Consider the following 144,179-nt stretch of genomic DNA (forward strand, 5'->3'; position numbering starts at 1 on the left):
TATAAAGGAGAGATAGAGTTGACACTCTCACCTGTCTCAGACATTGGTGCGAAACTTTGGGCAGTTGCAGTGTCGACTTATGACAGGAAAGCACTTTCTTTCTTATTTTTTTTTATGAATCTTTAAAGATAATCATTGACAACTACATAATATAATCATACCATCTGCATTTTAATGGATTACTCTGACAGAAATAAATGTCAATATTTTCATAAAAAAAGAAATGAAGTAAAAGTACTCTGATGATTGGCAGTGGGTAATATACTCAAGTACTACAATGAAAGTACAAACAGTTTGTTGCTTTTTTTTTTTTCCTAAATAAGTATGCTGGTGCTTTTCTCCTGCTAGCTGCAAAGCACTAGATATGATCAAAGTTATTTAAATTGCTGTGCATAACCAAAATGTGTGCTTGCAAGACAAAATAAATACAACTCCTTACAATACATTAAAGATGCACGAACAAAAGATGGGCGACGGAGGAAAAGAACATATTACTGTTATCGTGAGTGAAACAGAATTTGTTTTAAAAGTTCAATCCCACTTTGAATGCAGTAGACTGCATCTTCAGTTGCTAAGGCTGCAAACATGTTTCTTTATTTGTTAATAAAAGCAGATGGAAAGGCAAAACCTACATCTTTTTTTAAAGACAGAGTTGCCTCAGATTGCAGACTCTCTAGACAGAATGAATTTTGATTTTTGATTAATCTTGAGTATTTACTATTATACTTTATTATTAAAGTGAACTTCACAGTGCTAAAAATGTCATATATCAGGTGTAATGAACTGCGGGCCTGCTGTATTCCCAACAGTTCGCCCACTGCTGCTCGGGCATTAATCCACCAACTCTGTCACACTGGCACCGGTCCCTTCTCTCATTAGTGCTGGCAGGTAGGAGAATACAAATAATGAGGAACTGCCCGGCAGTCATAGCGCACATACATATAAGAGAAAGAGAAATAGAAAGAGAAGGAGGATTGGGAGACAGGGTAAGAAAAAGTCCATGAAGTGTCATGAATGAAAAGCAATTACGAATCAGAAAATTCTTCGGAGAACCTGCTTGTTTGGACTAACTGCAGGGGGAATGTGCTGACAAGCAGCACAGATTTCATTTTGTTTAGAAATGCCAGCAGCCCCCTTGCAGTATTATGTGCCAATCACCATATACTATGAGTCACTGCAGTGATCTGAGTAAGACAAGGACAAAAGAGAGGAAAAGAACTGAATGCCAGAAACGCTCCTCACCGAGAGCTAAGAACCCACACTCAGGATGTATGATCTCTGGAAAAAAAAAAGTAAATATAAACAATATTTTCCAGCCCACTGCATTTGTCTGACATATCCCCCTGGGAGGAAAAATAGACAAATCTCTAAGTATTTCTGTATGTAGCATTGAATAATTGTCTCCTGCCTGGTCATGCATGAAAGCACCGCAATTATCACAATCGACACGAGCAGTGCAGCCACCGGGGAGCGTTCCATTATAAGCTAAAATTGTTAGGTCAGATTCGAGAAGATAGGGATTTACAGATCTTTCTGCTTTTTCTGTCATTCTTTCGTTCTCTCTCTCTCTCTCTCTCTCTCTCTCTCTCTCTCTCTCTCTCTCTCTCTCTCTCTCTCTCTCTCTCTCTTTCTGTGTCTCTCTCGCTTTCTTTCTCTTTTCTCATTGTTTTAATGTGCTGTTTTCATTAATGTAATAATTCAATTGCACCTTGTGTTTCAGAGGCCTGATTTACACACTGAACCTTAAGCTAAAACATGACAGCCACTTTCAAATTTGCATTTACATTCTAGCAGACATTTTTTTTTATCCCACACTCATTAAAAAAAAAACTAAAATCCAGAAAAAAAACATTATATTTTTACACCATTATATGGAAAGTAAGTTTCAAATGTTTAGTTGTCTATTAGTTTGAAAATCACCCACTTTTCCCCCTCGAGTGATAAGCTAGTTAATCAGAAGCTATTGGGGTTTTAAATGTTTGCTATGTTTCTTAGCTAGGTAGCTTAGAAACTTATCAGAGCCGACATGTTTCTACCTATATTGTTTCCAACTAAATTGTTAGCTGTCTGGCAAAGATGATCATTATGCATTTTCCTCAGCGGTTCAGAACAGCACATTTGTAACATACAGCTAACCATCGTTTTATATTATCGTGCTAGCTAGTTCAGGCTACTCAGCTAGCTAATCCTTCTCCTGTATGTCTCTGCACGGGTTGGATATTGAGCTGTGAAATGACAATATCTCCACAGGTTTGAATACCTTACTGATCATTATCATGCTGCTTCCTTTGAAGCATTTAAATCTGAAGAAACCAGATAAATTGATACAGGGATGCTTATCACTCTCCACTTCCTCATACATTGTATACAAAGTTATGGTGAATACAAACAGTATACATTAGCAACTGTGGGCTTTTGACAATTGAAATTACAATCCTTTATTTCTATCCTGTGGTATAACAATAATGTCACAAAATCCCTACTCAGCAAGTGACAAGCATATGCTTTCATGCCATGTTCTGTTTGTATAAATTGCAATGTTGTTAGAATAAGAATCATCTTTATTGCCAAATATCATGGGTTTGCATGAACAAGGAATTTGCAGTGGTATGTTGGTGCAAAAATATGTAAATATAAATGAAAAATCTAAGAAAATATATAAAGATAAATACATTAACGATAGCATTTGGGCAGAGAATGTAAAATAAGGCAGTGCAAATACTAATGTAAGTGAGGCAGTAATCAATTTACCCAAACAAGTCCAAGATGCATGGTTGCCACGTAACGTATGAAATGCGCAGTGTGGGTTTAGATGACTGTAATGTTAGTGTATATGGAAGCAGATCAGAGATGATGGTGGGGTCTTTGGTACTGCTGATGAGGTCGGTTGCGGATGGAAAGAAGCCAGAGGAAAGTAATTCAAAAAGTCTCTGTCCAGGGTGAGTGGAATCAGCTACAATCCTAGTTACATGTTTCAGGGTCCTTTTTTTGTTTAGGTTTCCTGTCATTGGTTTGTACCCCTACTGTGTTCACCTGTTCATTGTGTAAGCCTTGATTAGTTTTTGCTACTTAAAACATAACCCTTGCTTTCTTGTTTCTTGCTCCCACATTATTTATCTCGTCACATTTTTTCTTTTGTATTATTACATTTTACATTAATTCTTGTTTGACTCTTATTATTGGCAACAGATGTGAATGGTCTGCCCTGAATAAACTTCTTCACTATAATAAAGCATACATTACTACTAGTAAAACAATGGCATAAACTAGTAAGTAAGTCGTAGTAAGTCCTTTTTCATATAAATATGAATGAGTGAGTAATTGATCTATACTATGACTAATCAAAATGTTTAAAGGTGTAGAGGACATTATCACAAATTGATAATTTTGGAACAGGTTGAACTCATCATCTGAGACATCAAACACAAAAGGAAAAGGAGGAACTAGTATTATGGAAAAAGCATCGAGGCATTACTACAGCCTGTTTTACACTGTGCAGCAGTCGTTTAAGATTATTATTTGACTATCCCATTAACATCTTGGCTGAATTTTTTTAAATATTGCACTATAACATGTTTTTCCTGTCAGATTTTATGATCCTTTAATGATAGACCAGTGATTAAAGAAAATGACTACATTATGTTTATGTAATAAATCAGCCAAAGGCTCAGGCTCAGGCAGAAATTGGAGTCCATGTACCATATTTTTTTGTGTGATTCTACATTATCTTCCCAGTGCTTTAGAAGGTTTTTTTTGTGTGTTTGAAACTGAAATATTTTTAAAACTTTTATTGGCTGTTTTTAGTCTTAGTGGATGACAAATAATGCATTCTAAAAACAAATCAATATTTATTTTAGCATATCCAGTCAAGCAATTCCACAATGTAAAGACAGCTTCAGATTATATGCTGAGTTTGAACTTGTATCATGATTAATGTATTGTCTTGATCACTCAGTCAATCAATCCTGAGATTTCTAAACAATGTAGGATTGACCTGAAAATAAGATTAATCCATTTTAGTGACTGTAATATTATAAGAGAATGCATTATGTAAAAAAAAAAAATACATCACTGATTGTTTAGGCCATTAAATGTGGGCTTTTCTGCCAATAATAGACTGATACTTTTATGGATACTGATGTCATGATGAATCTTTCTGCAAATATCCACTTTAACAAATGCAGAGGTCTTTCTTAAAACGTGTAATTCATTGCTAGCTGTGATTTATTTACACAATGTAATCTATTGTCAAAAGCGTTATAGAATTTAAAATGACTTGACTTTTATCTGAAACAGGAAGTCATGGTGAGACATATCAGATGACTCTTTATTTTTAAACAGCCAATAACGTTTACATATACATTTATAGCAATTGAGAGACGCTTTTATCCATTCACTGAACTGCTTTAAAGTGCACATCAATAAATACATTCTGATACTAGTTCAGTAGGTCAAAGAATATGAACACCAATTCTTAAAGATTTGACAGATTCTGGAAGAGGCCAGCCTTAAGACCTCATTTGAAACCTGTTAATGATTTAGATGTTTTGACATCAAGTGGAAGTTCATTCCACCATCTAGATGCCAGAGCAGAAAGCATACCTTCCTTGCACCCTGAGCACCTCTCAGCCCAGGCTCAGCCATACTTGACAGTTAGTCCCTGGGATACCAGCCTGAGTACTAACGATACAGCGTCTTATTTACTGAAAATAAGTAAAGCACATCGGGGCATTCTTACACACATTCTAACACACATTTATAATGCATACAAACACTCATTTATAATACATGCTTCAGATTCTAGCGCGCATTCATCTGGACAGAAAATGTGATAAGAAGCTGAAGCGCTGAATTATGTCATCAAAACTCTTGATCTGTATTGATAGTGGAGAGAGAGTAAAAATTGCATATATCTTCTGAATGAAAATTGTGTCTTTGTTTTTGAACACACCAGTAAAGCTAAAAATGTTTTAGTTAATTTTGATTTCCTGGGGACATTAAGATTAATCATTCAGTACTCAGTAATGGCCTGTCAACATGTCCATGGTGCCACTGGGAACGGAAGTTGAACGGAAGGTTTAAAACCGATTTTTCACTTCTGGAGAAGATTTGAATAAGATTATGATTACCTGTGGTTTAGAAAATAAATAAATTCAATACTGTGTATATATATATATATATATATATATATATATATATATATATATATATATATATATATATATATATATTCAAAGCTTCTGGGCAAGTGGTATGATCAAATTCTACAAGTAGTTATGATCTATGAGTTTTTCCAGTCCAAGATGTAGAAAAAGCATTGACTTGGCTTGCAATGCAATGCCTGTTATTACTTAAAAACTTTCTTTTGGCTTCTCCCATTAGGGGTCGCCACAGTGGATCATCCGTATTCATGATCCGCATGTTCAATTTGGCACATGTTTTTACGTTGGATGCCCTTCCTAACGCAACCCTCCTGGGATTATCCGGGCTTGGGACCGGCACTAAGAGTGCACTGGCCTGTGCAACCCTAATGGCTGGGGTTGGTTCCCTGACCGGGAATTGAGCCTGGGCCGCAGCGGTGAGAGCGCCGCATCCTGACCACTAGACCACCAGGGAACGCAATGCCTGTTATTACTTAATTAGGCTAAATACCTCCTACTCTGAACATTGATGGCTGTGTCTTTTGGGGCTAGTCTGTCAGAAAGAGGAGTGGACCCCTTTAATTGCTTCACTAGCATCCATGCTGTTCCTCGAGACTCAAGAGGACTTATGCAAAGTTGAACCCACATTCCAAAAATCGAGGTTATAACCTTGAGTAATAGCTGGCCATTTTTCAAATGAGCATTTGAGATCTCCAAAGTCAGCTTTTCCTGCCATATGTTTCCAGAATGAGGCTGAGAAAAGAAAAAAAAGTTTCTTCACTATAAGTATGGAGAGTAGTTAAAAAAAAAAAAAAAAAACAAAGAATTAAATAAATAAAAGGGTGAGGAATTCATGATGCCAGGAGGCTGGAAACAGATGGAGAATGACTGGTGTACAAATGATGTGTGGGATGAAAGCAGAGTAAGAAAGCGAGTTCATACCGTACAATAGCACTTCAGTCGCAGAGAACAAGCAGCATATTTGATATCGGAGGGTTAAGATGGTGCAGCATTCCAACAAATCATATGCACTAATCAATACAACACAGTACACCCTGTCACTTTACAGACTAATTATGATAAATGTGCAGCAGAGGTAATTTAATAATCAGGATATTATATGTTATGGATAATGCATGCTCGGAGAAACTCCATGAGGACTTTAATTACAGAACTCCAGTGCTCATCTCTTTAATAAAAGCTAAAAATCCCCATGTCATTAAATATGTTGCATTAATACGTTGTCAGCACTGGCAAGATCCATATATTTCTTGATCCAAATGGAAACGATAAGTGCTGATTGAAACATTCACTGCTCCCAAGTGGGATGCATTGGAAGTTGGCCCATGAAATCATTACTTTTTTTTTATGGCGCCCTTTTCACTATTACATGCACTGGATGTTAATATAACTTTGGGTGATTGGAAGCTTGTACTCTATTAATTCGGTTTTATTGCCACTAAATTAGGTTCCAGTTGCCCCCTCTGGCAGGGAACACTAATGTGCATAAATATAATTCATGCACCTAAACATTTGCATCACAAATATTCAGCTCACACAAATGTCAGATACCTGCTACGTGATCTCGACTCGAGCTTCCATAAAATGCCTGCACTTTACCCATGTTATATTTAGGAAGAGGTTATGGTAGAAAAAAAAAAGTCTGCTGGCACTGCTGGGGCACCTTGTGCTCAGAACTGATAAAGTTACGCAGTGGACATTTTCCTTAGAGAACAGTGTTTTCCTAATAATGTCACCTTGCCTTACGAAGGTAAAAAAAAAAATGCTGGAGCAATTTCATTTTCATCCATTAACAATATCTTTTAGTGCTGTTATTATAGCTCAGCCAGTGCATATTTTACGTTGAAAGGGTCGAAGCAATGATGAGAAGACATCACTTTAGTAAAGTTCCTGATTGCATTGGTGTAGTGAACTATGAAGAACACGGTTAAAAATATGGTACACAACCTATTGTGTCTTTTGTTTAGTTTTTTCTTGGAAGAAGAAAAAGAAGAAAATTCACCACAAGCATTAACGCGTTTAACGATGGTGGTTAAAAACGTAGTTAGATTACATAGTGCATCTGCACCTTTTCTGCCTCATTGTTTATATTTTCCCTTAAATGGGCTGTAACACTTGAGAGCCAGAGGCACTAGGGTATAATTGGAGAATCAGTTTAATTAGGCTGTTGGAGGAACTGGTGGCATAAAGCATAGCTGGAGTGAAGGTTAGAAAAGGCAGATCTGTAATACAGAGCCCAACCAGCATGTGTGTATTTGTTATAAATAAAAAATCAGAGAAATTATAAAACAAGTGTGCTATCAATCAATGAAATGACTTTAAAGTAAGCATACAAATAAGAAATATAAAAAATAATGATCATATTTGGGTGATTCTAGTTTAGGTATTGTATAATTTTTTTCCCCAATATTGCATTTGAAATATGGTATGCACTGTATATATCAAAAAGTTTTATTTTTCTTCATAACGCTATACATATATATGCAAGTTGTTAAATAATGCAGAAAAAAAACAATAAAACCCTACTGCATATTCCACTAGACTATAACTAGACTTTACTTAATAATAAGTTAATGAGTAAAAGAATGAATGAACACATTCTTTAAACATTCCTTTCCATAGCACATCCATTACAGGTTGAACAAAGTATACATCAGTTCCATGACATTCACTAAACCCAATTTCCTGAACACCTCAATAAACTTTTTGTTTAACAGAAAGTTGTTTTACCTACAGTACATTTCCAGAAGATCATTATAAGAGGAAAAGTTATTACATTCTCTTTCTTTATTTTCAATAATATTTACATATATCAATCAGCCAGAACATTTAAACCACCTGAATCCTTTTGCACAGATCCCCTGAAATAAAAAAAAAAGCCTCTGAAGGTGTGCTGTGGTATCTGGCAACATGACTTTTGCACTGCATCCTTTTAGTGCTGTAAGTTGTGAGTTGGTGCTTTAATGAATTGGACTTATTTTTCAGCAGATCCAACAGATTCTAGATCATGAGATCTCATTAATTTGGAGATCACACACAGATATTTGGATGCATACAAACATCTAAAGGTACATTTGAACAACAGTCTGATACATCCGTACACTCAGATACAGTTCAGAAGAAAGGGCAGAGGTGACTGTTCTTCTTAAGAAGTAAAGTTCAGGTCCTTAAATGAATACTTTATGAGGGTATACATATTTTATCAGTCAGTTATGTCCAGCACAATCATTTATGCAGCAAGGTGCTGAGTGAATGGTAATAACGCAAGAGCTACCAGCATACCGACAAACTGATCATTGAAGTGGAACAGGTCATTGGGCCTAAGATGAACTTCCCGGAAACGATAATTCAGACGAGCATCCTGAGGAAGCTGCTGCAAATCCGGGACAATTCTTCTCACACTGTCCTTGACTATCGAACAAATCAGCAGAGCATCTTCAGCTCCAGAGTGATCCAGCCATGCAGCAGTGAAGAGCCCTACAGGAGGTTTTTCATACCTTCTGTCAGATCAGTCTGAGTTATGAGTATAACTCATCCACCAAGTGTTGTCTAGAATTGTAAGCAGATATTTTCATACATGCACTCATGCACAATACCATACTGTTCATACTTTACATTATTTGTGGCATCTGTTATCATACCTTATATAGTTATAGATTATTACATTTATTACCTTATATCATATGCATCTATCTTACTTACTGACTTATAGATCAAACCAATTTCCCTTTTTTTCATCTCTGTATCTAGATACCAATCCTTCCTAACTTTTCTACCTACCCATATTGTGACTCTGACTAACAAGGTCACTTTGAAGGAACAAATGAAACCGAAAATATGATTGACTGTAAAAAACAAACAAACAAACAAAAATAATAATAACAACAATAATAATATTACAGTTTTACAATGTGCTCATGCCATTAAAATTGTAGAGAATTTGTGTCTGTACACACCAGTGATGCAGATGTTTCACTGTAAATTTAATTCATCAGTCTAATAACATATCCTTTTATACAACCCCATTTCCAAAAAAGCTTGAAATAAACAAAGTGAAAAAAAAAAAAGTAAAAACAGAATGCAATGATTTGCAAATTTTGTAAATCTATATTTTATTAAAAATATAGCATAGACAGTATATACAGTTTTAACTGAAGAAATGCACCTTGTGAATTTTATGACCGCAACAGGTTGGGACAGGGCCATGTTTACCACTGTTTATCATCCCCCCTTCTTTTAACATTTTCTATACTTCTGGGAACTTGAGAGATCCACTTACTGGAATGTTGTTCCGTTCGTGACTGATACTAGATTCTAGCTGCTCAACAGTCCTGGGTGTCCTTTGTTATATTTTTTTGTTTCATGATTTCTGGCCCATGCGTTTATTTTCATTACAAAATCATAACTTTATTTAATGCATTGTCACCTGAGGGCTTAAAGATCACTGCCATCTAATATTGATTTCTGCCCTTCTTTCTTGTGCACAAAGATTCTTCTAATTTCCAATTTGTTTGTTTGTTTGGTTTTTTGCACATTTTTAAATCAATTTATTTTTTACTTTTGAGAGAATCTGCCTCTGAAAGATTTTGTATTTATAAAGTACCCTAGTCAATTTCTTAGAAGTTCCCTCTGGCTGTTCCTTTTAGTAACATTTTTCCAGTCTTTTGTTGCCACATGCCAACTTTATATTTTTTTTAATGTTTTATTGTGAATACAATGTGGGTTTAAAAGATTTGTATATCATTGCATTTTATTTACATTTTTCTTGCTTTTTTGGAAATGTGGTTGTATTTTTAAATTAAAAGGACAAACTCAATGTTTGGAAAGCTAAAAAATATATATATATATAAATTCATTAAAAGTACCCTGAAATGTCTTTTTTTTAGATACAAAAAAAAAAGATAAATGTAGAATAAAAGCATACCCAATAATATGTTAATCTGCTCTCGCTCTCTCTCGTGTACTCCTGCTGCATGATGGGATGCTGCTCTCTAATCCTGACACATTTCTACTGCTGTGACTCCCCTCACCCTCTGGATCTGCCTGATTCATCCTGATGCTCTACCTCTGCACGGAGCTTTTTGCACTTCTGATTCATTTTCTGCTGTTCTGGATGGTCTCACATGGATACCATGTCTTTTGGAAAGATTTGCTTTTCCCAGAACCACCCGTTCTTTTTGAATACATTCCACTTGCATACACTTAAAAAAAAAAAAAAAAAAAAAAGGCAAAAGGGCACCTTTCACTAGGCTTATTATTTTATTATTATATATTTAAAACAGATATGTATATTGTACTTTTAACAAAGATTATAAACAAAGCAAAATAATTTGACTAAAATTAAAGAGGATGCACTTTTCACGATACTAAAACAGCAAAGTTAAGACTACTATGCATGTGCTATACTATTTATTTTGTTGTTCCTCTCTCCCTTGTGAGCTTAAACATGCCACTTTCACCTTTGACTTGCTTAATAAGGATCTAAATCTAACCAGTTTAGATTAATATGCTGAGAGCACTGTTCAAATCAAACTGAATTGATGTAACCTATGATTTATAAAGAAATAAGGCCCCCAATTTCAAATGACTGTTGTAAAGCTAGCAATTAATGGCCACTTCCTGCATTTAACCACAGCTCTTTGCATTCATCACAATGTATCAATGTATCATAATGAAAACGATGTTTTGTGCAATCAGAAGACAGCTTATCACCCAAGGAAAAAAACAAGCACACAACAAGAACACAAAAACAGTAAACAAGACCCAAACCTAGTAATCAAACCCGGCATAGTATATGTCAGAGAATAAAGTGAAGCGAACTAATAAATTGTGAAGTGACAACGGAAACACAGGGATGTTTAAACACAAACTAATCACAGAGGAAAACAGCTTTGACAAGAGATACACGAGAAGCAAAAAAAAATCAATGACGGGCTCGAAATATAGACTAGCATGGTTACATAAACCCATGAAAATTTAATAGCATGCTTTGAGCCAAAATGGACTGCTTGGTGCAAGGAGGTGGACTGCTGGTAGCTCAGGAGCACAGGAGACTGTGTAAGATGGTAGACTTCGGATCAGAAGATTGTGATTCAAATTCCACCACCACTAAGTTGCCATTGCTGGGCCCTTGAGCAAGGCCCTTAACTCAGTTGTTTGAATGGCAGTAGCGCCGTATATGAGCATCTGCCATATGCTGTAATGTAAATGCAAGGGGAGTAATCTTTGACAATCTTGCTGTAGAGGCTACTTCTCTTCAGCACTAAGTTTTTTGAAATAAAGGAAATTAGGAAAATGATTCTCAGGGTACTAGAGGGTTCCCTACTGGTCTAGGGGTTAGGATGCGGCGCTCTCACCGCTGCGGCCCGGGTTCGATTGACCCCAGCCATTAGGGTTGCACAAGCCAGTGCACTCTTAGTGCCGGTCCCAAGCCCAGATAAATGGGGAGGGTTGCGTTAGGAAGGGCATCCAGTGTAAAAACGTGCCAAACCAAACATGCGGATCATGAATACGGATGATCCACTGTGGCGACCCCTAATGGAAGAAGCCGAAAGAAGGTTTATTTTCAGGGTACCAGATTGTTTAACAACTATTTGGTAAAACCAGGTCACATGATTTTTACTGTCATTTCAGCCATTCAGTGAACACATTTAAAATTCACCTTCCACCATTATAATTAACTCAAACACAATTCAAGTTAACAAAGAAATCAGTTAAAAGGATGAAGATCAATGTTTTGGAAAGGCCTGGTCAGCGCTAAGAAATCCGATTGAAAACCTGTTGAAATCTCTCATCCATATTGAAGTACTTTTGTAGTGGTACATCAACATGGGCTTCATGTCCAATATGTCTGTTTCATGTAAATGTTTTTTTTTTAATTGTGATGGAGTCAAGCAGTGGATTTCTAAACTGTTTTTTTTTTTTTTTTCAGTATTTCTTCATGCTTAGCTGTTGGGGGGATTTTAGATGTCACTGTGAATTCAATGTGAATTGAATTTATGCTCTACTATAAAAATCTGGCATTTAAAGGTTAACAGCATTTTTGAAGGACAAGTTTAGTGTTTAGAGGAAGATGTTGTTAGCTCTGAGGATTAGTCTTACAGTAACCTTGGGAATTTCCGCCACCATAATTCATTCTTGCATATATTATTTATTCTCATTGCATATTCAATGTATTCAGGATGTTGCAAATTTTCAGCTGTTTTATACTTGGAAAAACAGACATGGGCAAAGACCATTAGGGAATAAAGGGAGGTAGGCAGCAAGAAAGCAAGGATGGAAGAAGACTTTTTTTTTAGAATTTCTGCTAATTTCAGTTGTGTATATATATATATATATATATATATATATATATATATATATATATATATATATATATATATCCCAAATCATAATCCTATCAAAAATCGCTAATAGATCACAGTATTTGATAGTTATAAATGTTTTCGCAAAGAAGAGCGGAAGACAATTGCTATTAGTTGGCAGACTAACCTACTGTGTGCAGTATTAAAATCAAAAGCTTCTTTCACAAGTATTAGTGAATAGGTTTTTATGCTTTCGAATGGTCCTATTTTTGTAAATTTCCATTGAATTAAAATTTTGTTTTACTTTAATAAAACCTTCAGTTTTAATAGGGGACTTGTACTGTATATTTAATACACAAATTTCTGGCTTTTTTTGTGAATCTTTGCAACTGTGTTACTTCTATCATGCCCTTTGATGAAATTTTGACTTTGGGCTGTTTTTCTCGATTTTGCCTACAGAGCACTCCCTTTGGTAATTGTTTACCAGTGAAACTTTGGTTCTGACTCTTCACCCTCATGCCATCTGGCCCAAAGTATTAGAGCATTTGTGCCACCAGCACCAGCCTCTGCAACAGCTTCTTCCCTGAGGCAGTGGGATTACTCAAATCCGGTCCACCGCACAACACTCACCTGGACTATTCTAACACCTAACCTAGTATGGCTCAATAAAACCTCACATCTGCAAAGCTGCATTAGACTCTTTGTGCTGCCAATAGTGCTGCTACATTTATTGCTTTATACAGTACACAATCCATTGTTGAAAAAGCTTTTCTACACAACAACGTTTGGTTGTCTTTCTTCTTCATTGTCCTGTCTATTCATTGTCCCACACTAATCTCACACTGCTTTTGCACTTTATGCAGGCATGTGTACTCTATTGTGTACTTCTATGGTCATCTCAAGTCATTTTTTTACTGCCATTTTCTTTATATTGCTTGTATCCTTTGGATGTAAATGCTGTTTCTCCAGCACAATGGTTCAACAAATGACTGTGCAGGTTTACATAAAGTGCACATGTACAACAAGGTGGGACAAGTGCAGGGCAAAAAACATGTAAAACACTGTGTGCAAAGTAATAATAACAGGACACAAAAATGTAACAGTGGACATTAGGGACGCAAAGATTCACCGTTTCGCATTTGTGCATTGGCATTGGCGTTAACAACGTGATGCATCGATTTTAATAAGTGTGCCTCAGGTACAAGTAGGCATTATATATTATATTATATTATATTATATTATATTATATTATATTATATTATATTATATTATATTATATTATATTATATTATATTATATTATATTATATTATATATAAATTATATATACACCGGAACTACATTATGAACACTGATCAGGCATAACATAATGATCATCAGCCTAATATTGTGTTGGTCCCTTTTGCTGCCAAAACTGTTCTGACCCATCGAGCATTAACAGCATGAACTTCTTCAGCAGTTTTGAGCTACAGGAGCTCGTCTGTTGGATCGGACTACATGGCCAGCCTTTGCTCCCCACATGCATTAATAAGCTTTGGCCGCCCATGACCCTGTCCCCAGTTCACCACTGTTCCTTCTTTGGACTACTTTTGATAGATACTAACCACTGCAGATGGAGAAGATCCCACAAGAGCTGCAGTTTTGGAGATGCTTTGACCTAGTCATCTAGTCATCACAATTTGCCTATATTTCCTGCTTCTAACATATCAAATTTGAGGAAAAAATGTTCACTTGCTGCCTAATAATATCCCACCCACTAACATGTGCCATGATGAAGAGATAAACATTGTTATTCACTCATCAGTAATGAGGTTATAAGGTCATAATGTTAGGTCTGGTCAGTGAATTTATTAATATTTCTTCCATTGCATTAAATCCCAATTGTGTTATAAGTGTATATAAGGTTGAATTGTATCGCATCGGTAGCTACTTCATATTTATCTTTAATGTATTGTATCGTTGGCAATGCACTGAGATACAAATCGCATCAGCCTTAAAGGACATGGACAGACAAAGTACTTGGTCAGTAAGAGCCAAGGTGGTCTTTCCTGCCAACATGTTGTTCTGTGCTTTGAACTGTACGTAAAAATTGCCCAGTGCTGCTGAGAGCAAGGCATCACCATCGCAAGCAAGTGGTGTGGCGTTGTACTCAGTGAAGGCATGAATAGTAGTCCCTAATTTACAATTGTTAGACTTATAATTTTTTGATTATTATAATAATAGCTATACAAAACTATTGTAAAAGTATTGTCATTTTTGTTTGGCAGGCAGATGCTGCCAGAATGTACATATTGTGAGATGCCTTACTCTCACCAGCGGTCGACAGAGTTTAGTCTTGATGTTAGTGCACAAATTATTTTCTGTGTTATTGCTGTTTCATAGCCCAGTTTTAGCTTTTTTTTTTTTACTTTTTTCAGCGTTGCCGGACACAAACAGAGTATGTTCAGCGCCGCCATCCACTAGCAAACCGGCGCTCAGCCACATGCCGGCTGCCACATATATATATACACTGTAAAGTTGTACAATAAATTTCTCAGTTTTGCTAAAGTACTATAATTTGTTCAATTATTAACAAAATACAGTATACTACCCCATACTAATCACCATTCTTTAAGACACTTTGCAAGGCTAGACCTGTCGACTTCAAGTTACGATGGGATCATCAGAATCGTAAGTTGGGAAATAGCTTCACTTAAGTTTTGCCAGCACCAGTGAACTTTGAGAATTATAATGTAAGCATTTATGCAATTCAATGTTCCATTCTCTACTTTTGTAACAGCACACAGTGAGAGTACCAATACTCCAACATTTACTTCAAAGTAGGTAGATTATATTCAACATCACTGTCATAACAGTGTACAGGCACAAAGCTAATAAAATGCGGTGATTTTGCTACACAGCTTGTCGGGAAGCCAGGGTTAGAGCACAGGGCCAGCCATGTTACAGTTCCCCCGGAGCAGATAGGGTTAAGTGTCTTGCTCCATGGCCCAACAGTGAAAAGCTTGGGGGTGCTGGGGCTTGAACTCCTAACCTTATGATCTTTTTTTATTTATTTTTTGAATGTTGTGTAGGAAAAAGTAAGATATTCTGCAATAAAATGTAGTGAAGAAAAAAAAGATTTGCCAAATGAAAATGTTCATTTTTATGAATATACTGATAAAAACTGATTAAAATATGTACTTTCTTACAGTAGCAATTGTAAAATATATACTGATAATGCAGTCTACCACTGCTGCCATATCATCAGGGTTGAAGATTTTCAGATATTTAATAATCATCTATGGTTTGGGTTTGCACATGCTTTGATGGTCTTGAATGAAGTTGTGAACTTATCTATGCTCTTTATGATGTAGCCAGTCACTGATGCAGGTTATTCCTCCATGTATATATGGTCTTGGAGAACAACATTTCATTCAAGTATATACAAGCAACAGAGAAATAACAAGAAGAGAAAACCCAATTAACTTGACTTGACATTTATTTTTGCACTGTTTACTTTTATTTTGTGTTTGTATTTTGCCTATCAATATCTTATATTTTTTAAGTAAAAGAATCTTACAGTATATTCATTGATTCAGTTCAGTTAAATGCACTGTATGACTGACTGAACAAAATAAAAAAGTAGAATTTATTATTAAATAAACCCAAGCAGCAACTATTAACTGTGTAGAAGAAAAAAAAAACAGATTGTTTTTTGCACAATAACTGGCACACCACCAGCAGCCCTGATGGTAAACAACATGCTTTCTGAAGTTGTTTATTGGATTCTAATATCCTGTGGCATATTTTTAGTTCTCTCATCCATATTGGAGTAGTTTTACACTGAGAAACTTTGGGTAAATAAGAATGGGCTTCATGTTCATGTAAAACATGATTGTGAGAGTGCCAAGCTGTGGAGGCCTCAACTTTTTTTTTTTTACTTTGTACTTCTCTATGCTTAGCTGTCGAGAGGGATTTCAGATTTCAAGGTGAATTTAATGTACATTTCTGAGCTCTTTTTCATAAGTCTGCCATTTAAAGGGTTCAAATAGTATTTTTTGAAGGACAAGTTCAGTGTTTAAACAGATGAAGTCTTCACTCTGAGGATTATTGTACTTACTGTAACCTTGAGAATTATTGGCGCCATTTAGGAGTAAAAATTAATATATAAATCCCTTCTTATTGCATGCTCATGTAATTAGGTTTGGGCAAATGTTCAACTTATGAACATTAAATATTTGGGAAAGCATAAATGGTCAAAGAAATACTTAAAAATATATATATTTCTTACGTTTATTTTACTCTTGAAATCCATGATTACTAGTGCTAAATTAAAATATAATAACACATAAAGTACTGCTTTAAAACTTATGCTGCTCAGCTGGACTCAAATGAAAATGCTTTGTGTTGATTAAACTCAGGATATTGCTGTGTGCGTCCACAAGTGACCCACACACACACAAACACATTTAAGATAGCCCCAGCTGTGCTCCGTCTTTCTCTCAGAGTCGTAATGAAGTTGCAGCTATAGTGAGAGGAATATGTGAGCTGATAGGATTTGATTCTTTGCATGTCTCTTTTGCTAGACCATCATCTATCAGCATAAATGTGTGAGACAGCCTGGGCTGGTAAGAGGTTACTCTCCTTGTCAATGCAAAGTGGATTTCTGTCCACCTGGCCGACCTATGCAGAAAGCAATTTGGTCTTCATGCATTTGCAGTGGAACAATGCATCTGAGCTACAAATGGCCAAAATATAGTTCATCTCAAAAATCTTATACTCTTTCCCTCTTTCTCTTGAAATTGCTACCAATTTAAATAAGTACTTGATTTTTTCTTTTTTGTTGTTATTGGTATGTGGATCTCTTCATATTTGGGTTCCTTTTATTTTATGTATTATTAAGAAAGCAATTAAAACATTAGCATTGTTTATTAACTATTTACATACACCGATCAGGCATAACATTATTGCCACCTGCCTGACTGTGTTTGTCCCTCTTTTGCTACCCAAACAGTTCTGACCCGTCGAGCATTAACAGCATTAACTTCTTCAGCAATTTGTGCTACAGGAGCTCGTCTGTTTGTTGGGACCACATGGGACAGCCATCGCTCCTCACATGCATCAATGAGCCATAGCTGCCCATGTCACCAGTTTACTACTGTTCCTTCCTTGGACAACTTATGATAGATACTGACCACTACAGACCAGGAACACCGCACAAGAGCTGCAGTTTTGGAGATGATCTAAACCAGTCGTCTAGACATCACAATTTGGTCCTTGTCAAACTCATTCAAATTCCTTACGCTTGCCCATTTGCTGCCTGATGTATTTCACCCAGTAACAGGTGCCATGATGAAAAGATAATCAGTGTTTATCACTCTGTGATGTTATAAACCATAATGTTATGCCTGATTGGTGTATATTTTTCTTAGTTTAGTGTACTAGGTAGCTGCAGTTTGGAGGCTGGAGCAGAGTCCAAATCCACTGGAAGCCAATTACAGAAACCAGCTGTGTGTTCATTGGCCATTTAAAGGACACAATGCCTGCCTCAGACATTCCCGATTTTAACTGCACAGCATTCCCTGATGTTCCCTCTTACACTCCCAATGGCACTATTTAGACCAGGCAGCAGCCTCAGTCCAACTGTTTATGTCACTAAAGAAATTCGAAAAACACACTTGCCCATAGGGTGATGGAACAAAATGACAATAGCCTATAGGCAGAGCTGTACACTTAGCTCTAACCATAACATTTCACTATACAGGGAGTGTATTGTTAATACTTATGATTCGAGCCACTTCAGGAAATCTTCCTGGATGTCACTGTGAACAGTCTCCTACAAGGTTTCTGCAAGGTCAGCATCAGCCCACCCAGTCATGACCTTTGAAAAGCTGGCAGTAATTTAAAGGATTGCAGGTTCCTCGCATCATTATGGTATACTGTACATTATCCAGGCAAATTTCAACCCTGGATTTTGCATGGTTCATCTATGAAAAGTTTGAACCCCAGTTATGCTATGCTGTTGGCCCTGAAGCAAGGCCCATAGTCTGCTTCAGGGTTAATGCTTAATTTGCTTAATTTGCTTTGGGCAAAATAAAAAGACTTTATTTGTCATATTTACATTACAAGAGAGTGAAAAACTTTCTGTGCATATCCCAGCTTGTTTGGAAGTAAGGGGGGATATGAGCGCAATGTCAGGAGCCCCTGGAGCAGATCGGGTTAAAGGGCTTGCACAAGGGCACAACAAAAAGGTTAGCTCAAAATAAGTGTCAAAAGCAACTTGCAACAGAGATAGAATACAACTAGCATTTGGGGATTAAGTTCCTTTATAAAGAAAGGGGGCTATGAGAGCTTTGTGGTGTGTGGATTTGAACTCACAACCTCATCAGGTTTACTACATCCCTTATTGATCTAATTGTGATTTTATAAACACCAGATCAATAAGGTTTCTTTTTCCTTCTGGTGGTTTTCTTTTAAAAGTTTCTTCAGAACCATGAATCACCCAAGAACAACTTATATGATGATTATAAGAGAAATTGGCTGTATTTGTTGGAAATGTAAAAATAAAAATTGGCACTTGAATTACTTTGTCGGACTGTCTGAATGCATGCGTATGCAGTTCTCATCATCGTTGGGACTTATCTGGCATTCACAGAACCACATATGCAACTAAGACCATTTCCTGTTCAGCAGGCTACACTTGTTTCCTTTACATTTGCTTCTTTAACTGAATCCCCTCTGCTGGGAGTCTCATCATTCAAAACAAATTTTGAACAGTATTTCCCCTGATGCTGCATAAGTGTATGGTTATGCAAGATCAATTCCCATCTATTAACCTAAATTAACCTGAAGCAACTTTTAAGAAGATTGTTCCCTTAAGATTTCTCATTCACTCTCAAAGAGGTCCGTGTAGAGAAGTCAAGGTTTGATGAGTTTTACTGGTTAGATGAGATTGCACCAGTGAGTATTTCAGATAACATAGGGACCTGCTGAACTCCAGGGTTTTGCTTGGCTTCTATTATTTTAATTGTTATGTCAAGCAAACCTTTTTTTTTCTTTCACCCAAAGAGCTTAATGCTACAATCAGCACTTTAATCACTAGAGGCAAAAACAATGTGATACTACGTAATAGACCTCTATTTATATAATCGGACCATCTTGAAACACATCTGGAAAGCCTACCCTTTGATTGTGATTGTAATTGTGATTGCAATTTACTTAAAAATAAAAAGATTTGTTGCTTAACCCTACTCTAAACAAACCTCCTGAAACCAAGAATTCAGAGACAGTGCATAAAAATTTCATTTATTTAGTGTATTAACAAACTCATGTTCTGTACATTTTTATCGACATTACCTCAGTAGTATTTCACAAATAATATGTTTATAAATATAAAAGCACATAGAACATGTAGTTAGGACATATGCCATTTTTTTTAACAAAATTATTCATATTGTCATAATGCATTTGTACAAATAACTGAGAAATAGTTCTACCATCAAATTCAACTTCTGCTGAAGCAGATACAGTTATATGCGAGTGTTACAGGATTGACAGATAGTGCTGTACACATGAAAAGGGCTAGATTCGCCCCCGAAGGATGGTCCGATTACACTGATTTACATGGGTACTGTTTTGTTATGCACATGATTAATGAAAAAAAACAGTACTTCGAAACAAAAACACAATTTCAATGACTTACATTTAATCTACTGATAATAATCAGTGGTATAAAAATGAAACTGTACTTGTATACTGTAAACCGTAAATGTGGATTGAAAATGAATAGGCAATGTGTGGACTCCGTTTGTCCACTGAAAGTCATAGTTAATGTTCCTTAAAAAAATGATAATAATTAATGAGTGGAATTCTTCAAAGTGTAATCTGGTTTATGCTTTAGTGTTAGAAATGGAGTAAAGTGTCTGATTAGCTACATAGTTTAGTGGTTTCGTACTCCATTGAGTTGGGCTGCTTGGCACTAAAGGCCTGTAAAGCAGACTGAATTCGGACCACGTCATTAGTAGAGAGTTTGAGGCGATGGCGAAGTAAGCAGGAGAACAGGTCCAGGGGCTGTTGGCCCGGTGGAGACAGTCTGTTAACTCGGTCTCGTATCTCTAGCAGCTGCAGCAGTGCTGAATCCCGGGATCCTTGTGTGTATGGATAGTCCAGCTGCAGGATCAAGTCCTGGATTGCTTCAGGATCAAAATGCATGCTGTACCCAAACAGCTGCATGTTGTTGATTTTCATGTAACCCAGATTCCGTGAGGAGTCCATGTATTCCAGTGGCTCATAAAAGACCGTTCCGTTCGCTTGCGCCGGGGCTGTTTTGACGCGACTCCTCAGGTATATGTGGACGGTCTCAAAAAACGTCTTCCACTTGTTTCCCAAAGTGAGCGTCCAGTTATAACAGTCAAGAGGAATATCTAACCTGGTCCTCTCCCAGTCAGGGTAATTGTTCTGGTCTATGGGCATGATCCAGCTCTCTGAGTGACTCCCTCCAAATGGGTTGATGTAAATAGACAACACAGGTTCCAAGGTGCTGTTCTTAGTAAGGCAGATCTGGAGGGAAATCCCCAAGAGCATGTGCACATGACTGGATTTAAACTTGTTGCTTTTCAGCGTCAGAAGCATCCTCTTCCTCCACGAAGGGTCAAACCAGTTGTTGAGCCTCACGTCGTTGCTAATAAACATGGCATGGATGCTGATTCGGCTGTCTCGCTTCTGGAGGAGATAGCGCAACTCTAGGTCTTGGAGATCGGTCTCAAATCCGATGTAATTATCTGTGGAGTCAGGGATGATGTTTCGGCACAGTCCTTGACTCAGGGTATAACCTGGGTTACAGCTGGCACACCTGGATCGGTTCTCATAGGAGCAGGAAGAACAAAGAGGCCCCTCACCCACCATGCACGGGATGATACCTTGGCAGGATGGGGTCTCATGCTGACACGAACAGGCCCTTCTTTCTTCCATATATGTACCTAGCTGATTGTTTTCGCTGCAGTACATAAGGGACAGGATGTAGTTCAGCCAATAGTTGTAAGATCTGTTGGAAGAAAAATATATTTTTTTTCAAAGTGACATATTTCATACAAAACCACTGAATTGATGAGACACATGATTATCTGTATAACTGTCCTTTTGAATAAACGTAATCATAAATATTCGTCATCAAATGTGCTAACCGGATTTGATCAACAGAACATCTTTCATGCTGTAATACAAATAACAGGCGATCATCCCCTCCTACGCCACAACCCACCCATCAACCCAGTTTCTCTTTTCTCCAACCAAACATGAAAGGAGACTGTGGTATGTAGACAGCGCTCTAATGGGAACGCTTCTAGTTGTTCAGGGCATTGAACAGGAAAATCAGAAATGGTGGTCAGTGTGCTCACAGCACATATATTGCTGACTTGTTCTCTTTTGTAAATGCGCTACTGAATTGAAGACATAAATCATGTGCTTACCCTTTTTTGGAGTTCTAGTGAACATACATACATATTATGCGTATATATTAAACTATGCTTAATTGGATATGGATATGTTATATTTATGCTTGCAATCCTTTTTACGTCCAGAACATAGTTACAATCTGAGTTTCCCTCAGGGAATGTATTAAGTGGCGGACCACAAGTTTGTTTAGTCTCTGCCTCGCATTTTCAGTGCATTTTTTTATTATTATTATTAAACTAGAGAACATACACAACAATGCCAGGGGTATAAAAAAAAGAAAGTAGAGTTAGCGCAGTGTCAATTCGGCTACTCACTCTGAAATAAGATTTGTTTTGCACATGCATGAAAATGCTAAAGAATCCATAGCGCTAGCTTTAGCCAGGAACTAGGAAGTGACTAGTGGCTAATGCTAGCACTATGGATTCTTTATGGGTTTTTTTGTCCAGCTTCAATAATTTGTTTTAAAAGGTTAAAATCCTGTCAATTCCACATATCGTGGGAGTGAATGAATGAAGGATGGAAGGAATGAAGACATTTGTAAAAGTATGCTGAAATACGTAAAACAGTTAAGTAGATCATCTTTAGAAAATGTAATATTTAAATGTGAACCACACACACACTAGCATACACATCTGTGTTACCCAAATCCAAACTACAAGCAATTTTATGTTTTGCATTTCGACCGTACCATTGTACGGAACCATGACTTAAAAACTGAGGTACGTAACAAACCGAGAATTTTGTGTACGTTTACACCCCTAATATACCCCTAATAATATTTAATATAATATATATTTTTATAGACAGAGAGATTAACACAGACTTAATTTTCACATCAAAAAAATCTCTGGTCATAAGTTAGGACTATTGGTTGAAGAAGACAGCCCAATTCACTGGTATTGTGACTAGGAATTATTTTCTCACACTGCTAGAATTTTATAAATGAAATCTCAGCTTGACCTACAATGCTCATCCGAAATCTATCAACAGTAGAACAGCATCGGAGCATGTAGGAGAACTGTGATTATAGTAGTGGCAATTGCAAAAAGCACACAAAATGTAAGAATTTTGTTTCTTTAATGTGGCGACCTATACCTGTATATGGTCTATTATAATGGGGTAAAAAAAGGGGCCAAGTAATAAAGGATGAAGTACAGTTTCCAGTTACCATTATTGCAACAGGATGCTATTTCATGCCTCCTAATTTTCAAAAGGTAATTTTTCACAAGTGTTTGCTGGATTAAACTAATTAATGAGGTAAGCTAAATGTGTTGACTCTAAAAAAAAAAAAACACAATTGGATTATTTATAAATAATTTTCAAAGATCTATTGTTCTGTGGTTTTTACCCAAGGTTAATAATAGTCCAGTTTTCAGAATTTAAATGGTTGCGAGTTTAAAAACAGCAATCAGCAAATGTGATTTGATCTTTCTATTAAGAATTTAAAAAAAAGAAACAAATAAAAAATATTTAATTATTCAGTTATACCGATTGGGCAAAATTGTGCTCTTAGTTTAGCATCATTTAATCAGGGTTAATAAATTATCTGGAGATTATATTAATTAATTGTAAAAGTTAGAAATTTGGAGCTGTCTGTAGGTCAATGTAAGAACAAGCAGTTTTTCAATAACTCTTCTACAAAGGTTTTCTAAGAGAAATCTAATCAGAAATTCCCATATCTACTGTTAGGGCAATAAATCTAAATATGCCTGAGAAAAAGATTTGCTGAAAATTGTAGCATTTTTGGGTTTTATACAAATTTCCAATGGGAATGCACCTGCAAACCGAGCTATTTTTAGAAGACATGGCAGTATTCCTTTCATCAAACATAGGTGGAAGTTACTGGAACATCCTAGACACTACTGGAACCTGGACAGAATGAAAAAAAAAAGACTTTTTTTTAGCAAGTTTAGTTTAAAAAGTAAAATATTTATGCACAAACATCCGAATCATTATTGAGATGTATAGTGAAGGATTCTTGATGTTCTGGATTTTTGTTGGATTTTTTCCCAAAAGCACTAGGAAACTTCGTACATGAAATCTTTTCATTACAATCTGCCTGGTTTTTTGCTTTGAAAAAAGAGCAGCACTGCTTGGTTGTGTGCATTTTATTAGGGCTGGACAATATGAGAAAAAATATACACAAATACAGTATCATGATACTAGATTGGAGATTTCTATAATATACAGTGCTCATCATTATGTATTCTAGCTAGCAACCCCCTTTATTTATATTAAATAAAAAATAGATTTATTTAGGCAATGATTGAGGTTTTATAAAATTACACTGAATCAACTACATCCATTAAATACCATTTCATTTGTAATTTTACAATTATACAAAAAATGCATCACTATATTTTAAAATACATCAAAGATATGTTTTTAAAAGTGTATTATGAAATCATTCATCATAATATCAATATAACATTGATATATCGCCCAGCCCTATATCTCATGTTTAAGGATCATCCCCGGACAGTATGCAGACAGGAGAAGCCACAATCATGTGATTCTCTGTAAATGCTACACATACATTTTCTACAAATCCAGATCTCCAACCTACTAATGGAATCTATTCTGGTCAAGAGGTCTGACTATGGCCCAGTTTAACAACCCTGAAAGTGAGTTTGGTGTATGACTGGAAAACCAAATCTTATCTGGCTTAATGCGCTTTTCATAGTCCTAGGAGATTTTAACAATCTGGTTGTTACAACCAGATTACAACTGGTCACAACCAGATTACAACTGATTGGACTTTCCAGTAAGACAATTATTCTAAACATGCATCCAAAACCACCAAGTCCTGCAGATTTAACTCTTTGACATGGCCATCAAAGTCTCCTGACCCCCCATATATAGCTCCTATATCGTTTATTATAAACATATATAACATTACTTTCTTCATTCTTAGACGGTTAGACTAAAAGCACATTAAAAGTTCTGCATTTCTCAAAGATACTTAGAAAGCTGGGGTCAGAGTACAGGGTCAATCATGATACAGCATCCCTGGAGCACAGAGGGAAAAAAGGGCCCAAGAGTGGCAGCTTGGCAGTAGCGGGGCTTGAACCCAGAGCTTTAACCACTGAGCTTTACCACCTCCCATTAATTTACTTTATTTAATTATTAATTAAATTAATTATTGACCTGACTGTATGGCAGGATTTCAATCTAGACATCATTCAACAATCAGAGAGGGCCATTCAGTTCACAATTCTTTTTTTGTTCAAACTTTAATAACTCCACTGAGATTGCTTTGGCAATCCTGCCTTATAAATCTGTCCAAATAAATTCTGTCCATATGCTGTTCTTCTGATGGCCCAGCTTTTAAATCAGGAAATCACAAAACACTGTGCAAAAATGCTTAAAATGCCCATGATGTGTATATATGCCAAGATGTCTTCAGCACAACTTATATAACGTGTCTTCAAAAACCATGGATGCTCTATACACTGGTTTAACTATAGCAAAGCAGATGGAATTCTGGGAAGAGTGTTTTGTTTGAGTCAGCCATTTCAGTCAGCTTCTTAGAATGTATTGAATGACGCCGGGAATCTGTAATCAACACGAGTTACGTGATCTGCTAAATAATGAGATATTAACTGAAGAGAATATGGTCTGTGCTCACTCAAATTTATGAACACGCATTTGAATAGATAATACTGGACTTCTTAAAAAAAAAAAAAAAAAAAAAAAAAAAAGAAGATTCAATTATTTAATTAAAGTATTGAAGGTTTAGTGTCAAGTCCTTAAAAAACATTAATTTCTAATCTAAAGATTTTTTAAAGAAAATTTTTATTTTATTTTGCATTGAACAAAGGCACTAAATAACAAAACGAATTAACATTAGAATCACTGAATCTTTTTTATTTAATTTTTTTTTAGATGAACGTATACACACCAAATCTTAACATTTTGTTTTATTTACTGAACACATTCAGATTTTGCTTTTGTAATAGTATGCATTTTTTTTAAAGAAGGTTTGTAGCATGGATGGGGATTTCTGCACATTCAGCCACAATAGCATTAATGTGGATAATTAAGGTAAGTTGGAATGCTAACTTTCATCTAAAAAGATGTTCAGTGGGGTTGAGGGCAGGGTTCTGTGCAAACTATATAAGTTCTTTCACTCTAGCCTCAGTGAATCATGGTTTTATGGAGCTCACTTAGCACACAAAGGTATTTTTATGCTGGAACATGTTGGAACCTCTTGGCTCCAGTAAATACATTTATAATGCTACAGCATACAACGTTATTTTATACAGACCCACGGCTGGGACTAAAAGTGTAATTGCATAAAAAAAAAAAAAAAACATATGTCCAGTGTGTCTAAGGATGGATTTATTTTGTTTAAACTCAGTTGGTGCATAAAAGTAAACAATGTGTTGCATCTATTTATAAAAGGTGTTCATCGGATACAAGTTTGCATTTGTATCGCAATGCACCATTTTTAACATCTTTTTATTGGTAAAAACTTAATTCTTTAAATAGAATTATTAGTGCAATGTGCAATACTTTTATTATTAATAAAGTGACCAATATTGTGTGACCAATATTTTATGGTTTATTCTCACTAAACTGTTTCTCAACTGCCTTCTCTCAGCACCACTGCTTTTACAGTACAGTACAGTCACATGAAATAAAATTAACATGGCAGAGGTAGAGCTGTCTCTTTTTGGAGACTTAACAGGACGGAAACATCTGGTTTTATTTCATTATTTTTATTTTTTTTTGCCTGTATGTAAAATGGCCATGTGTTAGAAGTCAGAAAGCACTTAAATAAATGTATGATTTGCTGTCTGTCTGAGCCAAGAATATAAAAGCAAACTATTTACACCATATTGAGTTGCGCAGCATCATATGTTTTCCATTGCATCGTGCTGCATTGAATACCATTGTGCTCGCACTGCATCGTAATAGGGGTGAATCGTATCGCATTAAATGCGTTGCTGCTTTAGTTATATCCCTAAAATACTCTTTTACAATTAAAACCAATTCTATTCCTTTTTGTTAACCATCTCCTTCAATTCAAAGCATTGCATCAAATTATTTCAAACGAATTGACAATCCATTTTTCTTTCCTTACACTTTTACACACTCCCACTTCATCACTCTTTAGATGGTGAGATAAAACCTACTCATCCAGTTACACTAGGAATTATTACTGAAATCCTCTATGATTTAAGTGAGACTGGGATAGGAGCCAAGATACCAGCTCTAACATGATTGTTCTTCCATACCTGACCTTGGATATGACCCGGACAAAGTGCTTAAATGCATTACCTAATTAATATGTTCAAAGGACTGACCTCCCGTGACCCTGTATCACATCTGCTGTGAATCTTTGCAAAGACGAGAACAAAGTTATGTTTTTTTTTGCCTCGTAGCTCAAAGACTTGAATTTTCCACTTCAAATCAGTCTTTAGTTTATTCTTTTGCACACAAGAGACATGAGCAGATTCAGAGGACAGTAAAAATAAGCAGGGTTTGAGCACACTCGCTCCTTTTCCGTTACAATAATATATTTATTTCCCCGAGTACAAACAGTGCAAGATAATTACAAAGCCTTGTCATGCAGGACTCATGCGGCATAAATTCATTTCTCTGACATTTCTTACCTCTCTTTGGGCACGGATATTTTGGGCTGAGTTCGACACCTCTTGCTGAGAGCGAAAAGCTTGCTGACAATCCGCTGTGCTTTGCCAAGGAGCTGTCGAGTGTTAGTCTCCAGCAGCTGAAAGCGCTGGTGTACAGCCGGGTCCATTTTCCAAAAGTACTTTATAGCAGATGTGTTGAGAGCGTAGAATGTTGGTAATCTTCGCACAAAATTCTGGAACTCTTCTAGAAACCAGACAAGTGAAGGAGGATGAGTGGATTGAAGGATTTCCACATGTTAGAAGAATGGAATCAATCTCATTCCAATGCTTATGTTTGCCAGTTACTTGCAGATATATTCACAGATCATTTCTGCTTGGGAATCGGACAAAAGATTTATATTTATTTACAAATGAAGCTTGATCTAATCATATATGCTCTAATTAGCATAACGGCAACAACAAACACATTTCTGTATGGTGGAAGAATAAAAATATAGCTTTTTTTTGTATTTAGATACAATAAAAAAATATATATAATTTCTTTATTATTTCACTATCAATATGCTAGATGTTAATTTTTGTTTCCGTATAAAATCTAACAACAAGAATCAACATTTTGTGGCATTCCTCTGTGATAAGCTTTAAATTACAGACGAGAATAAATTAAATGAATTTTGAAACCTGCTGAAAATGGTGTAAAAAAAAAGTGTATTCTAATAAATGTAGTATATAAGGTTTACAATTTTAATAGATATTTTAATGGATAAATTGATAAATGCACTATATGGAGAAAAGTATTAAGACACTTGATTTTTTTGGCCATATGTAGATGGATGTAATCACAAACATTTTTCCTTCACTTTAACTAGAAGCCCAAAACCTATTCCAGCATGACAATGCATCTGTAGAGAAAGTGAGCTAAATGTAGATATGGTTTACATGGGTTGAAATGAAAGATCTTGAGTGGCCTGCTATAGAGCTCTGACATCAACTTAATGAACTAGAATTAGAACGCTGACTGCACCCCAGGCCTCCTCACCCTACTGCACATCAGAACCAGACTTTTGGATTGAGGCTGAATAAGCACAAATCCTCTAAAGCACACTCCAAAATTTAGTGGAGCATCTTCCCAAAAGATTGGAGGTTATATAATAAATGGAGACTAAATGTAGTATGGGTATTCGAAAAAGCACATAGAACCTTATGGTCAGGTGTCCATAAACTTTTGCCCAAATGGTTTATATATATTAGAAAGTTTGATGTGATGGGGCCAAGTGGGTGGGGTTTAAATTGTTACATTTCATATTTTTTAGAATTGAGTGGTAAAAACAGTGAAATAAAAATGAGTAAAATTTAATAATTGTCTAAGCAAGTAAGAGAACCTTTTCTTTTGCAAATAAACATAAGGGCATTGTTAATAAAACTGCCCAGTACTGTCATCTCTAGATATCATCTAATTGTCCTTGAGCGAAAAAACACTCAACCGTAATACGATGACAAGATGTATGAGTAAACACATCTCGGGTGATGGGAATTTATTTCCATTGGCAGCAAGTAACAAAATCAATAACTGCATCATATAAATTCTCTAGATAATGCTAGATAGTACCTAAAAAGAAATTTGTTCAGTATCTCTAATTAATATCAAAGATGCTCAAAAAAACTTAACAATTACCCACTGGTATCTAATAGATTTTTTCAGCCATATCAGATAATTGAAATTTTTTTAATTTTCACACTTTGGTAAAGTTAATCATGTGTAAATAGAACGGACAAGATGCAATCATTTTAGAAATGTTAGCATATATATATATATATATATATATATATATATATATATATATATATATATATATATATATATATATATAGACAGAAAATGTAGCCTCAGCAAAGGAGAAAGGAGTGACAGGTAAATCACTGGCTTATGCTGGGTGATTATTGCTTCTCTGTTAACTTCACAGTCATTAGGCAGAAGATTTTACAGCTTGTTCCAGTAGCTACAGAAAGTGGAGCTCCAATGACTAAACCCACTTATAGCCAGTTCTGGCCCCATGCCCAGTGCAGGGAAATCGATGCAGGCCGTGTTTAAAATCCTGTCTTACAGCAATGATAATCAATCGCTGGAAACACTTATCCCTATTTTTCCGGTTATCACAAATACAACAAGGTGACCCTTTTTATTTAAATATAGTAACAGAATTGAATAGTGCAAACAAATGAACTAAATTCATCAATGCACTGAGTCCCAGTGGTTAAAAAGTTGCTTTAAATGGGATGATTAAATGTATTTTGAATGATGATCATATGTGCTATAAGCATTTATCCCATATTAACTACCAAATGACTGAGATTTCTTCTACAACCTCGATTCCAAAAAATGTACACACTGTGTAAATGTAAATAGAAACAGAATGGAATCGTTTGCAAATCTCAGAAATCCATATTATATTTACAATACAACAAAACAAAAAACGTGAAAATAATTAAACTAAGAATATATACCATTTGAAGGACAGAAATATGGTCATTTTGAATTTGATGGCTGCAACAGATCTTAATAAGTTGGGACAAAGCCATGTGTAGCATAATGTCTTCTGTCTGTATACATCTGGGAACTAAGGGTTCCAGTTGAGGAAGTTTTGGGAGTGGAATGTTGTCCCTGTGTGTGTCAGTTCTGGGTGTCCTTTGTTGTATTTTTCTTGTCACTTGTGCACAGAGAATCTCTAGATTCTTTGACACTTTTAATGATATGACGTACTGTAAATAATGAGATATTCAACTGGTTTGCAATTTTATGGTGAGGAACATTATTCTGAAATTGTCTGAAGACTTCTTCAAGTCTTCTCGAAGTCTTTTACACATGAAGCTCTGCTCATCTTTACTTTTTAGAGGCTCTGCCTCTCTAAGATACACTATTTATACCCAATCACCTTACTGGCTTGTTGACAATTAAACTAATCAGTTGCAAAATGTTTCTCAAACAGTTTAATTTTAATAACACTTAGTTTTTCCACATTTTGTTGTACCATCTTAACTTTTTTGAGACCTGTTGCAGCCCTCAAATATGAATTGACCTAAAAATGACTTAAAATGGTACAGTCCAAACATGTATGTTTTCTATGTATTATTGTGAATAAGATATGGGTTTATGCTAAAAGTCATTGCATTCTGCTTTTATTTGTACTTGGTCTCCTTTTTTTTTTAGAAATCGGGGTTTTGTAAAATGCCTCTATTTGTATTTAATTTTTGTATTTAATTTGTATATTATTTATTAATATGCATTAATGTATTAGATTAAATAGTCTTTCCACATAAAAAAGGAAATAGAGGAATGCACTTATATGTAGTACTTCTTGAATGCAAAAGTAAAATTATAAAAAGAAATAAATTTAAAAGTTTGACGTTCCTTTTAATGTTGACAGCTCAAAATCTGATGAGAAGTTGAGGAGAAACATGCTGTGAACCCAGACCCAGGTGCTAAATTTCATAGCATTGACTCTACTGTCGATAAAAAGGTGTTTGCTAGTTCACCCACAATACTTACATTAATTGACTTATTTAAAAAAGAAAAGCTTATTTACTTTATCTGTTTGCTCTTATTCTTGCTCATTTCCTGACTAACGCTTTGCTGTTACCATTAAAAGCTAATTATTTTGCCATTTTGGCCATTTTATCTACTTTTTTGTATTACTTCAAGTGGCAAAACAACTAAGAATAACCACATTGACTTGCAAACAATCATTTGTTTAATCTTTACACTTGCCTGATTCCTCAAACTCATGGTTGGATTGAGCCCAGGACTCTCTGATGTGCCTCAGGCTGTCCTGCATGGCCTCCAGGTTCTCAGTGGGGCAGTTGCACTGGGGGAAATCCACAGTGCACTCACACCAGCAGTCATTGTCCTTGCACCTAAATTGGCCCTCGGAGTGACAGCTGATGTAGCTTAGGGCTGCTTGGACAAACCGGCTCTTCAGGTACCGAGGCAGAATAGCCTGAAGCCCTGAGGGAAGGACATAAGCACCTTTCATTAAGGACCACAATCACAGGCTACATGCCACATACATTCAAGAGAGCGACTAAACAGGTAAACAAATGTCAGCCAATTTAGAGCACGGGATCTTGAATCAGTACTCAGGGCCCTTTACATTTCACATAAATGTTAAAACCTATAATTCAAAGATTTCATTTACATTCTAAAGCAATTTGATGAAACACCCCTTTTCCTTCAAATCAGACAAGTGACTGTGAGTGACAGTTTGTTAATGAAGTGTTGCCAATCCACACCTTGTAAATAAATCTTGTTCTCCGGACTCTGAACCAGAACCGAACTGACAGAATCGAGGTTGTCATAGTTACTGCATCCTAGAGGGCCTGTCCTTGTTTCAGTAACCTGAAGAGAAAAAAGGATTCATGCCAATGTTATACACACCTAAAATATAAAAAAACATGTTTTTCTTTCATTGTACTGTATTTACTGTACATACAAGACTGTTGTGTAGAATTGAATAATAATAACAAGTTGTTGTGCTTCTATATACATGCATATGATGAGACTGTCAGTATTTTGTCACATCCATCACTATACATGTTTTTAATGTCTGGTCCTTGACTTTAATTGGAACACAAAATGAATGGGATAAAAACAAAGAAAAATTAAAATAAAGTAGATAAATAACTAAATAATTTACAATGTAAGAAAATATAATTTCAATTAAATTCTGTAAAATGTAATTTAAAATAAAAGTAGAAATAGTATATAATGTATGCATACTGTATGTACACACATAAATACACACATTTAGAAGTGTGTGTGTGTATTTGTGTATACAAAAAGCAGGTTTTGATAGTAGGTTGATGTAACAGTAGGTTTAGATTGTAAGATTGCTGCCTTATGCTGTAACACAAAGTCTCAGGTTCAGTCCTGAGCTCTTTATGTGGAATTTTGAGTGTAGGTTTTCTTTAGACTGGAGGTGAATGAATGAAGCAAGCCCCCCAAAACAAGTACATTTAAATTATTTTAACTTGTACTTTACTTTCGAAACATATTAACATGGCAATGAATGTGGAACCGATTTACACACACACACACACACAAACACACACATACACAAAATAAAGCCTAAAAACTAAATATCAAATTCAAAATTCAGTTTATTGTTCATTATTTAATATTTCCCTCCAGAATAGACTCTGCATTTTCAGTTCAGTAGGACTCGCCAAGCAAGCACATTCTAAAGTGGCAAAAAAGTATAGAAATAGGATAAATAGCATCTTCTTAGTCAATGACATTACAATCACCCTTTACTCATCCACTTGTGCGGGAGATGCAAGACCATTTTGAGCAAACCGTCACCAGGCTTTCTTGAATTGATAAAGTCAAGTGAGCTTGAAATGCGAGTTGAAGTTCACTCGCGACCTGAAAACTGCTGCGCGTTGCAAAAAAAAAAAAAAGCGGCTTGCTGATGCCAGATAGGAAACGAAGGTATGCCTGGAAATATACAAATGTACAGTATGCTTTGTATTTTAATAAACTATTTCAGCAGATCCATTATAGCATGGAGAGCTGGAATATCTGTAGAGAAATTGCTGGAAGGGAAGAAAAAGGAAACTACTGATGTAACACTATAAAAAGTAGATGAAGTCTCCTGCAAACACAGTGAAGAGTAAAATCCTCTCATCTTCACACACAGAGCCTGGAGAAAACAGCGAGCGTTAACGGAGCAGCCGCGAGTACGCTCCTATACATCATTCCACTATAGACTAAACAGGCACTTGTTTCACTTTGACACCATTTGCCAGGCTCCTTGTCTCAAAATGTGGAGGTGGAAAATATTTGTTCATTTAGATTTTTTTTTTTTTTACAATGCAGCCCTGTAGAACCGGGGTCTTGATCTCAATCACTAACGAGCAAGCAGAACACAATCGTGACAAGGAATAACAAGTAAAACAAGGCAAAGATTCAGAATCAAACCTCTTGGTTAAACACTGAATAAAAAAACACACAAAACATACAGATATGTATTATAAGTATGATAATAAGCATACTGTGAATAAAAGTCCTGAGATGAGCATAATCACAGCACCAGTTCTTGTCATGTTCCCAAAATATCATGTGAGAGTCTCTACATGGTAGGAAGTTAAGCTGCAAATAGCACTAACCACAAAAAATGAGGGGAGGGAGGAGAAAAAAGCATGAGTAGAAGTTCAGAATCGTGCCGAGGTGCCGTCGCTGGCAGGTCCAGAGGGAAAAGGGGAGAAAAGGACATGCAGTTCAGCTTCTGCCTGCACTATTCATTGTATTGCTTCCTCTGAAATGCCACAGTGACATCCAAAGTCCATGGCTATATTCTGCAAACACAACATGCCACAAAGAATACATTGACTTTTTGATGGCTGCTTTGTTGTGTTTTAGTGGACATGTCCAGCATCTGGAATGTCTTTTGAAATGTACGTGCAATCACAGTGTTAGCTTTAAAAAATAAAAATGATTTTGCTGATGTAACATATGTAACTTAAAAATGTGCTTTTACAGGAACATAAGCACAGTAATGTGAACTGACGTATGTAATTTTAGCACTTATTTATGCATTAACAAGCATGTCATATATTTCAATCAAAATGATTGATGTTATGTAACATACAAAAAAAAAGCTCCCAATAGCTTTAGCATATCTCCTAGCTCCTGATAGTCACTTATCTAACGTAGCTAGAACCAATTTTTGTCCCTCCTCAAGGTAATGTCCTAAAGATATCCACTGTATGGTAGAAAACATCTGGTTGTTACAAAGCTCTGACACTGAAGACCTCATACTTAAATGTAAAATAAACATCTACTTAAAGAAAATCTCACCATATCAATAACGATACATCGTTTTTTATCTGATATAACAACACTATTTGAAATCTGTGTTATTCACCGTATTCATTATCTTTTGCGTACCTTTTGGGTATTAACTCCTGCATTGGACGCTCCTGATGCCAAGTCAAATTCCTTGTGCGTGTAAGCATACTTGGTAATAAATCTATTTCTGATTCTGACTTTTGCAAGCTGCTATTTCTTCTCTCTTCTGAAGTATACAAATAAAACATCAGCTTTTCATTTAAACTAAAGACTACTATATGTATATTTTATCTACTATATTATCTCTCTCTCTCATATATAAGTATATAAAGACATTGCACTAGGCTTGCTAATTAGCTTGAACAAATGGTCACTTACAACCAAGTCACACAAATATTCAGGGAGAATCTGTAGTGTAGGGATGTGCATCTCTATATCTCAGGCCAGTGCGATTCGCATCTCATATCCTACGGTACAATACTCTCAGGACACGCCTCGGTCTCTGTAGTGTTGTAATACGTCATATTCACGTAGCAGCACTGGTGCTGAGAGAACGCGCATGAGAAACTGTTTAGCAAAAAGAAATCAATCTACATATACATATTGGTCACAAATGAAATAATAAAAGTTTAGCAGATCTACAAATAATTATAAATAAATATGTTTTTTTTTTTTTTATGTGTGCATATTTACATATGCAAATAAGTAAAAAATGCCAACTTGTATCCTACATGAATAGACAACAAATGTGAATAAAAAAAAACAAAAAAGGCAGTGGTTGTTGTGAAAGGTGAAACCCAAATGCTTATCAGACATAATCAGGTGTCAACACAAACTGTGCTGGTGGGATGTGTAGTCTCTTACATTTATTTTACATTTACAGCATTTGGCAGACCCCCTTATCCAGGGTGAATTCAGAACCGAGCATTAGAAAGTATTAAGGCCTTACTCTAGGGCCAAGCAATGACCGCATGGTGGTTCTGAGATTTGAATGTGTGACCTTGCGATCCAGAGTCCAATACTTTAGCCACTGATCTACCACCTCCAATGTCTCTTGGTGCAGTCCTGACAATGGGAAATGTCTTATCACAGAAACCCTCAAAATACTTACATTAAACACATTGCTTTGTTTAATGAAAATGAACCATTTTCAAAAATGAACTAATCAAAATCATGGATTCAGTATAAAGTATAAGATGTTCAATTCATTCAATACAATACGCTTTTATTTGTATTGCACATTTAACAATGGACATTGTCTCAAAACAGCTTTACACAGAAAATCCGGAATAAAGAATGAATATCATTGTTCCTTATAATTGTAAGTTTGTTCCTAATGAGCAAGCAGGTGGCGACTGTGGCAAGGAAAAACTCCCTGAGATGGCATAAGGAAAAAACATTGAGACGAACCAGACTCAAGAGGGAACCATCCTCATCTGGGTTTTACCGAATATCTATTTAATACAGTTAAACATGTGATAAGATGCAACCTGTAGTCCTGAGCCATTGTAGCGGATTGATTAACATGTGCAGTGGATTACACTGTTTTATTGATCCATAGCTGCAGCTTTATGGAAGGTAACAAAAATCAGGATTGTACTGTAAATATGACTCTGCCCTGATAGTTCACGTCCGATCGATAATACCCAGGACCCCTGGGAATCAATTGTTCTCATCCATGTGTGATAAAATACTGTGATGGGAAATCAGTAAATCCATGGCAGGCGCTCAATGCATGTGAAAGATACACAGGCTCAGAGATGGAGTGCAGAGGAATTGCTGAGTGGAGCGGTTTTTATTTGCACAACAATGAGAAAGGCAAGGAGACATAGGGTGTGTTTCTTTCATGCAGCACCAAGTCCCAACATCAAGCATTCCTTTTCTGGTGTTCATTCAGAAGTGTTTAATGTACTGCCACTCTTCTTCCTCCAAGCATAAAAGTTTTTTTTTTTTTTTTTTGCCAGAAAACACTCTTCCGGTCTCATTTTTCTTGCCATAATGTCTTACAATGTACTATTTAGCTACAGTAAAGTAGGTTTCAGTGACATTCACTAGAAAAGGGGAAAATGTAGTGTGTATCGTTCAATTTAAATTCTTCTTTGGGATTTATCGATGTTAAACGATGCCTTATGGCACCAAATTTGTGCATACCGTAAATTCTGGACTATAAAGCGCACCCTTATATAAGCCTGAATTTTTATTTTTAACATAAATAAGCCACACCTGTCTATAAGCCGTCTATAAGTCTACACTAATGTACTTTACACAGGCTTTAACGAAACACACGTTACACACGGTGTAACGGGTGAAATATGTTGCGCTTCCTTTAGGAGCATAGCGGTATTTTGGGAATAGCCTGTCACTGCATTTTTTCCGCTATTACTGCGTGTGTGGAGACCGAGGAATATGTCCTTATTATTTTCTGATGCTGATTTCTAAGTTTCTTTGACTAACCCTTAACGCTGTTGCCAAGAAAAATAAAAAGCACGAGTTTTGGAAACCTGTCTGTGCTTATATGATTTTTGTTGTAACTGAAGTTAGCGCGCTATCCCATGACCCAGACTCAACGCGTTACAACGGCTTGTATCTAAACAGTAGCCGACCAAGTAAGTCATTGTTCACTGTCTTCCTCCTTCCTTTCACAACTATTTATCTCAGAAGTTTATCTTTTAGCATCGTCGTGCGTTTAAAAATCACCCGATGAAAGTTTTTTCTCCTGATGTCGTGCAGCTCAGAACACAGGTGAAGTGCGTTTTTTCGTTTCCGTTTGGAAATTTCATTGGTCTAATGTTATGTCACTTAGTTTTTTGGCTTGAAGTTTTTGAAACCGGGAAAAACCCAGGAAAAATTCAGAAATTAGCCGTTTCGTTGTTTAAGCCGCGGGGTTCAAAACGTGGGAAAAAAGTAGCGGCTTATAGTCCGAAAAATACGGTAATTGTGTCATGTTAACAATCAGAGATTGTTAAGAGCGAGCCATGGTAGAAAACAAACACAACACAGACAAAATGTCAAAGATAGAAGGACTAAAACCTGCAACAAGGAACAATTATTACAATGACATGCACGGAAAAAGAGAAAACAAAGAGTGTAATGAAAGGTAAGGTCGAATATACGAGCACTGATTACTGGTAAATGTGAAACAGGAGCCTGAAAAAAATCACATTATAGTTAATTGAGGTGTAATGACAATCCTGATAAATTGCTTTTTTAAACTGTAAACTTTAAATATATCCGCTAATGTTAAACAAAATAATGAGTGAGCTAATTACATTGGCAAAGATCTCAAATCCCATAAATTTCTTTCCTTTCCTAACGATAAATGAATAAATGTATGACATCCCTAAAATATATTTGATATCCCCCTGATATTAAAATCATGGCTTTGTGAATATGTTAAAAATAGTCTGCAACTGAATCTAATATATGGTTATTGCTTGGGCTTAAGGCCATGGTGCTAACTGTAAAGAACTGCTTAGCCCAAGATGTGAGGTAGACACTATTAGCTATTTGAAAAGCGGGACAGGGTGCATGATATGTCCCACCCAAATTAATGTTTCAGTGGAAGTTACAATCACACATCCAATAACGCTATACATCGCAAGGCACTTAACAGGGACTTGTACATTTCAAAAGACAAATACATACAAAGTGAACAGGGTTTGAGGTTGTTTTGTATTTGGAAAAATGAAAACCATGACAAATTATGTTAAGTACCAGGATATTTTATCTTAATGCATGATTTCATCTGCCAAGAGGTTAATACATTGTCAATATTCGAATGGTTATCCAAATACATATAAATGGAAACACTGGTTAAGATTGTTTCCACGAGCCTGCTAAAAAAATAGATGCCCTTCAACTTGTAATAGTTTTAATTGGTATAATGGAAATAGTATTGATTTTAATAGAAAATGTAAAGATACCTGTGGGTAATTAAATGGTAATTTAAATGTCTTATGTACACCATAACATTTTTTATATTTTGGTAGAGGGTTAATAAAGAAATTGCAGGTTTGTAAGGATATATGTAGTGTATATGTAGTTTTCCTTTTATTTATTTTTTATTTTTATTTTTGCCCCAACAGGAAACTGTCTCAAACCTTGTATTCAGTACAGAAAGAGACCCAGTGTGTATCATTTTAAAACATTTTTCATTAGAAAATTTATATTACTATATAATTTCCTCATATGATATTTAAAGCTCAAGACTGAATGTGTTGTTTACTCTGTATATCCATTTTTGTTTATGGCGACGAAGGGAAATTCAAATAATGAAGAATGAAAATAAAAGTGTTTCTCAAGTGACCTCAAAATAGAGCCGCTCCGCTAATAAAACCAGATCAACGTCATTTCGGCACAGCATTGCGGGCGAGTGATCACAACCCAATCACTCTTGACAAAGGCTTGATTTAAAGCTCCTCTATGTCAAGGCTCTGACATATGAGAAGACAAAAAGGTTGCCTGAAGGCAAATCCATCTCCTTCCCTGACACTTAAAAATGATTCTTCCTCATACTATAGAAATCTCTTTTCATATTTGCCCTGAAGGCAAATAAAAGTAACCATGCTTCCTTCAGAAACCTCAAATAAATGATATTTTATTAATTAAAAAAAGAAAACAGTCACCTTTTGAGTGATATTTACTTTTGAGTCTTAAGTACAGTATATGTAGAAAACTAACACAAATCTAAACCTTACTGATGGAATCTTGATGTGTAAAACAAATTTGAGGGAAACTACAGAAGGATGACAGCAAAAACAAAAAAGTTTCATGACTCTGTCTAATAGGTTACACAAGCAGAAAATCTTCATTATAGTGTTTTATTTCATTTCTGTTCAATGAGTTGAAATAACTTTCATAAGTGGGAAAGCAGGGAATCGAGAGGAAAGCGTTCAGCAGGCAAAGCCCTGGCATTTAAATTCCTTTTATTGATGTGCCCATGCAATTAATTAAAATCCAAGGAGCTTCTACAGGGATCAGTAGATTAATTTTTAACACAGACAGATGTCCGACTTAAATTGAAAATTGGCTGAATGCAAATATAAAGATGGGTTTTTCTATGCATAGCAATGAGCGAAACGGCAACAAGGGCAAAGTGGAATTGAGCTCAGAATGTTCAGAAGCCTGGCCTTAAAATGAGGAAGAAAAAAAAATTAAAATCACACCAGTCAGGTTTGCTTAGGTAAATCACTCTGCTTAGTTTAAATACCTTGGTTTAAACCCCTGCTGCATACACACAGCAACATGAAAGTGTATGTTCTATAGGGGAGAGAAGGGGAAAAAAAGATCCCAGAACAGAAAAAAATCACTTTAGTCAAGTTTATTTCTATAGCGCTTTTCACAACAGACATTGTCTCAAAGCAGCTTTACAGAATTTAAAAGTTAAGGTGAATGATGTGTATTTATCCCTGATGAGCAGCCATGCCGACTGTGGCAAGGAAAAACTCCCTTAGATGTTATGAGGAAGAAACCTTGAGAGAAACCAGACTCAAAAGGGAACCCATCCTCATTTGGGTGACATCAAGAGTGTGATTATAAGGTTGAATGTGTAAGGCAACACGTTTACAGAAGCACTCATACATTCCTGCCAGTGAATTATTTATATAGCACTATTGACAACTTGATGCGAAAACAGCTTTACGCAAATCCGGATGTAGATTTAAAGCTCTAATGAGCAGGCAAGAAGAAACAGCGACAAAGTAAAACTAACCTCAAACAATATGAGCAAGAAAACAGAACCCACCCTTTTCTTGATTCATTCAATTTGCACTTTTAACAATGGACTTTGTCTATTTACAGAAAAACTCCCCTAGATGTTATGAGGAAGAAACCTTGAGAGGAACCAGACTCAAAAGGGGAACCAATCCTCATTTGGGTGACATCAAGAGTGTGATTATAAATCTTTAAACAATACAGAACACTGGAGAGTGAGAACTAACATGAGCACTGGAATGTAAGATTATGAGTAATGATCTTTTCACAGTCTTATCCAGACATTTGAGATTATGGAACCAGGAGCTACTGAGCAACTCATGAAATAGCTCAAGATTTGCGATCATCACAGATCCAACACCAGCTTTTAGACGCTTGGATAAGATTGGCAAGGTTTCTCGTTTAACTAGTTTAACTTCCATGACCATATAGTCATTGGCTCTCTCTTGTAGCATAAGGTATCTCTGTGGAAACCCCTGTCTAGATCTTCTAAGTGAAATGTTGAATGCAGTATGTCTTGTAACCACTTAAAGTAAGTTTAGTGCCTATACGTTTGTTTCTTATAATTGTAAGTTATGCAATTATACAATGAAGAAACTTTGAGAGGAACCAGAATGAAAAGGGAACTTTATGGATCTTTAGGCTGTTGATGTGAAACCATCTCCAGCTGCACAGAGTGGTCTTCAATTGTAGAGAACTACATCCAGAGGTTAGTAGTTCTGATAACGGCAACGTGTGGATTTTTTAATTTTACGTACATTTATGATTGTTCTTTTACTGACTGCTAATAGGATGCTTGTAAGTATGAACATGCAAACTGCCTTGCAGTGCAAATGTAAACCAATTTTTACTGCTGCTAAGAAATTCGAACAAAGATCTATCTTACCTTCCGTTGAAGCCTTATGTATTATGCTTGAAGATGTGTCTGATATAAACCTCATCCTAAAACAACATGCCCCCCCAAATAACTGCTAAAATGTTAAGTTGCTCAAATGTGTGCAAGGCAGCTATGTAGATATGTTGTGACTGTAATTCGGTGTGTTTGCTTTTATGTAGCTTGACTTTGACTTGTGCCTGAATAGCACACTAATAGTAATAATAGTGCAGCTTTAACCACTGGTTAGATTCACAAGAAAGAAAAGACGGCACTCTCAATATTAACAAAAAAAAAGACTGAAATTAAATTGAGGGGGTGGACATAGATAGACAGACTTTCATAACTATAAACCCTTAGGAAGTGGCTCCAACTTCGGTGTTTTTTAATTTGTGTGGTATTTCTCCTGAACTTTACCAAATATATTTTCTTTTTTGACAATCAGATATAGCGAAACAAAAGTTTGTGGACACCTGATCATAGGATTCTATGTGCTTTTTAAACATTCCATTCCACGTTCCCATCTGCTGTTATAATGAACTCCACTCTTTTCCACCAAATTTTGGAGTGCGCTTGTTGAGATTTGTGCTCAGTACTAATCAGGTACTAATGGAGAATGAGGAGGCCTGGGGTGCAGTCAACATTCCAATTTATCCCAAAGGGTTGAGATTGGTGCTCTACTGCAGAATACTCAAGATTTTTAACTCCAAAACATGTAAACCATATCTTCGTGGAGCTCACTTTGTGTACAGGGACATTGTTATGCTGGAACAGGTTTGGGTCTCTGAGAATTTAATGCTACCACATCCCAAGGCATCCTATACAATTGCATACATCTTACACAGTTAATAGTGACAATTAGGGGAAGAAGCACAAATGGTTGAATAAGTCAAGTGTCTCAATACTTTTAAACAAAGTTTAGTTAAGTCAAAATTCTCAAACAAAATAAGTCACTTTTAGTTGTTATTTGTCTATCATTATTATTACTATGATTATACTTCTACTACTATTATTATAATTAATATTATACCGTATTTTTCGAACTATAAGCCGCTACTTTTTTCCCACATTTTGAACCCCACGACTTAAACAACGAAGCGGAAAATTTATGGATTTTTCCTGGGTTTTTCGCGGTTTCACAAACTTCAAGCCAAAAAACTAAACCCCATAACATTAGACCAATGAAATTTCCGAACGGAAATGAAAAAACACACCTCATCTGTGTTCTGAGCTGCACGGCATCGGGAGAAAAAACTTCCATTGGGTGATTTTTAAACGCACGACGATGCCAAAAGATAAACTCCCGAGAGAAATATTTGTGAAAGGAAGGAGGAAGACAGTGAACAATTACTTTCTTGGTTGGCTACTGTTTAGATACAAGCCGTTGTAACGCATTGAGTCAGGGTGAAGGGATAGCTTGCTTCTGGCATGCTATTCCCAAAATACCGCTCTGCTCCTAAATGAAGCGCAACATATTTCATCCGTTACACCGTGTGTAACGTGTCTTTTGTTAAAGTCTGCGTAAAGTACATTAGTGTACTTTTTAAGTAAGCCTGTAGGCTTATAGACAGGTGCGGCTTATTTATGTTAAAAATAAAAATATTTGTAAAATTCAGTGGGTGCGGCTTATATATGGGATTTAATTGCCACATGCTTAAATCAAGTATTCTCAAAATTACTTAGAGTACTGAGACTATTTTTTACTAAGTTCACATTAGTTATATAGACTTGCGTCACGATATTGAAGAGGCACCAGATACGAATGCAGAGTATTTCATAAGGTACAGGAATGTGAAAAACAACACCTTAAAAAACAGACAATACGCAAACAAATAAATAAATAAAAAAATCAATTACAAACACATGGAACTCAACAAATACAAAGACATGACAATAATGCACAGAGAAACTTATACATAAATAGCAGTGTGTAATGGGGGGTAACAAAGAACAAGCGTATAGGATTAGTGTGATGTCTGATGAAGTTAAGATTCAAGTGACTAAATTTCATTATATGAACTTGACATTAAATTTACCTTACGTAACAAAATAATCACATACTACAGGTCAAAAAGAAAAGATCATGTCTAAATAATAAGTTAAATGAAAAAGAGCAGCTTCTCAACAGTCTGTCACATTTAGGCAATTTAAAGTTTTTAAATTAAAAGACTTCTGAAGGTTTCATTAAAAATAATTTTTTTTTTTTTTTTTTTTTTTATAACATTTTTAATCAAAAGCAGATATGCCAGAAACATGCATTTTCTCTTGGCTACACTGATTAAATACTTAATTTGTTGAAAGTATTTTAATAGAAACTGAAAATCTAATAATTAACTATGCCAATAGAAATGTTATATATAATAATGAATGATGTTTTTGTGTAAGTGTGTGTGTGTGTGTGTGTGAGATGAACATGCATGACCTCAAGCAAAGTATTTAACATTGTTATGTATAGGCATCCCTAGTGTTGAATTGACACCACAAGCGAAGACCAGCTAGACAGTAATTAACGCTGCAGGCGCTCATTCAGCACTGGAGATTTATTCTGTGTACCATTCTGTATAGGAAAACTCATTATCAGTTTTAAATGGTGTTGAGTTTTACTCAAATGGCTAATGAACAATGCTGCGCTGCTAAATTGTCTTAACCCGTAAATTAGGCTGAGAACAAATACGCTTAATTCCGTGCATGTGCCCTGAGTAATTATGCCATTCAGAAATTTTCATAAAAGCATTTGTTAGAAGAAATAGTTCCTGGTTGTGCCTTAATATATGCTAATAACATGAATCAGTCTTACAGTCTGCTAGAGTGCATTAATATGGAAAGCACATTAAAAGGAGTATTGAAGCATTCTCGCCCTGGCTGGGATAAAGTCTGAATAAGGTCTTTGTGCTTTTTGCTGGTAGGAACTGCTCAGCGAAGCTTTCTATAGCTTAGCAGAAACCTAGTAAAACTTTGCATTTTAGATGCCTGGCTTATAATACATAATGAACAGCCCTGGAGTAAATGTGGAAGTCGGTTATAAACGTGGTTCTGCACCATGAGGATGACTGCTACCATTGTCATATACAAGCTTCATTTATTCGACACAGTCAAGAAGTGGCTTTCAAACAGAAAGTTTAAAGTCCCGCCTTAAAGCAATAATCAGCTGGGAAAAAAACTAATTCTGAAATCTACAAGTCTTGTGTAATACCCTAAAAACTATTGGTTCCAGTGACATAGCTGGTCCATGAAAATGGTGTATATTTTTCTTTCTTTTTTATTATTACGTATTGAACAAAGATGTCAGATTTATGAGTAGGTGTATGAATCTAACATTTGGTGCACAGAAAACCATAGCTGGGAGTCCAAGTAAGAAAAATGGTATGTGCTGTGTGGGCAGGAGGGATGGTGTTAATCCCTACATCATCAATCAGTATTCATGTGTGTGGAAGAGGGCAGTAAGCAATTGCCTCAAAGCGTTCTGCTACCTTCTGACACGACTGCAAGACAATGAGCTCCACAGGTGGGTAAAATTCCAATCAATGAATAAAAATAATAATTGTCTGAGCTCCTACCATGTGCCAATCAATGGTATGGATCTAAATGAGAATATGGATAGCCAAGAGTCAAAAACTTCTCACACACACACTGTTTAACCTCCTTCCACCCAGAAGGAGATAACAGAACATTCAGAACCAGCAGGCTCAGGGTCAGCTTCTTTCCAACCACCATCATATTCCTTCATATTTTAAATGTATGTATTATATATTTCTCCACTTATCTATCTATCTATCTATCTATCTATCTATCTATCTATCTATCTATCTATCTATCTATCTATCTATCTATCTATCGATCTATCGATCTATCGATCTATCTAAGGTGTAATGACATCACAGTTCGGTACATACCTCGGTTTTTTAAACAATTTTAAATAAAATAAATAAATTCAATATATGTAAAATAATATTTTATAAAAATTTTTATATAAAAATATTTAATAAAATAAATTTTAGTTATATTTAAAAACATTATTATAAAGTGAGTAATCAGTTAAATTGCCACAAATTAAATTGATTAAATACAAATAGACAAATGTACAAATCTAATTAAACAGTTAACATTTGCATACAGGTGTGTGTGTGTGTGTGTGTGTGTGTGTGTGTGTGTGTGTGTGTGTTACATGTAATATTTTCTAAAGATTTGATCTACTTAACTGTTTTACTTATTTAAGCATAATTTAACAAATGTCTTTATTTCATTCACCCTGGATATTCAGGGTTTTTTGCTTTTAATAGACATTCTTGAAGCTGGACATAAAGAATCCATTTTTGCTACTATTTGCCCTTTTGTTAACTACTGCATTGTGTTGCTGTGTACATGTACTATGCACTGACAATAAAACTGCATCTATATAGTATCTATATAGTATTTAAACAAACAACAAAAAAAGTAATTCCACCAAACGTAAAAAAAAAAAAAAAATAAGTCAACATAACAAATAATAAACATTTGAACTCTTCTGTTTATCCTCAACTCAATCTCAAGGCAAAAAAAAAACCCTTTTTGTTTTTTAATACAATCCCACAAAAGCAGGCAAAAAATACTGATCAAATTAATAGTGGTATTATAAAAGCTGGGGGAAAAAGTGCACATACCCTGCCACTGATAGTCAATATCTGTACACATATTAGCATCAAAAATATATTTAAATTTTTATGCATGATGCAGTAATCTACCTCAACCGCTACTTGAAGTCCTATTCTAAGTTCCTGTGCACATGCACACAAATAATATATATATATATATATATATATATATATATATATATATATATATATATATATATATATATATATATATATATATATTATTTGTGTGTGCATGTGCATGCTATGGAGAATCTTATCGACTGGAAGGAAGTGTGTATCAGAATGAGATTATATTCTGCTCCATAGAATTTGAAGTAATATTGAAATCAGCAGGAATCCTCAGCGAGCAGGAAGTAGTGCTTAATATGTTCAGCTTCGGCTTAGCCTTTTAAATGAAATAATAATGTGCTCTATACAAGGGACCCCATCTGCTAGTATTAAGCAGAACATTTCTTTTGATTTCCTAGCATTCTTCCATATCTGGGGTGAATTCAAAGAGTTCTTAGTTGGGTCGAATCCAGAAAAGAGAGAAAGAGAACGAGAGAGAAAGAGAGAGAGAGAGAGAGAGAGAGAGAGAGAGAGAGAAAGGAAATCATAGAATTGGGGTCGCCGGAAAAGATCTTTCACTCCTCCGGTTTTAACAAGAGAAATTTGACTGATGACCCACTTTTTTGTATTTTTTATTCCTGAGCATGTTTTCACATTGACATGCACATACACCAGCTGCTGTGTATTAGTGTATTAATGACTACACTAGTTTATCTAATTTACTATCAGCATCCACTGACAATTGTTTCTATTAAATGAGCAAACTAACACATCATGTCTGTTTTGCATGTTTGCCTGATTTGGTATGCAGTGCGAGGTGTGTTGATTTCTACCCAAGGGTGCAAAATGCAGTGTGGCATAAATGCAAATATATTAATTTTACATCTGCAGTGCAATTCTTTTAATAGCCAAAGCAAGTAATAGATTTAGGGTGCACAAATTAATACTGAAGTGCAGGTACCACGTTTGAGCTTGTGTATTTTTAAATAATAAATAATTAGATATATAAGTTGATGAAGAAATCAATCCATCCATTATTATAATTAATAGATAGATAGATAGATAGATAGATAGATAGATAGATAGATAGATAGATAGATAGATAGATAGATAGATATTGAAATAAATTCAAACACCTCTGTCTCTCAATTTTTTGCATAAAATGTTTTAAAATTAGCTTTTTATTTATTAGATTCATCTAATATGCATTCAGATATTCAGACCCCTTTCACCTTTTTATTTTAGGTTGCAGCTTAATACAACAATAGTTCATATTATTTTCTTTTATTTCGAGAGTCTGAATACTTATGTACATGTAAAAATTATTATTTTTTTAATTAACATTTCTAGAATTTTGTTTTCACTTTTTCATTATGAGGTACTGAATGCAGATTAATAAGAATAAAACGAATAATAAAAAAAAAAAAGTTATTTTTTGTGTGTATATGTGCAACCTAGATATTTGCGGGGGTTACGGTCATAAAACGTAACCCCCGCAAATATCAAGGTTGCACATATACACACAAAAATTCACTTTTTTTCATTTTCCAAAATTCGGAGTAACATTTTCAAAACAGAGTTTGTACTAACAAATTACATAAAGATGTTTGAAAAACGATTTTACAAACATCTTTGTCATTTATTTGTACAAACTTACAGATTTTTTATTTACTCTCAGTCTGGTTCCAAATAAAAAGTCACAAACCATCGAGGTCGTGAGTATCAAGGTCTCGAGTATCGAGGTTTCACTGTGTATATATAACGCGTGTGCGCGTGTGTATGCAGTAAGCTGCTGCAAGCTCCTCAGAAATGATGAGCTAACACACAATAAACTGGGTATGACTCTTGATTGAAGAACAGATTAGGGTTGACATTTGAATAGTACGCTACCTCTGACTGCTCTTTTTAACACGAGTACCAAAGCGCAACGCCGACACTTAAATTAAAACGGATAGTCAGGATTGATGCAAACTGCCACTTTCTTCTTCCCTGATTCAGTATCTCAGTGCACAGTCAAAGTTAAAAATCCATTTATTACCAATGGTCCAGAAAATACTCCTCATCTGTCTCTTGCTCATTAGAGAATAACACCTTCGTTATATTGAAACGCGTGACAAATGGGCAAGGCGCTCAGAGAAATATTGAAATTGAAAGATAATTCCTCACGCTGATGCATAATTGTACCTGCAATTTTCCATTTATTTATTTGATTTATGGCCACTTATTTGCAAAATAAGTGCAGCCTCTCCTCTCCTGTGCACAAGCCAACCCCTATGTTGCATCATGGTCTTTAACCAGGATGGTGTCACTGTTTCTTTTACCTTTGCACTCACATCCATCTTCATTCAATTGCTTAATTAAGGTTGCAGATGCTTCGAGTCATTTCCATCAGTCACTTTAAGAGGCCAAGAAAGTGAAAGTCAGCCATTTCAATCAGCACTCTGAACGAAAACAGTGCAGTCAGGAAGAATCTACATCCTGCCTCCTATTCCTGAAATACAGAATTTGTGAAGAATTCTAATGCATCTGTAAGCCTTGTGCAATGCTATTTTAGACTGGATTCCGCAATTAAGCCAGGCTTCAACAACCTAACAAAACATTTTTCTTTTCACACCCAGGCACTGTTTACTACGAAAAACTGCCTTCTGCTCCACAGTTCTTGGATCTTCCACCAATCACGCTACTATGGCATGAATTTGACAGATCAGCAAGAGAAAAACATGTTACACCGAGATGGTGAACACATCAGGTAAAGTGGAATATCTTGAATTTATTTATGGAATAATAAACAAATGGATAAATAAATAAATGCAACAAATATCCAAATTTATATGCTAAAAAGCACTTCAGTGTTTTATGTTTTAGCACCCTTTAAGAAATAATTATATATATATATATATATATATATATATATATATATATATATATATATATATATATAACAAATGATATTTTTGTTTTACTAAAAATTGGTAATACTGTGGTTTTAGGAAAAACATTTTTCTTCTGACTAGGTAATTATATTTCAAGCCAAAATCATTTCAAACGAGAATTTCTTTTACCCATTGATAACAACTCCTCATGTGTGTCATGTAATGAGGAAGATGAAGGTAATGACTGGACACAAACATAAATTAAGATGCCATTTATATTATATTCACAGACAAATCTAAATCTTAACCCGAATACCATAAAAGTAAAAACAGCGTGGGTCAGTCGTTCAGCAAAGCATAAACTGGGCAAAACAATAATGCGAATGTTAAACCAAAATAAGATCAATAATACAGAAAAACAAACCACAGAACACCAGCTTGATAAACAGCAGCAAATAAAATCTAACTGGCCGCATTACTGCACAGCGAGCTAAACGAGTAAAAGTCCTCTTAAACTGAAGCTGTGATGCGTGTGTAATTGGAAACAGGTGCAACTGATCAGTATGAGGATGATTGTGAATGTGCAAGTGTGTTTTAGGAGTCCAGGGCGGCCATGTTTGAAAGCCATGGTGTCTGATGGGAAATTAAATCTTTAGAGTCTTTAGGAAGTGACCTGACAATGAGCTTTCTAATCAACTATTCAATGCCTCTTGTACTAATCTTTTAAAAATTGGCAAAACCTTTTAGATATTTGCATTTTGTTTAAATGAGAACCAAAAAACTTTTTCATTTAAAAATAACATAGTGACTAATAAAAACCCCACACAATGAAAAGCACATGATGAATTTAAATCATGAGTCCTTTTATTTGTTTTATAGCAGTGGTCTCCAAACCCCAGGCTGCGAACTGGCACCGGTCTGTGGGTCAATTGGTACCGGGCCGCACAGAAAGAATATATAACTTTAAACATTATTTTCATTTTATTTATTATCTGATTCTGAACAATGTTTTTTTTGGAAAGTTACCGGATTCTCTCCGCCACATCTGTCTATGACTCACTCTTGATGCATGTCATGATGCCTCGGTCACATGTCTTACCTTCAACCACTACCTTCTTAAAGGAGCTCCGGTCGCTAACACATAATACATTACCGCTAAATTAAAACCCCAAGCTAGCAAAATGAACAAAAAACAACAAAGGGGTTTCACATTTATTATTATATTTAGAAAATACCAGTTTTTATGCCGGTCATATCATTTTATTGTTGTATTTACTTGCCACACCTTGAAGGCAGGTCCGTGAAAATATTGTCTGACATTAAACCGGTCCGTGGCGCAAAAATGATTGGGGTCCACTGTTTAAGCATTATGATTTATATTCAGTGCTACAGTAAAATGCATTATTCAAAAAGCCTTTAATCTTTATAGTGCATTTAATTGTAGCTTCTCTATGTCATTTCAATAAAATTACTTAATGTCTGTGCATCACTAAAGCCTGCTGTAAGTAACTCCCATAGTTTTGGAGCAAAAGAAGAAAAAGTGTTATCACCACATGGGGTGTAAACGAATTTGAAGAGTCAGTCCATGCAGAGCTTTATATAACCATGAGAATCAAGCCAAAACCTGACAGGAAGCCAATGTAAAGTTTCCAAAATGGGCATAATATGATCACTAATCCTCACCCTGAGTTTAAACATAATGCAATTTATTTATAAGTGTACCGTAATTTCCGGACTATTAAGCGCACCCAAATATAAGCCGCACCCACTGAATTTGACAAAGATTTTTATTTTGAACATAAATAGCCATCTACACTGAAACTAATGAACTTTACACAGGCTTTAACAAAAGACAGCGTCTGTAACACAGTGTAACAGGTGAAATATGTTGTGACTCCTTTAAGAGCGGAGAAACATTTTTTCGGTATTACTGCATGTATGCAAGACTGAGGAATATGTCCTAATTATTTTCTGATGCTCATTTCTAAGTTTCTTTGACTAACCCGTAACGATGTTGCCAAGAAAAATAAAAAAGCACGAGTTTTGGAAACCTGTCTGTGCTTATATGATTTCTGTTGTAACTGGAGTTAGCGAGCTCTCCCTTCACCCTGACTCAACATGTTACAACGGCTTGTATCTAAACAGTAGCCGACCAAGAAAGTCATTGTTCACTGTCTTCCTCCTTCCTTTCACAACTATTTCTCTCGAGAGTTTATCTTATAGAAATGTACGAGAAAATGCAAGTATTTATCAGTTTTACAGCAACAGAATAATAACATACAGTAGGACCTGCAATAATTCTTCATTGGAAAAAAAAAAACATTTCCACAATATTCTGCACAATTGGAGCAAATGTGCACAACCAGAAGACTATAAGATCTCCAATGTATGGCTTATGGTCCAAAACTTGTTGCAGGTACTGTTTTCAGATTCTCACAAAAAAAGTGTAACTCATTTTGAAATCACTTCTGTGGAGCCTCTTTGTGTGACTGAATTAAAATGATCTCTTGCTGCATATACTTTTTGTACGCTCATTCCTTATGATACTGCATTTAAAGAAATATATGAATAAATATGCATGCCTCAACCTGCTACTACTGTATGTCATACATTTATCTACCATACACCTGGGTAAAAAGACTCCCACTGTCCATTTACCCTCTAAAAGAGCCACCTGCATCCTCCAAACAATAGAGATGGCCTAGCTAAAGTGTAGCTCAATTCTAAATATAGCCACTGAAGACTGGGGTCACGTCCCCCGGTCTGTGTACATGTAGGCCGCAGGGTTACCTTGATGGCAGTCGATGCGATCTGGAGGTGGTGTAGCTTGCGCAGTGTGCTTTCTCTGTCTATAAAGTAGGAGGCAGCCAGCTGGTGAAGTGTCTCCAGAGTCACAGCTGTGCTGTTGGAGTCGGTCGGGTCAGTAGTGCGGCTCAGTCTCCTCTTGTCTACAAAAATAGTTAAAGCCTCTTCACCTGCAACAGGACAGAAATCGGTGAGGAGGGCAAAGGAATAGAGGAAAAGGGCAGGGCAGGAAAGTGATTTATGATATTCAGGAATAAAAACATTATTTGCTCCATTTCCCAGGCAGATAGAGGGCAATATTTTTTGCTGATATAATGCTAGTCTGTTCTGCTCAGCCATTTTGTTTGCAATTTCTTAATTTTTTTATCTTTACGAATGGATGTGGACTGGCACAACACACTGGGTGACCCTCAGTTTCCACCGGCAGTGCAGTTTTCTTATGTAATTATGTTCTAAACTGCATCTTCAGACCGCATAAATGCGATATCAAAACAGTATTTCGTCTTTTTGTTTTTTCACGGGTTTAAATAAGCATGGTGGGGGTCACGGTTTAAAGGACAATTGCCTCACAATTAATATCAATTAGCATCTAATTCAATTATTTTTGACATGCAGAGCAATGTGCTGGTAATTAATGTGTCAAAGTATATTTTTATTTGTTCAGAAATGCTAATGCTAAGGTAATGATGCAAATTCTCGGGGGTGGGGGGGGGGGGGTATATATATCCTGGCATAACATTATGACCACCTGCCTAATATTGTGTTGGTCCCACTTTTTCTGCCAAAACAGTTGTAAAAAACATGTTCATAATGTTATGCCTGATCTGTGTATATAAATCTCACAACTTTTAAAAAAAACCTCTTGCATCAGATTTATTTAGGTCTAATAAAAAAATAATTTTTAAGCATTTTAAAGAATCTTAAAAATCTGAAGTAAATTATGTTTAGATTTTCTTTTAGAGTCTTGTCTCCACCCTGTCCTATGACCGATTTCTTACCTTATTGTATAAATATGTCCTATATAATCATGAATTATAATCTTTGATAATAAAAATCAATAATAATAATAATGATGATCTCTGGACCCTACTGCCCAACTTCTTGAAGTGTTCATCACATCACTCTGGCTGGAGATGAACTCGCAGTGACAGCCTTAAGATTACCATTAGATTATTGTGATTCCACATAGAGATTTTAAAGATAGCTATGGGTGTTTTTACTTCTTTGGATAACCTAAAGACTGCATCACTTATATAACCTAAAGACCATCTCTCACTGAGCAAAATTCTAAACAATTGTGTCTAAAGGGGTCATTTTTTTTTTACACTGGCTACAACTAAACAATCTTACACCGAATATTATTTATTGGCTCCATATGCACAGTACATTATTTGTTATATAAGTTTTTCTATATAATACTATTATTTTAATACCTCCCAATGTAGCTGAGAGCAAGAAGTGGGTTCCGTATTTCTTGATGATGTTCTCTGTGATGACACTGAGGCTGGGGCGGCGGCCCAGCTGCCTGATGGTCTGGATGAACTCTGGGTCGAGTGGCAAAGCAATGCCATTGTCTTCTCTTTCCAGAGCCAAGCTGTTCACCTTCCAGCGTCCGAACTCTCTGAAATGTCACACACACACACACACACACACACACACACACACACACACACATAGAATTAGAAAACAAGCTTTAATCCCATCATAGAGGATGTAGTAGTAAAGCAGTAAAATACATTTAAACCAGATTAATTAACTTTTGTGTTGCTTCAGATGTTTTGCAGAGGCTCAGGTCTCTTTGAACATTGATCTCTCTCCGCAGTAGAAAAAAAAAAAAATCACAAAATGAGTTGCAAAATAAATCGTCACACAGCTTGTGCGTGAGGGTGAGACTCATTCAGATAAGACCTGCTGTGGAGAAAATGTGATGACTGCATGACCCCAGTAGCTGCTATTTGAATCTCTCTTGTGTATTTTTTTTCCGCCCCAAAAAAGTGCCATTATGTTTGAACTCTATTTCTAGGCATTGCTCCAACCTCCAACTGCTCCAACACCCATTGTCCTGCCCCCTATGGTTTTACATAATGGTGCAATCTGGGGTTATTTTGTCTGACTTTTTTGTCACTGCTGATAAACATTATCTAGACTTTGTGGCATGTGGTGAGAAAATCAAAGCTATTTATAAAACCAAAGAGTCTGATGCTATCCCAAATGACACAGGTGCAGAGATGATAAGATGTGTGGAGCTTTAGGGTGGAGACCAAATAGGAAAAAGGGGGAAAAAAGCATTGTGAGGTAGAAGAAGGAATCTGTGGAAAATCTGCATAATTAGAAGTGATAATTATTTGTGCGTTAAATGCAAAGAGACAGCAAGTAGACGAGGAGAGAGAGAGAGTGAGTGAGATGATCGACGTTGTGTCAGAGCATCTGTAGTTGATGGACAGTTGTGGAGAGAGCCCGGGGCTAATCCAGCATTGTGGTGATGGTGCTGGTGGTACAGGTGCACAGCAGGAGAAGGATTACTAAAGCACTACCTGCTATGCTTCCCACTAAGAGCCGTGACTGCATGGAGTCAACACAAAAAACACACTCCGGTAAAAAAACAAGAAGGCCACAGTAAAACTGTCAGTCACCTGAAGCCTCTGAAACCACCTTCATTACATTCTGGGGATGTAAAGGAGCTTTGAAAAATGAGCTTCTTTTAAAATTCTGACACTCTTTTTCTTATATTTTTACCAACCGGTCTATCGTTTCATGTGTATGTAAATTCTGGTTTTATTCAGCTTTAAGTACATTATAAATAGAATCAATTGTGTGAAAAAAAATTTTTTATTTATACTTGACATGGACAGTAAAAGCAATTAACTGCCTTTCCTACTGTATATAGTTGTGATGGCACACATGAAATTTGTAATTCAATTTAAATAACTCTCATTGGACAACACACTTTATCTCCAAATCACAGATAACATCTGCAGTTACACAGAAAAAAGAAAATTAATACAAAATTATGTGAAAAAATAATAATAATAAATGGTAGTAACCCAGGCAAAACCTATCAATTTAAATGTGATTTAAAAAAAAAAAAATACATATTATTTTATTTTTAATCAAAGCCTCAATAAAAAATCAAAATGGACATTCTAAAAGTTTCAATATCAATAAGCTCGTCTTAAGTTTACTCATTAGCTAGCATGCTCTGAAAGCATTAGAAAATTCGCATTTAAAAGATACATACATTCCAAATTTACCACCTCTGTCCACTACCTGTATGGAGCAACATTTTGGATGATATCATCCTGCACTTTTTTCTTCACATCGGATTTTCTGTTTGATTTTCATTCAAATGCTCTGTTTGACCTCAAGTGTCTCTGCCTCCCTCAGTAGAACCATCACTGTCTTGTTTCTGCTCAAATTGATGCAGCCTGACTCCAAAAACACGTCCTGGATCAATTACTTGATCAGTGGAAGGTTCTGTAAGGTCTGCTGGAACAGAAATCTCCTCTACAAGTGAATCCAATGCATTATTGTTCGGGCTTGCACCCACAGTAGTAACTGTCAAGTATAACTTAGCCTAGACTGTGAGGTAATCCAAGCACTATTTGCTATTTAAAAAAGAAAAAAGGAGCTACTCAATATGTCAATGCACTTCCTATATCTGTAGAAACATCAAACACCACTGTAAAAGCTTGCAAATGAGACAATTTTTATATTTCGATATTGTGTCAAATGTAGGATTGTCAACCAGTAGTGCAGATGGACAATGGACACACATTGTGCGAGGGAAAGAGATTAAAGATGCAGATATCACAACATCCTTCAAGACAAATGGAATCTGACACTATCAGCAATCGGCACAAATCAATCAGCATTTGATATAGTGCTTATTTGTTATAGTGCTCTCCAGCATATGTGTCTCATCCAGCAAAGAAAGCAAGAAAATTCATTTCCACAAAACACTTCAACACATATGTTTACCAGTCTGGGAAAACACTTCACATGAAAGGACGCTTCTTCACAAGAAAGAGGAATACAATTAAAGTTTCCAATCAACATATGGCATATCAGTATCTGATTACAGACCAAATCAATTAGACTTATATCCATTTCGCTAGGGCATGTACAACTTTGATTAAAGACGGACATTTATTTTGTGAGGAACACATAGTTACACAGTAGCTACCTAATTTTTAGACAAAAAGTCAGTCTAGGTAGGTTTATGACCTGATATTTCCTTATTTTTGGATCGTTTCCAGAATTCAGCCACACCAAAATTAACAATAGCTCACATTTACACTTATACACAACACAGTCGTGTCAATTCATATAATTTCTTGTGGCATGATATGATTTGATGATGTAACTGTAACACACACTAGTTTTTCCCACCTGTTGAACTACAGACAGTGAGGATGCATTGCATGTGTTTATCTCACCAAACCTTTGGGCCAAATTGCAGTAGCTGACATGTTAAGTCTTTTTTAATTATGCTTATGCACAACCAAAATATAGGACTGGGCAGATACATTGCAGCTTACTTGTCTCCTGGGCTCACTAACACAGAGGTTCTGTCATTGCTAATGGGGAAATTATATATATATATATATATATATATATATATATATATATATATATATATATATATATATATATATATATACATATAAAATGTAAGTTCCAGATATCTCCTTTATCACAGTAACAAGGGGTCAAATGAATGTATTTTTTGTCCTCATACTTTCAGTTGTACACACAGAAGCACTAATATATGCAACTATATCACTTAAAATGTTGGATGAAACAAAGAAAAATATACAGTTAATGTCATACAGTTCAAAGGAAGGTTCTAGACATAGACAGGGATAAACATAGTGTATAAAACATTACCTCTAGCACCATTAGCAGCTGTCAGAAAATGCATGAGGCGTCTTTATTGCAAAGTAATTTGACACTAACATAAAAATATCCTCAATTTCCCTAAAGTGACTTAATACTGTTTATGTTTTGCATAAAAGTAAATTATAGTAAATCGACAAATTATGAATAGGCCAAATTCACCCTAGAGATTATAACAATATATCTATCTATTTGTGAAGTGGCTATAAATGAAACCATTTTAGCTGTGAATGGTTGGTGCTACTCCTGGTAGAAAGTGTGCTAATGAGTGAAATTATCAGCAAAGCCTTTCAAAACAAAGCTGCAACAAGCCTGAACGGGTGCAAATCCACATGTGAATTTTTTGTAGTTAAGTAGTTCTTACTACTTAGCAAAAAAAAAAAAAAACAAGGTTGTCAAGTGTCTTTTATTGCCACTTCAATCATATACTGCTACAGTACACAGCGAAATGAAACAATGTTCCTTCAGGACCATGGTGCTCCATAAAACAACAAAGAAGTACATGAGAACAACACAGAACTACACATAGGATTAAATTTGTGCACATTTTTGGAAATAACATTAAAAATAAAGCAAAACTGTAAGTAGTGTGTGTGGGGGATCTTTTAACTTGTCATATGTACATTACAGAACAGTGAAATTCTTTCGTCCCATATATCATCGATGTTATGGAGCTGGAGTCAAAGCTTAGGGCTAAGTGCAAAGAGTGACAGTTTGGCTGAAAGTACAAAGCCAACCAGTATACAGTTGTAAACAACATCATGATTATTGTCAGTGATTATCTCTCTCATGCTGATCACTGCATGCTTACAGAAATTTCTGTGTTTTAACAATTAGATTATAATCACCATGTGCAGTTTTTTTATACCCCTGATGTGTCCTTATTATCCACAGCTGTTCCCATTTACCCGGCAATATATATATATATATATATATATATATATATATATATATATATATATATATATATATATATATATATATATATATACAGTCACAGGGAGCACCAACCTTCATAAGTACACTGGGAGCTGTGCAACTGGTTCTATTCTGACCATGTGCGTTATCAGGTCTGCGATTACGCTCTCCGTAATCGCACGTGAGTTTCTCGACAGAAACAACATGATCTCACTTCCGCACCCACTCTACTCCCCAGATCCTGCAGACTTTGCGCTCTTTCCAAAGATGAAAATCCAGCTCGAAGGTCGCCGTTTTGACACCATTGCGGAGATTCGGCGCAAAACGCACAAGGTCCTTGACACGCTTCGAAAAGAAGTCTTTCAGGACACACACATTCCAAAAGTTTTAGGAATGCTGGGAGCACTGTATTTCTGTCCAAGGGGATTATTTTGAAGGTGATAGTGTGTAAACATAGATAAATAAATTACTTTATTGTAATCAGAGCCTCGAAGTTTAGAAACGTTTGGGATTTTTTTTTTATTGGTTCTTTAACTGTATGTGCATCCTCCTTCATTAAAGATTAATTAGCAGCATTTTGTTTACAGCGTCTTCAGCAGCACCTTGGGTTGAAGGTAATTATTTAAAAAAATTGGGGACATGCTGTTATGGAAAAATAAGCAGCAACAGCAGCAGCAGGGTAGTGTGATGTGGTCTGGCACAAAGTAAACTTAACTTGCTAAAGCTTGGTATTTCTAAAGACAGCATGCCCTATAGTGCTTTATTCCTTTTACACTACATCTGTTTCTCTGTGATTTCAATTTGTTTTTACTAAACAGTAAATTATAATTAAAATGTATTTTTAGTTACTTAAACACTAACTCTCTTGGTGTCCAATTTTAAATAAGAACAACATGCAACTTGTCACGCAACTAAGAAACACTCTACTGAAGATTGTCCAAAAGCACAAAACCTAAATAAACAGCTTTAACAGAATCTCGTACTAACTGAAGCCTTTTATCAATTTTTCCCTAGACAAAGAGTTCCCGAAGGCTTTAAAATCTGTTTACTAATAGTCTTATATTACCGAGCATGTCCGCCAAACACGTCTCTGTGAATGAGTTGTTACTATGGAAATGTATTCGAAGTAGTGCATTAATATATACCTGTGCTTTGCCTTGAAGCTGTCAAAGCTGACGTTATACGACTTCAACAGCAATTACGTTCACGTTTTCATCGCTTTATATCCTAAGATGTTAGCTTGCTTAGATAATATATATTCAGCTCACATACTTAATTTAAAATAAAAAAAAAAAGCGAAAAGGTATGTTCGTTCTAATCATGGCATACAGTGCAAAGGTTTTAAATTGGGTGCAATTCTCGGAATTCGCACTGTAATCCAATGTCAAAGACCGTATCTCTATCCATTTAATATTACAATCATTATCTCAGAATGTTATCTAAAGCCTTTAAAATGCAACGAAAAAATCTAAACAATAATTAGCTGAGTCAAACAGCTAATGCATTAATGATAAGATTAGTGTTGAACTTCTGTCGTGTAGGTGATGAAAGGGATATTGGGAGACAAGGTCAACGTGAGGCTATTATTCAGAGCCACGATACATTTCACCTTGATCACCTTGTAGCAGGATAACTAGCCACATTTGGAGAATAACATTTTGCATAAGGAATAAATTTGCAGCAAACAATGAGTATGTCATCTGTAAACAGGATGAATAAATATACTAAATCCTTACGTCAAAAGTATAATAATGGGGTACCACTGTAAATGACAAAAAGCTTAGGTACTGAACTATTATGAAAACAAAATAGCAATAAATTGCTTAAACTCTTTTATTATTAAAAAGAGAGGACAAAGCATATTAGCTTGTTCAACTGGAATGTCGAAGACTTTTACAGGTTGCCTAATCCCATGTTTTGGATTCCAGGAAAGCCAATTATTTAGATTGAAATTCATTTAGTTTTAAAATTATAATCATTAATACACGCTGTGGAAAACAAGTAAGTTCTGTAAATAGCTTTAGCTGGAGTTTTTTAAATAACATTACTATGAGCCATCAAGCTCTCTCTTTGCACAGTTGGGTCTGATTTTCATTTCCACAGAATTGTGTACATGTAGAAATGTGTATCACTATCTTCATATTCCCAATTCTGGAAAAAAAGATACAAAATCCTACTTGTGCAGGTCAAATGTAAATCCACGAAAATGTATGTATAACGGGTGATTTTATCTAAAAATGAAAGAAGCTTCTGTAACGTGTTATCAGCTGAGAGCAGATGCGTGTCTTTTTGTGTGCTCTTTATTAAGTGCATACCAATATCCATCATGCAGGAGATGAAAGGAACAGGCAGGCAAAATAAATACGAATAATCCCACGTTTCATCAATTAAAAAACAAGTGTGATACAGAAATAGGAAAATCGGCAAATGAAAACAAGGCAGAGCGAAAGCAAGATATGCTCGATATGTCTTTGCAACATGACAGTGGAACATTGGGGAAATACTGTATAAACAGACAAACTAATCAGGAGTTGAGATCAGATGAATACGATTGGGAAACAAAGCAATGATAGAACAGGGGCATAGACAGGACCAGAGAGCAAAACAAAGACGATATCACAATAAGAGCACAGGCTGTAAAACGAATCATACAGTGAATGGATTGGTGACAGCTTGAAATTCAGTACAAATGGAAAATGATCATTTTGATCTCTATTATTTGACTTTTGTACTAGAATAGCATCAGACAATTTCCATTTCAGTGTTAAACTAAATTTAGAGGGTGGTAGCTTAGTAGTTAAGGCATTGGACTTTGGATTCAAAGTTTATGAGTTAAAATCCCTGCCACTCCAGGGGCTCTGGTCAAGGCCCTTAACCCCATAGCTGCTCATTTCATGGAATTAAATGTATGTAAGTTGCTCTGGATCAGGGGGTCTGACAAATGCCAAAAACATTTTATTGACACCATTTCTATATAAAGTGAGAATTTTTCCAATTACAATTTTGATTATTTTTATGAATACACATGTTTTAAATGTGTAATATTTAATAGGCATTTATAAATGAATTGCACTCATTGCTATGACGTGGTTGTTTTGTTACAGTGGGACATCGTGTCTCTACGATAGTATCGTCTACATTCAGTCCAACAGTTTTTATGTTTCTCTTCTTGCATATTTATAATGCTGCACTATATAATGACAAAACATATTATATGACTATTAATTCTTATTCTAATTCTAAGAGAATGTACTGATCTTGGGTGAACATAGATGTAATGTTAACATGATAAGAGGAAAATTATATATGTCTTACTTTATTTCTCTTGCCAGTTTTTGACATTAATTCTTCATTTATTTTGCATCTTTAATTGAAAATAACTTATATGGAAACATCTTCCTGAGATTTATTCAATGCAGATGATATATACGTTTCAGGAGGGCAAACCTATGAAACATTGCATCGGGAAAAGAATGCTGTCCTCTGCATTTGCAAGGTTTTCTCTGTTATTAAACACTTTTTTTATTCTTTTTTCTTATCTAGGAAATATTCATAGGGATTTACTTACCTTTCTAGACCTTCTTACATGTTCACTAGGTTGAGCATTGACATTATTTTACACTGGATGTGGTTTCACTTGTTCTGCATCTCGATTGTTTTATAATTAATGAAATATGGATTATTCTAATTTATTTTGCCGGCCTGTTCCTTTGATCCTTTGCATCATGTTTATTGGTATGCACTATATACACAGCACACTGGGATTAGGCCCATCTGCTCTCATCAAATCACGTGTCAAAATAAGTCATTTGTACTACATTAGGGATGGTAAGATTGGCCGATTCACATTGGTTGCGTTCTGTTGCAATCGTTTTTACTACCCGATTGTCCCAGAGTCTTGTTTCACAGTTCAAAAACATTTTTTCCTCTCTCATTGTACAGCAAAGATTTCAAACAGATGAGTCAGACCCAGAAGTGCCCACTTGGTTATCATGCAGAATATTTCTGTAAGTAGCCTGTTGTGCTTGAGACACTTGAAGGTTTTAAGTGTTTAAGATATTATGAAATCATTCAGGATCCATTAGCTAGCCCAGCTGAGATGTCAAAGCTACTGTGTGCTGCTCATTCCCATTACTAGGCCAAAATGCATTAGCTTAATTAATGTAAAAAAACAAAGAAGTACCAGGTAATACCATCTAGAACCATCTTGAGCCATAGGTAAAAGCTACCCTTCAAAGCTGTATCCTGCAAGGGATTACAAGTACACTGTTCCACTTCTTCACAACAAAATGTTTCTTTGTTTTGATGGACAGCATGTTCACAGGAGAATTCGTTTTACTGAAGCCATCTGATAAGCTACATAAGCCTTTGTGTTTGTTATTGTCTCTTGGCAAATTCAGTCTATGACATTCTGCAACAGTTCAACCAACAAGCAACAACACACCCAAGTCAATAACTACTCGCTTTGTCAACACTCATTAAAACGGAGAGAAGAGAAGCAACACATTTGAGACCTGAAAAATCCTCTGATACAAATAACACATGCGCAAAACGCCATTTCATATCACTGTGACAGTGTAGAGGTGTTAGCAGATGGATACATTTTTAGCTCAATCCCCCTATTCAAAACATGTACACCACTGCAAATCTGTCAATTTTCACTGCCTCCTTTTTATTCATGTCATCATATTCACACACCCCACAGGGAAAATTAGCAAATAACCATATGCTCAACACTTTTAAACACCAGCTAAAGTTAGCGCAAAAGTTCTCTCATGGTTAATCAGCTTTCAGGGCTGATGACAAGCCAGAAGCAAGCCAAAGGCAGTACGTTGTACATTTGGCTGTCCTATCACTAAGGTCCTCCCTCACTTGTTCATTTAGGTCTCCGTATACATTAAGCATGTATATTGCATGTGCAATGCATCATCTCCCTTTAGGACCCTATCAAGCTCCTGAATGATAATTGTGTTGGAACAGCATGTCAAACGGCCAATCAGGGCAAGAGTCGATGCTTGCACATTAAATTACATACGTCACATGTTATTTATTTTCTAATACTAATCAGTAAGAATGCATTGGCAAACGCAAGGTTCCATCTCGCTTATTAAGCAAGTGCCTTGATATGTCCTAAGTCTCAACACATTTCCTTGTATGGGAAGTGGTGAATTTGGTCTCTGCAATGTTCCTTTATTTGTTTGATTTTCTTACTATCACATTATGTAAAGACATGATCCTATTTTATTTTAGCTACATGGCCGACAAGAATTCCAACTCCCAGCAACCTCTGGTGCCCTCAGTCTCAATTATATGCATTTTTTTCTCCTTTTTCAAGTTCCTCTTTCTTTATCTAGTGCATTTTATATATATATATATATATTTTTTTTTCCCTTTTGTAACTCTGTTTTCTTGTTTTTGACCTTGTTGCCATGGATAGACATGTCTTGCTCCATTCAACCTGTTTTTCAATTAAATTTTACATGCTGTTTTGGATTATCCACCAAGCCTGTTTGTCTGTCCCATTACTTTTGAGTGTCTCTGTTTTTATTACTGCCTCAATACTGTTGTGCCCACCTTTGAAAGAGTTTGCTTTTTTCGTCTTCCCTGTGACCTTTTTTTTTGGTAATAAATTCTTGCTCTGAATTTGCATTCAACCCCTTTGAGTCTGATTTGTGAAACTAACATGCTCCTGAATAAACCCAATTAGAAACTAATAGCACAGGGTATGTCATCTTAGGCACACTGCTACACAACTCTGGTACACAAGAGAGTACATTACTAAAGAATAAAACAGTACATACAGTATAACAGACATAATCCACATTGTGCCTATTGTTGTCTATCTATTTATCATTGTAATAACTTTTACATGAATTACATGAATTATGCGGGCTAAAAGATAATCAGATATTTGCTTACATACATGCCAATAAATGGCTCAGTACAGATTTTTACATTGATAACATATAAGAGCAATTAAAGAAAGAGTCAATAAAATTGTTAATCACATATCATGAGATTATACTTTAATGTCAGCTCACAGCACGTTCCAAATAAATGCAAATGGACCTTTTGGCATTTCATAAACTTGCATCTTTTTAAAATTATACTTTTTAGGTCTGCAACATCTAAGACTGACTACATAGGAATGGTTCAGGTATCAGGCGAAGAAGGAAAAATGCCTGAAGGCAATCACTGCAGGTCCTCCATATTGTAACTATTATTGAATGGTTTGCACAGGGGTGGCCAGTAGCTTGATCTCATTCCTACAGCCCTTTGGAAACAAGATGAAAGCTTACAGACACCACACGAAGAAAGTAATTCCCTCCCCAAATGGAACAGCTAACACACAATTCACTCCAAACGCGACCGGGAAGAATTCTAGTAGCTTTTGACAGAGGAGAGTTGAGGCTTGTTGCCAAATCTGAAAGCAATAAATGGCCAGAGTGCAGCGAATGAGCACTCTGTTTTGAGCTGTGGCCAGGAGTTTTTATATGCCAGATGTTTTGTTTAGCAAATTTTTCCCTAAATGGAGTCAGTGGATTTGACAGCTGATTGGACCAAAATATAGAATATAATTCAGGACAGAATAAAACCAAAGAGAACAAATGTAAAAGAATAACCGATATATTGGTTATCATTGATCTCAGGTTATATATTACTTTTTTTTTTTTTTTTTTTTTTTTAAGATGTAGATCATGAGTATATTCTGAGGCATCAATTTGCTTTAGAATATTAACCAAAAGGTTCAATGTTTTACAAACTGAATAATATTACATGAATAGGTTTAAGTTTCAAGTTTTTTTTTTTTTTTTTTGGTAAATGCCACCAAATGTGCACATATACAGAGGAATCGAAATACCATTTCTCTTCTCTCTTGTCAATGCAATATATAAAGTTTGTATTCAAATATCAGCAGTCAGTGCAATATAGAAACAGATTTTGTATGAAGGTAACAGCAGTATACAGTATACTTGTCATAAATGTATATATATATATATATATATATATATATATATATATATATATATATATATATATATATATATATGTGTGTGTGTGTGTGTGTGTGTGTGTGTGTGTGTGTGTATAAACTGAATATATGTGCAGTATATTATGAATATACAGTACACCTGAGTAAATGTAAACAGTGAATTTTGTTAATAGGCAAGTATACATCCAAATATATGTAAACATTCTGAATTTCTGAGTATTGGGCATTTGTAATGTGCACGACAGATAGCAAGTTTTTTATATATCAACACCTTTATATGATACTTGATGATAAATGAAGGTAGACAAAGATTAAACAAGTCAATTAGCAGTAATGAAATGATATTGAAAAAGCAACAACTGTACAGTTACACCAACACTTCCAGTTGCTGAGAGATGTAGAGGGTATATTTAGTTTCATTTCAAATGTTTTGCCTGATTTCATTTCTACAGCGCAGGGAACAGAGCAGAGCAGAACATAAACCATGCGACATTTCAAAGGAAAACCCCACAACATCCCTGACATCACTCAAATCACATCAAAAAGCTCCATCACCTTATCTTGTCCTCCCCTCAGGTTTACCTCAGACCTGTGGGAATCACTGTCTTCCTCAAGGCATTTGTAATATAGGATGTGCGCATATGCAAACAGTGCTGAGAGAAGTTTAGGATCCTTCATTCTGCACCACATTCATAAGGGACATATTCTGTATGTAGCTTGCAAACGCCAGCAATCATGTCGATCGCTTGCCTGAAAACTGCATCGTACAACTACTGATCAAAGGAACATTAATTTCAAGTCAACAAGACAATTATAATGCTTCACAATTTGGAACATCACTTCTGTTTATGAATAATTGCTGTTTCTTTAACATTGGCTCAATGTAAATTGGAAAGCATGAGTTTCATCCGAAGCCAAAAGCGCCAATGAAGTAAAAAATATTTATGGGACATGATCAGAGCAAATAATAACACTTATAATAAGTCTGAATATAAATAGGTAACTTAATTTATGACTAAAACATAAAAAGACATGGAAGACAATCAACAATGGAGTTGTGTGATGTAAAATAGAGTCACTATTACGATTTAGTTGATTATTTTCTGATAACTAAAGCATTGTTTCCCTGTTATATTATAGCCAAGCCTAACATTGTGTTATCTAATGAAGCTGGAAACAGTAGCGAATGAAAGTGTAAAAAATATATTAACAAAATGAAAACCGGAACAGACACATAAGATAAGAACGAAGAAACCTGACAATGAACACATAAACCAAAACATGAAACAACCGTAAACCGAAAAAAAATGTAGCCCAGCGTTTAAAACGTAGCAAAGAATTTCATGTATGTTTGCACCATTTGGTGTAGTTGAATGTTATAATACAACAGTTACAATAAGATGCTATAATCATTCCTTTCCTTATGACCCTCTCTGTTGTTCTCTCTTGTTAATAATAATTTAGAAAGTCAACTTAATTTGCAGGTTTAAATCTTGCATGGACAGTTAAATAGATTGACGATAATATAGAACATATTAGAAAGAGCTCATTAAAAACCTTGCAACCAAAACAATTGTCTGAGCCACAGTAATAGGGATTTAATGAATACCTCTTGGCCTATCTGAATCGAGAATTCAACATTGATCTGAATAATTTCAGATTCACAACATTTCGAATTGTCGTTTTTCAGAGTAGTTCTTCTTGTTAAATTTAATTCAATATAATGCTATAAATGACAATATTATTTACTAAGGTGATTTATTCATCTGCTTCAGGTTTTTACTCTATTATCCATTCCTGTTTATTGGCAGTGTACAGACAAGCATACTCTATAAGAAGCAGCTTTTTTTTTGATACATAGAACAGTGCGCTGATACATCTGGATCACAATTAGGATAATGAACAGGGGATAAACAGAGATTTCCTTTATTAAAAAAATAAATAACACACATGACACTGATGCTTTACAGCTCAGAGAGCACCATCTGTTTCCATTTGCGCAAAACAAAGTACCAATCTTCCATCCCTTCCATTAAGTAATATTAATTACTTTTAATATTCCAAAAGGTTTATTAACTCATAACACCGTTCACGGCTTGTGCATTATACATTCTAGAAAAACCTGGGTGTTGTTTTAATGCTGGATCTTGACATTTCTTAATCATTAAATTATGTAAATTAGTAATTTCTCTTACACAAACATTAAAAAGGAAAGAAAATGATTAATTAACTCTGAAGATACATTGTTTCGGTCCACATTTACCATACTGTGTTTAGCAATACTTTATTGAGGTACTGGTCTTCTAAGTGTGCATTAAATTTATGGCATTTGGCAGACGCCCTTATTTAAAGTGACATGTTTTATCTCATTCATACACCTGAGCAGTTAGAGTAATAAGGGGAGTAATAGAGTAATAAGTAATAAGGGGACGCAGGGGCCAGGAGTGGCAGCTTGGTGTGGCTGAGATTTGAACTCACAACCTTTACATCCAAAGTGCATTGCCTTAACCACTAAGCTAGCAATTAACAACTAAACAGTTGAGAGTTAAAGGCCTTGCTCAAGGGCCCAGCAGTAGCCGGGTGGTGGTTTTATGATTTGAACATCTTCTGCTCAAAAGTCTAATTTATTAACTACCAAGCTACCACCTCCCAAGCCTAGGGTACCTTAAAACTCACAGGATCCAACAAACATGTTGCAAATGTAATTTATATTCATATGTCCTTAAAAGCCTCATTTGTTAATGTAATTTTGTACTCAGTGCTGTGTGAAAAAAAACCCCCGCATTAATCAAGGGTCAGTATTTTCTTTGGATAAAGCAAAAAACAAAACAAAAAAAAAAAAAACAAAGGCAGCAACAACAAAAAAACCCCACCCAGATGCAGTTCGTCTCTCAGAGTAGAACGATGGCCTTCATGGGATGAACTAAGTAAACAGTCTCACATCAGTGGCTAAAGAAGGAGTAAGTGTTTCGTCCTTGTTCCGGCTGCGAGCGCAAGTACAAGAACAAGAACACTCCAGAGAAATCGCATGTCTTTAAACATAAAAAATGAGACAATTAACTAGGGCGTAACTCCACTACCCTCCTAACCTCATCTCCCTTCGGCCTTGTAAATAAATTTCCTTCTGTGGTCCCACGGTATTGAGTAAAGCAAACGTAGTTTCGAACCCTTATGGGCCAATCAACACGTTACGAGTTAATGAGATTTAGATTACCACAGAGGATGTTCAGTACACACCAATGTGCTGCGGATTAGACTGGCACAATTGTCACGTTGATGTAGTTCATCCAAAAATGTTGTCAATTTGTGTACAAAGAACTGAGGAAAATCCTTAAATCCTAAAACATTAGGGATGAAACAGCATGGTCCAGAATATAAAACATGACTCCAATACATCATGATCTATGTATTAAAGAGCTGCAATATAGACCTACAAAATAACAATTAAAAAAAAGAAATAATAATTAAATAGAAATAATAATAAAGACTATACTTTCATCTTCTAAATTATTACCAATTATGTAACACAAGATTCTTTCGTGTCATTGGTGGCATCATAGATCTCTCTTGTGTCCTGACCTAATTTTTAATAATAACAAGCAGAATTTATAGAATATTGATATTCAGATTTTGCACTCAATCATGAAAATGTAAAAATTCTTAGAGATGTATATATCTTTGCCCCATTTCAGGGTATAATATCATATATTATATAAATATATTCATAGATTTTAAAAAAAAAATCACATTTTTGGGCAAACAATGTCTTGAAATGACAATGTTAAGCTAATAATGTTAAAAAATAATAATTTGGCAAAAACAAAAAAAAAGCTTTGTGTTACAATTTCTCACTAATGATTTGTGGTATAATCACCATTGAAACTTTTATATTTTACCATTTCTCTCAGGATTGTATAATAAACAAGATATGAAATACTTTTGGAGTTTGTTACCAAATTGTAAAAATGTGTTTAAGATGTTTTAGTTTGTCATATTGCACCACTCTTGCTGTGAGGCCCTTGATACATTTCTAGCAGGATCTAACAAGGACCATCCTAAGGTGACCTAACCTAGGACTCAACATCTACAAGATGAAAGGTAAAGTTTAGGTGCAACATCAGTCAGACAGCAGGACTGTAATGACCAGCATTAGATGAAACTACTGTAGACTCTTGCAATGGAATTCCCAAATTCCTCCATGACCGAGCCTGGCTATCCTCTTCCTGAACTGGAAAGATGGCTACCTTCCCTTCTCTCTATCAATACAGAGAGCAATGCAATTTGATCAAGGTCATCTGGTAAGACATGTGTACAAAATTGGATGGTTAATCCTCTCCCCTGGCATTGCATGAGTATCAGCTTGGAAAGATGTAATGAATAGCTGCATGTGTTCCATTGCAATGTTACACGTGTAGCAGTGAATGCCTTGTGAACCTCGATTTGAGCAAAAGACAAATAAAAAAAAGAGCCTCCTATAAGTAGCTGATAAATGACTGTATGGTACATTCTGTAGTACTTTTACACCGTAACATGGATGCATGATATTGTTTATTTTTCTAAACGCTTAAAGCAATTCAACATGTTCATTAAATATCATGTAAGACTATGCATAAACCGTTCATGCCCTTTTACCTTATTTCTACACAATCTACTTATTTTTTTTTTTTTTATTATTATTTTTTTATTATTTGCAATTTAAAGGCAAAAATAGGTTCCTTTTATTTATAAATCATAGTGTATGCAAACTTCTAAAGTATAAATTTGCTATAAAACATTTTTCCTACATGAAAAACCAATTTATTGTTTGAAGCTTTTAAATATGTACAAAATAAATATATCAAAACATGTCATAGAGAATGGATGAGGCTGTGTTTTGCTCAAATCATACCTCACAGTCTAAGATGACCCAGTGTAATAAATCATTTTTAGAAATTCATTAAAATTAATTAAAAACAGGGTTATTGTAATGTTCATACATAATGTTCATTTTTATTGGTATTTAAATGTTATAGTCATAAAAAAGTGTGTGTGTGTGTGTGTGTGTGTGTGTGTGTGTGTGTGTGTGTGTGTATATACAGTACAGACCAAAAGTTTGGACACACCTTCTCATTCAAAGAGTTTTCCTTATTTTCATGACTATGAAAATTGTAGATTCACACTGAAGGCATCAAAACTATGAATTAACACATGTGGAATTATATATGGAATTATATACATAACAAAAAAGTGTGAAACAACTGAAAAATGTCATATTCTAGGTTCTTCAAAGTAGCCACCTTTTGCTTTGATTACTGCTTTGCACACTCTTGGCATTCTCTTGATGAGCTTCAAGAGGTAGTCACCTGAAATGGTCTTCCAACAGTCTTGAAGGAGTTCCCCGAGAGATGCTTGGCACTTGTTGGCCCTTTTGCCTTCACTCTGCGGTCCAGCTCACCCCTAAACCATCTCGATTGGGTTCAGGTCCGGTGACTGTGGAGGCCAGGTCATCTGGCACAGCACCCCATCACTCTCCTTCTTGGTCAAATAGCCCTTGATGCCTTCAGTGTGACTCTACAATTTTCATAGTCATGAAAATAAAGAAAACTCTTTGAATGAGAAGGTGTGTCCAAACTTTTGGTCTGTACTGTTTTGGCATTTATTTCTGCTGATGATTTTTTGCCATTGAAAGAACATTAAACAAACTATCGAATACTTTTTTAAACTGGGGTTTGTTAGCATATTTCTAGCAGACTTAACCAGAACTATCTCAACCATATTGTGGACTCATCATCTACACGATGAAAGGTAAAGTTTAGGAGTAACATAAGTCAGACAGCAGGATTGGAATTCAAAGACAAACACAGGTTCCTTTTATTCAAAAATCATATCATATGCAAACTTTCCATATAAAATACCAATTGTTGGAAAAACAAATGAAGCATGTGCAATTAAAATGTGTAATGTCTTTAAATAGGCTGTTTTTTTCCCAAATCATACCTCACAGTTTAAAATGACCCAGTGTACTTAATAATGTTTAGAAATTAATTAGAATACATTAAAAAACGTTTTTTGCATGTTTATCATTTTAATGTTTTACTTTTTTTTAATGCCTTTTGCTTACTCTTGTCTGCCATCTCGACTTTAAGTTCCCTTTTAAAGTGTCTTGCATTTTGTTTTATGTATATTGTTGCATTGAAGCGCTACCTCATTTCCTCATGCAATGAGCATAATAATAAACGTGACTATGCCTTGTCCAAAACCATTTCTTTCTAAACTGTCACTGATTGAGGGATCACAATATGCTGTCGAACATCTATATTAACGAGCGATGCACAAAACTTGTTAAACAAGCTAATGTGGAATATGTAATGACGGCTTGTTGATATATGCGTATTCATTAGAACAGTAGACGCATGAATAGTGACAAATTAGATAAAGTATCTGGATATTAAAAATCGGCCTGATTGCAATAAACGCGAGTAGAAAAGCAAAGCAAACGGAAGCATCTCAGACAAGTTCGTGTAAAGCTCTGGCAAACAGATTCAAGTAATTGAGTGTGTGATATTTAGAAAGATGTGTGCAGTTTAATTTTAAAATCTCAATCCATGGAATTAGACTATAATCCTCAGAACCATAAATACTGGGCTGGGGAAATGAGAAATCCATTAGTTGGCCTACCAGAAATGCAAAAGCTCAAGTGCGCTGCCCAGTCACGTGTTTTGTTTGCCCAGAAAGCTTATTAACTACACTAAAAAGTGAGAGCTAATGTACTGTAGTGATGTATGCCAAGCTAGTTAGGTATGTAAGTGCAGTAATACAGATGGGGAAAAATTACACAAGTATATGTTTGAGCAGCACACTGTGCTGGAACCATTTGGCAAAAAGTCAGCAATCTGTTGGTGAATGTTTCAGCTGTGAGATGGAGTGCTCTGTTCTCACATTACATGTAAATATTATCAAGCTGGCTTAACTCCATTTTGTCAGTGACTCCATATACCTGTGCATTCCTAATACTGAAAGTATTGTCCAAGCTCACTGGTCTGCATACCAAATCCCATTCTACCACAACAAAGCTCCTTTGGGTCGATGTGTGTAGTGCAGCAGATTCGGATGATTTGGATTTATTATTTATTGCTGCAAAAAACACAATCGGACAAACAAACAAATACATATTGATGCTAGGCTTTTCTATCTCATTACTACAATCACACATGCTCTATAGTGTTCGGCCTTTATCTTTTTTTTTCTCTCTGTCTTGCTCTTGCCCTTTAATAACTGCATATCTGTATGCAGTTGCGTATATATAATGGCTCAAACGCCTGTTTCTAGCTCTAAAATGGCATTCTGGAATTTGTAAGAGAGCTTTGGGTTTTGATCTGTAAGAAATAAGTTTCACACACTGAGCGTTTTAAGGACAAAAACTTAATTTGTGCCCTGCAATAAAACATCTGAACAACATTGTAACTGGAGTTACTGTGGTGTAAGTGGAATAATTGAATTTGGTCTGTTGAATTATTTGAAAATTCCTCCTTGCGATTTTTATCGTACCTATAGTTTACAATCACGATCAAATGTAATCATTGGTATCCGGCTATGATATAAGAGGAATAAAACATCCTGAGACATGCTGTTACTGTGAAATATTTAACACTCAGGTGGTGAAGGTATTAGCAGTTTGTGTTGCGTTAAGCATATCTCTTTATTGACAACTAATTCAACATGGACCTGAGTGGAAGAAGTCTCCTGTGTAAGCGCATGGTAAGAGATTCAACTAATGCTAGCATAGCAAAGGCCGACTAGCAGAGGAGAGTAACACACTCTTAGGAAAGCATTAACTGTCCTCTTCCACATACGCAAGATGACAAATGCACATGATTGGCTGGTGTCACTGTGATTGACAACGGCAGACAGAAAAAGAGAGCAGGACCAATTTTGCTGTCGAGACTCCTAGCAACAGAAGGCTGTGGCATCATCCAGATTCTTCTTATTATTTTATATTATCTTCAACACAGAGAAAAAGAAAGGGTGATGGGAGAAACAACTGGGTTTTCAAAAACAGTGTTTAATACTTTATTCTGAATGGTTGACGTGTACTTAGGTGTGCGATTATTTGTTAGTTAATGCAAAGCTTAAGTAATTCCAGGTAGATCTCCAAACCACATTACAGTTCCACATCGGTTCCAGATCACTTTAATGAAATACACACGATAACAGACAACTTTGTCTGTAAAATTCTTGCATTTTATTCTAGATTACTTCAATACATTTAATGTCTCCTGTTCTAGAAATTTACCACCTTCTCAACAGTCAGATTCAGGATTTAATAGCACTGTGTTATGCATTATAGCATCTTATGTCATGGTACAAATAAAGAAACACTGTAGAGACTTACAACAAGGCTTAATGTCTCATTATGGCAATCACACATGCTCTTTCACAAACTCATTCTTTCTGATCTCATCCTCCCCCCCTCCCTTTCCCTCTTGCCTTCCAGAAACTGCATATCAATGGCCCAAGCCTGCATTTCTGGCTCTAAAATGTTGTTTCGGAATTATCAATGAAACCTCAAATTGGGGACCTGTGAGACATTATTTCTACACATAAGAGCACTTCAAGAGCAAAATCCTGACAAATGTCCAAGAATAGAACATCTCAACAGCACCTTAAAGTGCAGTAACTGTGGTATAAGCAGAATAATCGACTTTGTTTGAGTTATTAAAAACTAAAGAACACCTCGTATAGGCATTGATTTTCCTAATAAATAACAGAATCAATTAATCCATGGCAAACAAGCCAACGGTCCTCTTTTCTCTATATATAAAAGCGTAATTATCGGCATGCTGCAATGACATTTGAGGAATGAAACACACCAGGATATGCAGTTACTAGTGAATAATCAACACTCGAGTGGCAATATCTATTTGCTATTCGTGTCGGGGCACATCATATCACTATGTTATTGAATATTTTCCTACATCAGAGTTTTTATTCCTCGTATAACGAGCCGGTTGCTCGAGCGCTAGTGATAAGCAGCGCATACCGAACTCTGTGCTTTAATTAAGGTGTAAAGGCTCAGCTTCTATTCCTCAGTGACTCTTTACAGGCTGACCTTTTCAGTGGCTGAAACACGGCAAGAGATGGCTTGAAAGCACATTAGACAACTATATTCGAACATATTTATTTTCTTTAAACATCTTCCACACACAGTTATTAAGGCAATCCATTGTTTTGAGTTTATCTGTGAGGACTGGTGCTTCAGCCTTTGTTAGTGCAGAAATGCACACTGAGACTTTATACTTAATTATAAGTTTATGTATATAAATATAAATATAAATTCAGTGTGTTTGCTGTGAGAAACTTGCTGTCAGGTGCTAATAGCAAACCTCCCCATGCGCCCACCGACAGCGCTTGTCAGCTTAGCCAGTTCTTCTTAAAGACACAATGAATATCACCAGTAATTCTCCACAGAAAGCGTCGTCCTGCTAATTCCTTCCACACTAGCTCGCTATAAGCCTGTGTACACACTTCTAAACGTCAACAGCTCTATAATAAGTGTAGACTTGCATGCTGGGAATAAAGCAGATGTAACGTACGCTAATTTATTCATCACGGCAAAGGGCTAGATTCTCAAGGGTACATCTGTTAAAAGATGAACTGTCGCATTTGTAATCTGTTCAAAAAAGAAGAAAAAAAAAAAAACCATGGATTGAACAAAAACATGATTTTAAGGATGCAGAGATTAATGTATATAAACAGTATATAATGAGGTTGATGGAAAGCCAAACTGGCTTTACACATTGTGGCACGGTGGTCTCTCGGGGAGCGTATGCAATTCCTGCCCAGGATATATCCGGGGACAAATCTATACAGTTCCATATATGTCTATGTGCTCTCAAGAGGAATGCTAACATTCACAAATGTCAGATGTCTTCTAGGTGTGTAATATTGCAGCGGCAATTTTCAAGGGTGATTCCACGATTGGAGGGTTATTTCTGTCGTACTGATATTACATTTACAAATGTGGATGTGAACTAAAGAAAAGGATGTTTTAGACATTCTATCCAGCATATGTACATGTTTCAGAGCAAATACCATATCTTGTAACAGGCACTACAATCCTTTAGAACTACTCTGTCCCCCTGATATATAATCATTAAACCGTTCATGAGGAAAAAAATCATTCTTGTATGTGAATCCATTTACCAACTCGTACTTAAAGCATCCTTTACCATGTTATGAACATTTATATGCGTTTTATTACCACAATTTCCACACCATTTCAACCTGAGAACAATAACTTCTATGTGAAATTTAGAGTTATTCAAAGTTCAAGTTGCTTCATCTACATTTTCTGGGTATCATCAAGAAGAATTACATGGCCATTATAACCTTCAACACTGTTCATGTCTTTTATTCCATTACAAATTAAACCTCAAAATGCAACCACTGTCAGAAACAAGATGAGATGTCTATTAAGGCTTACCTTATTATTCAGTGGTGTTCCTGAATGGTTTAAAGGCACATTCCCTTCATTATAGAAACATAATCAATTATAATAAAGTATAATTGTAAGACTTTGAAGGGCTAAATGGTGCACCAGTAATGAAATCACCCTTAACCTTTTGAGCAGCATGGAATAATAGATATGAATAAAGATTATAAGAAGATTGGTTTGTGCGAACTCATTATACAGCTTTCAAATCCTTGTTGCATATCTGAGCAACATGAATAAATATGAAAATGAATATGAAACACAAAAAGCAAGCGTTTCTGCTGCAGGCTGTTACACGACTTGGCACTGATCCTCAACCCACATCTGTAAAACTTTTTTGCAGGAAAGTCACATGTGAGTACTAACATATTATTACAGTGGTCTCAGACATCTACAGCAAGTGGATTAGAAATTGCTTTTTAATGAATTTCTTTAATGACGTGATTAAAATTATTATTATTGTGTTTTTACATTGTTCATTCAAAGTGTGATATATATATATATATATATATATATATATATATATATATATATATATATATATATATATATATATATATATATATATATAGGAGGGATACATAGTAATGTATTTACATATTATTATACGTATTTTTTTATTCCAATATTTACCCAGAATTTAATCATTCATTATCAAGATTGAAATGTAATTTAATCATACCAAACCTTTTATTTCCCACTACATCTGATTATGTATTGTTAAAATAATGATGTGGCATGTGTGGTGTCGAGGAATATAAAAATGCATGGCCCATGTTTGCTTTTAAATCCTTCGTGAAACATTGCTCTCACAGTCAGATGTGAAAAATGTATGATTGCAATTTTACATAAGTGTATTTTTTTTTTACACACACACACACACACACACACACACACACACACACACACACACACACACACACACGCACATCCGCTCGCTTACTCACAAACTCATCCAGCGTTCCAGCCCACCAGCAGGGGGAGATCCGGCTTAACACCGATTTTATGCGGCTGAAAAAAGAAATGACTATTCACAAATGTGCCGAGCTGTAGAGGACAGCACGTCTGTCTAACCCCGGTGTTGGCATCTCCATCTGTGCTGGGCTGCATGGGCACCGAGCCCTGCCAAACACGCGTGTCACTCACACTCATTTTCAGCTGCCTTTTGTGCTGCTGTTACTCCATCTAATCCACCATTCTCGAACTCGCATCAACTTGTGTCAATGCCTCAGCTGTCACGAGCCACACCTAATCATCTGCCGTCGCAATTCCCAGACCACAATGATGAACCCCTGAGGCCAAGATGACCGCTTGCAATCGCAATCTGCTGCTTTTGTTCGCCTTTTTTTTAACTATTTATGTGCAACAATGCCATTCATATGCTTTTCATAATCTGTACAAAGGAATTCTAACTGCTTCATGTGACTCACCTGTAAATCTTGTACCTGGTGGTGAAGCCTTGTTGGTAGCGCTCCACAAACTCCGTAAATTCCTGCGACTGTTGAAAAGGCCCTTTGTCTGAAAGGAGCCAGCCGAATGGGCCAGCAGCATCCCGCGAGCCTGTGGCCGAGGCTACAACCCAGCAGTGGAGGCTTAGTAAAATACACTCCCATGGACACATGAGACACGCCAGTCTAAAAGCAACACACCGGCAGCTCATGCTTCACCCCACGACTCCACATTCTCTCAGGACTTTCCTCACCTCCTGAAAGTGCTAAGAGAGGAAAAAGCAAAGTTAGATGATGGCACCTCGGGTCTGGACAAAAAAAACCACACAAAAAACTACGACCTACTAAGACATAACACAACTTTCCTATTTTGTACAACATAAGAACAAGAGATGCTCCAGGTGTCACGGCATTGGTATCAAACTGATATCGATGAGAAATGCTGGGTCAGGATACTGCAAGATTCTGACTTGTTCCTACTCTGAGAGACATGCGATACTTCATTATATCTCACACACATCCGCCCGAGAGACATTCAGAAACGCTTAATGTGAACAAAGCTTCACATGATTTAGTGTACCAAAACACCGGTTCTCTCTCACACACACACACACACACACACACACACACACACACACACTACTGAATGCCATTGTTCCACTAGACAATTTCATACCCAATTCAGTGACCTTCAGGTTGGATATAGAAAACTATCAGCTGTAAGGAAACAGCATAACATGCTTTAATGTATTCAACATTTTATTGATTATAACATCTGCTTTCCAAACAATCACTTAACCAAATATTAATATAAAGACGTGGTGTTGCTCGGCTGTTCTTTTCAGGTTATGCATTTTAGACTGTCCCATCACAAATCCCCCCAAAATCTCAAACCCCTAAGTGCTTTTTTGCAATAATGATTTTAATATAAGTTCAGTAGGGTTTATCATGTAAACCTCTGATACAGATATTACAAAATAAAGCACATAAATAATAAATATCACCTCAGTGTTTTTTCTCTCCTTCAAGAAAAAATCACATAAACAGCCACATAATGTGTTTTTGTAGCCAGTTTGTGCTTCATGTGCAGTACATGTTTTTTTTTTTTTCTTTCCATTTTCACGTGACGATAAAAAGTTTGATTCGGTTCACGTGTGATTTCATTTGCACAAAAGTTTCATGTTATTTTCGACCCAAGTTTAAACATATTTTGACAACGCTACATTTGGGAACTGTAGTCGATTAAATGTGATATTTTTATTTATTTATGTTTATTTTATTATTATTTATTTATGTAAGAAGTATCATTTGATTTCACACACAATTCACTTCTTTTTAAATTTCAGTTCAATATAATCCATATCTTTTATGCTGCATTTTTAAGTGAATTTTTACACACTATTTGCTTTTACTTGTTTTTTTAAGTATTTCTTTTCTTTCTTTTTTTTACACCATTGTGTACTTCTGCGTGTTATTTCAAAAACCTTTTTTATATATCATGATCTGCCATTTTCAGGTAATTTCCTCAAACGATTCACTTTATTTTTATGATTTCTACACACAAATCATTTTTTTCAGCTGCCATCACATGAACTCAATAGCACGATGGTGTGCCCACTTTCAAAGCATAACCTGGTCAAATGCACTTGCATGGGAATTTCACATTTCACATTATACAGTATCTTTTATAATCCTCACCTGTTCAACATAACATTAAAATCCTAAGTGATTGCATATGATTTTTCCTAAAAGCTACTTAATGCAAACAATTACAAGTCCCTTTCCATTTGCACAGAGGCAGATATGTGGAGAAAATGTGTTTATTCTTTTTTACCTTCTTTAGTTGCTGGGGATGTTCAGTCACTTCCCAGGCAAGTCCCAGTTTTCCAAATGGCAGTGCTGATGATACTAATACTACAAATAATAATAATAATATTAATAATAATAATAATCTATAAATCTACACTTAGTTGACATGCATTTGTCGGATGACCTTCCGCTCACTTCATCTCAGTGTTCTGGAGAAGTGCAAACGGCGTCGGCGGATAAAATCACGGCTCGTGACATCAGTCAGCACTCAGCACTCCGCGCGTGCACTCCCGGGACAAACGCGCGCGCTGCGCAGCCCAGCAAATATTATTCACAATGCACATGAGAAACAAACAAAAAAATCTGTCCTTGTATCAGCTGAAGGTGCAAGACCTTCCCGTCTTCTACGTCTCTCCAAGCACTTGGTCTTTTGCGGCTGAGATTAAACTTTGAAACCCATCCAGCAGAGCAGGAGTTCAGGCTTTTGCATGTTCATGGGATGCCTTGCCCGTGTATACTCCATAGATCTGTACCTCGTGCCTCTGTGTGTGTGCGTGCGAGTGTGTGTGTGTTAGTGAACGCCTGATGATGATGATGCTCCTGTGCACCGTCGGAACGTGCATTTTATTTCGGAGGCATGCCTTCTCCACTCGCGATTGGCTGCACGGAGTGGAAGTGGGCGGGGCTTTGAGGAGGATCTCAGCTTGCTGGCCATGAAGCATAACGCAGGCTGTTTCTGATTCTTCATTATTCTTTCTTCTTTTTAAATTTATTTTTGTTCCTACAGTAGTAGATGTAATCCTGGCCATCATACCAATCTAATTTGTTGAACATCTTGTTCCAAATTTTGTGCTCATTGCTTGTAAAATGTCCTTCACTCTTCTGTTAATGCTCTGTTGGTCACAAGTGTATTATTGACGTTAGCTGAGAAGGTCTAGGAAGCAGTTCTCTTTCTTGTTCTTTCTGGTTATGCTCCTGAGGAACCACTGACCGGTGATCTTGACCCTATCTTTGTTTGAGATTTTCCCGATTCATCATAATGCCCTACTGTACTGTATCTTTGCATGGAGTTCTCTTGAACTGGAGACCACTCTGTGATGCTGAGCATGGTTCCACATGGACAGTCTAAAGATCCATGATGTCTCTAAACAACAAGAACTATTACAATGGCTTAGGACTGCAATTTGCATGAATAGTTTTGCATTTAAGCACCACAACTATGATGGAATTTTGATGAACCTGGTAACCCAGATAAAGACAGGTTTCCTTTTCAGCCTGGTTCCTCTTAATGTTTCTTCTTCATACTATTTCAGGGAGTTTTTCCTTGCCACTGTGACCAATGACTCACTCATTAGGGACAAACTTATAAGGATTAAACTTATAGACAATAACATTGTAGACATATTAAAATACATGTTTTATTACATGTTTATCTCTGTCAAGCTGATTTGAGACAATGTCCAATGTTAAAAGAGCTGTACAAATAAAACTGAATTGACTTAAATTAAATGAAATTGAACTGAGTAAGAACTTATAATTCATCCATAAGGTGTTCAGTAGGTTTAAGATCATGGTTTAAGTTCTTACTCTCCAACCTTAGAGAATCATGTCTTCATAGAGCTCACTTTCTGTACAGCAAGATTGCCATGGTACCCATATTTCCAATGAAAGTTGTTGGAAATTATAAACAATTCCTAAACAAATTTGACAAAATTTGGTTGTCAAATTGAACATTTTACAAAGCAGGTTTATTTTACAGGGGTGAATTTATGAATTGAACATTAAAGTTATCTTTAATAAGCAAGACAGTGTTGCTGTGGCAAAAAAACCCATAAAAAATAAAAAACAAAAAAACATTGCCATGATATAAGGAAGAAACCTTAACAGAAACTAGACCTAAAAAGGAACCAATTTTCACCTGGAAGACATCAGATATTTTTTCATGATGGTTCATCATGATGTTACACTAGATATTGGAGTGTGCTTGTAGAGATCTGTGCTCATTCAGCATTAAGGGCTTAATAAAGTCATGTTCTGATGTAGGGTAAGGAGGCCCGGGGTGCAGTCAGTGTTCCAATACATCCCAACGGTGTTCATTATGGTTGAGGTTAGACATTTATAGAAGGTGGTAAGATCTTCCACTCGTGTAAAGCATATCTTCAAGGAGCTCACATTGTGCACAGGGGCAATGTCATGCTGGAACAGGTTTAAGTCTCCTAGTTCAAGTGAAAATATAATAATCCTGCATTCTGCACAATTACGTAGTTCCAAAGTTGTGGTTACAGTTTAAAAAAGAAACACATATGCCTGGAAAAGTCAGATGTTCCTGTATGTTTGTCCATATTGAGTAACAAGGTCAATTTTGATTGAGGTTTCATTATCCAAACTCTTTTTTAACACTTTAGCAAGTAGGAAATGGCAGCATTAATGCCATTAGTAATGTTAATTAACACATAAATCAATTTCAATAATAAATTATGCCAATTAAATTAGCAATTAGGTGACGTGCTAATTAGACACTGGTTCACATTAGACATCTTTTTGCTAGACATGCACAGATAAGATGCTAACATTCATTCATGAAAACAGATGTTAGTTGCTTCAATGACAGCTTGGATTATTGCAACCAGTTTGATACGCAACCATGTATACTGATTGGATTAAATGACAGATTTGTGATTTATATTAAAATTCACATATTTACACCGGCTTGTGATATGATGTTCTTACGATGTCTCTTTGTCTTTTTTATTATAATGTACTGTATTCTATAAAAAATTCCTTATTACATACACCAATATCTTCGGGAAGTGAGCGTAATAGCGTCAACGCGACTTTGATTTGTACTAGCTGTCAGGGTTATGTTGCATATGCACCAGGAGCTTTAAATGTGTCCTGATATGTCAGAATGACTGACATGAGTAATTTTTTTTTTTCTTTTTGATGTTGCATTTAAAAAAAAAAACACCACACTAAAACGTGTTGCTTTCTTTTTTTTTTTTTTTTGCATTTATAAGAAGTTAGAAAGAGTTACGCAGCAAAACAAGATTGCGTTTAATGTTAAACGAACATAACGTGATAAAAAAGAACAGGCGCGTTCACGTAATTGTGCTGACAACTCAATTCACAGCAGTTCTCTTTCAAGTATATTGATGGCAGCCAAAACCCCAGCACATCAAATAAAGGATATGTTGCAGCATAGACAGTGCAGACATTTTTTTTTGGGGAAGGGAAGTAAATAAGAGCAGAAGCATTACTAATTTAGTTAGCTAGAGAAAGTGTTGAAGTGACATGGTTTTCAAAAAATCTATTTCAGTCAGTGGTGTAGGTGAAGTTATATCACAGCGTGTGATGCAGAGGAAAATTCTCATGTTATTTATAGTTTTATAAGAGTCCAAATCTGATTTAGTGTAAAAGTCAGTCTGATTGCAGTGCGTGGACGAGAATCTGCCTGATAAGGGAAGTTTAAAAGATTCGAAGTGATGCCAAGTGTGCAACCATTCATCCCCATGCGGACAGCATGTCATTAGGAGAGGTAAATATTCCCATAAAATGCAGTCGGATCAACGCTGCCATGCAAACTGTGTCACTATGAAGAGCGATCTGTGGGAGGATGGCAACAATAATATTTTAATAATCCAGAACCTTGACGGCTTTGTCAGCATATTCTGATGTGCTCTTTCTCCACTCCTTTCATCTCTGTGCAGACAGACCTTATCGACTTGCTTGGCTCCCCCCCCACTCTTCTCTGACTAACAATGTGTTCTTCCAAAAATAGACCCCTTTGAGAAAACGTAGAAATGCACTCTTTGGAGACTTTGTGTTTATTTGAAATGATGAGCAGTGTGTATCTAATTGTGTTTCATCCGCGTTTTCAATTTGAAGTGCGAATCAGATGTCAGGGCTTTGACTTTGTAAGTCAACCGTATAAAAGGGAAGTGCGATTTTCTAATCACTGGAACATTATTCTTTTTTTTAGACATTAAAGCCAAGTTTCTTGGATATTTAATTAAAATTGGCAGCGATGAGCATCGGTATTTCTGCTGGCTATATGAATCATTGCAGTATGCTGCAGCCAAGTCTTGCTGTTTTCTTGTGATTTCTTAGCCATATGTGCTTGTTTTCCACCACTGAAAAAAGGACCACATTATAGCTGCATAAGGAATTGAAATGATTATGTCCTAAAAAAATCATCAATCTTTCTTCATAGCACTGCACCTAGTATTAGCATAACACAGTTATCCAGGTGCACTGCACATAATCACAGCTGTGCCCAGAAACAGTATATGAACAGTTCAATTAACAAGAAATTCATATGGAAAAACTGATCTTCTGGACATAAAATTTTACATTCTGTTTATTTTTGTTCTGCTACTGGAAATCCAGAGAAGGCTACAATCACAGATAGCCAGTCAGACATCTAGATAGCTCACAATGCTTTGTAAATTCTGGTTAAAGTATTTCTGATGAAAATACAGCCCTTTCTACCTTTTCATCACTTTCAAATCTGGAGAATTTTTATTAAATGTAGACGCTAAACTGCATTTTGTTGCTGCGTGTGCAATTACAAAATTCTATCTATCTATCTATCTATCTATCTATCTATCTATCTATCTATCTATCTATCTATCTATCTATCTATCTATCTATCTATCTATCTATCTATCCATCCATCCATCCATCCATCCATCCATCCATCCATCCATCCATCCATCCATGGCAGTCAGGAAAAAAGTACTAATATTTTTTTTTCTATAGTGATATTTAAAATGAACATGACTAAAACCAACATTTCTAACCATGAATTGTAAGTACACATGAAATTTTTGTTTAAAAAATATGTACATGTACATGAAGAAAATGGAAACACTGCATTGTGCAATTTTTTTATTTTGTAAAACAATTTAAGAATTTTAAATATTTGAAACTAATACATACAAAATTACATGTGTTCCTCTATGTGGTCAGTGTCTTCTGATGTAAAGGTGGACCCCAAAGTTATTTTCTGCATATATACAGGGTACCAATCGAAAGTTTGAACGGAACTTCCAAACTTAGATTAATTCTAAAGACATCCAAACTATGAAAGAACACATACAGAATTATGTAGTAAAAAAAAAAAGTGTATAACCCAGAATATCTTTATTCAAGTCAAGTTTATTTCTATAGCGCTTTTCACAACAGACATTGTCTCAAAGCAGCTTTCCAGAATTTATATTTCAGACACAGTTTATATTTTAGATTGTCTAAATAAGCTACATTTAGTAACATTTGGTACGCTAGATTACAAGCCTAATATAAATCAGACTATAACTGCTATATCCACTGTTCGGACATCTATGGGAAGTTCATTTCACCACCTCGGTGCCAGAACAGCCTTGAAGTGTACTTACCTCTCATTCTGAGAGAAGGTGGTACCAGTTGAGCAGTTCTGGAGGATCTCAGACAGCGTGGTGCAGTGCGAGGTGTGATGAAGTCTCTGAGGTAAGATGTTGTTGGTCCATTTTTGGCCTTGTAGGCAAGCATCAGTATTTTGAATCTGATACGTGCAGCTACTGGAAGCCAGTGAAGGGAGCACAGCAGTTGGGTGGTAAAGGAGAACTTGGGCAGATTAAACACAAGCTGTGCAGCTGGGTTTTGGATACTTTGCAGTGGACAAATAGAGTTTAGAGGAAGACCTGCCAGCAGAGAGTTGCAGTAGTCGAGTCTTGGAATGACAAGAGCCTGAACAAGCATCTGGGCAGCCTGTGTGGACAGAAATAGTCGATTGTCTATAGTTACCCCAAGGTTGTGAGCAGTGACTGAAGGGGAGAGCATAGAGTCATGAAGAGTTATTTGGAGAGCTTGACCTGGAGATGAATCACCTGGGATGACCAGCAGTTTTGTTTTGCTGGGGTTGAGTTTTAATTGATGAGCACTCATCCATGCAGAAATGTCTGTCAAGCATGCCTAGATCCAAGCAGAAGCTGTGGTATCTAAGGGAGGGAAAGAAAATATAAATTGAGTGTCATCAGCATAGCAGTGGTAAGAAAACCCACATGAGGATATGACAAATGAGTGGGTATAGAGGGAGAAAAGAAGGGAACCAAGTACCGAGCCTTGTGGGACACCAGTGGTGAGTCTGCACTGGGCAGATGTGGATCCCTTCTATGTTACCTGGTATGAGCAACCTTCCAGGAAGGAACCAAACAATTCCCATGCTGGTCCATGGATACCAAGGCTCCTGAGGGTAGTTAAGAGAGTCTTGTGGTTGACTGTGTTGAATGCTGCTGAAAGGGCAAGGAATACAAGTTCAGATGACAGCTTGGCTGATTGAGCAGCATGCAGTTTCTCAGAGACAGCCAAAAGGGCCGTTTCTGTGGAATGTGCCGCTTTGAAGCCAGACTGGTTTGGATCATGGGGGTTGTTCTGTGAGAGATAGACAGACAGTTGGTTAAAAACAGTGCGTTCCAGAGATTTTGAAAGAATGGAGAGAAGTGATACCGGTCTGTATTTGTTGATGTCTGATAAGATAAGATAAGATAAGATAAGATAAGAAAAGATAAGATAAGATAAGATAAGATAAGATAAGATAAGATAAGATAAGATAAGATAAGATAAGATAACTGGGAAATTCTCAATAATGTTGAAAACTCAATCCAGGTGACTACCGCATGATGATGACTAAAAGAATTTCAAGAAGGTGCAAAGCAAAAACTTTGAAAAATTGAAATTATAAAACATATTATGGGTTATATCTGGGCTTTTGTTTACTGCATAATTACCTACATGTTCCTTAATAGTTTGGATATCTACAGTATTGTACAGTTAACTTTATAATAATACTAATAATACTAATAATACTAATAATAAAAATAAGATAAGAAGACGAATAAAAGAACACTGAAGGAAAAAGTCTGTCCAACACCTTAGATTGGTATTACATACAGCATATATATCTTCTTCTTTTGGATTCTCCCATTAAGGGTCGCCACTGGTGATCATCCGTCTCCATACCCCCCTGTCCTCTACATCTGACTCTTTCAAACCAACCATGTCTTCCCTCACCACATCCACAATCCTCTTCCTTGGCCTTCTTCTTTTCCTCCTCTCAGCATCCTTCCTCTGCAAATGTTCAAATCACACCATCTCAATCGTGCCTCCCTCACCTTGTCTCTAAAACGTCCTACATGTTCGGCCCCTCTAATAAACTCGCTTCTAATCCTCGTTACTTCCAATGAAAACCTTAACATCTTCAGCTCTGCTACCTCCAGCTCCACCTCCTTTATTTTAGTCAATGCCACTGTCTCTAAACCACACAACATCGCAGGTCTCACCACAGTCCTATAAACTTTCCCTTCCACTCTCACAGATACCCTTCTATCACAAATCACTCCTGCCACTGTTCTTCACCCACTCCACCCTGCCTGCATTTTTTTCTTTACTTCTGATCTTCTACTGATCGTTACCATTTTGTAGACTTAAATGGAGAGCTATCCAGGTAATGCAGGTAAATTATGGGTTGCCACAAGGTTCAGTTCTAGGACCCCTGCTTTTCACAATATACATGCTTCTCTTGGGAAATATTATTAGAAGGCATGAAATTCGCTTCCACTGTTATGCTGATGATACCCAACTATATATATATATATATATATATATATATATATATATATATATATATATATATATATATATATATATCATTGAAACCAGACGATACAGCTCAATTTACTTGGATAACTGAGTATTTCAAATAATTAAAAGATTGGACGACTCATAACTTTCTATTATTAAATTCTGATAAGACAGAGATTTTGCTCATTGGCCCAAAAAACAGTACACAGAAGCGCCAGCATTTCAAGCTGCATTTAGACGGATGTTCTGTAACTTCTAGTTCAACAGTAAAAGACCTAGAAGTTATTTTAGACAGCAACTTGTCTTTTGAATATAATGTCAACCATATTACAAAAACAGCCTTCTTCCACCTTAGAAATATTGCTAAGCTAAGAAACATGTTGTCAATATCTAATGCAGAGCAGCTCGTCCATGCATTCCTGACCGCCAGGTGGTTTTCCTGCTTTATTAATAAACAAGCTTCAATAAGTCCAGAATGCAGCAACCAGAGTTCCCACAAGGTTGAGAGAATATGACCATATAACAACAATCCTATCATCCCTACACTGGCTACCTGTTAAGTTTCGAATCGACTACAAACTACTGCTATTCACTTACAAAACACTAAATGGTTTGGCTCCCATGTATCTTTCCAGTCTCCTAACATGCTAAAATCTGTCACACTCCTTGAGATCTCAAAACTCTGGACTTCTGGCAGTTCCTAGAATAGCAATGTCCACTAAAGGTAGTAGAACATGCTTATATTTAGCTCCTAAACTTTGGAATAGTCGTCCTGACCGTGTTTGAGGCTCAGACACACTCTCCCAGTTTAAGTGCAAATTAAAAACTTCTATTTAGTATGGCCAACACATAACACACATCACATCATAACCTTGTGCTTGTTAATATCATAAACAGCAGCTACGCTGATTCCTCTCCACTACTTCTCTTTCTCTACCCATCCAGAGGCATTCTAAGGTTGCGCCAGCTCCAGTCACATCCCACCTCATTTTTTGATTATGGACCTTTAAAGAAGTAGATGCTGCACCCGCAAACATCCCAAACCATCTAGAGACGTACCAGTGCCATTTGGATTCCACCTCATGTGGAGTATGGACATTGGACCTCTGTGAGTGTTCAAAGACTCTGGTATGGAGAAGCTGGTCTATAATGATGGCAAAAGTTGAGCTATTTTATGTGTTGCTAACTAGCTCCTGGTTCCATAATCTCAAATGGCTGTATAAGACTGTGGAAAGGACATTACTCATAATCTTGTGCTCCAGTGCTCATGTTAGTTCTCACTCTTCAGTGTTCTGTATTGTTTAAAGACTATAATCACACTTTTGATATCACCCAAATGAGGATGGGTTCCCCTTTTGAGTCTGGTCCCTTTAAATGTTTTTTCTTCATAACATCTTAGTGAGTTTTTTTCTTGCCACAGTCACCATAGCTTGCTCATCAGGGATAAATACACATCATTCACCTTAACTCTTAAATTCTCTAAAGCTGCTTTGAGACAATGTCCGTTGTGAAAAGCACAGAAATAAACTTAACGTGACTTGACTTGACTTGTCGAATATTCTCTTCATTACTTTGCACTGTTGACTCCAGGTACCTAAACTTCTCCACCTTCTCCACCTTATCCACCTCTTCTTCCTGCATCTGCACCACTTCACTGCCCTCTCTCTCATTTACACACATGTACTCTGTCTTACCTCAACTGACTTTCATTCCCCTTCTCTTGAGCATGTACCTCCACCTCTCCATGCTCTTCTCCACCTGCTCCCTACTCCCACCACTAATCACAACATCATCCGCAAACATCATTGTCCATAGAGACTCCTTTCTAAACTGGTCGGCAACCATGCCAATCACCACTGCAAACAGGAAAGGGCTCAGAGCCGATCCTTGATGCAGTCCAACCTGCACTCACTTAACTTTACCCAAAACTCCTTGAATCCCAGCATGACAATACCTTTGTGTAAAAAAGCAAGCGCCTTGAAGATGCTTTACATGGGGTGTAGTCGAAGATCTTGATTACTCTGCTATAGTGTAGACCTCTGACCTTATGTAACTCTACTGAACACCTGTGGGATAAAGTGGAACACTCAAACTACATCAGTGCCTGACTTTACTAATACCCTTGTGGCTGAATAAACACAAATTTCTACAAGCTTATTCCAATCGAGTAGAACATCTTTCCAGAATAGTGAAGGTTACTATAACAGCAAATTGGGACTGAAAGTGGAATGGGATGTTTAAAAATCTTGAATCTTTTGTCAGTTGTCAAAAATTATTGAACAGGAACTAACGTTTATATAATATACAATAAAAAGCAGTTCATACATGACTTTCTCTCACCCTTTCTCACTCAGATTAATACCCTGACTATATTTAATTCTATTTGTAAATGGTTTGGGCCACAGTTATTTGGCCAAATGAATTATACTGACTGTTATAGACTAGGACTTTTATTAAGTTTCATAGATTTAAAAAAGGATGAGTTGATATACTGCATTTATGGAGAGATATTTTACAATGTTAAACACTGTTCAAGGCACTCGCAAATTTGAAAGAAGAAACCGCAAAATGGTAAAGATAAATGACTGTGTCTATATGAAGTGTAGTGCTTTATTAATGCTTTGCAATAACAAGCCCTAATTCGATAGTCAGCCATGCAAAATACAGCAATTCAGCCAAACTTTATAGAGACCTAAAGCATACACATACAGTATGTGAGGCATTCCAATGCATTATTAATTGATGTTTAGCCATTCCACATTAACATAAAACACATAATTATAGTGCAGACGTTTTTAATCACAACCAAAACAGATTCATCATTATTGCTCAGCCTATGAAGTCTGGTGCTTTTTTCCCCACTGTTAGAACTATGAAATAGACATTAACTATTGCATGTGCACTGTATGGTTGGCTATCAGGTTGTGTTCCAATATAAATATTAAAATAACAAATATAAAATAAAAATCATCATTATCATATATAAAAAAATTAATTTATCTTAGTTTATACAGGAACAATTACTGTACACTGTGGTCATTCAATTGTAATTTTGAAAAAAAGTTTTTTACTTGTCACATATACATTACAGCACAGTGAAATTCTTTCTTCACATAACCCAGCTTGTTAGGAAGTTGGGGTCAGAGTTCAGGGTGAGCCAGGATACAGCCCTGCTGGAGGACAGAGGGTTAAAGGGCTCGTTCAATTGGCATCTTGGCAGCTCTGGGGCTTGATCCCTCAACCTTCTGATTAGGAACTCGGATGCTAAACTGTTGAGCTACCATTCCCTAAAGTCACATGACTTAATTTTAAACAGACAGACAGATAGATAGATAGATAGATAGATAGATAGATAGATAGATAGATAGATAGATAGATAGATAGATAGATAGATAGATAGATCAACATTTTAACAGTTTTAAATATTAGGTAAAATGTCTGCTTGTTTAAATGATATATAAAATAATATTTAATAATATTTTTTATAATATGATAAGATAAAATTAAATAAATAATTAAAAAAAAAATAGTTTACAGACCCCATTTGGTTTATACAGATATCTATGTGTTTGCGTTCGTGTGTGTGTGTGTGTGTGTGTATTACATTCAAATATAAAATTTTCTAACAATATTTTTTACTTAACTGTTTTACTTATTTCATCATACTTTAACAAATGAAGAAAGTACAGTCAGGTGGCGACCAATTTTGGCAGAACCGGGCTTCTTTATCGGATACTTCCTCATGCACACGTCTCTCTGTGTCTGTGTCTCGGATTTAAGATTCAAGATGTTTCATTTTTTAAACTTTTTCTTTTAATTTTACTGCAAGTTGTATCCTGCTTATAACTATGCTTATGACGAATGAAAAAAATCTTAATTCTTGAATCCATAGAGTTAGCCACTAGACACTTCCTGGCTAGTGGCTAACGCTAGCACTATTGATTCTTTAGCGGTTTCATGCATGTGCAAATCACATTGTATTTTCGGTATGGAGTAAGTAGCCACATTGACCCCACACTTACTCCAGTTACTTTTTTACACCTCTGGTATTGCTGTGTTTATTTTTAAGTTTAAAAAAATTATTTAAAAAATAGAAATGCTCAAAGTGCAAAGCGGAGACTAAACAAACTTGCGGTCTGCCACTTAATTCATTCCTGAGGAAACTCAGACTTTACCTATGTTCCATAGATAAAAAGCGAAAAAACCCTGTACCGACACATTTCTGTACGAATACATGTACCTTTACACCCCTATAGATAGATAGATAGATAGATAGATAGATAGATAGATAGATAGATAGATAGATAGATAGATAGATAGATAGATGATAGATAGATAGATCGATAGATCGATAGATCGATAGATGAACCTGCAGCTTGAGCATGACAAAAATATAGAACTTAATGTATTGTAATAAAAATATTCAAAATAATGTACATTTCAACTTCAAACATTATTTGTTTATTTATTTATTTATTTATTTATTACTTCAACCTTTTTATTACTTACATTTATAGACAACATGCACTACAACTACCTTCACCCTGTTCTATAAAACACTATTTTTCTGTGTTTACTACCTCTCCATTTCCTACTCAGCAGCTGTATATCTATCTGACAACACCAGAAGTGTCTTGCTCTGTATAAGTGTGACCAGAAATCTAACACGATAAAGGTTACAGAAAACATTTTACTGACTTTGAACTACTGTCCTTTTCACTTTCTGCCTATAAATCATTTTATGAACTGAAAAAGAAGACACTCTGTGCTGGGTTTCACGTGCACAGTTTATAAAAATACAGTCATCTATTGCGATAAAATAATTGCCCTCCCTAAGGAACAGCGACAGCAAATGTCAAGCGTTGAATAATTTAATAAACATTCCAGCTTAATTTGGGCCAGGCAGAGAAGATTATAACTGAATAAACGTTTACACATAAGATGCAAGTGCATGATAATAAACATAATAATTTGTCTATTAGTTCCCTAAAACAAATATCACATGTTGTGTATTATATTGTGGTTTTAATTCTGGGGTAGTTGCACATAAATGGTATATAATGCATGCATCAGGTGTTTTAGGTTATCAAGTATAAGAAAGCTGGAATAAAAGAAGCTATTCAGTTCAATTCAATTACATTTGTTTATCACTATAAATTTACATTCTCTTAAATCAGCTTTACAGGAAGGTAATAGATCTTTATTTATTTACTTTATTTCATAAATGAGTCTCTAAATTTAAATGAATCCTTATGAGCGACTGAGTGGTGACAGTGGCAAGAAAAAACTTCCAGGTTAGATAGATGGATGGATGCTTTAGCAGGTATTTATATGCAGTCTTTATCATGATTTTCTTCCTCTCCTCCTGATGAAATACCCCGTGATCCTTCAACCACCCACAGATGAAGAGCATGTAGAGCTTAATGTAATGTGAAGTTATAAAACAGATGATTCAATAAAATTGGATGAAAAATATAAAAAAAATGAAATAAAAACCTTTTCATTTAAATGCAAGATGTATCCTGCATATAAGTATGTTTGTGACTAATAAAATGTTAAATCAATAGGGCTAGCTTCTTCTTCTACTGCTTCTTCTTTCGGCTTCTCCCATTAGGGGTCGCCACAGCGGATCATCTGTCTTCATACACCCCTGTCCTCTAAATCTGCCTCTTTTAATCTAACCCTTGCCTTCCTCTTTTCCTCCTTCCAGGTGACTTCATCCTCAGCATTCTCCTACTGATATACCCCATGTCCCTCCTCTGCACATGTCCAAACCATCTCAATCTCGCCTCCCTCACCTTGTCTCCGAAACATTCTACGTGCACTTTCTCTCTATTAAACTCATTTCTAATCTTGTCCATCCTCGTCACTCCCAAAGAAAACCTCAACATCTTCAGCTCTGCTACCTCCAGCTCCACCTCCTGTCTTTTACTCAATGCCACTGTCTCTAAACCGTACAACATCTCAGGTCTCACCACAGTCCTATAAACTTTCCCTTTCACTCTCACAGACACTCTTCTATCACAAATCACTCCTGCTATCACTCTTCTCCACCCACTCCACCCTGCCTGCACTCTTTTCTTTACTTCTCTAACACACTCTCCATTACTTTGCACTGTTGAGCCTAGGTACCTGAACTCCTCCACCTTCTCCACCTCTTCTCCCTGCAACCGCACCACTCCACTGCCCTCCCTCTCATTCACACACATGTACTCTGTCTTACTCCTACTGACTTTCATTCCCCTTTTCTCCAGCGCATACCTTCACCTCTCCAGGCTCTTCTCAACCTGTTCCCTACTCTCACCACAAATCACAATATCATTCGCAAACATCATAGTCCATGTCTGACCTCATCTGTCGACCTGTCCATCACCACTGCAAACAGGAAAGGGCACAGAGCCGATCCTTGATGCAGTCCAACCCTCACCTTAAACCAGTCTGACGTTCCTACTGCACACTTCACTGCTGTCACACTGTCCTCATACATGTCCTGCACCACCCTCACATACTTCTGACACACCTGACTTCCTCATACAATACCACAACTCCTCTCTCGGCACCCTGTCGTACGCTAGCTAATCCTGAAAAATTCCACATATTGAGGGAATGAATTAATAAAGGATGGAAGGAATGAAGAGATTTGTTAAAGTATGCTGAAATAAGTAGAACAGTTAAGTGGATCATATCTTTAGAAAGTAAATATTTAAATGTAAAATACACACACACAGACAGACAGACAGACAGACACACACACACACACACACACACACACACACACACACACACACACACACACACACACACTTTGTCATTTCATTGAACAGGTACACAGCAATAAAATTCAGTTTAGCATCTTCCAGAAGTGCAAATGGTAGCAATTGAGCAACGTGACAAGTGCAGATAAATATGGAAATATTTGTACACCATGTAATGTATATATGCAAATATGTGTACAGCAAATAATTATAAAGGCTCTGCCAGTGAAAAATGTGCAGAAGTTGAAGCAACTACACTAAGTATATATATATATATATATATATATATATATATATATATATATATATATATATATATATATATATATATATATGTTACAGTATATATACATATACACAGAGGTACCTCTGAATATGAATGCCCCCAAATACTCAAAATTCATAAAAATGTACATATCGGTTTCACAAACATTTTGAATACTAATCATCCGAATCTTGTGGGCTGAGATTCAAAGGGACGATAGATCTCCCGCTCTCCCGTGCCTCTCAACCCTCAGTTAGCGTCTTCAATTTATAGTGAGAGCACGGTCTTAGCGCTGTGTTTATCGCTGTGTCTTTGTTTCCTTAATATTCACTTCAGTCTCAGTCTCACTTCAGTGCTATTTTAAAAAGTCAACAAAAGCAAGTTTCAATAGATACATTTTTTAAGAAAGTTGAAAAAGGCGAAAGTAGTGAAAGCAGTGAAACGAAGCAAAGTGCAGCAAAAAATGTAAAAACGAGTGATAGCAGTGATTCGGATGACAGTCTGCTCGATATTATAGTGGAAGGATATCCATCTCCTTCCAAACAATAATTCTCCCTCCTATCTCCTTGGAACGTCATCTCCATCATGCCAGCACTCACTTTTCTCAAAGGTATAGTACCCAATAAAGATAATTTTTTCCTCTTTTAGATGTTAAGGCACCATTATTAAATGCTAAATACTAAATAATATTAGAAATTCATTTTATGTACAGCTGTACAAAAGGTATATGCAGTGTTTAAACAGTGTCCTAACTGGGTAGTGTGGAGTTTAGTAGATGGAAAACAGCTTTTGCTGAATCTGCTTGTTCTGGTGTGTATGTTCCTGTATTTCCTTCTTGATGGAAAGTTAAACAGTTTGTGACTTGGAGGTGAGGTGTACTTGGTGATGTTGTGTGCTCTACACAGACATCTGCTGTGGTAAAGATGCTCAATGGAAGGTAGTTGGGTTCCAGTGATTCATTGGGAGGTTTTGACCACCCTTTCCAAAGCTTTCCGTTAATACACAGTGAAACTGCTATACCACATTGTGATAAATATGATACGAGGAAGAAACATTGAGAGGGACCAGACTCACAGGGGAATCCATCATTCATTCATCATAGCTTCATCATTGTTGAGGTTATTAGCTGTTCATTGATGGACAATACAGTGAACACAACTCAATTGTGGCTCGTTGTAGTCATTAGGAATTGACTGTTTTTTAAGAATGTGCCATGCTTTTAGTTTCAGTTTGTAATTGGCTCAGCAGTTTTCCATGTCGTAAACAATGCTGTACACTAACTCAATTTAAATACAAGATTGAACATTACAATACAGTTGTAAAGATTATTTATGGCTCTACACGTTTAAAACTGCTCAGTATAAATGTAGGAAAGTATTCAGCTGGCTTAATATGGGTTAGTTAATGTTTACATCTGAATCAGATTTTTTATTTGAAACAAATGTTTGTTTAAAAAAGAAAATAATAATACAGATTTGAAACAATTTTACAAAGATAAGCAGATATAAGCGGATCAGTGTGGTCAATTATGACCCACAATGTGACAGTGCTTTTGAATTCCTAATTCTGATTACGTTTCAATTATTATTATTTTTTGATTATAAAAAATCAGACGTTTATGATGACCAAAAGAAGAAGGTTTATATTAATGAAGTATTTCAAATTCTTAATTTCAAATTTTACTATATTATATATTCTACTTAAACAAAGACCCCACATTTACTGAATTAGTGTAGCTTTCAAGAGCTAAAACTGTTTTTAAATGGATTACTGCAGTGTTGAACATACAAACAAAAGAAAAAAAGAGATTTTGGTGAGGGAACGGCCATTTATGGCTGCTATAATGTAAGTGATAAGGTGAATTCAAATGTTTCGTGGGTATCCCACACTACCAAATGTAATAGTACTGTAAGTGGATAAAATGCAAATGCATCATTCTTTACAAAGAATGATTGACAAATTGCTGTGATTTGGTGAGTGCTATATGCAATCACAGCTGTGCTGATATTCAGTGAAACCACATGATAGTGAGTGATATCATTTTCAACACTGTGCACAATAAATAAGATAAAAATGGCACTCATTTTATAGCATGTTGCCCAGCAGGCTGGCTCGAATTGATTTGTACTTTCCAAATAACAGAGCTTTCTTTTCATTTTCAGCTGGTGAACTTCAGAAGTTATAGTCATAAAATATATATTTTGTTCACTGGTGATGCCATTTTATCTGCTGGAGTAACCTTTGGACAATCTATGTATATATGTATGTATGCATTTGTTTGTTGATTGATTGATTGATTAATTGATTCATTTGCAGCTTTTGGAGTCTGACTGCAGAGTTTTTTGAGTTTTTCCTAGTTATAAAATGCTTCAACAGACCTCTCTAGGTTCTACTGCAGCATTTTGTCTTCATATTTATATAGCTGCATAAAAGATGTTGCTCAACCTACTGTAAATCACATTCTATCTAATATATGTCTTATTCTCTGGACTATTTTCACTCAAGATTGTAAAAGAAAATGCATATACATGAAGATATTTTATTGCTTATGTTAAATCTCCAGTTAATACATTTTTTGCTGTATTTTGTCATTGTTTAGTCTTCCATGTGCACTTTATATATATATATATATATATATATATATATATATATATATATATATATATATATATATATATATATAAACATTGCAATCTCCATATCTTTAGACCATGAGGGCTAAAAGTCATTAGGGTACGTTACCAATTTCATGCTAAATTGATTCTTTAAAGTAATTTTATTATATTTTGCAGAATTCATTCCTTGACCTTAACCTCAACCGTTTGTGAGTGTACACTTCTCAAGTTTTTTCTTGCATACATATTTTCATTGCAGGACTTCATCATCATTCCCGAGACATGCATTGCTTTCTTTTTTATAAAACATTTGCTTTACATTTTGTGGTGGTTTCAGATAAATTCAAGCTACAGAACCATGCTTCTGAGGAAATGCATAGATAGGTGTCGTGAAAGTTTTTTATGGGTGTCGCTGACTAAGCTGTCCTCAATATTAATGAACCACAAACAGGTAAAATATAACATTGCATAGCTCAACTAGAAACCCTATTTCATATAATTATTTTATTTTTTCAACAAATCTGGCAATAAAGAATAAAAAAATCTTCCAGTTGTCCAGTTTGCATTGAGCTAGTACCTACTATAGTCTCAGATTTATGTTCTTAACTGGCACAATTAGTTCTGTTGTTGTAACTCATCTGCCTCAAGGTTCACCATGTGCCAAACGCTTATCTGCTCAACATGGTTGTAATGATTGTTGTTATTTTTACTTAATTATGGGTGGGTTTTTGGGTTTTTCAACTGCTGTGACATTACTTCGACTTCCAAGTTGTTCTTTTTACTTTGAAAATATTGAGATATTTAGTGAAATCAATCATATGCCAGGTCAAAATACAATATATGAAGTCAAAATAATGACTATTATACAGGGAGTGCAGAATTATTAGGCAAATGAGTATTTTGACCACATCATCCTCGTTATGCATGTTGTCTTACTCCAAGCTGTATAGGCTGGAAAGCCTACTACCAATTAAGCATATTAGGTGATGTGCATCTCTGTAATGAGAAGGGGTGTGGTCTAATGACATCAACACCCTATATCAGGTGTGCATAATTATTAGGCAACTTCCTTTCCTTTGGCAAAATGGGTCAAAAGAAGGACTTGACAGGCTCAGAAAAGTCAAAAATAGTGAGATATATTGCAGAGGGATGCAGCAGTCTTAAAATAGCCAAGCTTCTGAAGCGTGATCATCGAACAATCAAGCGTTTCATTCAAAATAGTCAACAGGGTCGCAAGAAGCGTGTGGAAAACCAAGGCGCAAAATAACTGCCCGTGAACTGAGAAAAGTCAAGCGTGCAGCTGCCAAGATGCCACTTGCCACCAGTTTGGCCATATTTCAGAGCTGCAACATCACTGAGTGCCCAAAAGCACAAGGTGTGCAATACTCAGAGACATGGCCAAGGTAAGAAAGGCAGAAAGTCGACCACCACTGAACAAGACACACAAGCTGAAACGTCAAGACTGGGCCAAGAAATATCTCAAGACTGATTTTTCTAAGGTTTTATGGACTGATGAAATGAGAGTGAGTCTTGATGGGCCAGATGGATGGGCCCGTGGCTGGATTGGTAAAGGGCAGAGAGCTCCAGTCCGACTCAGACGCCAGCAAGGTGGAGGTGGAGTACTGGTTTGGGCTGGTATCATCAAAGATGAGCTTGTGGGGCCTTTTCGGGTTGAGGATGGAGTCAAGCTGAACTCCCAGTCCTACTGCCAGTTTCTGGAAGACACCTTCTTCAAGCAGTGGTACAGGAAGAAGTCTGCATCCTTCAAGAAAAACATGATTTTCATGCAGGACAATGCTCCATCACACACGCCCAAGTACTCACAGCGTGGCTGGCAAGAAAGGGTATAAAAGAAGAAAATCTAATGATATGGCCTCCTTGTTCACCTGATCTGAACCCCATTGAGAACCTGTGGTCCATCATCAAATGTGCGATTTACAAGGAGGGAAAACAGTACACCTCTCTGAACAGTGTCTGGGAGGCTGTGGTTGCTGCTGCACGCAATGTTGATGGTGAACAGATCAAAACACTGACAGAATCCATGGATGGCAGCCTTTGAGTGTCCTTGCAAAGAAAGGTGGCTATATTGGTCACTGATTTGTTTTTGTTTGGTTTTTGAATGTCAGACATGTATATTTGTGAATGTTGAGATGTTATATTGGTTTCACTGGTAAAAATAAATAATTGAAATGGGTATGAATTTGTTTTTTGTTAAGTTGCCTAATAATTATGCACAGTAATAGTCACCTGCACACACAGATATCCCCCTAAAATAGCTAAAACTAAAAACTACTTCCAAAAATATTCAGCTTTGATATTAATGAGTTTTTTGTGTTCATTGAGAACATGGTTGTTGTTCAAATTAAATCCTCAAATAAAATGAATCCTCAAAAATACAACTTGCCTAATAATTCTGCACTCCCTGTAAAATGAAAACGCTAAGCATTTAAAGTAAAAACCTCTTGGTTCAAGGCTTCTTTAAATATATAATATTAAAAAAGTTAACCAAACATTTAAACAAATAAATCCAACCTAATCGGCAGTTTGTTGCTGTAATTATCTTGGATTTTAAAACGTAATTATAAAAGGCATGTTTTTGGTCAGATAAGACACAGTGAGTTTTAGCAGCAATAGGTAGCCTTGGTGGTATGAGTTGAAATCTTGCCAAGAGCAGAGCAAATGTTAGGGCTGCTGATTAGAACCGAGCTTTTGTGTAATCCAGTCATCACCTTTGGCAGGAGGAGAGGTCTTATAGGACACTTTCTATTCATGGCAAGATGGTAGCAATAAATTAACCAAATCCCACTGCTCGAGTGTCAGGTAATGATTTCACTAATTACACTTTAATTCAATTTTAGAATATATTGACACCCTTCAGTGGCTCTTAAGCATCTCCCACACACTCTCCCTTCCTATCTATCTCTCGCAAGAGAATAAAAAAGACCAGGGACTTGATTTGCTTTTGTGACTGCAGCCTGTGTTCCTTTTACAGTTCAAGAAATATAGTTGCATTACTGTGCTGTGCTGCAATGTAATGATATATTTATTCAGACCAATTTTGGGAAATGTGCCAAGTTGAAATCAAGCCTTCAGAACTTTTCTCTCCTTAGTTTGTGTGAGAGAGAGACAGATGTGCTCAAGCTTTATAGATCACACCAACCGAGATTCAACACAAAGTCAATAAAAGAATCCTTGCAGTTAGCGGCAAAGAATGAAAAAGTCATTGCCGGGATAACAAGCAGTATGTTTTCTTCACCTAAGAAGGAGGGGATTAGCATAGCGCTAGGCTGACATAGGGAATCTCGGAAAGAACGAAGGCACTGCAGAGACAAACCGAGCATCCAAGAATTCAGACCTCAGAGCTGGAACAGGTGCAAAGTCAGAGCACAAAGAAGGCAAACAGAGAAGTCAGTGTTCTGCTCTGACGGAGGGATGAAATATTTAGTGGACAAGAAAGGGGGGTTCTTAGGCCCGCTCTGACATCACTAAAGCCTGCTGTGCTTAGGAAGAAAAATCAGCACTCTCACAGAGAGATTTTGGAAGAAGGGAAATTGTGTATACCCCAAGCAAGACCTTATATACACAGCACAAACACAGAGGCACACATTTACTAATCTGCAATGTAGTGTTCAGACAATTTTACTACCTAGTCATACTTTTTCCTTCTGGATGATGATTATAGACTCTACTTGATTGGGACACCTGACCTTTCCTGCCAATTACAATTGACACTTGTATATGATGTCTTGGGATGTGGCATAATAAAGTTTTCTCTTCACTTGGACCTGTTCCAGCATGGCAATGTCCCTGTGCGCAAAGCGAACTCCATGAAGATTGGCTTTACATGGTTTGGACAGGAAGATCTTGATTAGCCTGATATAGAGCTCTGATCTTAACATTACTGAACTCCTTTGCAGTGAATTGGAACACTGACTGCACCCCAGGCCTTTTCACCTACATCAGCACCTGATTTTACTAAAACCCTTGTGGCTGATGAAAACAAATGTCCACAAGCACACTCTAAATTCTAGTGGGACATCTTCCCAGAAGAGTGAAAGATATAAAATGTTAATATATTGGGCAATTATGTGCAATAATTTCAGTGTAAGAACTATAATATAATAATTGTTTCAAGTATCATTGTACTTTGACTTTTCTGCCATATATTTTAATGCTACTACACAATTCATACAGTATATTTCAGTTGGATTGGAAATTCATTGATTGTACAAGATCTCGCTGTGGCGACCTCTAATGGGAAGAAGAAGAAGAAGAAGAAGAAGAAGAAGAAGAAGAAGAAGAAAGTTGGGATGGCTGAGGTCCTTCACTATCTTTCTGACCCTGGTCCAACACCGCTTGCTGTAGATGTCCTGCTCGGTGCGGATGGTATGCTCATTTCCAGAACAGGATGGTGCTGTTATCGAACCAGGAAGTGATGCTACCAGTTAGAATGCTCTAAATGGTGCAGGTGTAGAAAGTCCTTAGCACCTGAGAGGGCAATTTAAAGTCCCTTAAGAATTATCTCAAATGGTATACTGTAGACACTGCTGAGCCTTTCTTCACCAGGATGCTACTGTGACAAGACCAAGACAAGTCCTGAGTGATGTGAACACCTAGGTACCGGAACTGTCCACTCTCTCCACTAGGGTCCAATTGATCTTTAGATCTATACACGATATAGGCAAACGTTTGCGGACGCATGACTATCACAGCCGTATGTGGACCATTAAACTGATGCCATGAAATTGGACAAATACACCTGTATATGTAAGAGAGAGTCCACAGCTGACCTACACCAATTTTAATGCATGACTTGAAAGGCCCAATAATTCCATGACATAGTGTGGATGGAGCTTACCTCTGTGGAGTGCATTAAAGTCATCTATAGCATACAGAGTGTATATGTGCAAATTACATACATCTGAATTGTGTCTCTACTAATAATGAAGCTGTTGGTGTTAATTCTTGTGCCATTTTATTTTGTTTTAACATTATCTTTTCATTATATTGTGTCTTGGCAGTTTTCATAAAAATCGCCACATATCGCCATATCACTTGCATGACACAAAAAAAAATCATCCATTTAGCTGGAGAAGGTCATTAGGGGATGTGTACTGGCCTTTACTGGTGTGAACACTTTTTTTTTATCAGAATTGAGTATTCAGATAGACCATGGTACAAGATGGCTTTGTTTGCTGCAGCATTATAATTTTCCTCTCCACTGGAATTTAGAGGAACTTAGGGTCTAGCCTACTTTAGTGGCCTGCATAGACACCTGACCTCAACCATCCTGAGCATCTATGGAATAAATGAGAATGTACAGAAACATTTGTCAGATCAGGCAATGGTGATGAGGGCTGGGGGAGCTAAATTTCAGTTCATCCCAAAGGTGTTTAATAGTGTTGATGTCATTGCTTTTTGCAGGACACTCTCAGATGTAAAGAGAAAACTTCATACTTGAGTAAAAGTATAAATACCTTCTGTGAAACTTACTGCATTACTCCATTAAAGTCACCAATTCCAATATGAATTCTGTAAATTTTAGAGTATCTGATTTTAACAGTACTTGAATGTTTTACATACTAAATGAAAGCTCAAAGATGCACTAATCCTCAACACTAACACCTGTAGTGAAAAGCCAAAACCAGTTCATTTGTGAGGTCTTTTCTGTCCTAAAATACAAATCAAGTTGTACACCTCCACACTGCATTAACCAGAATCAACACAACGGCTTCTTTAACATGTCAGAATAAAACAATGATCAAACAAGATGGTCAAAAAAAGACAAAGTAGTAATGCAATCTTTCAAAACACTATCTTTAATTAACAAATAAAATTACAGTATCATGTCACAAAGGAGAAAAACCGTTAGTATTAATTGGACAAATACAAATGAGAGGAAATAATTTTAGATAAAGTAAATATCCAAATATTCAGAGCTGCTTGTGATTTAATATACCTCTCAGTCTCAGACAGGGCAATATTTCTGTGTATTTTGCACTGTTTATCCACTACACATCTATTTTTTTGCACCATCCATAACTCACATTTGCACTACTGTACATTCCACCCATATTTATACTGTATATACTGTATCTTACATACATTCATACTTATGTTTAACTATATCATGTCATTGAGTATATTATCCTCAGACATGTCTATCTATGCATACTGTATATACTATATATTATTACCTACTGCACCTTATGTACATTAATCACCCTCATCCCTGTATATATGGACCTCATACCCTATTTACTTTACTGTTATTTATTGTGAATAGGCCACTTTTGCACCTCTGTTTAGATGCTAACTGCATTTCATTGGTTCTGTACATGTACCTTGCACAATTACAATAAAGTACAATCTAATCTAATCTAATCTAATATTTGTATTCTGCTTTAACAAAAGCTGGTTCTTGAAGTTTTTTTAATACATTCAAGCTCTTTTTGGACTGATATTGAGGCCAGCGGTGTTAAAAAAAACCATTCACAGGGAGCAGATGCGGGTAGAGGAGTGTTGAGTCTTAATGACATCTTCAACAGAGGTGCAAAATGTAACTGGTAACAGTCATTGTAAATGAAAATATAGTGGAGAAAAAAATTCCGTACATTAAATCATAAATGTAGTTGAGTAGGGAGTAAAAGTTGCGTATATCTTCGATACTTTGTAAAACTAGAAAGTAGACCAAAAATTACAATTTCAGTAACAAAATGCATTTATTCAAACACTTTTTACTACTGGATATTAAAGTTGTGTGACCTTAACACACCATGTCTTCATTGTCACGCTAGAACAGCGTTGGACCTTTTAGTTCTAGTAAGAAGAGATCCTGGATATACATATCAGTGATTGTCCGGGGCTTCATTATGGTTTCTATACTAGAGTGTTTAACTGAGAAGTTTCTGCTACTATAAAGGAAGCTTTGAGACCGAATATGCTTGCTCGTTTTCACAGCACTGCATTGACAATAGCCAACATTGTTCAATGACTTCATTGCAAGGAAACAACACAATCCTTCAGACTATTGTTGCTGTGTTGAAATTGTTTACCTTTGCCTTTTGGTAAACAGCACACCGTGATTCAATTCCATCCCTTAGCTGTTGCTAATCTTGTCAAAGCCTGACATTAGTCTATTTAGGTAATGTGATCATCCCTATCTTTACCTCTCTATACGAGATCAATATCCTTAGATGTAGCATTTCAATATCCTCACTTTCATACTGTGTTATCTGTTTTCTTTTTAGATGAGCTGAAAGATAAGAGCAATATTGTCAAGGTATTAAGTGACAGATACGACGTGCCGCCTGAGGCTGGTGATTTAATGGGAAATATGCATTGAGGCTTCCTTTCCATATTCCATTCTTTCTTCCGAGTGTTACATTTAAGACAAAGCGACAGCTCTAGTGTAGCGTTTCGGATGTAACAGGAACGCATTTATTCACTGTCGGACTTGTTTTAGTCAGGCAGTGTGTACAAGATACATTGTCGGAATTCTGTTATCTCTGTATAATAAATTTGTTTTGGAACTGAGCCTTGGTGTGGTGTATTTTAGAGGCATTTTTCACATTGGAAGAGTAGATTTTAAAAGATATTCATGTGCGCAGGAAATCTTTTGGTTTCAAATGACATCCCACCGAATAATTGGCAACATCTTAAAATGTGAGTGCAACATAGTTAACGCATATGTGCTCCGTAAAGAAAATATATAAAGATTTCTCATTTCTTTTGTACTGATCCTTAAATGCCCTAAGATTATACTCAGGACAATTTCATTTTACAGCAAAATACAATACCACCTCAACCAGCTTTTTGCAAACGGAAAGAAAATGAACATAAGAGAAATCCAAATCAATTTGGTGTGGCCAACTTTTGCCTGTAATGGAGCATCAAGTCTTCTTGGTCCACCTGCACATCTAGGTGCAGTTTTTGAAGGATCTCAGCAGGTAGGTTGTTCCAAACATCTTGTAGAACTAACCACAGATCTTTTGTCTCTTCATGTAATTCCAGACAGCCTCTATGATGTTAAGATCAGGGATCTGTAGAGGCTAAAACTATTACTTCTAGGACTCTTTGTTCTTCTCTATGCTGAAGATAGATCTTAATGGCATTGGCTGTATGTTTGGGGTCGTCGTTCTGCTGCAGAATACATTTGGGGCCAATCAGATGCTTTCCTGATAGTATTGTTTCACTGCTTTACTGTTGCCCACAGATGCTCATTATTGAACTGCTCTCCAGCCCTTCGGCACACAACCAGTTTTTGCAAATATTTCGGATTTTGACTCATCAGTCCAGAGCAAATGCTATCATTTTTTTGCACCCAATTTCCTACTGTATGTTTTTGTGCATAGTCATTTTACCTTATGAATGAACAGACATGTGAACTAGACACAGGTCGAAATATAACAGAAACAAAAACACATGGCAATAAATACAGAGAATGAATTGTGGAAATTAGTTATAGTCGCAAGAGGGGGTTCATCTCTGACAATAGCGTAAATCTTTTAGCATTATATTTATTTAATTTATTTAACGGTAAAAATTATTTTACATTGCATTTTATTCTTAAAATGTGATTTCAACTTTCTGTCATTTCTATTGTTTTATTCAGTTATTCCGTTTTGTGTCACGGACCAGTCTTTAACAGCATTTCACTGAAGCTTTAGCAGGTACTGATTTGTCTTCCCTATAATGACTTGAGCTTTCTTTCCTGCTGATGAAATTCCGTGTGAATCTTCATAGCTGAAGAGCCCATAGAGCTTTAATAAGGTCACTTAAATGTAATATAATGTTATAGGAGGCATGGGATTTACTTTGAATAAACAGATAAATAAATAGATGAATACATGTACCATTACACCCCTAATAGATAGATAGATAGATAGATAGATAGATAGATAGATAGATAGATAGATAGATAGATAGATAGATAGATAGATAGATAGATAGATAGATAGATAGATAGAGTAATTTATTCTTTTGGAAAATTCAGCCCAAAGTATAGAGAAATCACAGGCAGACAGAATCTTTAATCTACAAAGGCCACGAAGCAGAAACAGAAATAAGGTACTAGAAACAAGATTTTGCAACAAGATTGGCAGGACAGCAAAGTATAGATAGAAAAAACTAATCACTGAACTAACATGAAAAGGGTGGGCCCAATCAGATAATACACCCATGACAAAACAGGGACAGAGATAAAACAAAATCATCAGCATGGCACAAAACTATAAACTAAAGCATGTGATGTGAGTTTAAAACATGTAAAGTTGTCATGCTGGGAAAAGTTTTAACAGGAGGTTTTTCGTGAGCCTCCAGAATGGGAAAAAGGAGTGTATATCAGGGAAGCGCAAATTTGATATGCTTTCTAGAAGTCAGCAATTCAGGGGAAAATGAATTTGAAGTGTACCTTATTCTCTTCTTCTTCTTCTTCTTCTTCTTCAAAAAAAAAAGGCATTTTACTGTACATCCCTAGTTTGTGATATGCACGAAAGTCAGAAATTCAGCTTGAAATATAGCAACCTTAGCAAAAAAAGTGATCGAAATGTGAATGAAAGGACAGATTGAAAGGTTCTGAGTTTGCACTAGGGATTTGAGTGTTGATCTTTAATAGAAATTATGATTTGATCCCCTAATTTCCTAAACTTGCACTTTATATACAAACTGTCTCTGTCTCTCTCTCTCTCTCTCTCTCTCTCTCTCTCTTTCGCTCTCTCTCTCTCTCAGTCACACAGCATCTTGATGCTGATAGTGTGGACTTTAATTATGCCCTGCTATTGTGTATGTGTGTGGGGGAAGAGGGAGCTCACTGGGCGAGCAGGCACCACTACTGTTATTTACTGGGACATGTGGTGTGAAAATGATGAGAACATTATGCACAAGCTTTCAGACCCACTGCCCAAACTAATCATGCTGGAAAAGACCTCTCTCTCTCTCACTCTCTCTCTCGCTCTTTCTCTCTCTCTCTCCCCCCACATCTTTTCACTGTCGGTTCCTTTTAAAAGTCAACGAAGGGGACCAAGCTCTCTGCCAGTGTTATCTGTGTGAAGCAGGGTGCATCCTTGATGGGTTTTCTTTTCCCATGTTTTTTTTTTTTTAGTAGGTGTGTACCAGGAGATGTTGAGCATGTGTTCGCTTCATTATTAACTATGCCGGATGGTCATTCTTCCATCATTTGCCATGCTTGGCATTTAGTTATCTGGTCTTAGCACTCCAGGCAGTAAATGCCCCTGAAACTTAAAAAACAGCACACAGGAGGGTGATTATTATTATGTTTAATCAACCAGTAGTGTATATGTGTATATATCAGAGTTTTTCCTGCAGTATGGGTGTGTATATCAGACTGCAATATCATCATTAGGCAGGGAAAAAATCCTAATTATAATTACATTATGGATGGGAATGTTTTTTTTTTTTTTAGTCTGGTTCCTCTCAAGGTTTCTTCCTTATATCATCTCAGGGAGTTTTTCTGTGCCATTGTTGCCACTGGTTCACTCATTAGGAATATAAAAGATAATAATCATAGGCACTAAACTTATACATTTATATTTTATAATTATATTATCTCTATTTCTATTGTTAAAAGTGCTATATATTCATAAAGCCTCCAGCATTGTGGCTGACCACATTCAGCGCTCACACAGACTCTTTACTCTCCTGCCATCTGGAAAAAGTACCGAAGCATTCTGGCCCTCGCGTCCAGACTGTGTTTCTCACAGTGCCCTCATGTCTAGACAGTTTCTTTCCACAACCCATCAGATACACACACACACACACACACACACACACACACACACACACACACACACACACACACACACACATATCCACAGTGACAAATTCTGCTTGCACAAGAACTGTACAGTATTTTTTTTTATTTTTATACAGAGAACCCACTTGCACAAACCTTCTGTACCATACTGGTTGGTGCTACAGTGTTGTTGTGTCTACTGTGTAGACAGTCTCTGTGTTTACTGTGTTCTTTTATTATTTTGTCCTTTTACACTAAATGTTGCATATGTGCACTTCAGGTAGTTCGTTTTGAACAGATTTGTGTGGTTCCGTGTTCATTTTTATTAATTAATAACCACATTTCCAAAAAACAGCTGGAACATCTTATAAACCCGTATTTTATTCACAATAGAACATGTTTACTGAGGTGTTGCATCCCCTCTTCTTTTAACAGCAGTCTATATATGTCTGGAAACTCATCTCTATTAATAAATAAATCTACATTGGAACGCTAGATTACAAACTAAATAAATAATTGAATCAGTCTACGACTATTTTCATAATTACTTTCTTTCTTTCTTAAAATGGTGCATTTTCTCAGTTTAAGCATTTGTTTTATATGTTTTATCAGGAAAAAAAAAGGTTTAGGAGATTTGCAAATCATTGCTTTCTGTTGTTATGTACATTTTACACAGTATCTGAACTGTTTTGGAATTGGGGTTGTAGCACCTTGATCGTAGGGGAACATTTTTTTTTTCATTTTACTGTGTACTGCACTGCATATGGTTGGAATGACAATACTTAAATTGACTTGAATAGAGCTGCATGACTTATTTCTAACCTTCCTATTTCCTTCCACACCACCACAACCCATTGCTTTGTTACCTAAGCTTGCTTTAAAAAAATATTTAAAACACTGATTCTTGCTTACAAAGCCAAATATGAACAAACACCCAGCTTCCTCAATACACTTATCACATTTATCACCATACACTCTCTGACAATCCAGCACTGCTCAACTGCTCCCACCATTTCTTATGGTACAAGAAAGACATGCTTAAAGAAACTCCTCTGTTTTGTCGCCTAGGTCAGTGGTCCCCAAACCCCGGGCTGCGGACCGGCACTGGTCCGTGGGTCAATTGGTACCGGGCCGCACAAAAAGAATACATAACTTACATTATTCCTGTTTTATTTATTATCTGATTCCCGGATTCTCTCCACCACATCTGTCTATGACTCACTCTTGATGCATGTCAAGATGCCTCGGTCACATGTCTTACCTCCATCCGCTACCTTCTTAAAGAGGCTGCTCCGGCTGGTAACACATAATACATTACTGCAAACCCCCAAGCTAGCAAAATGAATGAACAACAACACAGTGGATTTACGATTATTATTATATTTAGAAATATACCCCCCCGGTCTGTGAAAATATTGTCTGAAATTAATCCGGTCCGTGGTGCAAAAAAGGTTGGGCCCCACTGGCCTAGGTGATGGAATAAACTTTATCTACATGTCTGGAAAAAAAACTTAGTTACAAACAGGCTTAAAACAACATCTACCTCTATTTACTTCTTCTAGAAGAGGTACAATTAGCATTAGGTAATATTATTTACATAACTATGTTTCCTTTCAACTTCATGAACTGATTTACATTTGCAGCATTTTGGCAGACGCCCTTATCTAGAGCAACTTACAATTATGACATTACACAACTGAGCAGATATAGGGGTATGAAAGTGACAACTTGGGGCACAGAAGTGGCAACTTGGTGTGGCTAGGATTTGAACTCACAGCCTTAACAACTAAGCTACCACCTCCCTAACTGATATGTCTCTGAATATCTTTGATGTAGTAAAACATTTATTAATAGAGATTTCAAAACACTTCTGTAAGTTGTTATGGATTTGCCAAATGTCATGTAAATGCACTGCTCAAAAGAATGCAGATAAGGATTTTTTTTAACAAAATGTTGGCTGCAAACCTGAAATAAATGTAATTCCCCATTACCTACATTTTACTTTTAAAACGGTTATGTTACAGTCATGTGAAACACAATCACTGTTAAATCACTGTGTCTGTGTAATTTTGCACATCTGTGCTTAATCAGTAGCTTGGCAATACTGATGCTGCATTTGAAACATCTCCTATATAGTGCACTATATTGGGTGTCAGCCATTTTGAAGTAGCTTCCAAATTCTCTTCCTGTGTATCTGATGTACTTTTGCTGAAAAACAATTTTCCATACAGCAACTTCAACAAAAGAAAAATTAATGTGTTTACATATATATATATATATATATATATTAAACATAATGCTGAATAAACATGACAGAAATGATCTACTGTTTTATGATATCCCACAGATTATATGACCAAGTTCACAACGCAAGATATTTACATTAGTGTCTGCATTCACTTACTCAGATTAATTTCCTATTTGCTATATATATTGTACTCAACTGCCATGCACTATATATGGATTAACAAACTGACAGCTTGTGTGTGTGGTTTTTGAGTTGGAGTTTACAGCTTCCATATATGAAGTCTGCAGTGGTTGTTGGGATCTGCATTTCCCAGCTGGCTGTGATCATAATATTATTGATTAATATTATTAATTACTTTTTTGTGTGTTGTGTCACTGTGGGGAGGTGGTAGCTCAGTGGTTAAGGCATTGGACTTTGGATTGACAGGCCAGGAGTTTAAGGCCATCAACTGCTCAGGATAAGTGTGTCTGCCAAATTCTGTAAATGTAAACTGTGTGCTTTATATAGTTGGAAAGACACTGAAAATATAATAAATGGACATTTGGTGTTACCACGATGAGGATGGGATCCTTTTTGATTCTAGTTCCTCTCAAGGGTACTTCCTCTTAACATCTCAGGCAATTTTTCTTCTCACCACTTGCTTGCTCTGGCTTGCTTTAGCTGTTTTGGGACAATGTCCATTGTTTAAGAGTGTTATGCAAATAAAACAGAATTGAATTGAAAAAGCCTACTCAATTTCACGACTCTGATGAGATGAGATGAGATAAAATGAGATGAGATGAGATGAGATACGATAAACGTTTATTCGTCCCACATTGGGGACATTTCTGAAAAGAAATCGACATATAGTTAATTGGGTGAGTAAAATACAGTTATCACAAATTTAAAACTGTACTTGTTTTTTCAACATGCCTCATACCTTTATATTATGAATGTACAAATTGTTTAATGTAATATATATAGGACACAACTAATACAAATTAGCATGCACAGGTTGCCAGGCATCTCAATAGGGAGACTTTTAAATACACAGCCTGTTTTATTGAGGAACAATATGTTCCTTAGCTTCACAGATTGCTCAGTTTCGGCTTCACAGACTGTTCAATTCTACTGAAGAGCTAAATTCAATGCCATATAATACTACAATGACATTTAGTTAAATAAATAAACAACACAATTTCCTCCAGTGCCAGTTCTGTAAATTCTTCTCATGATGTAAAAATGTTTTATTACATCCACTACCTGGCATCCGAACAAGAAGGCGTGAATGCTTATTCACAACGCACCTAAAGACAAGTCATAAATCTGTGCTCAGTTCTAACGTGTCATACTATCAGGGTCAGGATTTCCACAAGCCTGTGCCTCTATTAAAGGGCTCAGGCAAACAAAAGAGCAATACTGAACATCACACTTATCGTGTTAAGGCCTGAGTTTATTATATTCTCTGAATTTCCATTGGTCCTGATGGCTTGTTTTTTTATAGGTGAAATGTAATAAACTAGTGCTCATACCACAATGGCAGGACCTCAATTCTAGCTGAAATGTGAAATAGGAATGAAATAAAGAAAAAAAAAATGTCAGCAGTTTTCATTGCATCACTGGCTAAGATTTTTTTTTCCATCTAAACTCCCTTGCTTCTTTCCTGTCTGGGTTTTTTTTTTGTGGATAAAAGTTGTAGATTTGTTATGACAATGTCACCGAAAGTAACCTGCTGGAGAAAAGAAAAACAGATGTAATCATGAAACTTCTAATGGTTTCTACAACAAATGCAGTACCATTACAAACAGTGAGTTACAACCATTACCAAATAGTTTTTTTTTACATCAAATGTGTGTGCACATCATTAAATTATGATCAAACCAACAAAACCATTTCAAAATCTTCTTGGACTCTGAATGTTTCATTGATGTCCAATAGATGCAAACATGGCAGGTTTTAAATGAATGAAAACATTTATTGTTCAACAAATAGGTTTCACATTTTTAATGCATGCCGTCAGGCGGAAAAACTTGCCGAAAACCGAAGTTCAAATAATGGTTTTAATGAAAAGCAAAAGGCAAAGGGCAGAAAACTGCGACCCAAAAATAAACTCCAGGTTTGACTAAACCTGGTGAATGCAATGAGCAGAGAGTTCATAGACCTTAATAGAGTCCAGCAAACAACAATAATAATCCGACAAGGACGGGATATCCGTAGCTTGGGTAGTCCGACAATGTTCTTCAGCATAAACTGTAGAACAGACAATGAGCTGGTGGGGGAATGGAGGTTAGTAGGATGGAGAGCTACTTGGAGTGATAGGTGGGTTTGGTGAATGTGTGGCTGGTGGATCCCTGACACATGCAAACACACACCCACATACACACTATGTACACACACTGCTCTGTGTGTCCAGTTTAGTCTCTTTTTGGGAAGCTCTTAAATTGCCCCTGCTCCCTGAAACACAAAAACGTTATCCCCAAATTTACTCAGGCATTGGATAAGTACAACTCACCTTTCCCAGCTCCACCCTCTATTCACAAACTAGTGCTTGACTACACCCCCTGTGATACATAGATGTTATTGAAATCCACTAAACCTAGCATGCCACCAGGAAAAATCCAACAACTACTAGTGAGCAGTTACTAAAACCCATTCCAGGATTGAAGTTTATGTTCAAACAATTAACTATTAAACCATTAAAATCATTACAAATGTATTGTTTTATATATGTATAGATTTCTAATCGAATTTGTATACAAATGTATATAAACTTCTACTAATAAATATGGACATTTCTAGATTAATAAAACTAAATAAAATAATCTGTAAACACGTAGTAAACCTGCTTGTTCAGAAGCTAGAAAAGATAGATTTTAATCAGGATTGTTCAAATATCTATATTTATTTACGATATTAAGAACTCCAGGCGGTATTTTATTTTTTATTGGCTCAATTCCAAATGGCTGCTTGCTACCTACTGCAGCAATACAGACTCATTTGGGACATAGCTTATGTCTCTGATTATTTCATCAAAATATTAGTCATTGCTGAAGTGCAAACTGTCAGCCAGCTGTTTCCTGTTCTGCTTCACTTGCCGAGAGTCTGATCTTGAGATGCACAGACGAAACTGATGAGCAATTTTCAATCAGAACTTGAAGTCTGTCTAATATTAAGCTTAAGTATAAACAAAATGTTAAAGTTTATAAAACTAAACATTATAAAATGCCATATTTGTATGACCAGCTGCCTAATATTGTGTTGGTTTCTCTTTTGCTGACAAAACAGTTTTGACCCCTCGAGCATTAATATAATTAGGTTCTTCAGCAGGAACCTGTCTGATGGATCGGACCATGCCGACCAGCCTTTGCTCCCCACGTGCATTAATGAGCCCATGACCCTGGGAGATGTGCAGATCTGCAGTAACTACAGTGGAATTAAGTTGATCAGTCACACCATGAAGTTATGGGAAAGAGTAGTGGAAGCCAGGCTGAGGGAAGAGGTGACCTGTGAGCAACAGTATGATTTCGTATGATTTCATGCACCACAGACGTATTATTTGCTTTTATCCTTTGACAGCCATTTGGTCTTTCCCATGGTGGTGGATAGGTTTGAATGGAAGAGGTTGATTCTGTGACCATTCTCTTTTTTTACATAACGGGTTAATATTAGGAGTTCTTTCATAAAAGGTCAGGACTAATTCAAGTCTGTGGGAGTCAGAATTCTTGCAAATTTGGTATAGGAACAAATACTTATTTTACTTGATCATATATATATATATATATATATATATATATATATATATATATATATATATATATATATATATATATATATATATATATATATATACTTGATATTTTTCCTCATCGTACAGTTTTGTTTTTCCAAACCCCAAAATTCTTAATAACATTTCTATGTTTGTATGTCTAATTTCTCATTGTACTTACTTAACATAATGTGGGTTTAAGTGATGGGAAAATTGGATCATTTTAGTAGCTCAGATCATAGTTTCTCTTTCAGCAAAATGAACAAATCTTTATGCAAGTCATTTCATTCCTTTTGTTCAGTTAAACAGAATAAAATTAAAATGTTCCAAGACAAATTTTCCCCAAACATGTCTACTTATGCAAACTTTGGATCATTTTGCAAAGAAGGGAACATGATAATGTAACCTATGACATATTAGGAGAAACAAAATTTATTAATTTAAGACTCAGCCAAGTGATTTGTTCATTTTGTGTCGGCTGAGCATGCGCAGCTTCCTGCATTTCTAATGTCAAAACTGCAAAGGCTTTTTACAGGAAAGAGAAATGAACTAGTTGGACTGGAACACATTTGGGAGATGAAATAATCATTTCTGTTATCTGCACCTATGTAGATGAATCACTTCTGAGACAACTCGTTAATCCTGATTCATATACAACAGGGGTCTTGAACCACAAGGCTGCACAGAAAGAAAAAAAAGACATTTCAACTTTTATATTATTTCCATTTTATTGACTTTTGCAGCCTGCAGGGTGTTTTTTTTTTATAGAAAAAAAAAAATCAACTTTCACCTGTGCAAATTTCCCCCAGTTTTTTTTCTGTGCTCCAATAAATAAAGCTTAAACTGATTCCACATTATAGTGACTTCATTATATATGTAAAACGTAATTAGTAATTAAGTCACATGATATGTACACTAGAAATATGATATGCCCATTATGTTTAGTTATGTTCCCCATTACCCCCCCCCCCCCCCCCCCCTTCCACCGGTCAATTAAAAAAAATAAATTTTTGTGAAAATGTTCTGTGGTGCAAAAAGGGTGGGACTGTTCATGTAAAAGATTTGTTTAAAATGAGTAAATTGTTTGAAAGGTACCTACCAGAACCTAGTAGTTCTAATCCTGAGACAAGTAACAAGTTAAAAATCTGTTCTCCAACTTAAAATTAATTATTAATTTAATTAGAAGTAAGACATTTAATATATATTTGGAAACATACTCTAGTGCTCATATTATTGCTTTAAATACACTAAATGTATAAGGACACTTAACCTTTCCAGCAATATGTATTTTTCCCAAACATGTCTACTTATGCAAACTTTGGATCATTTTGCAAAGAAGGAACATGATAATGTAACCTATGACATATTAGGAGAAACAAAATTTATTAATTTAAGACTCAGCCAAGTGATTTGTTCATTTTGTGTCGGCTGAGCATGCAGCTTCCTGCATTTCTAATGTCAAAACTGCAAAGGCTTTTACAGGAAAGAGAAATGAACTAGTTGGACTGGAACACATTTGGGAGATGAAATAATCATTTCTGTTATCTGCACCTATGTAGATGAATCACTTCTGAGACAACTCGTTAATCCTGATTCATATACAACAGGGTCTTGAACCACAAGGCTGCACAGAAAGAAAAAAGACATTTCAACTTTTATATTATTTCCATTTTATTGACTTTTGCAGCCTGCAGGGTGTTTTTATAGAAAAAAAAAAATCAACTTTCACCTGTGCAAATTTCCCCCAGTTTTTTTTCTGTGCTCCAATAAATAAAGCTTAAACTGATTCCACATTATAGTGACTTCATTATATATGTAAAACGTAATTAGTAATTAAGTCACATGATATGTACACTAGAAATATGATATGCCCATTATGTTTAGTTATGTTCCCCATTACCCCCCCTTCCACGGTCAATTAAAAAAATAAATTTTTGTGAAAATGTTCTGTGGTGCAAAAAAGGGTGGGACTGTTCATGTAAAAGATTTGTTTAAAATGAGTAAATTGTTTGAAAGGTACCTACCAGAACCTAGTAGTTCTAATCCTGAGACAAGTAACAAGTTAAAAATCTGTTCTCCAACTTAAAATTAATTATTAATTTAATTAGAAGTAAGACATTTAATATATATTTGGAAACATACTCTAGTGCTCATATTATTGCTTTAAATACACTAAATGTATAAGGACACTTAACCTTTCCAGCAATATGTATTTTTCCCCAAACTGTTACCACAAAGTGCACACAATTGTATAGGATATCTCTGGATGCTGCAGCATAACATTTTCCCTTTGCTTGAACTAAAAGACTGAAACCTGTTCCAGTTCCTGCCCCTGTGCACAAAGCCAGCTCTATCGAGATATGGTTTTCATGAGTTAAAGTTGAAGATCTTGAGTGGTCTGCTCTAGAGCTCTGACTTTGACCTTATTGAACACATTTGGGATGAACTGGAATGCTGACTGCACCCCAGACATCTTCTCTCTACACCAGTACCTGACTTTACTAACACAAATCTCCTCAAGCACACTACAAACTTTAGTGTAACATCTTCCCAAAAGAGTGGAGGTTATTCTAACAGCAAATTGGGACTACATGTAGAATGGTATGTACACAAAGAATCATACATAGTGTGGTCAGGTGTCCACAAAGTTTAATTTTAGAACTAAAATCCGTAAAAGGGATGCTAAGGATCACAAATTTTTGCCTGAAAACTTGCCACAAGCTATTCTCTGAACACAGACTCTCTCTTTTACCTTCCTGTACTGTTTACACATCCATGCATGCTATTATTGTCTGGCATATGGTGAAAGAGCAAGCAGCACTGATATGAAACCAGCCAGAAGGCAGGATGTATGTTTTCTTCTTTTTCTTTTTTTTTACTTTCAATCAGACCTGATGAGCTAAATTAGCTCGGAGCATAAAATGAAGACAGGAAATACGTACATTAAAGATGCATGATAAAACCAGGTAGGGTGATAAAATAATTATCAGATGAGTAAGATGAATTTTGTATTTTTTTTGCTCGCAGCTTCGTGTTGATGAATGGCATGTCATGGAAACTTTATTAGACCATGTACATATTTATATAAAAAAAAAGTATAACTTTCTTCATACTGCAACCTTGGTACTTATGATTACTAATAATAAAGCTTTAAGTGTTAATTCAACTTCTATAACAGCAGCTCTGGCTCTACTGGAGCTATACATCTAAAGACAGATTTATATAACAAGCACATTATTTTAATATTTTATTTAATCAATTATTTATAGCTTAAATCATTAACATTTTCTAAGCTTAATAATAAACCAAAACAAAAAGGTGAATTCACATTGGTTACATGTATTGAGAAATTAATAATTTAAAGCCTACAGTTATGATTCTGTGTAATAAAGATTTCCAATCACACACTATGTACCGTGTATAGTTATATTAATTTTAAAAAGAGTATACTGTAAATACATTTTTTATTTCAAACTACTTGGAAAGGGACTGATGCTATAATTACTTTTATTATCAGGCAGTGTCACAAAACACCTTTACAAACATTTAATTTGAAATATGCATTTTAAATATAGAAATTAAGCCCTCTTGTCCCTAATTAGCAAGTGAAAGTAAGGAAAAACCCCCTAAGGTCATATAGTGGGGCAAAAAAGTATTTAGTCAGCCACCAATTGTGCAAGTTCTCCCACTTAAAAAAAGATGAGAGAGGCCTGTAATTTTCATCATAGGTACACTTCAACTATAAGAGACAAAATGAGAAAATGAAATCCAGAAAATCACATTGATTTTTAAAGAAATGATTTGCAAATTATAGTGGAAAATATGTATTTGGTCACCTACAAAAAAGCAAGATTTCTGCAATTATTATTCTCACATACCTGAAACTTCTTCTTTAAGAGGCTCCTGTGTCCTCCACTTGTTACCTGTATTACTGGCACCTGTTTGAACTCGTTATCAGTATAAAAGACACCTGTCTACAACCTCAAACAGTCAGACTCCAAACGCCACTATGGCCAAGACCAAAGAGCTGTCAAAGGACACCAGAAACAAAATTGTAGACCTGCACCAGGCTGGGAAGTGAGTTGAAAAGTCTTTGTGGGAAGCTATCATATCAGTTATATCAGTGGTCCCCAACCACCGATTTGTTGTAGCACCTTGATCGGATGGGAATATTTTTTTTCATTTTACTGTGTACTGCACTGCATATGGTTGGAATGACAATACTTAAATTGACTTGTAAAGAGCTGCATGACTTATTTCTAACCTTCCTATTTCCTTCCACACCACCACAACCCATTGCTTTGTTACCTAAGCTTGCTTTAAAAAATAATTAAAACACTGATTCTTGCTTACAAAGCCAAATATTAACAAACACCCAGCTTCCTCATAACACTTATCACATTTATCACCATACACTCTCTGACAATCCAGCACTGCTCAACTGCTCCCACCATTTTTTATGGTACAAGGAAGACATGCTTCAAGAACCTTCTCTGTTTTGTCGCCCCAACCCCCGGGCCGATTGGGTCAATTGGTACCGGGCCACACAGAAGAATACATAACTTACATTATTTCCGTTTTATTTATTATCTGATTCTGAACAATGTTTTATTTTGGAAAATGACCTGATTTTCTCCGCCACATCTGTCTATGACTCACTCTTGATGCATGTCAAGATGCCTCGGTCACATGTCTTACCTCCATCCGCTACTTTCTTAAAGGGGCTGCTCTGGCTGGTAACACATAATACATTACCACTAAATTGAAACCCCCAAGCGAGCAAAATGAACAAACAATAACACAGTGGATTCATGTTTATTATGATATTTAGAAAATACCAAAAATTGTTGGGACCGCTAAGTTATAGTTCTCAACCAGCATAGCAAATCAGTTTGTAACAATTGCAGTCCAGATCCATTTTTGTGGTTTCTAAGTGGTAACCTAACGATGATCCATGTAGGGGCATCTTCAGCAGCAATGAGTATCCAGGTGATGAGAAATTCAATCATAAATAAATAAATATCTGTCATTAAATATCTGTAATGCACTGTGAAAACACATTATATATAAGATACAGTATAGGAAATCGAATAAAGACATCTTTATTAGGTTGACACTACTTATTTTAAATGATGCAGAGCAAGAATCACAAGAGTCTGTTTCTAAGAAGCAATGCTTACTGAACTCTTTAATAAGTCTGGTCCCCACCAAATACAGTATATTGATTTTTATCCTGCCATTCTGTATACATGCAATACACCTGGTCATTACTCCCTGATGTGTAGTAAAAAGGGTAATTACTCAAGCGCCTTTGTAGCATTTTGCTCTATAATCACTAAGGACCTGTGTACATGCACTCAGGGAGAAAACGGTAATATCAAGCCAATTTTGAGATGATTTCCCTGCAAGAGAAGGAAACAATTTAGCTGGAGCTTTTATCGACTGTACAGAATTGCTTATTGTGCAGGAAGATATAACCGGAGTAAACTCCATTAAAAGAATGACCAGCTTAGGATTTTTTTTTGTCCTCTCTCTCTCTCTCTCTCTCTCTCTCTCTCTCTCTCTCTCTCTCTCTCTCTCATTCTTCCCCTCTCCCCTCTCTATCTCTTTCTCTCACTCTCTCTCTCTTTTATTGCTTTTATTACCCCCAACCCTGAATAACAGTGTGTCTGTTATATAACTAAAAATAATTCCACCAGTGGAGGGTTGGAGAAATCTAGGCTTTATTAAAAGTTCTCTCTCGCTCACTGTCTTTTTCTTCCGCTTCCTTCTCTCTTTGTGCCTTTTTATTCACCCATAAATAGAAAAACTTAAACAGGGTTTAGCAGGCATTATAACATGTGATTGGGTTCAAGAATCCTGTTCTACCAAAACCCAAAAAAAGCATTCATGTTGTTTCTTCTGTGTGCAGTTTAACACATTATATATATAATAAATGCAACTTGAAGTGGTTCGGAAATTAAATAAAAAGCTAGGAGGAAAAAACATAATATGAAATGATCTGAAATACAGTATGAGAGGCAAAAGTAAGTTCAATATAAAAATGTAGGATGTTTTGGGGACGAGGTAAGGGAGGCGCAAATGTAGATGGTTTGGACATGTGCAGAGGAGGGACACGGGGTATATCAGTTGGAGAATGCTGAACCATGAAAGGAGGAAAAGAGGAAGACCAAATAGTAAGTTTATGGATGTGGTGAGGGAAGACATGCAGGTAGTTGGGTGGAAAGAGGCAGATGTAGAGGACTGAGTAGTATTGAGACAGATGATCCGCTGTGGCGACCCCTAATGGGAGCAGCTGAAAGAAGAAGCCATAAAACTTTAGTATTTTGTTTTGTCTATTTTAGATTACCATTGTAAAGGACCAATCTGGGCCTGAGCAACACGATTTAAAAGAACAAAAAAAAGTAAGGTTGCCTGATGTATATGTGACACATAAAAGCAATTCTATTCTTCTTCTGATTGACATTATTTGTGTCCTAAAGAAATTCTGTAAAATTATTCTAAACCAAGTATTTTTTTTTAAAAATTGTTTTTGTAATTATGTAAGTTAGTAATATTTAAGTTTTGTAAGTATGTTGCTATCTAATCATTTCCAAAAGTGTTCTTAAATGAAAAATATGACTAATGGTTTATTTAGTTTTATTTGTATATCAAAAATTACAGTGGTCACACTGTTAAGTCGAATATTTATACAAAACACCTTGCTATTTAATCACCTCAGCTTTTGGTGCCAACACACCCCTCTTATTTAGTCAAGGGGTAAACCCTGTGAATTAAGTAATTGCTCTTAAACATATTGTTTTGATTATGATGTTGGCTGTACTAGTACTACTGTAAACATGAAATGGCCCTTTTAGTAATTTTTGCATCTGTTTTTAAGATAAACTCTACATTGATGGAAGTGATGGAAGAGAGTGGCGCTGCAAGTTGATAATTTGAATGTTTGACATGATGACACCAGCACAGATCAGTAAGTTTTTTTACCTGTTCTAATGATGTTTAATTTGCTTAATTATCTTCGGTTATGATTAGTCCACACTTATGATGTACTCTGAATGATAATTTATTTATTTTTTATAGGGATGTAAATGAATCAGACACCAGAAGAGGACAATAGTGGAACTTTTAAATTGCTTTTAACTGTCTGTACATAATTCATTTCTATACCTCTCTCTGTACAGGCTTCATATAGTACTGAGCTTTTTCAAGATTTCACCATGAACTTTGTTGTAATCAAATTGGTCTTATGGTTATGGACAAGGACTTGTTCTTTTAAGTCACTGATGTCTTGCTAGTGCACCATGATGTCAGGTTTGTGTTTGTTTGAGGTCCAATAAAACATGCCTGTCCTTCAAATACTGTGTAATGTCTTGTTGTTGTATTGTTAAACCAATGTCCTGATAAAGTGTGCCTGTCCTTACAAACCCTATTTTTGGGGGGGACATTCTAAGCAGGTCCTCATATACAACCAAAATGTTGGGTCTTTATATGAAGAGTTACATTTTGTTTTGAGGAATTCTGAAGTGAAAATTGTTTTGCTCATAGCCAAATAGATTTTTTCTTTATTTGTCGCATTACTGTAGCACAAGGCAAACGTGGGTCCCTTTAAACCATATGGTACAACTTGTTTGCCAGGCAAAGTCCACTTAATACATTAAAACCAATATGTGTGTGTGTGTGTGTGTGTGTGTGTGTGTGTGTGTGTGTGTGTGTGTGTGTGTGTGTGTGTGTGCGCATGTTGCAATGAAATAGACTGGATTTCTATCCAGAGTGTACTATATTTCCACTCTGTGGGCAGTTTAAAAGCTCCAGCAACCTTGACCATGAAATACATTTATTTACAAGGAATAAATGAATCCACATATTATCTAATGGTGGACCATAAATAAATGATTAGGATTTTCATTAAGGTATAGTGTTTTAACAGGGTTTACTTAGTTCAACCTGACACTGTTAGCAAAGATTTACAATGACAAAGTATTTATTTCCGATAACAAATACACTATATGGGTAAAAGTATTGGGACTCCTGACTTTTCCAGCCATATGTGCTCTTCCCAAATTGTTACCACAGAGTTGGAGGCACACAGGAGTATATAGGATGTCTTTGGATGTGGTAGGATTACATTTTTCCTTTTGGAAGACGTAAACCTGTTCCAGCATGACAATGCCCTTGTGCGCAAGCAATCTCCATGAAGTCATGGTTTACATGGGTTGGAGTAGAAGGTCTTGAGTGTCCTGCTACAGAACTTTGACCACAAACCTATTGAACATGTTTGGGATGAATTGAAATGTTGACTGCACCCCAGGCTCTTCCCAGAAGAGTGGAGGTTACAGTATTATAAGAGGAAATGGCATCAAACTGTGTCGATAAACTTTTTTCTATAGGTGTTCAATAAGTGTAATTTAAGAACAAAATGATATTATTTGGCATGAAGTCCTAAATATTCTGATGGATGATATGGTGTTCACCTTCAGAGCCAGTGATATAAAAGCCGTAACAATGCTTTATATTCGACTGAATAATGAATAATTGACTGCTTTTTCCATTAATGTACTTAGAGCTTTTGATGTATTGTAATGTAGCACACTGTTAAAACAGATTACATGAATATGCATGGTGGAGCAATCAGGCGGTCAGTGTCCATCGAGAGAATAGTGCTAATGAAACTGAGTTGGCTCTGTGTTTTCCTCCATTATAATCCGTTTGTGATTAAAGAGATTATGATTTGTAGCCGCAATATTAAACAGTGTCAGCTAAAAAAAAAAAAGAGAAAAAAATGTTGCGTAACTGGCACGTGTATGAACTTCAAAGCGGTTGTGAGTTACCCCATGGTGCTGTGTGTAACATGAATTGTGTCCTACTTTTACCATCTGATTGATTGCTATTCAGTAAAGTCCATTTTCTTCTAATCAATTTTTTGACCACTATCTGTTTGAATAAAGAAAGAATTTTCATTTCCACATGCTTTTATCTTTGTGGTTGTTTCTGAGAGGGAAAAAAAAAAGATTTCGATGCACTGTTCTAGCTAAGCTTCTTCTTCAAACATTTGCACAAGTTGCAGCCTTCAAAAGACTGTTGAAACTAAGGGCTTTTAAAATGACAGAAACAGGGGTTTAATAACATATTTTCCACACTCATACTAGGAAAAAAAAGTCTATTTCCACACCAAAAATCCAATTATTTTACAGGAGAGCTTTGACTGCGCTGTTCATGGAGCATAGATGATACAATGTGTTAGACAAGGCCTGAAGCGGCCAAGGCATTACACACACAAATGAACTTAACTTCCAGTGTGCTTTAGTGAGAAGTACAGGCAGAAACATGAGGCTATGTTTAGAGCTGGTGACTTATAGTCAGAAAAGCTAGCACATGTATAAATCAGTTTTCCACTCCACAATTATATTTATTATTAATAGTAGTATAATTATGCACCAATAGTTTATAACTATGTTGGTGCATAGTTAGATGAAAAATTATTAATATTTTAAAAAAATATACAGTATGTATTTGTGTTTGTATATATTATATTAATGAGATGAAATTGCCTCTTTTGAAATCATCTTTTTAGTAAATTAAGGACCCAGCAGTGGCAGCCTAGTGATGCTGGGATTTAAACTCACAACCTTCTGATCAGACGTCCAATGTCTTCATCACTGATCTACCACTTTCTTGTTAACTCCTTGTATACTTGGGTGAAGAAAGGTGCCCAGTAATTTAAATATAAGCGGACTAAGCACCGATCCTCTATACTAAAAGCTCCTATCAGTTGGAAAAAAATACTCATTCATATAATTTAGTATAAAGTACTGGTCATGAATATCAGTCTATACATTTTTCTTTAAAAGTCTAAAGCTTCTTTAGCTTGAGCTGATATTGTGCAAGTCACAAATGCATGTAACACAAATCAACTTCCAATGAATTCCAATCTAAATGTGAAGCTCTTGTGTACTTCTCTGAAAAGCACCAAAGTCTGCAGCTAATTCTGATGTCCGCGGGCCAACGTGCACAATTTCAATATGAACTCCTCGCTGAACAGTAATAATTGTGCTCCAGACCATCTTTGTGTTACCCACAGTAAAGATAAGTCCTGATGGTACAATGTGAAGGTACGGACACTGAACGCAGTGACCCAGTTAAAGCTTGCGATGCTGAACAATTTATCTGTGATGATTTAAGCAGCCAAAAGGCACTTGAGATAAGCGAATAAATCGGAGAATGCCGTAATGATGATCAGAGAGGTCTTTTGCTTGGGAGGGGCCAGGAGAACAACCTTCAGTGTCTGCTTTATGCCGGTTTAGATGCTCATGCAGCAGTCAGGCGAGAGAATTCATTGCTTCTTCCAGTCATAAATTACCCTCGAGGACTTGCGCTTCTGCATAGGCAAATAGCCACAGTTGGGAATACAGTCTCCTTTTTTTTCCCCTTTTTACACTGAGGAGCAGTTTCCTGTACACTGAGAATTGATGTGGTTGCCAGGGGTACAAAATGGTTAATAGGCAAACTGCAGGCTGAATTAAAAATCCATTGGAGAAAGAAGCTGCTGTAGATACTTTAATAGAGTACAGTTACCAGAGCTTATTTAATGTACTGTACAGGACATCATTAAGTCTGGACTTTCTGAATAGCATATTATTACCAGGTTATTACCATGTCTATCTAATGCCTGTAGCTATTAAAGGCATCATGCTGTTATCCTATATAACAGGGAGAATTCCCCTTGTACAAGAGAAGCCAATTAAATCCTAAACAAATTGTGTGTGCTGTTCGAACAGTTGCATCAAGATAATATTTTAGGTTGATTAATAATCCGAGTGGTTTAAACGATGTTAAATGAGTAGATTGTGCATGTGGGTGTTTGTAGGTGTCATTTCCGGGCAAGAGTATTCAAAACCTACCACACTCATACCTCATTTCATAGTAAATTAAAGGCAATATCCACTTTCATAATGGCTCAGTACAGTGTACACAAAACAAAAGCACCCAGTCAAGGATGTGTGACCTGTTCACGTGTCAAATTGTGAGACAAATATTGTTATAAGGTTCTATTTGCAAATCAAACTTAACCTAGATAATACTAAGATGATGAAATGTAGAGAAAATCTTTTTACAGGCTTCTTTTTTTTATACAGTAAATAAAAGTGCACAGGAAGACTACTGCTCTTAAACACACTAAAATGGAACAGAAATGTGGACTGAAGAAGACAATGGGATTTTTTTCCCGTTACCCTCAAATGTAATATGATGTAACATAAAAGCAAGAGATTTAATCATTTAAAAATGAAAAATAAAAAAGACTTATTTGATGATATAGGAATGAAAAAATGGCATGCATTTAAATAAAAAATACATCACATTAAATAAGTATCTACCAAAGCTGATCTATTGTTAGTATTGCTGCATGAATAGTCCCAATTTAACCAAATGGCTTCCACTGCCATTATTCAGAAGCTTATCAAATAACAATGCATTTACAAGGGCAATAGCAGGTGCTGTCTTCATACAGTAGGTGAAACCAAGGGCTCAAACTATAGAGCTGTGTCCCAATTTGCCACCCATACGTCCTATATACTCTCCAAGATTAGAAGTGGTGTGTCCCAAATCACAGTATGTTGAAATGATACTCAAATGGTTTACTATTGCTAGTCGAATTTTAAAGTATGGTTCCAAGGACACTCTTATGCTAATTAAGCCCACAACTCCCTACAAACTGTAAGAGAAGGGGTCTAAATGTTGAATGAAAAAATAAAATCAATGGTAAATTAAATTATATAGTGTGCATAACTATGGCAACAATGCTCCCTCCCATCACATGAAATATTAGTACGTCCTATAGAACATCCTTTAAATGCACAGTATAATTAGTTGAACTGGGACACAGCACAAGCATACTGTAGGCACTCAGAGATTTTCAGTGATTACACAAATCACATCACATAACAGAGAACACCTTGGCTAAAAGGGGGACGTGGTAATGCAGTGGTTAATGGTCTGGGTTAGTTATTGTACCTTTGGGGGTTCAAACCCCAGTATTGCCATGCTGCCCTCCTTGGGTCCCCTGAGCAAGACCCTTGGTGCTCCTAGGGGCACTGTATCATGGTTTATCTTGTGCTTTGACCACAGTTTCCTAACATCGCTGGGATATGCAAAGAAAAAGTTTCACTGTTCTGCAAAGTACATGTGACAAATTTAAAATACCTTTTCTTTCTTTTTAAGTTGTCTCCATGTCTGGATGTAAATATCAGGGAATGATATTTATCAAAATTATCCCATATTCATCTTTTAAACTCAAACCAACATGGTTTCGGTGAATAACAAGAAATAGCAAGAATAACAAGATCTTGCTGGTTCATTACATTTGAAAGGGACTTTATGTTATTATTTTATATATTACAGCTACAAAAGTGCCACTGCATTCATTAAGGATTCATTTTTAATACATGGCTGCTTCAGTTAAGAGCTGCAGCTGCTGAAGGAACAAAAAAAATACTTGTTTCCAAGAAAAAAAATGCTTGGCTTCACATTAATGTGCCCACTGGTAGTGAGCATTATTTTATTTAAATTCTATTAAGTCCTAAACCACTGTATGAATATAACTTATTCTCAGGCTTTCTACCAGTTAACTGACTACAGCTGGTTTCAGGTTTTTTTCTGTTCAATATGTGCGCAGTGGCTGCCAGATGCCATGAGATTTTGAGTGACCGTAGTCACAGATGGTGTGCTTGATTCAGACACATTTTGTCTATGAAAAGCCTGAATTAGTGCAGCAAACATGCTACGTGACTATGTGAAGCTTCAAACAAAGTGTTGGACAAAGTTCCAAGTAATTCTAATTAAAAATAAATAGATTAAATGTCATTTCAGTAGCAGCAGCACTTAAACCAGAAGCAATATTCTTATGCAATGTTTTAAATAAAAAGTTTGCTATTTATATTTTCTGAATTATTTGAATTCTTCTGCACTCTAATTCCTAAATAAACAAGACTAAAGCTTCTTTGTTTAATATTCAACATGCATTTGCTAAAAAGTGTTACAGCCTCCTACCTATGTGGGTTATTCCACTACAATGTTCCAGAGGTCTCCCATGGTGCACCTGGAGACCTGCTGACCAATCAGAACCCTTCAATTCAGCAAACGCATAAAAAAAAATTCTCCCTGATGGATTGTGTGGTGCTCAGGTTTTATAAGGGGTGTTTAATTAATTTGTGGAGGCTTTGCTCTAAATAGTTGTGTAATGTAATGCCTTGAACTGTGTCAGTGTGCTTTTGACTGTAAAACTACTACTAATCAGCCTGGATTTTCTAGATTAGTAAATACATTTAAAGGTTTTATGGTCAAAATGAAGTATGGTGATTTAATGAGTCAATGAGCCTTTCGACTCTTTTTTGAAGGTTCTTAATTTCTGACATCTTGGGTTTCCGCTGAGATCTCCAGTTTTCTCTAGCTGACCTCCTGGATTTCACTAGTTTAATCTGTAGTAACTGTTATGGAATGTAATAGGGTTTTTTTTCATTTAAAATTCCTCGAGAACAAGATGAAGAATCCTTTAGACTCCAAAGGGAACCCATTGTATTTGGGGTGAACCAGATAGTGGGATTATAAATCATTTCAGTATACAGGTGCAGAAGAGTGAAAACAAACAGTATTAGGTGTGTTGGAAGGATGTTCAATCTGAACAGATTGTACAGTAAATACAGCACACGACAGTCTTGATTACAGAAGCACATAAAATGACGAGTAAGAAGTTAATAACGGGCATAAGGACTCTCAACGAGACAGTCCCGCCACTCCACCATTAAAAAACCTGACTTTTTCTGTATTAAAAAGTCGATATGCCGATGTACTCTCTAAATTTGCTCATAAGAGGAATAATGATGGACAAAAAAGTCTATAAAAATTATTTAATGTAGACTTGCATTTAAGTATGTAATTTAGGGCTTTTCAATTTCTACAGCCACCTTTAGAACATATAAATAGGTTTTGCAATATGGATTTTTTTTATTAATTTGCTCATTCATCCATTCATCAGTATTTAACATGACCTTTGGAAAGTGTTAGCTCAGTAGATAAGGCTCTTAGTTACTGATTGGAAGGGTAGAGGTTTAAGCCCCAGTATCACCAAGGGACCACCCTTGGCCCCTTAAACAAGGCCCTTAACCCTCTGTGCTCTATGAGGGCTGTATCATGGCTGACCCTGCACTCTGACCCCAGCTTTCTAACATCGCTAGTAAATGTATACAAATTTTACTTGTAAAATTGTTCTGTAATTTACATGTTACAAGCAAAAACGTTTATTTTTTATTTAAAACCTTTTTTATTTATTTTTTTAACTCTGCTATAATCTCCTCTGTCACTTTCTGGCTTCTCTGTTCATAAACATGCAAAATCATTTATTCATTGCAAAGTCTTGCCAAACAGTATGATTGGATTATTTTAGAGACTTGTTAAGCTTTCAATCATTCATGACTACAGCACTAGTACCTCCATATCCACATATTCCGGTGATATTATCCACTGAGGAAAGAGCATGAACTGCTTTCGGAACACAAATATTTTTACCACATTCATGTGAGACTCAGGGAAACAGCAGAATGCAAGTCACTAGCACTTTATTCTAGTCAGGTTCATGGTGGATCCCAGGCATACTATGAATGAGGCAAGAACATGCTTGACACCTGACCATCCTAGGGCACAATGTAGACACATTCTCACCTCAGGGAAGTGTAGAGTAGCCAATTCACCTGATACAAGACAAACATGCACAACTTTGAAGACAGAGATCAGCATCGAGCCAGGGCCCCTGGAGCTGTGAGGTAGCAATACTACTCACTGTTCTGCTAAGCTATTCTATGTTAGTCTTTTTCACATTTTGAAAGAATCCGTTGGCACTTGATAAGTTTATCGTTTCCTAACTTTAGTTTTTCTTGCTCATTATGTCTTCAATCCTTTACCTGCATTCAGACCAAACAAGCTTTCCTGAGAGTTGAAATTTTACAATATTTACACTATTTAAAAACATGTATTGCTTAATCATGTGTTTCTTCATTATAATGGGGATACTGTGCAAGGTAAAATAAATCCATTGTTCCTGAGAACTGACGTACACTGAATTTTATTTGTTTGCTTGCGTGTTTGTTAGTTTTTTTGCACCACGTTATAATCAGCAGAAAATCATGTGTTATTCTCAGGCGTTTTGGCCATCCTTAAGACAGATTTATAATTTTTTTTACACTGTTATTGATAACTGCATAGATTTATTTTCTCTGATGATTCATTCTGAAAAAGACAGCTAAATCTTGATAGATTGGAAGTGCACAGTGGGGAAAGCTTAATGCTCTCCAGTCTATTTTTTTGCTTGTGTTGCATTAACGGCATTGGCAGCATTTCACAGATTTGCAGTGAAAAAATGACAGGAACCGTTTTGGTCCATTTATAATCCTCAGATGAAAAGAAAAATCCTGACACTTTTTTTTGGGAGGGTGAGAGGACTTTGCTGACAAGTGACATCAACTATTACTGCATTATTCGTTCACTGATGGGTGGCTGACGGTCAGTCGCTTTAATCCTGACACTAGTGAGGTGGTTCATAATCAATACTTACAAACCAAACAAATTTTAAACTAAAATATAAAGAGTACATATTCTGGTTAAAAAAAAAAATAATAAAAACTTGTGTGCCTAAGATTTATCCAAATATACATTTTAATGATCAGTCAAAAGGACATTATCCCCAAAATCCAAACTTGACCTTCCCACTCACTTCCTGGCTCCTTAGTTTATAAGCATGCAAAGAAGATTAATTCATTTGCAAAGTCTTGAAAAACACTGTGGTTGGGTAAATTGCAAGACTTGTTGACCTTCTGATCATTGAGTACAGAATCAGTTTTATATTCAAAGTATTTATGAAATATACCAGTGAGAATGTACACTGAAACAAAGGTTGAGACATACACAGTTTTACAGTATCGATGTGGGACTAGGCGAAACAGCATGAAGTGAGTCACACTTGCAGAAAAGTCTATGCGAAATTAAAGCATTAAGATGCTCGGACAACCTACAAGCTCATTTATTTATAACGCTGCATGCCATTATACCTAAAGAGACCTGGTGCAGTGTTTGGTTGCAATCATTTTTGTTATTTAAAATCTTCAAAGATTAATAATCATACTTACCAGCCATGAAGAGATGTGAGAGCTGTGATTGAAAGATGAAACTGGGCAAGGGAAGTGAACACTGCACACAGTTATAATAATTAATAATCACACTATCCAGGTTCACCTTTTCACACTATCCAGGTTCTCTTTTAAGACTGATAAGTCTTAAGGTTCCTTCTTTATGTTGTCTCAGGGAGTTTTTCTTACCATCATCACCTCTGGTGTACTAATTAAGTTCATTAAAATGAAAGTATATGTTTTGGATCCAATTATTTCTATAAATCAGCTTTGTGACATTGAATTGAATTGAATGTACTGTAATTGGATACATTTTTAGTTTACTATTATTAAACCCATAAATGAGTGTTTGTGCCTTGGAAGATGGCATTTTCATCTTCAGTGGTGAATGACATATACCATTTCTGTACTTTAATAAAAAGTATAAGTCATCTGCTTAAATGTTACTCAAGTAAACGTAGACATATTCATTTAACATTTCTAAATTTACAGCATTTAGCAGATGTCTTTAATCAGATAGACTGGCAATTAACTCACTTGTACAACTGAGAAGTTAAAGGCCTTGATCAAAGGCTGCAGTAGTGGCAGCATTTACATGAAACACATGCACAAAAGTACTTGCTATTGAATGTAAAATATATAAATAAATTCCATGAAGTTTCATGTTCATTAAAAAATTTATATTTTTACAAACAGTGACAAAATCCACATAAACTCCCGCCATAACCATTGGGGTTACGCTTGTGGTCTTGCAATAGATTTTTATTTAATGCAATTTGTGTGTTCACATCAAAGTACTGAGAATTCCCATGTTATTCCGATATGTAGTGGAGTAAACGGAATGGAGTAAAAAAGGAAATGAAGTTTGATTGTGTGACAATCGACTGCTAACATCTCATCTATTAAATAATATCAATTCTAAACTCCTGTATGTTCTGACTAAATATTTCCCACTATTTTGACTATGCAGTCTTTTTACAGTTCATGTGGACCATGATGGTAATACAAACTCTATATTCTGATCCCCACTGCTAAACTATTACTATTCACAGCTGGCGCATAATTCCTTTATATTAAGACTGGAGCTGATTCCAGGTAAGCTCAATTTACAAACGTGATAGAGAAGGTTTCCTGCAAGGACACCATGACTATTGTATTTTCTTCTTCTTGTTTTTTTAGTGTAGCTCAGTTTTAAATGAAGTGTAGTCACTGAACTTTGAGCACAGTAGGGATTTTATAATGAATGCATTTTTGTAATGAACAGGGATATTTTCTTTTCCCCCAGAACCAGACAGAGGTTGATTAGGGTGGCTGAAAAAGCATGATTGTCCACCCTGGGGTGAATGCAATGTAATGTGGATGTTTTACACACCAACAGGACTTCAATTTCCCATTCAATATTCCAGAAGATTAATAGCAAACAAATAGAGACCAAGAGTCTCTAATTCCTTGTGATTAGAGTGTGTGTGATTCCCAGCATGATTAGTGCTTAATTTTGTCTTTTTGTTTTGTTTTGTTTTTCTGTAAATGCCTCTGGCTTTTTCTGTTTTATTTCAAATATTTCCTAGCCTTGTTTTCTACTTTTGTTCTGTTTTTTGACATAAATTTAGGATTTTTGGTGTTTATCTCCATTTGCATGCTGTGGAATACAAGAGTGTGTTTGTTTTGTTCAAAGCTACTCTGATATCATTGAGACAAGTTAGTTCATACTTCTGTTATTGTTATTGTAGAAGTATTCGTTCTCTCACTCTTGGAGATAAAAAGAGAAAAAAAATATTGGCGCTTTCATGCTACTGGAAAAAAAAACAGAAAAGTGCAAAGACCGTTCTTCAAGATGTTCCTTTGTCTGTTTTTTTGTTGTTTTTTTTGTCAAAAAGCAAATATTTTTATATTGAGTTGTTATGAATTATATAAATTATAGAACTGGTAATGTGAAAAATATTAAAATCTTGTGTTTTGTCTTAATCTCGAAAGATTCGAGGATCTTTCTGCCACCCAGATTTAAAAATGTTTTACAAAGGTTTTAGTACTAGTTATTTTTTTTTAAATGTATTTGCTAACACTTTTTTTTTTTTTTGCAATTACCTTATATAAATATATAAATATAAGTAATTACTCATGATTTAAAACCCTACATTGCCTCTCTAAATTGTGGAGGGAAAGATAAAGAAGCTTAGATAAAGCATGGTGTGGTGATAAAATATGGTGAAGCTTTTAACACATTTCATATGAATTTAATTAAATAATGCCTACACTTGAGAGACCAGACAATTAATGCTACAGACATTCCACAGTTTTTGTCAGAACATGTGGGAAAACATTTGGGTTTTAGTTTCTTCTAGTGACAAAAAAAAAAAAATTAAAAGGAAATTAAAATGGCGTTCTGATAGAAAAGGGAATTTTAATTTATTGTATTTTAATTTGATTGTAAAAATAAAATAAAAATACAAGAACAAGAACAATTCCTACTACTACTACTTCTAATAATATTAATAACAGAAGTGTTAAATGTTGGTACACCAAATGTGTATTTTCATCATTTGTGTATTTTGTCTGTAGAATAATATGAAACATAACTTGACATGTTTTATATATATATATATATATATATATATATATATATATATATATATATATATATACACACACAGATTGTCCCCGGGTTACGACGGTTCAACTAACTATTTTTTTATCTTACGATGACGAGAGCGATAAGACAAAATCGTAAAAATTTGGACGTGCAGCTGGGATGAGTGTATCTCTCACCCTGTGAAATGCCCCACTCTCGCTAGCGGTTGGCGGAGTAAAGTTTTCTAAGTGTGAATTTTTTTCTGTTTCAAACAGCAATTTTAGTGATAAAAGCAAGTCTTAAAAGTGCCAAGTATGTCTCCTGCTGGTAGTGGGGAAAAAAGAAGAGGAAAGCCATCAGTTTAGAGCAGGAAATGAAAATTATATAATCAGGCTGTCACAGGCTGTCACTGTCACAGTCATAGTACCATCTTCAACTTACAAAGACTAACTGTATATATATATATATATATATATATATATATATATATATATATATATATATATATATATACAATTTCAAATATTGTCTAATAAATGTATGCAGGCTAAACAACCACCATATAGAACACAAGCAGAGTAAAGATGATGATGATGATGATGATGATGATGATGATGATCATGTAATCAGGCATGTCTCTGTTCCCAGTCATGTTTACATCACTGACTCCCTCAGTCTCATACACGTTAACACCATACTTTATATTGCCATAAACAGCAGCTTGTCTTTTGAATATCATATCACCCATATTACAAAAACAGCCTTTTTCCACTTTAGAAATATTGCTAAGCTAAGAAACCTGCTGTCTATATCTGATGCAGAGAAGCTCGTCCATGCGTTCATGACCTCCAGACTGGACTATTGTAATGCATTACTAGGTGGTTGTCCTGCTTTATTAATAAACAAGCTACAGTTAGTCCAGATTGCAGCAGTCAGAGTTCTCACAAGGTTGAGAAAATATCATTATATAACCCCAATCTTATCATCCCTACACTGGCTACCTGTTAGGTTTCGAATCGACTACAAACTATTGCTACTTGCCTACAATACCCTTAAATTGCCTTGTTGCCTTGTACTTGTACATGTGTAATGACAATAAAGTTGAATCTAATCTAATCTAAAAATGCTTAGCTCTCATGTATCTATCCAGATCTCAAAACTCTGGACTGCTAGTAGATCCTACTACTACCTGCTATTACTTATAATCACACACACTCTGGTACTCATAATAGTTTTTACTCTCTGGTGTTTTGTATTGTTTTAAGATTTATAATTACACATTTGATATCACCCAGATAATGTTTGGTTCCTCTTTAGTACAGTAACAAAGTATTTGTACTTTATTAATTCCCATTTCGGATCAGACGTAAGGAACATCTATAGGCACAGATGCCACTGTTAATTGTACAGATATATCTTTAAAAATTATTATAAAAGCTTGATTTAGAATCCATAATGATAAGTTTGTCACTTATCTAAATAAATTTGGTTACAATTATATATATATATATATATATATATATATATATATATATATATATATATATATATATATATATATATATTAAGGGTGTAATAGTACAAAAAATATCATTTGTAAAATTTGGTATGCACCTCGGGTGTTTAAGTCATGGTTCAGTTCAGTTTCGATACAGCTAGGGGAGAGAAATTCCTCTTTTTTTTACTTATGAACTTTTCTATTATGATTAACATTTGTGAACATCAACAGTTTACATTTTTAAAACAATTTTTTATAAAATGCCTGCTTGGTTAAATAATATATAAAATAATATTATATAATATTTTGTAAAAATTTATAATAAAAATTGATTAAATCAAATTAATGCAATACACTTTTTATTATATAAAATAATAATATATTATTTATTATATAACGTTAAACCCCTAATGTATATCATAAATACGTTTCATTACTTTTCATTTTGTCAACCATTTCGAAATTTTGGCCTATGATTTCTATTTTTTTTTGCCAAGTGGTGCATAAAAACATATGTTTTTTCTTTTTTTTTTTTTTTTAAATAGTGAGTTGCAAAAAGATCATCCAGGGACTGCGAAAACATACATCTCAGCTTACACCATGCCTGCTACAAAAATGTTAATGTAACGTTTTGTTTTTCTTTTTATTTTTCTTGTGGTAGACACACATATAATAGATCTATCTATGTCTCATAACTCATAGCTGATTGTGGCTAATTAGAATTCATTATGCCACACATCATTACTGGACAATTTCCTTGAAAGCTTGACAGGAAGTAAGAATTTGTAAAGGATCAAATGAGTGTTACAGTATTCGCGGAATTTAACAATAAACATTTCAAAGCCTTAATCACATGAAAACAGTTTTGCCATAATAAAAAAATGAAAGATTGCACAAAAGATAACTTCTTTTTATGAGTGGCATTTTCTTTTTAATTACTTCATCATTTCAAGCAATTGCATCTTCACATTATCTTGATTGCCGCAGCTGTGTTTTGTTCTGTGTGAGGATAGCTAAAGGTTGTAACACACACAAACACACACACGCTCCTATTTCCCAGATGGACACATTAAATCCATGCTTTTTGGACAGCTTACAAGTAAAGATATAAAAACACAATGGCTTTAAGAAACAATATCTATAATAGATGCAAAGCTGAGGATGAGAATCATTAAAAATATTAACTAAACATGATTTTTAATTATAATAAAATTAAAATATTATTATAATTAATCAGTGCCAAGGTCTCTGAAACTTGCTGAGTCACATTCACCAATGTTATCTTTTTTTATAGCAATTTCAGGAAATTGGATACTCAACAGAGGAGCGTTTTTTTGTGATTATCTCATAATATTTAACCACTGAATGTAGGCCAACTACTTTGCCACTAAGCTAGATTCCCACTTTGCTGGTAATGCTGGTGGCATTTCCAGAAGTAGCTGACTGATAAAATTATACCCTTAAACCCTCTGTAGGTTTTCGCTATAATTTCTGATTAGCCTTGAACCATAACGAATTAAGGAACCATTTCAAATCTGTTCAAACAATATTCACTTAATTAGCTCACACCATGCTATCAGTAGCATGGCGATTACAGTGTGAGGTAAAGTAATAAATGTGTTTCTGTAGCACATGAGAGCCTGAAGCAGTAGAAAAAAAAAAAAAAAGATTATCTTAATATTGGAGACAAAATCCATAGTAGGGGTCACTGGTGAACCTCATAATTACAAGAAAATCAATGATACACAAGCAAAACAGGTAGAAGTCAAAATGAGAACATTATTGACCAGAAAACGAGGAAAATAGGAGATGGATAAGGAGGAAAAAATCTGTGTATGTGGGTCTTCTCCATTCAGCAGAAAATTGTATAGGATGTATGTAGATGCGGTAGAATTAAATTTTCCCCTCACTTGACCAAAACCTGTTCCAGAATGAAAATGTTTCTGTGCACAAAGTAAGGCTTTGGCTATGGTTTTCATGGGTTTTCATGGGTTGAAGAGAAAGAGAAAGATCTTGCGTGGTCTAAGTTCTGACCTTAAAACTAATAAAAACCTTTGGTTTGAATTGAAACGCTGACTGCACCCCAGGCCTCCTTTACATTTAGGGCATTTGGCATACACCCTTATCCAGAGCAACTTATATTTATCTCATTCATACAGCTGAGCAGCTATTGGGTTAATGGTCTTGCTCAGAAGCACAGGGGTCCAGGAGTGGCTGCTTGGTGTAGCTGGGATTTGAAAAATAGTGGAGCAATATCAGAAAGGAGTTTCTCAGAGAAAAATTGCAAAGAGATTGAAGTTATCATCATCTACACTGCATAATACCAACCAAAGATTCAGAGAATCTGGAACAATCTTTGTGCGTAAGGGTCAAGGCTGGAAAACCATACAGGATGCCTCTTTAGGCCCTTAGACGGCACTGCATCACATACAGGAATGCTACTTTAATGGAAATCACAACATGGGCTCAGGAATACTTTCAGAAAACATTGTCGGTGAATACAATCCACCGTGTCATTCGCCGTTGCCGGCTTAAACTCTATAGGTCAAAAAAGAAGCCATATCTATACAGGATCCAGAAGCGCAGGTGTTTTCTCTGGGCCAAGGCTCATTTGAAATGGACTGTGGCAATGTGGAAAACTGTTCTGTGGTCAGACGAATCAAAATTTCAAGTTCTTTTTGGAAAACTGGGACGCCATGTCATCCAGACTAAAGAGGACAAGGACTGTAATGTAATATGTGTTAGCAGCCGGAGCAGCCTCTTTAAGAAGGTAGTGGATGAAGGTAAAACATGTGACCGAGGCATCTTGACATGCATCAAGAGTGAGTCATAGACAGATGTGGTGGAGAGAATGCGGTAATTTTCGAAAAATTAAACATAATTCAGAATCAGATAATAAATAAAATGGAAATAATGTAAGTTATGTATTCTTTCTGTGCGGCCCGGGGGTTGGGGACCACTGGTGTAGAGGTTTGGAGATGACTTAACTGGGATTCTTGCTTCATATGCGAAATACCACCACTGTTGCGCTTATAGAAACCATCAATACTATACAAAAAAGCAATATAACAACGCATGGCATTACAGAGAGAGAGACATTTCACATATGTAGGGTGAATACTATTTTACTAAAGCAAGAAACCCAGACAACAAATCTCTACACTGCAACCGTGCCACCTACATCATCTGGAGCAGTTCAGAATATTTGCTAGCTGGCCTTGTGAGGCGAACATGAAATCGGAATGGTTAAAGAAACATTTTATATATATATATATATATATATATATATATATATATATATATATATATATATATATATATATATATAAAATGTTTGTGTGTGTGTTTATTTATTTTTTCAAGGCATTTCTCAGTCTTATGAACCCCCACCCATCTAATTTCAAAGCCTTTAATAGTTCCTGATATTGGCCATCTTTTGCCTAATGTACACACATTATATGTTTCAGCTATTCAACATCTCTGTACATGTATTAGACATTAGTTAAAAATCCCAGACCCTTCAGATAGCAAAAAAAGGTAGAGTATCATATTAGTATGTGCTTTGCAACAATGGAAGTCTCTGTAGAATATGATGGATAACTCAACGGCTCAGTGGAATGATAAATGTTCGAGTTTCTGTAGGAGAGGATTTTTTTTCCCACTTCCTTTTCTTTTCTTTTTTTTTTTTTTGCCACACAGTCTCTGAAAATGTCACCACTGCCTCACATATGACTTTGAGTCACCAACAAAAAAGGAAAAAAGCTCAGGTTTAGAGATGAAAGCACATCCAACCTCATCCCTTTACAACCGTTGCTCAATAAAACACAGAGGTCTTCACAAAACATCTATTCTTGTTGGTTGCCTTTAGGATTTAGGATCTAAAGATTCATAACACCCATCCTGAAAAGCACTGCTTCTTCTCTCAAAAAAGGTGGGAGCAGTGTGTGAGATCAACCCTCCATCTATCAATAGCTCAACACTAAAACTTTTACAGTTTAGAAAGACATGATATCTTGAGGTCTCATTCATGTTATTTGAAGAATGGTGTAGGATGTGACATCATGTGGGGAAACTCCTGTGTTTTTTAATCCTGCTTCAGGATTACCACCTCATGCTCATTTGAACGTACGTACATTTTAATTATGGACATTGTCTCAAAGCAGCTTTACAGAATGTAAGAGTTATAATAGAAAATGTACTTAGATTTACACGTCTCTGTATTTATTCTCAATGATAAAGCCTGGCGTGACTGTGGCTAGGAAAAACTCCCTTTGATGGTATGAGAAAGAAACCTTGAGACCAAACTCAATGGGGAACCCATCCTCATTTGGGTGATCCCAAGAGTGTCATTATAAACCATTAAAACATTACAAACATCAGAGAGTAATAAATATCATAAGTATCACCAGAGTGTGTGATTATGAATATTATCATTTCTTCAGTCTTATACAGTCAGTTGTAGGTGTGGAACCAAACTCAACTCATAATTTAGCTTAACATCTTAGATCATTATAAATTCCAAACTAACTCCTCCATGCTTTTATATGTTCAGTGATAGAAAAAAGCGTATGTAGAATATTATTATAAGTGGCATCGTCTGCATCTTCTCTTCGAAGGTTGAAAATCTTCATGAGGTGGGACCTAACTGGAGCTGGCACAACCTGTAGCATCCTTGGAATAATTGAGAAGTTGGCATCTTCTTCTTTGAAGGTCCGAAACCTCATGAGGTGGTACACAACCGATAGACTGACATAGGTGTAAGAATTTGAGCTCTTTTACTTCAGTTTAAGTGAAGGAATTGAAGCTGTGCTTGTATCTGAGGGAAGTAGAAGACAAGCAGTGTTTGAGTATTGGAGTCGAGCTCAAGTCAGTTTAAATTTGTCCTATAGTCTCCTATACTAAGCTCCAAGTTGAATCTTAGGTCATAGATAAGTGAAAGTGAGTCCAACTTAGTCCCAAGTTCAAGATTCACTTGTCATCTGGTTAGCTATATCACTGGTTGAGGGTCAGTCTGTCAGGTGTCCTTGGAGAAATCGGGAGTTTATGGGCTTTGTAGAAGGACTTAACTGTGGCACAGTTCAGCAGCACTTCTATCCCTGAAGCTCAGTCCCTGTAAATCTCTGCAAGCCTTCAACCAGAAACTCACAATTCTCTGGTATGGTCATGGGCAGTGGTCCTTGAACACTAGGTGTGTAATACAATACCACTATCTGGGTCTGTATCAGTTTAGTGCAGCAAATGCAGTTTTTCTTTTTAGAATATATTGCAACAGATCACAGTTTGCAGAACTTTACAGTTCTTTAACCTCAACTGCAGTTGAAGTTCATAGCTGAGTCCCTGTGGAACTTTCTGTCAAACTTTCTGTCTGTAATGACAGAATAACCTACTGTACTGTCCTAAAAAAAGAGAGAGAGAAAGAGAGAGAGAGAGAATCCCTAAATCAGCGAACTAGTGTTTATAGTTGACTGCATTTGCCACCAAATAACATTTTATTAGAATTAATTTTTGGGTTTGTTACATTTCAGAAAGATAAAAAAATCAATCCATTCACTTTGCATACCATCTGAATGTACTGCAAAACTCCAGGGATCAAAAACGATGTGCATTAAACAGCATTTCATTATAATAACTGATTGTTCTTCCAGTTTAATAATAATGAACAATGAAGAAAACTCATTGTCCTCTACACTGTATGTGGTCCACATGAGATATATTAGGCGGCATTTATTCAACTTCAGAACCAACAAATTATTTCTTTTACAAATGTTTTTCTTTCTTTCATTTCTTAGAAATTATTGAAAAAAAGTAGAATTTGTAATGGGTAACAGTGGTGGTCCTTGTAGCAGTCGACCTGTATTGTGCAGTCTTCTGTTGGTGCCATGTTATGTCATTAAGTACCAATTACACCTTTGGTAACTTGTAGATCATTTGTTGCTCTCTCCTAACTGGGGCTATTATGCATCTACATAAAAGCTGATAGTTTGTGCTAGTAAAAACAAGAAAACAATGTTTTTTTTTTATGACATTAATAATAATAATTTAAAGGTCAGTGCTTTATGAAAAGAAACGAAAAAAAAAATTAATAAATACAGCAGCGTCCAACACTGTTTAGATGCTATTTTCTTTTTCTAAATGAGAAACAAAAAAAAAGAAGTAAGCTAAAAAATGCACAACTCATAAATGGCTGGTGGATACACACACTCCCTTGCTGCTACAGTAAGAAATGTGTTTGTGTATATAAATGTGTGGGCTACTGTATATTATGCTGTACCAATGCACACTCATTAACTGGTTAATAACTGAACATATTTTACCTTCAAATCTTCGGGAAGTGAGAATAAAGAAACAAAGGTCATGCACTGGAATGTCATACTCATAATAAACAAATAACCAATGGTTATACATTGTTTAAGGAGTATCATGTATACTCTGGGTTATTATATTTATAAATGCTGTATTCCTATGCAGAAAGAAACACTAAGTTTTGTCTTATAAAACAACAACAACAACAACAACAACAATAATAATAATAATAATAATAATAATAATAATAATAATAATAAAAATTAAGCATCTTTTTTTTCCCAGAACACTTTCTGTCACACATACTGTATGCCATACCTTTTTCAATACAGGCACTAATAAAAGTCTTTTGATGTATGTTTGTTCACACTCCTAAACTATAGAAAAATATATTTTTTTATATATTTATGAAAATAAAAATAAAAATCAGCCACCTAGAATCATTTTATGTTTCTCTATGATAGTGGCAATGCCAGAAAAATAATGATATAACGTGTTTCTGTGGAAATAAATTGCAGCTGCCAGGGCAGTAAATAACTGACTTTTGATTCTTGCCTCTGGCCGAGACAGGCTAAGTGCTATAAAGTGAAGGCGTTAAGCCACTGAAATGACTATCAGAAACGGGTTTTAAGGGGCACATGATTACAGTGAGTTTTTTCCTAGTTAAGGAGGTGATTCTTTTCTCAAGCAGAGAAAGAAAGAGCTGTGGTATGTCGTTGGCCCACCCATGGCACTCATATTTTGCCTCTGTGTAGTAATGTGCCTTTTAACCTCATACTATTTTTTTAAGAAAGAGCGAGAGAGAGAGAGAGAGAGAGAGAGAGAGAGAGAGAGAGAGAGAGAGAGAGAGATTGAACTTCTGAACTTGCAGCATTCATGGCTTAATCGCATCAGGAACTAAAAAATTGCTTTTGACTTGGTATAGGTCCTCAACATATGCATCAAATTTCTTTTGTTTTGCTTTATTTTTGCACCCTGTGTCTGTATATGAAAAAAAAAAAAAACTGTGTGGACTGCAAACCAGTCAAAAGCCATAAAAGGGCGCACAGTGTGCAGATGGTAATATTGCACCAAAGGTTGTATGTAATAATATCCAAAAAGCATCTGAAAAAAAATGTCTGCAGTGGATGAGTTTTGAAATAAGGCACTATGGAGGTGATACTCCCTGAGAGGACTGGGTTTGGATCCCCAGGAGAGAGGGCACAGAGAAAATTGCATCCATGTACAGAGCTTTTTTAAAATTTATTTATTGTTTTAAATTGCGTGAACTACAGTAAATAAGCGTAAAATAACATGCAATACTTTTAAATAATTCAACCTAGAGGCTTTAATTTATTGTTTAATATTTTTGTCACATCATATCATAAACAGGGAACCGTATTTGTGATGCTCGGCTTGGGTGCAACAACATCACCTAAGCGTGAGGTAGGACATTTCACAATCTTTGGCTCTACCAGGGAAGAACAAGGGCTGTCATGGATTGCTAAAACAGAGATTTCAGACATGCCAATTCAGTGGCAAAGGCATGTTGTACAGTCCGTTCCGCCAGTGAGAGCGACAGGGGCCACTTACATTGCAAAGAAATGATTCTCTTCTGTGCCAAGATGGTCCTATTTCATTGCCACTACTGTTGCGAGGAGCCTCGATTGCTTTCTTTGATAAAATATTGGCACATAATGTTCCAGAAGTCCCTGGACACTGAAGCTGAAGAGAACCTGAAGTGTTGAGTGTAAGCCAGAACAAAAGACAAGTATACATGAGTTATCAGGGCTAAACATTTTGGAATAACAAAAAAGAGAAAAAAAGAAAAAAAATCCTAGAAATACATAAGTTGCAGTATATCACTGGATAGTACTGCAATACTGTACAAAGCATGCAATATAAATACCAAATATAATTACATTTAGATTCAGAATAGAGAAATATTGTGTAAACTGATACAAGTACAATGGAGAATAGTCTTCAGGCAGAATTCATATTTAGTTGAATTTGAAGAGGATACATTTCATGGCTTGGTTGAAAATGTTGTTGGTTGTAGTTCAATTTTAGCAGATGATGTTCATAAGCCTTTACTATAGATAGATAAGGTTTATTTAATGGAAGTATAGCCTGAGGATATGTTGCAGGCCATTTCCGCCCACAGTAAGGGCACTTTAGAGTGCACACACAGGGTAAATCAGAAAAATCTTGAAACTCATATAGCAACGTGGCAACATTTAAGAAACATTTTGTGGGACTAAAATATACCTATCCATTCTGTAACTTTATTTATTTTTGCCATTTCACCAAATATGACAACGGTACTGTAAGAAAAAAGGAAGAAAATGTAACGTTTATTTAGGCCTACAATTAAAAGAGTACAAACTCAAAATTAAGATAAATATAATAGTTAGGGTTCTGAGAAACAACATGTCAGGTCTTTACAATCATCAGGGCTTGTTAAAATATCGCATATATATTAAGGGTGGTAAAATTCACAGATTTACATCTGTGGATCGGCATAAAAGTTAACGATGTGATGCATCTACTTAAAAAAGTGTGCATCGGATACAAGTTTGTATGTTGATGCATAGTTTTTAACGTATCTGCATTGACAATTTTTTTTTAAATATATGTAGGGAGTGAAATATAAGGTTATAAATGATAAACTTTAAATAAGATCTGGAGAAAACACAGCGAGAACAGTTCCCCCCACAATTTGGATAGTATATTAATGATTCACTGTTTGTCTGAACTAAAGAAGTAAAAGTGAAATATCTGTACCATATTGAATTGCATAGGATCATACTTTTTCCATATAGATAGATAGATAGATAGATAGATAGATAGATAGATAGATAGATAGATAGATAGATAGATAGATAGATAGATAGATAGATAGATAGATAGATAGATAGATAGATAGATAGATCAAACCTTGAATAGCAGCTTAGCATGCTAATCCATGCTAGGTCATTTACATCACCTGGCTGCCACAAATGACTTTTCAATTCAGACTTTTTTAGCTAACTCGGCTATTATTTGTTCACCACTAACTGAATTAACTTAACTAAAATTCCACTCAAATGTAAATCAGTGTATTGTTTAATGTAAATGTATGAACGCGGTGGTTTTCACAATATTGTTTTGACAAAGACTCATAATTTTTGACTCACATATTGTAACTAACATTAAATTTTTTACTAAACATGATTAAACTTGAGTATCTAAAAATTACAAACTTGTTGCATGTTACTCTTATAATATTTTCACAGAACTTGTATGGAATGTAGTGTAAGTTGTGCAATTAAGATGCTATAGACAACTGAAATAATAAAGATTTTCAAGGCATGTGTTTATATTTTAAATCACTACAGTGGTCTTTTTTTCCTTGTTATTCTTAATTATCATCAAAACTGCTGAATACTAGTATAAATTTGGTAACTCCATTAAGACAATCTAATAGATAAAGAATAAAGAAAAACGATGTTATATTATCAGATGGTATTATTTAAACAGAAATAAGATAGGGAAGATAAAGAAGCAGGTAATGATTACAGTAGTCTGCCTGAATAAACCTGCCGGCAGTAATGGAATTGGCAGATGGAGGTAAGGTGGACCTCAGGAGACATATATTGCATAGACAACTGATGCAACCCAACTGTTACCAACAGGAGGCTGGGATATTTAATCAGAACTAACACTAAATCAACACCAGTGCCAAATGCAATTCAAATTCCTTATTAACTCTAAATACCAATTGACTGCAAATAGCACCGTGCCACACCCTCCTGTCAAATGTATTACATGATGACTGGTTGCAGTAAAATCAGTTTAATAGGCTGGGTAGAAAAACAGAAATTGGCTGAATTCACTGTTTTATAACGAGTGAATATTTTATCTTTTGGGTGGAAAAAAAAAAAACAAATACAAGAGCAAATTGTGGTTGCCTGTAAAAATCATTCCACATGATCACATTTAGACCAATATATATTAAATAAGTAATAACTTAATATACATTTAATTTATTAGATATTATGTATTTGACAAACACAAGTATTACAGTTTTTGACTTGACACACCACTGTTTATTTTGACATCCGTTCTTAAATAATCACTAAATTTGTTTTTATGTAAATCTCCAAAATATTCTTTGTTTTTCAGCAGAAATATTAACACCACCAGCAGTGGTGCTATAGTGCATTTCTGATCATTTGACAGCTGGTATTTCTGCTGTTTTCAAACTGAATCCACTAGGCTTATGTTCGTTTTGCTCTGACACAACCAACACATTTGCCGCATTACAAAAACGTTGCATGCAAGCTGCGTATGATGACTGCTTTAGACAGACTCTAACCTGTATGGTAGCATGGCTGCTTATTGACTTTATTACTCCAAGCTAGAACACACACATTTGGTGAAGTGTATTTCTTTGTATTTACTGTAGGTGCGAAAGTAGGTTATTCAATTAAATTATATTAACCCATTGTTTAAAGTGTTATACAAATAAAATGTACATTATCTCTGTAAAGCTGCTTTGAGACAAAGCTATAAATAAACAAATGTATATATTTAGTTCCAATAAATTTGTTTCTTATAAGTTTATTGGCAATGAGTGAGCCAGTGGCGACTGTTGTGAGGAAAAACTCCATGATGGTATGAGGAAGAAACCTCACAATGGAACCAATCCTCATCTGAGTGGCACTGAAGGTCCATTCATGTTGAGGTGTGCTCAACAGTTATGGGCAGCTCAATTCAAAACCGTTCAGGCAACCTTTGGTTCTAAGCTTAGACCGTTATAGGTTATAGGCAAAAAACAGTTATTTTTTTTTTACCATTTGCCATATACCCAAATGAGGATGGGTTCCCCTTTTGAGTCTGGTTCCTCTCAAGGTTTCTTCCTCATAACATCTAAGGGAGTTTTTTCTTGCCACAGTTACCATGGCTGCTCATCAGGGATAAATACACACCATTCACCTTCACTGTTGATTTCTGTAAAGCTGCCTTGAGACAATGTCTGTTGTGAAAAGCGCTATAGAAATAAACTTCACTTGACTTGACCATATTTCAGCCACTGGAACATTCAGATTGTACGCTTCCAATGTTGCAGTTAACAGCTGATAATTACTAATTAATGAATGGCTGCAATTATTCGTACAATTAAAAAATATATATGTTAATCATGTTAGAACAACATATTCATGACGTGTTTAATACTTTGAAAAATAAGTAATTCAATTTTATTATTTTAATGTTATTAATAAATATATTTTATGTTTTAATAAACATTTTAAATTTGACCTAATAAAATATACTTTTGTGCATAAATGTAAGAAATACATTTATTAAGTGCACCTCCTGCAGTATACTGATATGTTATCAGTATAATATATTGTATAGTTTGAAACTTTGAAGTAGACACAGGGGGTGTACAGGAAATAAATACAATTTTAATATTCTTAACTTGGATTCAAAAAGTATATGAACTATCTATATTTATTTTTACATAGCGGTGATGCTTTGACATGGATCATTGTTGTTCTGTTTTTTTTTTTTGTGAGCTGTTTCTCAGTGCTGATGTTTAAAGGTACAACAAAATTAGTATCTGTTGAAAACATGGATACAGATTATGTTTATGGTATAAAAGGCTGAACATCTCAATGTTAGGGAAAGATTGTAAAAAATTCAGCTTTTAAAATTGCTTTGAAATCCTTGTTCTAACAAATGTTTAGGTTCAAGGAGGTGTTAGCTCAGTGGTTGCAGACCTGGATTACTGATTTGGGGGTGGGGGGTTCAAGCCCTCTGTGTATCATAACTGACCCTGCACTCTGACCTCAACT

The 144,179-nt window shown here is 35.7% G+C and overlaps 1 protein-coding gene and 1 long non-coding RNA gene across 4 annotated transcripts; one reads left to right on the forward strand and one right to left on the reverse strand.

Moving 5' to 3' along the window:
* Positions 1-19,635: 19,635 nt before the first annotated feature.
* On the reverse strand, positions 19,636-78,434 carry brinp3a.1 (bone morphogenetic protein/retinoic acid inducible neural-specific 3a, tandem duplicate 1). 2 transcript variants are annotated; one of them, XM_046846871.1, is made up of 9 exons: positions 78,016-78,434; positions 77,846-77,925; positions 75,994-76,277; positions 52,718-52,905; positions 51,270-51,454; positions 31,782-31,887; positions 31,261-31,497; positions 27,516-27,738; positions 19,636-21,487 (listed from the first exon to the last, which is right to left on the reverse strand). In XM_046846871.1, exons 3-9 carry the CDS (start codon positions 76,221-76,223, stop codon positions 20,371-20,373), a joined length of 2,286 nt encoding a protein of 761 aa, XP_046702827.1. In that variant the 5' UTR covers positions 76,224-76,277; positions 77,846-77,925; positions 78,016-78,434; the 3' UTR covers positions 19,636-20,370. The 2 variants fall into 2 exon arrangements, with proteins under 2 accessions (XP_046702827.1, XP_046702740.1); XM_046846784.1 differs by having other exon boundaries at positions 77,846-78,434.
* LOC124384254 lies at positions 48,053-119,134 on the forward strand. 2 transcript variants are annotated; one of them, XR_006925372.1, is made up of 4 exons: positions 48,053-48,134; positions 48,225-48,355; positions 118,699-118,788; positions 118,899-119,134. It is a non-coding gene; the product is annotated as an uncharacterized LOC124384254 (long non-coding RNA). The 2 variants fall into 2 exon arrangements; XR_006925367.1 differs by lacking the exons at positions 118,699-118,788; positions 118,899-119,134 and adding an exon at positions 57,337-57,689.
* The last annotated feature ends 25,045 nt before the right edge of the window (positions 119,135-144,179 follow it).

Source organism: Silurus meridionalis, chromosome 1 (assembly GCF_014805685.1).
Source record: "Silurus meridionalis isolate SWU-2019-XX chromosome 1, ASM1480568v1, whole genome shotgun sequence".
NCBI lineage: Eukaryota > Metazoa > Chordata > Actinopteri > Siluriformes > Siluridae > Silurus > Silurus meridionalis.

What these genes read in the sequence shown, in the direction of transcription:
- brinp3a.1 (XM_046846871.1), bottom strand. Translation starts at nt 76,223, where the DNA reads ATGAGCTGCCGGTGTGTTGCTTTTAGACTGGCGTGTCTCATGTGTCCA. An exon ending in TCGCATCGACTGCCATCAAG is followed by an intron (nt 31,888 to 51,269) that starts GTAACCCTGCGG and finishes TTTTCTCTTCAG; the next exon opens with GTTACTGAAACAAGGACAGG. An exon ending in CCATGAGTTTGAGGAATCAG is followed by an intron (nt 27,739 to 31,260) that starts GCAAGTGTAAAG and finishes TCTGGTTTCTAG; the next exon opens with AAGAGTTCCAGAATTTTGTG.